Here is a 106,952-nt window from a genome sequence, read left to right on the forward strand (position 1 = left end):
AAGAAGAATGTTTTAAAGTTTTAGACGTATGCTGTTTATTTATGCATGTGATTATCGTAACTTGTTGAATAGGTCAAATAGAGTTACAACACATATGTGGATGAACGTAATTTGTCCTGGAATGCAAAATATTCAGAAAACATATTGCGATCAACTTTTACAGCTTACTACTAGCCTAGCATAACAATTAGTACTGATCTTCCAACATGCATCAGGAGCTGACTTCAAATAATTGAGACCGATCCTAATCTATTTATAGTTTGTTACAAGAATAAAAGTGCAAATGTATGTATTGAAAGCAACAAAAATAATACCAAACTGTCAGATTTATTTTAAAGGTTCTTGATGAGTATGCAGGGTTTGTCCTACACCAAAACACTGTTTTAGAAACGATATCACTTTATGCAGGAAATTAAGTATAGACTATGTATGATGACAACTGACTATTTTTACAAATAAAAAGCTTCCTATTTATTCTACTTGTGTTTAGAAAATATGGTTATATGACTCAATAAATCTACCAACAGAAGATTGCTAAAAGTTATTTTGGTTTGTTAAGGGGCCCTTCTCTGAAATATATAATGAATATATAGAAAACTACAGAGATAAGAAACTAAAACAAATTGAATTGGCATTTTATGGGTAGAAAACGGGTTACAAAAAGACCAAATTGACCTTTGATTATTTCTGTTCAATCACCTCAATTTTCCCTAATTCACCTTGTGTGTAGGTTCCACTCCCGTTGAACTGTCTATTCTCTTGCTCTTTGTTGCGAGACCAAAATGGAGCTTTTAAAAGATAGCATATGTGATAGCGTCACTTCTCACCTTGTCAGCTGCAACATTGCCACACCTTCTTGTGAGGTCGACACCTAACTGATAACACTGCTGAGTCAAAATTTACAGTCAGCCAGTGCGATAAATACCACTGATGTGTCCAGGACTTCATCCACTGTGTTAAAATATAAACTTTTCAATGAGGATTATGTATTAGCAGCTGTCTTCTTGACCCAGTTTTTAAGACTGTCCCTCTAATCAAGCTCTAGTTTCTACAAGACAAATGTGTTTTGTACAAATTATAATATAAGAATTAAAAGAAAACGGTAGAAATAAATGTGAACTTTGAAGGACCTTTTCACTCATTTCTGTTCTCCACAGTTTCAAAATCAACACAAAGTGAAGTGTGATTTTCACATTGATGTATTTAACGCTTATTAAATGAGACCAAATAGAATGCATTTCTATTTATCTTGAAACTTATGCTGAAGCACATACAAAGGTTTGCTGTAGATAGTACAGATAATACTCCCAGATAGCGGTATAACGGGTTATAATCATGTGTGGGTGGTTTCACTGCAGCTGAGTAGCACAAGTAATGCTTATCTATTTAAAGCTGCTGCTTCAGGCCTTCTTTCTGAAGTATGGCATTGGAGCTTTGCCAGATGTCATTTTCTGTGTAACTAGAGAGAGTTAATGCAGATTTAATGGCTGTCTGCTGATTGCTAAAGACACATGGTATAAAGTACTTTTGAATTTCCTTTACAATTGTATTCTAAGCATTCACTTCACTGAGGTAGGACCTTTAAGCTGACACTAATTGTTTCTGGCTTTGATGAAGTCCCAATGATATCTTTTCAGTAAGTGTTAGGAATATGAAGGTTGTGAGAGATTAACACATTAAAGGAACGAGATGCATGGCACCTGGTAACAGAATGATAACCCCGAAGTGCTGCTCATGATAGATGAGACGATCTGTGACTATTGGCCTGGGGCTATGAATTGTTCAGACTTACAAACCTTGACCATCCACGGGGTTGAGTTCAGTTCACAGTGTGTAAGTGGTATTTTTAAAGCTGACAGAGCAGAGGCTTTAGACACCAAACACAGCTCTGTTTTTCCGCTCATGATCCTTTTCATCAAGGTGAATGGAAATAATGAGTGCACAGGGCTCTATGGCTAAATCAAGAACTGTAAAACAGGATAACCAAAGCCTTGAGGAGATCTAGGAGATAAATATTGGCAGTGGAACAATACAAAGTATGGGAATGTCTGTTTCAGCTGTTGTGGAAATTATTTCAAGAAAACTATCCTGCCCAACTGTTGCACTTTAATTAGATTTCATAAGTTTTTTCACTCACAAACTGGATAAAAACAAGAAAACAATATTTCAAAAAGCTTAGAAATGTTTTTGTTACTTTTTATCAACTCTTCTTGAGTTTACTAGTCATAGGATAGCTTACATGATTATTAATTTGTGTTGAATTTAGTTCAATAGCTAAATCTATATTTAATTAAACCATCAGCTAAATGAAAAACATTTATGGCTGTAGCTGCATTTATATTTTAAATTCTCTACTCGAGCATGTAGAATAAATATGAATAAATCCAAAGAAGCAATAAAATAAATCCAACATTTTGCAAAATTAAGTAAGGTTTCTTTCAAATTAAACGTAGCCTAGCCTAGCTCAAGATGTTCCTTTTTCTAAAACTTGTTATTGTTGTAAACTACTAGTTATAGTTGTCAATCTAGTGAATCAGCATTAAACTGCTTTTACATTTTCCTTATTTCAAATCATTGTAAATCTTGGTAGTAAGAACTAGATTCTACTTCCACCTCTTTGTGTAATGTCATTTACTCATGACTAAATCTTTGAAAGGACATGGAAATATTAAATATTTGTATTATATATCTATTGAATTATTTTCCTCAAAACCACTGTAGTCTAAATAATTTTTTTTTGTACATCATCTTTAATTACAAACTTGTGGTTTTCATAACCAAATTACATATATTTAATATGTAATTTGTCTCTGCTTATTGTTTTTCACCAGGTTAAGACAGTCAGTATAGACAAGCACCACTTCATGTCCACAACTAACTTAAGTAATAATTAGTCAGCACATGCATGTGGAGACTTGAAAGATTGCACTAAATATGTCTCACAGACTCCACTACAATCATGTGGATACAGATATATGTGCCTCTTCATTTTACATCAGTGACAATTTATATTTCCAGCAGCAGAAAATGATGTTCTTTCTTTTTATGGTTTGTGTGGATGAAATGATTCATTGTAGCCTTTAGCTCTAACCTATTACAAGCTCCACCACAGCTCCAGATTTTGCCCTATTATTAGACTTTTTTCTCCAGGAAACAAGGTCACTCAAATAGCCCAGTGTTATTAGGCTTTTGCCTCTCATTTGGTCTTAAAGGAACATGCACTGTTGAAATAAATGTGTCTGCATCACGCACTAAGTCCTCTGCTCATTTGCAAATGCCGGACATAACACAGCCTCCACACACTTGAACCAAGTTAGCACTGTCAAACCTCCATTGTTATCCAGCCAGCATAATAGTGTGGGACTGAATAAGCAGAATCAAGTGATGCTCTGCAGATATGGGCCTCGCTGAGTAAAAGCAATGGCCCTATTTTTGCTCAGGGTTAGAGCTCAGCTGTTGTCTGCAAGTAATCCTCCTCCAATTCTGCTCAATCCCAGGATGGATATATCTGCATATTAGCGCAGTGCAAACAGACTTTAAACACATTCATATTTTATCTTTAAATTCTGACTGAAGTTTGCAAGCACAAATTCATGCTTGTGCATTATTCTAAAAATTTTTGCTGCATTTGGAATGCTGCCTCATGTAAAGAGGAACCAAGACCGAGGCACGTAAATCAGCTAAATGTAATAAAAGTGAAAACTATACAGTCTATGTAAACTTAGACGCCTTTTTGTTAACTGTGTTTTGTTCCCCCAAAACACAGTTTTGTAGTCATCAACTACCACTACCATAATGTTACCACCACCATGCCTGACAGTGTATAACTTAAATGACTTTGACACGTATGTTCAGTAGATTAAAGCTTCTGACCAGAACAAATTTGTTTGAGTTTAGTGATTCTATACACTAAGTGTTCAGTTTCTTATGGCATTCTGATGTTGACTGTGGTCAGAAAATTGTATATTTGCACTATCCAAATGATTTCCAAGCAACTGGGAAAATTGTGAAAGATTTTTTTCCCCTAGTAGTCTGCAACAAATACAATTTTGATACAGTGGTTTGTTTTGCGGTTTTTAACGTGTGGAACAGTTTCGACATTGTTTTTGTGGCACGATAAAGACAGGCCTCATGGTGTGTAACTGAGAGGGTCAGAAGGCCTGATGAATCCCAATCTGCCTAATTCTCAACATCACTTTTTAAAAGACTTCTGAAAACATCAAAGCATGACTATTTCTATCTGTCTTGATAAAGAGGCTGTTGGGAAGGGAGATGAGTGTGTCAGTGTCGAGGGCACCAACAACAGGCTTTTGGGTGACATGGGAGCATGTAAGTGTGGAGTCTGGCTTCTCTCAGATGGGACCAAGGTGTCTGCACTTCACCAGTCACCAGGCTCTGAGTGCTATTTGTCTGGGTCACCTGCACTGACACGCTGGTAGCTTGAAACAGAGACAACTTGCTTCTTCTTTGGCTGCTGTGCCTTCTTCAGTTCATTGCACAGTAGTTTGCACAACAGAAAACTAAAGCAGAACCGTTTCTTGCTTTGTCACCCATGAGGTCATTAGGAACAGATCCCTTCTGTCTGCTTCCAAAAACATTAGCAATGCAGTTTTCTCTTGGGAACTGATGTTGATCTGAGTTTTTCACATGACAACTTCAATATGAGGTTCCTAACTATGTTAAATGTGGTGGTCTGCACATTATTAGCCTCTATCATAAAATTTGTGCAGGTATTATGTTTGCCGAGCCAATTAAATGAAAGACGGTAGCCCTCCTAAACACTATAGAACTAGATCTGTAGTGCTGAGGCCAGGCAGTCATCTTTATTTTTGTGTAGTGAATAACAACATTGAGCAGTCTTTGGTATGTGAAAATCTAATAAAAAGCGGATTATTTTTGCTGTCTCCTGATGTGCAAAACCCTTGAAATATTATGGTGACTATAAAGGGATGATGTAACTCCTAAATTAATATTTTAAGAATCTAATTTTGATCGGATTATTGTGTTAGATGACTCAATAACCGTTTGACAGCACCATCTTCTACTTCCCAAAAAGGGGCTAGCTGAAACTGACTAATCCTCAGTAGACCAAATAAAAATGCGCGCACCCTTGTACATTTACAAAGTGAGACAAACAACCAGCCTCCCCCTCACCAGCTGTCTTTACTGCACACTTGACTCGTACACCTCATCTGGTTTCACAAACCACACTTGTAAGTATCTCCCCTAAGAAATACTCGACCTAACCAGTCAACAAGAGCGTCCTCTGAGAATTTAGACAGCTTTACTGGCATTGATGTCATACTGTTGTGAACATGCCTACACTGAGACATTCTGTTTTTACTGTTAATCAACACACATGATCATCTCAGATGCTGCAGACAAACAGAAAGAGAGTGTAGACATAATTTTCTGTGACTGACAAACTTGAGTCATTTCCACAGAGTTTTATTTTTTCAAGGCATTGGTGCAACAGTCATAGGAGATCAAAGTGACAGGTGCTGACAGATCATGGTTTCTACCTGGGAAAACCTCATGTGTCACGTCAATAATTGTTTGAAATGATTACCGGCAAGTGCCTATTTACCTGGAAATGTAATATTAAATAGCCTTAATGTAAGATTAGACTGTGATCTTTGCAATTACAAATGCGCTCAAACATTGAGTACAGTGCTGATGCAGTATCACTTATATATGTGAAATATGTACAGCTGCTGAAGATGTCCAACTACATGCATAAACAGGATACATCCATGAATGCTGGTATATGTAAAAAAGATTGGACGCTTTCAGTGCAGAAAAGGGCTCTTTAGTCTCATCTGACAAGAGCACCTTCTTTATGCTTCTGCTGGTAGCACTGCTGTCTTGCAGCAAGAAGGTGCTGGGTTCAATTCCTGGACTTGAACCCAGGAATCTTTCTGGGGTCTTTCTGCATGGAGTTTGCATGTTCTCCCACAGTCCAAAAACATGCCTGTCAAGTTAATTGGTCTCTCCAAATTCTTTGTGTGTGTGTGCGCACATGGGTTGTTTGAACTGTTGTTGCCAAGCGACAGACTGGCGACCTGTCCAGGGTGACCCCGCCTCTCATCCGGGACGTTAGCTTGAGAGACACCAGCACCTCCTGACCCCACTAGGGACAAGAGTTTTAGAAAGTGGATGGATGGATGAAACTGAAGATTTTGGTGTGTTTGACCAGCCAGCTGACTCGCCTGACCTAAACCTCACATCCTTTCTCACACTCCATCTCTGCTAACCATTCCTCCTAATTTAAAATCTATAACATTTGCCTAATTAAATTACCAAAATTATTTCACAGTCACACAATTTCTGTGCCTAAATGAGAAAATAATCAATGGCTCACAGTTACATACATGCTTTGGATTGATATTTTTGCTTGAACAGATTTTAATTCAGGATGTCAGGTCCACATTCAGTGGGTGGGTGGCATCTAATCAAGTACATTCACTTTTGAGAGAGAAATAACGTCATTATCATCTGTAATGACTCCTCAGAGAGGGAAAAAAACAGTACCAGGGGCACACGTCATACCCTCGACTTACATGTGAGAAGGTAATACTGCAGCTCCTGCTGAGTATACGCAGTTCCCTGCCAACAATAACAGATGGCTGTGTTGAAATAAAAAAAGACTTCATGTCTGACCACCTAGTTTTTGCTCCAGGTTGAGAAGGACCACCAAGGTGCTTTAGTCCTCCAGACATTACAAGCTCTTCAAGTGTTACTTATCAAATTCCTACAGGTGCTCTCTGGTGAGATGGATTTTATTTCTCTCTGTGAAAAGCGGTGTGTTTCCATGACATGGAAACAAATAGATCGCAAGAGACAAAGCTGGTAGAGCCCTGTCATTGATGCATTTATGTGTTCACCAAAGCGAAAATAACTTCACAATGAAAGTTTGTTTGGTTAGCATGAAAAAAGATTCCTTCCACTTCCTGAAATGAAAAGATAAAAGACTATCCACCTCAGTGTTGACAGTTTATTAGCATCACGCCTTGCAATAATAAAACATCTTTAAGAGTTCTAATACCAAGGGTTGCAAGTCATTGTATAGCACTCATAAAAATAAAAATAACATAAAATTTATACTTTAAGACAGGCGCAGTTTTTTCTTTTTTGAAAGGAATGCTTTTCAAATGATTTGTTTTGCTACATATTGCCACAATATGCTATAAAGCAGTGTCTCTCTACATTTTGTCACAATACAACCACAAATTAGTTGGGAGATGGGAAGATAAATATAAACACAAGGCAATACTGCAGGAAAATGACTAAGACGATGCAAAATACCTGAAACTGAGCTTCTACATAAACCTTCATCTGAACATACAGTAAGCATGGTTTAGATCAAAGAATATCATATCCATATATTTTGTGGGTTTTTTTTTCCCATTTCTACTCTGCTGTTATTTATTCACACAAATTTCTGCACATCCTGTTGATTTCTTTCTCAAAATCAGTGTACTCTGGTGAACATTACTTTTAAATTGAGTGTGATATTTTTTAGTGCACAGTATTATTTTTTATATTTATCAATGCCGTTCAGAGTCCAATTTTTTTACATGTATTTTTTCACCTTTGTGTGAAGGTACATGCTCTCATTGTCCTTAACTTGCTAAAATGGCACTAAATTTTCTACCACTGTGGGTCAGCAAAGGTTATTTCTATTCTATTCTATTCTATTCTATTCTATTCTATTCTATTTTTTCTTCTATTAACAGATGTATCCTAACATTTCTATACTTTAGTTTGGATAAAAATATTCAGATAATCAACTATGTATTTTGAGGAATATTGAATTGAATAATTTGTTTGATTAAGTAACAAAAAAAAAAGAAACGCTCGCATGGTTTTTAAAACAAATTAAGAAAATTACAATTTTGCAGCTCTTGTGTATTCAGTCATGACACCAGGAATGTAAATAAATAAATGCATAAAAAAGAGGAAGAAAATTAAATATTATTCACTAATTGTACTTTTTAAATTTATTTATATTTACTACATTTTCTGTCAATGTGTGCGACACATAATACAGTATGAAATTGTATTGTCCTTTTGTGCTGCAGTTCCTGGGAATCAGTTCTCGCGAGGTTATGGAAAACAATCCAGACGCCTCTTTCCCCCTCCTTCCTAACCCTCCCTTCCCACGCCCCAGTGCGCTGTGGGATAGTGCCTCTATAAAGTATACCCTCTCTCGGAGCACGATAAGAAGCCCGAGACAGGAGGGGGATGAAGATGGCGGACGCCAAGCAGAAAAGGAATGAACAGTTAAAGCGATGGCTGGGCTCGGAGACGGACCAGGAGCCTGCAGTTCTGAAAAAGAAGAAGACGAAGGTGAAGTTCGATGATGGCGCCGTGTTTCTGGCCGCCTGCTCAAGCGGTGATACCGAGGAGGTGCTCCGTCTGCTTGACCGGGGCGCTGACATCAACTACGCCAATGTAGACGGTCTTACTGCGCTCCACCAGGTTTGTGCTTCATTGCCATTGTTTGTAATATTACTCATTGGCCCAGTTGGTACCTTTAGTGGCAAATATCCCTTTACTGTGAGCAACTGCATGTCCTGGAACACCTGTCAAATGGAAGCCATTCTCATCCCGTTGTTTACCTACCGAGCAGACTCGTCTTTTTCGACGCAGAGGACTGAAGCCATTAGCTGCCCGAGCTTCATCGTCTTATGTACAACATGTTCACAATTTGCAGAGTGGGTATGAAGTCACACACTTTCCCTTTTGGACCAATTTTCCTTTATCTTTTCAAACTACTTTGAGACTACATATCTTAAACCTTTGGGTGCAGTCTAATTGCTGTTCTGCTGCATTTCACATTTAAAGCCGATGTTAAAGAACTAGTTTCAAAATGTTTCTGTCCTTTAGGAAAAGTGTTGGTTGCCGATCAAATATAGGATACTTTAAACGAGTCACGTCAGAAGGAACTGCCATTAATGGTGGGTTTTCTTAGGCATTCGGCGGTGAAGAGTTGCTACCTGGCTAACAGTAAAAGTCGTTTTGTTGATATACCCAGAGCGGCGACGGTGGCTACTCTCTGGAGAGGAAGAAGAGGCTAGTTTGGGTGTTTTGTCCCATACTAATAGTACCATTGCAATATTTTCATCGGAAGGTTGTAGTTGGCTTTATCACTCGTTTTCATAACCCATGTGGAAATGATATCTTGGAGAAAGAAATTGATGTATTTAGGGGTAAGCTAGCGCTGCGTTAGCATGCTAAAATAACTGTCGCTTGCGGCTTTGGACTTTAGCTTAATTCATTCATTAGCCGAGCTGACAGACTACTTCAGCTATACATATGACCTCTGAAATTAAACGACTACACCCTCCACTGTTTGTCCACTTAAATAAAAAGGTTATACTGCTGGCTTTTGGATGTTTTGGCTGTAATGTCATCTGTTCCAAGCTAACATTTTGCCCGCTAGTCACTTGAGCTACATCCACTAGCCTCGCTCAGCGCTTGCAGGATTTCTAGACTTTGCGGCAGAATTAAGCAATCGGATCAGTAGAAATACACGTCAGAAAAGTATAAAATAAGCGAGCCACCTTTCGGCAATGGACGTACTGTCCTCTTCATCAGTTTATATTCAGATTTAGGTACTGGTAACATTTAGCCGGGTACGTTGCTAGTCGTAAAGCTGCACAGATCTTTTAAGGCAAGATCTATATTAAAATGCAGTGAAGACTGACATTTTTTGCAGTTTTTATACTAGTTTTGAACGCATTTATTAGGTGATCGTTTCACAAACATAAAATATAAACTATTTTTTGCTTTCTGCTTTTATTCGATGGTTAAAGCCTTAATTTACTTTAAAACATGCACCAAAAAAGTTGTGCATGTTTTGCATGTTTGTGCAACCTAAAATTATATGTTGCATGCATGTTGTGGAAAACATTAAGAGACTAAAAATCTACTCTTTTTAACCATGACTTTGATAACCCAACAGTGGGATGCTGTGGTCTGGTTATATAGCCTAACAGGAATTAAATGAATGACAAATTCAGTTCTGAATGTATTAACTTTATCTGAGATTTTGAAAAATTTCAGCTTGTAAAGACATAACGAATTGTTTGGTGAACTGGATTACTGAATCCAGTGACAGGAATAAAACTGCAGCTGCAGAACCGCGGCCAAGTTACAGCTGTGTTCGGTTTTAAGTTGTTTAAGGTGTATCTTGAGAAATTTTTAGATTAGTGTATCATGCTGCTGCACATATTTTTCCTGAGTCAACTAGTTTTTGATGTAAAAATTTGAAACCAGTAAGTCTAGCGTCAAAGAAATCTGGAGCATGGCTGGGAAATGCCTCATCAGTGCATCTGTAGGTAATGCCACTACTTCAGTTTCATTTCTGTCTGTCTGTCACCTGCATGGTTGAGACAGAGGGAACGCGGGGACAGATTGTTAGACTGTTACAGTGAAGATTCAGTTCTATAATGTCTGAGAAAGATACATTTCTTCTTATTTGTAAATAACTTAACTGAATTTTCCCAACGCTGCCCGTTGTAGCCCAGCTTGGCCAGCAGTCATTTTTCTGTGACATCAGGAGGTTCTTTACCATGTGATTCAAATCTTTTCAAGGCAAACAATGCAACACTTCTTATTTACAAGCTTTCTGGAGCCCTGCTGATCCAGTACTAATAAGGCAGCTATACTTTTGGTGCACATTTAGGGAATATTATGGTCTGCTTGGAGAGAGGAGATTTGTACAAATGGTGATTTTGGGTTGGAAATGGAATTTGAAGCATTCTGGACTTTCAAATGTTGGAACATAACCAACATATATTGGCTTCAGTATGCTGTGCTGATGGGTGTCTGCCTTGTTGCATTTGAAATAAACTTATAATATTTAAGCAGCTACTGTAAGTATTAATGAAAACAGTTGTAGTTTTTTAATCAGTTTCTTATGATTCCCCATTCTGAAGGAAAAGTGGAGGATCTAAGTTAAAATGATCTGAATACAGAGGTTACTCATTACCATTGGTTACTCTTGTCTAAATGTTTAGTCTTGGCAAGAAGGTGTGAAGGTCATTAAATTAGGAGGTTTCTGTTGTGTTGTTGTAAAATTAGTATTTTGATATGGATGCCTTTTAGTCTTAAGCCGTGTTTTCTCTCACAGGATGTCTTCGCTTTGTGTTTATTAAAAGTTCTGGTTAACATAAAATTCTCATTGCTCTGAGTTTCCTATAATAAAATCTGGAATCAGTAAGGCCCCTGTTCAAACTCAATGTTATTTGGACTTGTGTCCAGGGAAGAGCTGGAGCCAGGAACAATTTGCTGTTGACTCTTCCTGCCAAATGATGAGAGGCTGATTATCTTTTAGCTGTAGGGATTTTGTGGTTTTTATTGACACACAAATGATCAAAACTTTAGCTGCGTTGTCTTGTTGATATTCTTATTTATTGTCGCATGGTAATACATTTGTAGGACATCCTTTGAAATATTCTGACCTCTTTCTCCATTTGTGTGTCATGTTCACAATGGCTCGCTCTACACTTCCAATATCTCTGCCATTCCTGGTGACCAGTTCAGGGTTAAAAATACCACCACCACAAGTTCTCCTAACTGGGTTTCAGGATATGATACTAAGTTTGGGTATGACTCAGTCTGCAGCACTGCTTTGCACTGCCGGCCGTGTCATTTAGGCAGGAGGTTATGTCTGTGTCCAAATCGCAGACTTGCTGCAAGTGAAGCACATATAAGCAAGCTGATGCATTGATTAATGCTGATATTTCCATCAGTAAACTACAGATTTACAATGCCTTGCTAAAGTGCATACTTGTGAAGTGGGAGGAAAATAATGTCTTGGTTTTCAGTAGGGATGCACCAATCCACTTTTTTCACTTCCGATACAGATGTCTGAGGTTGAGTATCAGCCTATACTGATCCAATACAGAAAAAAACAAGCATGTAAAAATAAATTGCAACAAACCTTCTTTCAAATAGTTAAGAAAGTGCAATTGGTAAGTTTAAATATAATGTAAAATAAATAATAAAGCATGACATTACTCAGCAGAAAGCATAGAACTAGACTGAATAGATTTGCCCTCGTGGATCGGGCCTAGTGTCACTGATGCCAGCCTAAAGTTTTGACAGATGACCTATTATGGCATTGATCTGGCACAAAGAAAGCCATGAGAACTCTAACCCATCCTTCAACAAATAAATATTTTCCTTTTACCTCCCAGCTATATAATGCTTTGTTTCATCATAACAGTTTTCAGTAAATTACATTAAATTTTTCCTTTTTAAAAGACAAAAAAATTCACAGAGATTAATACTTTTGCAAGGTGCTGTAGGTGGATAACTTGAGATGTTGTCCTGAGATATTACAATGATGAGTAGAGATTACAGATTACTATTCCATTGGCTAAACTGGTCTTAGAGGGTAACATTCCAAGACCTGCTGTCCTACCCTGAGCATTCCTCGCATGACGGTCGCTGGAAACCATAGCAAAGAGGGAGCACAGAAGACATTCCTCAGCTGTCACTTCTACCCCTCCTGTCTGGACGTTCCCTCAGTCTCTCCGGCCGGCCTAAGTTCTGCCCACTAAGCTCCACCGGCAAAGCGGAGGGAATGGAGGCTTGTTCCGTCACGTTCCAAAAATCCACGCTGACCTACAGCTGAACTTACTGACTGCAGTCATACACTTTGCTGATCCCAAAGACTTGGGTGTGTGTGTGAATGGGGGGAGGCAGGGCTCAGCTAAGCTCAACATGTTAGTTGGACATTACAATGCCTGTGTCTGTTGACATTACACACCCTCATTACAGCCTGAAAGTCTATGAACATTATCTTGCACTGTTTCTATGACGACTGCTCGGAAGGTTACCAGTGACTCGTGTTGGTGGATTTGCATGGACCGAGTGGGAGTTGCATAACAGACTGTGCAGAGCGAGCGAGCGTCTGGCTGAGTGCTGCAGTTCCAAACAAGAATCCGCCTCACAAGTCGGTAATGGAAGCATTTCTGAGCATGTGGCGAACGATGATAAGACTGCTGCGATTCTCCTGGTCCAGATGAGCATCAGTTATGTTAACACATTACATAATTGGGAACGTTACTGCCGGCCTGGCTCTGATATTCTTGGCTGTGCCTCCAGGCTTGCAGTTTGCCACTGAGAGGAGTAAAACAGAACACCGTTGACACGCCGCTGTCTTCTTTCAAAGCAGCGGCACATCCTGTCATGAACCCCCCCCCCCCTGCATCCAGAGTCACTGCCTGAGGCAGAACGTCCTTCTTTTTTAGCTGTAGATTAATGCTGCTTAGTGACTCAAAGATGTCATTGGCTGAAATTTCTCAGATATTCAACTCAACAATCTACATGAATTAGAGATCTGAAGTGTTGGATAAAGACTGCAGAGTATTGCACATGTTCAGGATAAGGATGACATCTGCATTGTGCTATAGCATCATCTGGTTTGGTTTGGATCAGAGATCAGCAAAAACATTGTTTTCCTTTCAATTAATGCATTAAAACTAATAACTCACAATTTGTGGCTGATATAGACCTATCAAATTTTTTGAAAGTTAAAACCAGATACAGATTAAAAGATCATTTTTTTCTCCCTTTTTAAGGTGTCCTAATCCACAGATTAGACCTTAAAATAGCATCTCTAATATCAGCATTATGTTAACTGCAACTAACTGCACTATCTTATAATATATGATGATACTAAAATCAACTTTTTTGAGAAGAACCCTTTCTTTAATTTGTATATGCTTAGTTATTTGTCATTGAGTAGATTTCTTTTCTGTAGATTTTCTTATTGGCTGGCTCTTGGTCCTGAAAACCATTAGTTCATCTCATAAATGTATAACAAATTGCTGAATAAATTAAGATGGAGTTTAATAATTCATTGTCTTGAATATAAACAGTCTAGATTTTATCCTTTGTCTGGCTCGATGTTGGACAAAGGACAACTGAATTTCATTATATTTTGAGATTACTTTGTATTCTCTTTCTTGACCTTTTTGATATTTTTTGTATTCAGCTCCCATGGCAAAATTAAGTATTCATCAGACAGCTTTACCATATTAATACTCTAAAAAATAAATAAAGAAAAGTGGAAGTGACACATTTCCAAAAAGAGAACATTTGCTGTAAAGGGAAATGAAAGCTTCTACTCTCACAAATGTAATACCCCTGTTTAAATGTTCTAACCTGCTGTATGAGGCAGATGCTGCGCTGGATTCCAGTCTGGAAGAATCATGAGAGCCGGCTCCATGACTGAGAATGTTAATTTTAGAAACGGAGCCCAACAGCACGTATATTTTACCTCTGTATAATTGGCAGGTGTCTCCTTGTCAAGCTGGCCTTACTCACAGTTTCATTCCACTTCTTTGCCAACCCCATAATCAACATCAGGAAGTCTTTTTGGCATTTGCACACCAACACTTTGCAAACATGTCCGGTCATCTTGCTGATTGTGACATGAGTGCTTCCTTGCGCATCTTCTTGAGATTGTGTCATTCTTTAAATTGAAATTTTAATGCATTTGTAGATTTTGTAGGAGCAGTGACTTGCGTGTTACACTGCATTAAGTGGCTCTTAATATGTTTTAAAGCAGAAAAGTGACTTTCATAGCAAAAGTGTAGAAGAAGGACCTCCGGTCAGTTGTTGACTACTGCGTGTGGCAGAAAACTGACTGCAAATCACCCTGAGCACACCATCCCCATCTCTTCAGTAGATAAAAGGAGGCTGGCCAGAGTTGATAGGAAGTCGGATTGGAGCTAAATAGAGGAGACTCCTGAAGAAAACCCATTTAAGGTTGCAAAGCGCCTCGTCCCGGCATAGAGTTTCACTTTCCACCAGAACAGTGACCCTAAACACACATTCAGAGACACATGGAATGGTTCAGTTTCAAGGACATTCCTGCTAGAATGGCAGACGGTCCAGATCTATGCTGACTGACAATCTAATACAAGACTTTGAAATGGATGAGAGACTTTCTTCAATGAAAATGTGTGGATTTACAAAGCTGATAGAAAACTTGTTGCAGTTGCAGCTACTGGCAAATGAATATGTGGCTTTTTGACATTGAAGACAGCAGAAGAGCAAGTTGCAGAAACATGCTGCTGTGCTGCAGCTTTTTGGCAGCCTGATGTGTTCTTTGGACCCTCATTCAGTGATTTAGTGACTTGACAACCATGTTCATGTAAAATAAGTTTTGTGTTCATGCAGCAGTAGTTGTTTTAGAAAGGATTGTTATAGTAATTAGCCATCTGTGACAGTAAACCCTGTTGCCAGGTTTTTTTAAAAAAAATTTTCATATGTCTTCACTGTTTTAACATTCTCTTTATCACAAACCCAAAGAGATGTGTTAAACATAAAAAGAATTTCCTGAATAGACTTGAATGTCCCATTTTTCTATAATATTTATGCACCAACTAGGATTCACACAGGTGTCAGACTCCAGGTTCTTTCATTTTTTTCAATGTCTCTACATCTGAATTTATTAAGTTGTTAGCAGTACTCAAGCTCTATAGTCATTTGATTCAGGTGTGTTGAAATTTAGGCACATCCAAAAGTTGAGTTTGACACTTTTGGTTTCTACTATGAAGTTCCATGTGAAACTGCAGGTAGACATGAACTGTCATCTGAATGGCTCATGTCTATTTAATGTGATTTATGCTCAAACCTACAAGTGTGAACTTCCTCGATCTTAATTATCCTCTTTGGTCATACCACAGAGTCGTCTTGTTTTAATTACAAGGGCATTTCAGAGTGATGATAAATGGTCCTTGTCTACAAGTTTGTTTAGATGAATGATAAATTATCTTTTTAGGTGCTTTTACCGATTAATTACCAGCACTTTCTTTTCATGCTGCATCCGTGTTTCCAAACACAGCATGATATTGACCTGCTGTGAAATGTTTGCAGGATGACTTCAGCTCGTTTTTCGTTTTTTTCCTACCCTGTGGCACTGTGTGCCTGTCTTCCACTTGAGCCAGGTCTTCTTGAAGCCATTCTGCTGTTGCTGGCTTGGTGCAGTTGCATGTCTCACGCTGAGTGTGTTTTTATGAGCTGGTTTTTGAAGTGAAAACACCTGGACCCAGAGCTCACGAGTTGCTCATTGTCTTCCAGAGCTGCCAGCACAATTAAGGGAAAACGCACGTGTCCACTTGTTGTCGGTGGAAGTGCTTTTTTTTTCACTCTTTAAAACAGCTGCATCTTTTGCCAGCAAAAGGAGACACACAGGAAGCGCACGATTTGACAGAACATTTCTTCATCTCTTTTGAACTGTTGGTCATTGCTACACCTGGTAGATTTTAAAACAAATGTGGATTTTACTCATGTCAAAGTGGCTGTTTTTAAGATCTTCATTCAAACTCCATCTGCTTGTTGTTGTAGGTCATATAGATATTTTAGATCATATTACTTACAAGAGACAAAGCTCAAATGTTTACCGCAAGTTGGGAGGGAGGAAACTTTGAATGCATTGTATGACTGTAGTTTGCTCAGACAAAGACCCGTTTCCATAATTTCTAGAGCATAAATGTGAGGTCACTGGGGTCAATCATGCTGTGAAGTTAACAGACTATAAAATGAATAATTAATGACCCAAAGCACTCAGGCTGCTGTACAGCACACTAAAAATTCAACAGCATGCAATCTGTATAAATTATGATCTCTATGTAGGGCAGAGGTGTTTATAGCTTGTTGGTTATGTTCCTTATATTGTCATGATCAAACTGAGTAGTTTATAGTTCTGTGAATAGATTCCTAAAATGTTCATTGCAAGTAAATTTGACAAAATTAAATATACATTGAGTTTAGAAGGTAAGCAAAATTAGGTAGTATTATTTTGGGTGTTTTAAACTTGAGATATATTGCTTGCTGCTTGTCTGCCTCACGAAGGTGGTCATGGTAGGAGGGATCTGTGTTGGAGATTTTAGGCCCGAGAGGAACAGGAAGTGGCTGTTTATTTTTCTCATTTCCTCTTTGAGACTCTGCTTGTGAGCCCGCTTCTCCCTCAGCTTTAATCACTGACAGCAGCAGAACATGGACACTTGTATTGGTTCACACATCTGTCTGCGCTCCCTGCCAAACATAATGCAGTTAGGTTAGGGTTAGGGTCAGTTAATTTTTTATTTTGTTTTTTTGGATTGGGAACAAATTCATCACATTGTCTGCTTGGTATCAATATTTACATAAATGATTAATGAAGGGGAATGATCAGCTTTCTTTTTTTTTAAACAGAACAGTAACTATTTCTACTGCTTCAAATAATTATTTTTATAAATGTTTTGGAAGCATTTGTTTTTTTTTTAGCATGAACATAAGAAAAAATATTGCAAAAGTAAGTTTTGTTCAATAAATTTGGCTTTGTTTACATTTTTCCTCTGTGCTTCATTCTTGAATTAGTTGTGCTTCTGTAACATTATAAAGATCTGTAGTAATCCTTGCTGATGATCACCTGGAGCCCTGCGAGATGAGCTCAGGCGTCCATGCCGTCTATTTAACCTGCTGGGTTTTGATCTTGTTGGCTTGAGGAGCGACGTAATGCCAGGGAAGATTGTTGTGGTCTGGCTCTGTCAGGGAGTCTCCATGCCCTGTCTGCTGCTGCAGAAGCCGGCAAATAAGAGCCCTGTTAGTGAATACGTCAACAGAAGTTGTATCTGTGTGACTATTTGACCCCTCAGCCTCGGCTGTGCCGCTGCTCTCTTTCTCTCCCTCTCTCGCCTTTCGACCCCTCACATGGAAACATAGTTGGCTCTGAAGCGGGGGTTTTGTTTGAGCCGCTGAGCAAAAGCCGAGATGAAATGTACAGTTAAAATCTTGCTGGCATTTTTTTCCCCCCCACTGGTCGTCTTTTTTTTTTCCTTTTTTTTTCCATGGGAATCCCAGGGCCATATATGGTTGTCCTCGGTAGCAGCAGGAGTTGGAGGCGAAGACTGCAAGTGTGTGTGTGTGTGTATGTGAGTGTGTGTGTGTGCATGCGTGTGTGTGTGAGAGAGTGTGTTTGTAGTTTGGCTCCATCTCCAAACAGACCTCGTCTAGTTAAGGGACCCAGCTGGTCGCCTTGCAGCGTCTTCCCTCCCCCCTTGTACCCTGTGGCCTCCTAAATCCTGCCAATTGCACAGGAGCTGCGAGTCCTTTGTCTCAGGAGTCAGTGCACTCACGCTTACAGATGTAGGCATCATCACATCACCAATAAATTCTTCGTTTCACAGGAGGCCCAGTAATCCATATTGGTGTGCTTTTATTGTGTTTTAATAGGAAAAGTGCTTGGCTCACCTTGATGGCGCACAGAAATATGCAAACGCAGAGACATAATGCAGTCATAGTTGCATGCAGGCTGTAAGAAGGAATTCCTTTTGTGGAAGTGACTGTGGGCCTCTGAGCCAATGATGTAGGCCGGGAGGCGGGGCCAGAGCACCAAGGCCTGAAGCCTCAAGGCTAGGAGTATTACTTACACTGGTATGCTAGTCCAGCTCCTTGCTTCTGACTGACTAGGTAGTTTTGGGGAAAGCAGTAATGCTACTGCAGGGATTCAGGGGGTCTAATCTCTAATTTCTATTTTTTATTTTTGTTTTCACAGAGAGGTGACATTTCAAAAATAGGGATGCAGGATTATTTACATTAAATTTATATGTCCTCTTCCTCCTTTCTGACATGTTTATGTGCACATGAAGCTCATAGATTACTATCTGAATGATTATTTCCTCTTAACTTTTCAATCATAAATACGTTATCACAGCATTTATGGCTCAGTATTGACTGTTATAGCCGAGTAAGAAATGCTGTTTACATGATACCATTGCACCCTAATGTCCTGCCAGGAGTATAGCATGCTGAAGATCTTAAAATGGAAAAGCAAGAATTATTCATAGGGCTGCAGAAAAAATAACATATTCATTATTCTAATTAAAATAAGGGTATTTAAAACTTTCGTTTGTTATTTAGGTTTTGATCCATAGAATAAACTACTAACAGAAGTGATTTGTGAAAGTGGCAGTGTGTGAATGGAGGTAAATTTGCAGAATGTTTTCTGCCATCTCGTTAAAACCACAGGAATAGTGTGGCATTGAAGTTTTAGGTGTTAAAATTGCAGCTTATATGAATCTGCCGGACAGTGACTTCCCATTATGTAAAATGGTATTGATAACCATTAATCACAAAGCAACAGACTCTCTTTAACCAAATGTATTAGTTTTTTATCGTGTTTTTAAAGATGGTACAAATGTGTTGTGGTTGTTGGAACTCTTTAATTCCAACAAAAATTTATCACAACACTCATGAAGAAGACTCTGTTGAAGAATTTCCCACTGCTTCCCCTTGCACATTTTTGTAACCGTTCTTCCAGTTTTATTTATTAAATTTAACAGAATAACTTGACATGCACCAAGAGGAATTTTGTGTTGAAGTTGTGAACCCCACTTTTTCTAAAGCTTTGACCTGCTGGTAGACGTTTTATCTCATCATGAGCCTTTTTAAGACATTCACATTTTTATGTAAGCAATATTTTGACAGTTTTCTGAATCTTCTATTAGCCAGCAGTATGACTAGCATTTCTAAAACATGAATCTTATTTTTAAAGTTGATAAGTTTTAGGTTATGCAAGTCGAAAGCTCCTCATTTCTTTTAAGTCCTGCTCTCTCACAACCTGGGTGACCCACTGGCACATTTTAGAAAACTGTTCCATCTTTATATAGCTTCTTCTAGCTTTATGTGTCCTCAAACTTCATTTTTAGATCCCTCACTGATGCTGAAAATGGGAAGTAAGCAATACCTATCGACGCTGACCAGCTGCTTTCAGTGAAGGCAAAAGGTTTTTGACTCTTATCAGGGCAGGTTGCGCTGTAAATCATCCGATCCGGACATGAGCCAATTTTTCAGTGAACCTTTGACAACAAACAAGACTTTATTTGGATGTAGATATTCCCAATGAATAATTTTCTCCTCCCTAGTCAAGTCATTTTTTAGTATCCATATATACTCTGTTATTGGTGTTGTATAATGCTGATATGCAGTAAACCTCATCTTTGTTGTGTAATGGCAGGTATTAACGTCTCTATAGTAATGACAGTAATTCTTTTAGATGGGTTTCTTCCAGCAGCACCACAAAGTGGCTGCTGCTGTAAAGAGAGAAGAAGAAGCTCCCACAAACTGCTATCTCTGAGCTTTGAGTTGAACATCTTGAGGAAGCAGCAGGAGGAAGTCGAGGATGGGAGGGGTCTTCAAGTGTCTTCTTGATGTTAAATTTGGACTTCTGTTCACTCCTAGATAATAAACCAAAAATAGCAATACCTGTCCTCTTTCTAAATGATAGCTGTTGTTTTGCTTTGTGGATGGATTTTTATGTTTTCCTGCAAAGTTGCAAAAGCTTTTTAGGGATTCTTGCCATTCACATCCTCTCATGTATCTTCGAAGGAAAATCCTTGCAGTTAGCTAGACATGCTCCTTTTAACATTGGTCTGCTGTTTGTTTCTCTGTGGTCTGTTTAAAGAATTGCATTGTGAGCTTTCCATGGAACCTTGCTGTGTTTTAAAATGCGATTTTCTGTATTTATTTACATTATTTTGTGTTTTTTTGTTTTTTGGTTCTATGGTAGTGCCAAAAACAACCCATTTGTCTGTTTGGTGACCAGTGGAATGACGCCGTCCATTTTGTTTTATGGCTTTATGACACCACTTCAATTCCATCTTATTATTTTTGGATTATAGAACTCCTGATGTACCTTCTGCATTTACCTGGTTCTGATCCACTCCACTCCAAGATAATCCCATGGCTGTCTGACATCAGTCAGATGTGAAAGCTTTTAACTGATTAAATATTAAAAAATATGTGCATATCTCTGATCAGTGTTTGGTCTGGACATTCAGGCCTCCAATAGGATAAGTATGTAGAAAATATGGTTGTAGCAGACTTGAGTTATTTTAATAAAATTATAGCAAAATGGTAATAACTTGCATTTAAAAACACTTGTATATATTAAAATGCAGAATATTTTTAAAGTGCAATTAAAAAAACAAATGTGTTCAAATCTATTTGCATGTTTGTTTTGCACATTTTCCAGAATTTCAACATGAAATTGCTTTATAATTGCCTTTCTGACTTTATTTTGCTGCTGCATTGACAACCATCCTGAATCACTAATGGATTAGCAGTGCTGTTTTCAGAGGCTGCTCACACAGCCCACATTAAACTGCATCGACCAATTAAATGGGGCTTCCGGTGTCCATTGATTTGGCGTAGCGCTTCATTTTATTTTTGCTGTTGCATCAACTTCCTAGAAGTGTCAGTTTCCATTATGTATGGGCATTTTTGTCAGATCCAGCGGCAGGAACGCAGCTTGTTTGTCTCACTAAGTGACAACATCAATTACGGTGCATTTAATGGTCTGTAGACTTGGGAATTTCAGCTAATGTTTCCTATTTTTTTTTTTTAAATAAAGGATCAATAAATAGATCCAATATAAACAACAGAGTAGTATGACTAACTATTTCATTTACAGTCGGGAGGAAACTCTTTTCTCCAGCTGTGTGGTTCAGCACTGCCCCCTCGCTGCTCATCAGCTGGCTGAGTGGAGGCTATTACACTTTTACATTACATTTAAGGCCATTTTGTTTTTGGTTAAAAATATAAAACAACTATAAATGATGATTTTAAACTTTGGTCAATGGACATTGTTCCTGTTTTCTCTTGTGTACATGTTTAAAGCTGATTTGCCTCCTCGTCTCATCTCTGCATGACACCAACCAAACAGGTTTAAAGCATTACGTATGTAGGAAGAGGACTTGCGTCACATTTGATGTATGTAGGCTTGGCAACTCTGAGTTGATTGGCTAATGAGTTTCCCTGTATGAATTCAATTAATTACCTGCAAACCCTTTTATTTTGGGTGGAATGACTGTCTGCTGCTTGATATCAAATGTTTGATTAGGTCTGTTCAGTATGCAGAAACATGGGCTGCCTACATGTTGGAGAATATTCACATTGCAGGCTGTTTGAAAATGTTCCCTTCAGGCTACGACACCAAACTTTATTGTCGACCACAAAACGCGACAGCCATTAAGGAATTGGTATAGTAGCTGCCCGGAGCGTTTCTCCCAGGAAGGCCTCTGACGCATTTAAGGGAAGTCCGCCATCATCAACGGCCGCCTAAACAGGCTTGTTTCTATTTTTCAAGAACACAGAATAATGCGATTGTGATTGCATATTTTTATCTTGTCTCATAAAAACAGGCAGCTGCCAATATACAAGCTTTCTCAAGCGTGTAGAAAGACAAACATACACAGTGTAAACGTCCCCTATGATCATAATCTGCATAGATAATTCCCCTTTTATTCTCCAATACAAACTGAAACACAGTATGACAAGTTGAGAGGAATAATCTGTGATTTTTTTTCTGCTACGGGTAATTATTTATGGAAATGTAAAAGTGAAAACTCAGACGGCACCAAAGGGTAATGCAGCACCATTCAGTTTGCAGAGAATTAATGTTTTTATTTTTTATTTTCCTTTACCGTCTTGGCTGATGTTGAACACTCTTATGTTTCAGTACAGGTTACCTGTTCCAAATCAAATTACATTAGACAACGCACACACATAACATATAGCACATAAATAATAGTTGTGGTAGTGTAGTGTTTCAGATGATCAAATGTTAATATCAGGCTTAATATTGTGTAAGGACAAACTAGTTTTCAAATAAGGATTACATTTTAGAGTTGAAAGCTAACCAAGCCACCTTAGAGGAACAATCACCATACTTTTTGAAGTAATCTATTTTTTTTCTTTGTTGTTTTTCATTGAGTTTTACTAATTTCAGTGACATCTGTGTGGAAAGTGTTACAAATCTCTGGAGAATGCATGGAAAAGTGTTGACTCTTTCCAGGCATGCCTTGCTAACTAACAAAATTACCCAAGGAGCAGATTGACGACCCAGTGGTCCAAATGGAGCACAGAGCAACATCTAAAGCGCTTCTGAAGAATGATTCAAGAGCGAGAATCCTTTCCGTTTTAAAGACCAAAACCACTCCAGACCTGACCCACGTTTGTCATGTGGGAAAATATTTTGCCGACTTATGAGACAAAAATGAAACTTTTTGACAGGTGTTCAATGCTATGCCCGATGTAAAACCAACTCAACCTTTCAGAAAAAGACCTCAATACTGACTTTTAATGATGTCGGTTGTAGTTTAATGGTGTAGGACGTTTGTTCCTTCAATTACTGAACAATTTGCTGCTCTTTACCAGAAACAATGAAGAAAAATAACTGGTCAACAGTTTGTTTTTTGTTTTTTACAGTTTGGATATTCTCATCTGAAATCAATAGACCGCCAGAATTTGTTGTGTTTTTTATAATTGTAGAATTGTAATACTTCAATGTGCAGTGAATTGGAGGTCTTGCCTCCATTTCAAAGGCTACTTCAGCTTTAATTAATTAATCATCACTTTGTTTTATAACAAAGAAAAAAAAAACAGCTTAAAATCCAAAACGTACAGTCTGTGAAAAATTCCCCCTGAGCCTTACAGCTTTCTCTCTTTAAGGAATCGATCGCCTACGTACAGCCGGACCTTATAAATGAATCTCGGTTATATCACGCACATCAAACACAAATAGACGGTTACCGGCAGATAAGTGCAGCGAGGCTTTTAATGCTTCAGAGCCGGGAGAGTGCTTCCAAAACGGTCCAAATTTGGACAAGGATTCCAGTCAGATAGTGGTGTGCCCTGAACAGGAGGCCGGCATGCGTTCATGCGTGTCTGTTTCTCTTGTGGATGCTTATGTTGTCATAGCAACCCGAGAAGAGAGGCACATGGTCCAGAGTGCAGCTCAGGGGTCAAAGGTTGGAGGCGTTTTATTTTTTTCTTTTGTATTTTTTTCCTCTTTATTATTGTTGTTCTTAAAAGTAAACCACAGCTAACTGTATTTTAATTGAAAGTAATTTATTTGTACAAAATAAAAATTTTCCTGTGTTTGTTTTTTGTTTCAGGAACTTTCCACCACTATAGAAAACATGCATAAAAAAAAGCTACATTATTGAAAACATAACGTTTGTATATTTTTTTCAAACCATTGTAAAATCGCCATACTATTTCCATCCAGCATTTCATAAACCCTTACCAGTCAATGAAATATAGTCAGAATCTAGGCCTGTTCACTCTTTTTGCAAATTCTTAGTCATCTTAAAGATTGTCTCAAAACGCCTCCATCACGATTTAAATCAGTCTCAAATTAGAACTCCCACACTTGCTGTTTTTTTTTTTTTTTTTTTTTTATTTCTCGTGGGCATCACTTGTGTTGTCACTGTCAGCTTGGTTTGTGGGTGGTGTTAGTCAGGACACGGTTCGAGCAGCACCGTGTCTAATTTGAGACGGTTTTCATAGATTTCATTTTCATTCAAAGGAGACATTTGTTCGTTTTGCTTCCACAGGTGACAAAGTGGTTTATGTGGAGATTTATATTGAATGAATGGAGGTGTTTTGGTAGCAATTTCAGTGGTTTTAATTTTTTTTTTTTCCCCAGGTTATTTAAACATTCTGTCTGCAATGTACTTTATCATGTTCATAAGATCCAATAAATAATAAGGCAAATATTAAAAATATATTACACTAATTAAAATTTGTTGGAGCCAATACGTTAATGAAAAATGCAATAATTCAGTAAATGAATGAGTTGGTTATATTTATATTGGAATTGATAATTATAAAACTTAATTTTTAGAACTGATCTGGGTGAAACTACCTGAATTTCTGGGACAAAATGTTTGGCTATCATTTATAGCTGACCTATTTCACTTTCCCCCTTCTCTTCATAAATTATCAGTATATAAACACAACACGTCAACGGCTGTATCAGCCAGCGCAGCGTTACACTCTGCGGTATTTCAAGCACCCCTGCTATGTGCAGGCATTTTGGTCAAGCTCCAGCTGCCTAAATTCCTCAACTGTTCTGGACACACACAGCAATCCATCAGCAGGACTCGAATGCTCTTCCCACTGACATAAACCCGCGTGGAAGTGTGTGTGGAGAAGTTTGTGGTCTCATTCTGCTCCCCTTTTCTTTTAGGCTTGCATAGATGACAACATTGACATGGTGACATTCCTGGTGGAACACGGAGCCAGCGTCAACCAACCTGACAATGAGGGATGGATCCCCCTCCATGCTGCAGCTTCTTGTGGATACCTAGACATAGCAGAGTAAGTCTCTCTCTTTCTCTCTCTCTTTTTCTGTCTTTCTTGGAAACATTATCAGCTTCATCTGATTTGAGTTCAGCTTACTCATCCTTTACATCCTGTTGTTTTTACACTGAATGCTGCACTCTTTCATCTTAAGATCAAACAAAAGTAGACGTCTGGTTTGACCCATAAATTCAGTTCGAGCCTGATTATTTACTATTTTCTTTGCCGTGCTGTCTGAGTTTTATGAAACTTCCTTAATACTACTAAATCAGAACAAAATAGCTAAGATATTTTTCAATGCTATTTTGCCACATCAGTGCTGATGCAAGCAAAATGTAAGAAAACAGTGCATACAACTATATTTTATTGGTAAATTATTTGTATTACATTTTCAACTATCATGAATAGAACATATATTTTATATTAACAATTGAACTGCGGTCAAGAATAGGCAAGCAGCTGACCTTTTCTGACCATCTTCACATACGTGTAAGCTGGCAGTGTCTTTAGCTTTCTTTTATATCAGTTTTCCTGATCAGATTGGTATAACCGCAAAATAAAAGGCTGAAGTTTATAGTTTGGTCTTCATGTCCCAGATACATTTGGAACAGCACGACATGAATTAATGTCGGGTATTTTTTCTGGTTGCATTTTCAGATGAGAATGTTAAAATATTTTCAGACAAAGAGAAAGGGACCCAAGGAAGATGTTGATATGGCGTTAGATGGAGATTAAGGTTGGACAAATTTATTGACCATCAGTGGCTCTTCACCTGGTTGACTTTTAAAAGCAATTTTTCTTTTTTGTAGTTTTTTTCTCCCTATGAGTTACTTTCTTAATTAATAACAGTGCTTGATTGAAGCCAAAAGACGCAGCCCATGGAAAAAATAACTAATCCATTTAATGATGCATACAAACTCCTTCCAGCTGCAAACAAAAGCTTTTGTTTTCCCCAAAGATCCTTCAAAAGCAGCGGCAATTTACTCACTTATAACAAAGGCATTCATTTAGATAATAAATCATTTATTGTGACACAATTTCCTCAAAATCTCAGGAATGTAGAAATGATGCTGATTTGTACTGTGAAGTGTAATATTTCAATATGAAGTTCTTTCTGTGATATTGGTGATTGAAACAAATCTAACACTTAACAGATATCATGCTACTCAGCACTGATGGATCCTCTCAGACTGATATCTTATACAACAGGCCGAAAAAACAGTTTTCATCCAGAGTTGCTTAGAATTTCCACAGAGATGGTGTGTTTGTGTTAATGTTAGGTTGTCAGAGTTCAGGGTTTTTTAATTGAGGTTCTTAAAGCTGAAGCTAACAGCTAACCAATACAAAAGCAAAGTTTTTTTTATTTTTCCTCGCAATCTTTGCAAACTCATTTGCTTACTCTTCAAAGATTCATCAAATAGTGTGACTATGACTTTAAACTGGAGTCGTTTTAAGGCTGTAGAAGTCTGTTTTGGTTGCTGCGCCACCTCTTTGGCTAACCTTAGCTTCAGCTTCTAGGTCCAACAATTCTGAGTACATTTTAAATCTATACACAAACAGTTATTTTTCAAGATTAAAATAACCTTTTCAAGACATTAAAAAATCACATCTAGGTCCAAACTGTGCCACTAATGTGCTTTTTGACCTTGAAGTTCTCACTCGTAATTGAAGTTATAATCTTGACGTTCTCACACCATGTAAGATTGCTGTTCAAAGAGATGTTCCCTGCGTCAGTGAGGGTTGAATGACTTGTTTCCAGCTGAAACAAAATAACTATCTCAGTAATTTTCCAACAGGAGGTTCTTTAACCTTTACTAAGTTAAATTCAAGGGGTGACTCCTTTTTTAGCTTGGCTTGGTGGTTCAGATGTGTTTTAGCATTGGAGAGTATTTCAGTCACATGCGAATTTTGTATTCATTTGAAAATATTTCAGGCCACAAAATCGGGAACACTCAGGTTATGGAAACTAAAGCAGCAACACTATCACTCCGGCAAAGACAGTCCTTTAAATCTGTCAACTCTAGTTTAAAAAAAAGCATTACCTAATCCAGAGTTATGGTTGGTGCTCCTTCAGTTTCAAAGCAGTGCCTGTTTTGGTTAATCTAGAAATACTCCCTGTGGTTAATAGTGTGTTCTTTTTAGTACTACAAACTAAAATTTTCTGGGTTTTGTGGTTAAAAACACAAGGAAAAGTCTAATCTCGTCAAACGACCCTGCAGAAATTATCCAACATTGCTGCCAGTCATAAGGAATGCAACGAAAGCTGCAAGTATAAACTATTTACTAGTTCTGACTGTAGAATACTTATTTGAATTAACAAATTAAATGAAAATGTATGATCAACGTAGACTATTTCAAATAATTGTTAGCGACAAAATAAATTGTTAATCCCACTTTTTAACACATTTTATCTTATGAGACAGGGAACAGAGAACTTCTGTCAGACAGCAGCGAACGTCAACAGGTTGTTTTGCAACCTCTGTATTCTCAATATTTGCCAGTTCTGTTATCTTCTTGATATAAAAACTCTTTTTGTTGTTATTGAATTCTAACAGATTCGGGTCATTCTCTACACCTAGAGCTGTACTCTAGTATTTCTTGCCCTTTTTGTTTTTGTCAGGTAAGAAGATGGCTCATTTTGGCATAAACCAAGACATAGATGTTATCAGGAGATATTTAAACAGGCTGAAGGGGCTAAAGGAGCTCAGTGGTACTCATTGTTCAGCACAGTGGGAGTGTTCTTTGACCTGCTTTACTAGGGTTACATTTCAGAAGTCTAGCTCTGGGCCGATATGTTTTTTTCCAAAAACTGCAGCTGGCAGGGGAGAAACAAACATAACGTATTGAATAACATATTAAAAAAATTCTACTTCATTTTGGTTTATAAACTGTCATTTCTGAGTGGATCCTCGGGACACACCAGCAAGAGGCAGTGTAGCAGAAAACAAGAAGTCATTTGTTTAACATTTTCAGGGAAAATGTCAAGTGGCTGTGCCGATATGGGTGACTAATGGAGACATCATGTCACAGAGGGACAAGCTCTACAACCTGACATAGGCTGGGAGCTCTCAGTAGGTCCTTTTAAATCTCAGCATCCTCTTTCACAATCGCTGTTGTCAATGAACAGAACCAGATTTGTTTAGCTCCCTTCTCACCATGGTCAACCTAATGCAGACTCTGGGTAAGAAACTCACTGGGTCTACAGACCACAAAACCACAGAACCAACCTTGGAAAAGAAGGAACAGAACGTCCAATCAAAAAGGTTGAAAATTTGACGTAATTGTTCTTGGTCAGTTTCTATTTGTGTGAAATTCAAAAGTCTTTGAAGTGGGTTGTTGGTCTAATGAGAAGGGCCTGAGTGTGACCACCGCTTTAATTGGAGGCAGCTGAACTAGAGAGGCTTAATGGTTTAAATGTCTTCAGTTGCTGCAGGAAACTAGGCTTTGAAATTAAAATGACATTTGCTTCATCTGACTTCATCTTTTTGTGCTTTATTTTTAAACCCGTTGCACTTTCTTCATAGCCTTAGGAGACGGAGAAACAAATGCAATTAAATCAAGATCTTGGCTGATAAATAATAGAGCCGCACAATGTATTGGACTGGACTAGTCATCCCAGTCTCAAAGCATGCAAAATGGAGACGGCAAATTACTGTAATGTTTTAAAGTGCTATGTGCGGAAATTACCCCAAATTCATATTTGGGCGTTTTAATGGATGACTTGATGCCCACACCTGTTAAGATCTTGTCTGAGTGACGAGGCAGACCAGAATCCTGCAGTTCAGGAAAACTAATGAAGACAATAAAATGATTGAAATGTTGCCATTTTGTTACTTTCTACTTCCATTTCTTACATGCATGTGAATCCTTTTGTATCTTTCTTGAACTATTTTGTATCACTTTATTATTCTTTGTAATTATGGAAGTGCATGTAATGTTTAAATATTTACGTAATTCCCATTGATTGTGGTTCTGATCCTGATTTGGTGCAGTTGATGCTGTTTACTCACCAGATAAAGCTTGGTAACAAACTACATGCATTGTTTTCTTTTAAGGCAGATACAACATTCATAATCTAACGTTGTCATCTTATCGACTTATTATGTAAGTGGCAAGTACTTCTATGAAACTTCCACATTTAGAGTTATTTAACTGCCATTGATTGATTTACAGTTTCTTCTAGAAGTATTGGAACTACCTGACCTGTAAAACAATACGCACCAGTGAGCTTCGCCACCGGCATTGAACTAAAAACTAACTTTATTCAAAACTTCCTTCCTGTCTTAACAGTTTCCTCAGAGGTTTTAGGAGCTAACGTTTCCCTTCACATTATTTTGAGGAATTAAATTGCTGAAATTCTTTTCTGCAGGTATCTGATCAGCCAAGGCGCTAATGTTGGAGTTGTGAACAGTGAGGGGGAGACGCCTCTGGACATCGCTGAGGAGGAACCAATGGAGGAACTTCTACAAAATGAGATTAACCGACAAGGTACAGTATGTCGTCCATCCCCCAACTCCCTGTGGGATGAGCCAAAACTTGTCATTATTCAGTTTAGAAAACTGTGCTGTTGGCAAATATCTTTATCATTTGGTAAAATATGACTATCTACATTTGACTTTGTAATTGGTTTATTGGACTATGTGTGAATGGATTTGAATCTTACTGTCTGATTCTATTGCATTGGAACAATTTGAATTGAACTTAATAAATGCCTTCATGACATTTGTTGTTAATGGCGCTATTTCAAAACACAGGACTGAATCTAAAAGAAAATATGAACGTATAAATATTTGGAACTAACTTTATTTCATAATGTCTAGAATCAAGCGATGCGCCTATGTTTTAATGGCAACCTGAAGGAGCCTCTTGGTATTTCATGCATGCAAGTCTGTGTTTTGAAATATAAACTAGAGCGTCGATGCGTCAGCCACCTGCTGCTTCCTGGCTCCCCAATATAACTAACTTGTTATAGAAATGTCATGCATCTGTGTCACTCACTGTCATGTGATGATTCAAAAGTGAAAAGCTGAGTTTTTACTATTTCTGTTCGGGACACTCCTTCATGGAGAGCAGCTGTCTGCAACATGTCACCCGGCTGCTGTCCAGAGCTCCTTAGTTTGTATTCATACAAAAAGACCTGGTTCATTGTCTGAGGCATCAACTGCATTGGCTTGTTTGTTTACAGTCAACAAGTTGCAATGCTTGTACATACTTAATACATAAATACTAAAGAATTAATTACGCTGGAAGCTCTTCCTGTCTTATTCTGATCACTCTCAGCCGAATCCTCTATTATTAAATAATGCTAAATTGTTTGCAGTGTCCAGATGTCAGTGAGCAAAATCTAAGTTTTTGTTTCTTAAAACAGAAGCAGGATTGCAGAAACTGCTTTCATGACAAAGCGCCACTGGAGAGTGAATTCACAGCAATCCTGTCCTGAGGGCAGTTGCTCTTTTCTTTTTTCCATGCTAGAGGTAGTAGGCAGCATTATGCAACTAGCTGTTGTGTAACACTTCTCTGCATTTGTGGGTTGATTTTTCTGTTGTCAGATGGACACCACAGAGTTAAATTTGTTACCAAGTGGCCAGCAGAATCGCTCAGCTTAGAAAACTTGTCCTCGATTCTGTAGAGGGAACTCCCAAAGCGCCATCTTCAAATTGTAATGGCTGAAATCTAGAGATTAATGCTGCAGTGGCATCGCTTTCATGTTATCTACTATTATAATATTTCACTGCCATCTGTGTCATCTCACATCAGGTAGACTCTTTTCTCTCACTTAAAAAAAATCAGCTTTGAAGTGCCAAGTTTTCCACTTAGTTCTTGCTCTGTGTTGCTGCTTAGAGGCCATTAGGCTCCATGCTTTTTATAGACTGTGTTGTCTGCTTCAGTAGAGATCAAAGGATGCTGGCTGACCCGGTCAGCCCTGGTTCTCTACATTAAGTAAAATGATGTGCATCAGATTGTTGTCATGCTCTGGTGAATTACATTGAATGCAGTGCCTTGCATAAACATTCAAACTTTTTGAACGTTTTCATGTTATCGTGTTGGGGTAAACTCTAATGCGTTTAGTGAGAGTTTGTTATAGACACTCAGAACTTTGTAGGGATTTGTAGGGATTGGCATTTGTTTTCTGTCTCCAAGGTGATACTTTGTGCAACCACCTTTCAATGCAGATACTGCTGCAATTCATTTCGAATGGGTCTATCATGTGGTTCCATCTAGAGCAGAGGTCAAGAACCTTTAGTTCAGCTACACAAAATCTGTTTAGAGAAACAAATTACCTGAACAGAACCTACTACATAATTTATTTCTATTAAATTAAAGGACAACTACTTTAAGTCTGGTCATTTTTTTGTAAAAATGTGAAAATGCATAGTTTGCAACAAAGAAAAAAAGTGTTTAGTAATTATTATTATTATTGGACTGCTATTGTAATTTTATTCAAAAATGTTTTGTAAATGTTACTTTAAAACACTTATAAAAAGTTGCCAAAGCTAATGAAAAAAAATAACAAAACAAAAAGCTTTTGCATCTTAAAACATTTCCTAATGCTTTAGCATTTGTAGCCAAAGTTACTGAGATCAACAGTGGAGTCTTAAATGAAACATGTGGCTCAATCTCAGACGAGACCATTTATTTTACTGATTGTTTTGTTGAATCATAAAACATTAATATTTCGTAAGTTGAGAAAATAAGAATGCAGTCGAACTCCGAATCAGTGGAAAGTAAAATAAGATGGCACGACTGTAACGTTCCTCCTTCTGCTCTCAAAACCTTCTTTAAAATGTTGTTTCTTCCTCAAGCAAGCATTTGCCAACCCGAGCATGTAGTCACAGACTTTCCTTTTTTAGCTTTTGATCAGAATGGAGCAAAAAAGCTTTATGATGAGCTTAAGCTTGGCTCCGACCCCAGAACACTTCTTGGGTCTTTGTTTATGGAATGCAGTTGAGGCTCAGCTGGAAAATCAGCACAGCAGCAGTGAGTTTTCAGGCCATGTTTCAGCCAGGTGTCACACTAAGTCGGGGCTGTTTTCACCGCTTCCTTGTATGGATTGTATAACACTGACATACTGACCCACTTAACCAGCTAGGCAGCGTCAGTGTTTGCAACTATTGTGTTGTTTAATTTACTGGATATTGGCACAAACTGTTCCCCAAAGCATAACAAAGTACTCAACAAAACCCTTGCATTCAGAGGTGGCGCTATAATTATCTACGGTCTGGTTTTCCTCTTCCAGAGCCTGAAACACAGCATATAACACAAAGACTTGGCTGAAGATAATTACAGTGATGCCTACGGTGGAAACTGTGGCTTGTTTTGCGGCTGATTATGTGGTTTGTGTGTGTGTGCGCATTTGTAGAAGTTCGACTGACATCACCTGACAAACTGTAAATAAAGCAAGGTGAGACATCTTTCTGGTATGCACGCCAATCAACCAGATGCAATCAAATGTGTGGAAAAATTGATAACAGTGCCAAGAATTATTCCACTGTTTCCACTTTGGGAATATATTTGGTGAAGCAGCAGCTTTCTCCTTAGATGCAGGTAGTCTTTATAGTTTCATTTGTCTTTATTCTTCCAGGGTTGGACATAGAGGCTGCCCGAAAAGAGGAGGAGCGCATCATGCTGAGAGATGCTAGGCAATGGCTGAACAGCGGTCAAATTCAAGACACCCGGCACGCAAAGTCGGGAGGAACGGCACTCCATGTAGCCGCTGCCAAAGGATACGTGGAGGTTTTAAAGTAAGCATCTCTGCATGTAGCAACCTGCAGCACGACGCTGGTTCACCGGGTGCATGCAGAGGAGCACTAGGGACAGAGTTGGGTTATGACAGCAGTCTCAACACAAGATTTCCCAGCGTAGTTGCGTCTTATCATTTCGCTTTGTTTTGACATGGTTTCTGTGGGTTGTTAATACACTTTGCGCCGCGTGAGCATCGAAGCGGCAGTAACTTGTTCCTCGGCTCCGGGATGGCAGCCAGAACGCGGCTGCCTGTGGTTCTTCGAGGTCCTGTCTGACACTGAGCCGTCGGTTTTCTCCATCCATCCAGTTTTAGCAGTATAATTGAAATAAAACACACAATTTGCAAAGTTTAAAAGGAAGTTTTCACATAGTTCCTTGCAAAACAATTTTATCCCTTAAACTTTGTCACATAATTATAACAACCACAAATGTCAATGTTTTAGGGTATTTTATGTGATAGACAAACCCATAGTGAACCTAAATGTGTTTCTTGCATTTGTATTTAACCCCTTTTTACGCCCAATAAAAGTCTGGAAATGACAGAGAGGTTGGGAATAAAGTTGTGGAGAAGCTTAAATCAGGATTAGAGTAAAAACACATTCAACACTGCAAAAACTCAAAATCTTATTTTTTAGTCTAGTTTCAAGTGCAAATATCTGAGATTTTGAAATAAAACAAAATTAACTTAAATAACCTATAGAAAGTTGTATTAAATCGGTAATTCCTTACTATTGATTAAAAATGTGATAATTTCACCTGCAAATTTTCTTACTTATAAGAGGATGTTTTTCCAAAATTATAGGGGAAATAATCTACCAGTGGAACTAGTTTATTTTTATTAAGTGATTCTTGACTTAAATCTTCACAAACAATTCTACTTAAATATTTTGCTGCTTGTGATCATTAACTGCTTTAATCCAAGATTCAGATTTTAATAATCTAATTTGACTCAAGGTTGTCGTTTCTGGCAGCTGCTTGAAGGATCGGTTTGCAGAATCAACATTCACTAATTCACACACTCTTTCTGTCCAGGCTTTTAATCCAAGCAGGTTATGACATAAATATTAAGGACTATGATGGCTGGACACCTCTTCATGCAGCGGCGCACTGGGGCAAAGAGGAGGCGTGTAGAATACTCGTGGAGAATTTGTGCAACATGGAACTTGTTAATAAAATGGTGGGTAATGGAAGCTTGTTACTCGCACAGTGTTTCTGCAATACTTGACTTATTTTCACATCTTCCCCTTCAGGGCCAGACTGCTTTTGATGTAGCTGATGAAGATGTTCTGGGATATTTAGAAGAGCTACAAAAGAAACAAAACCTGGTGAGTCACTGACTGGATAATTCATTCAAGCTTAAGGAGTTTGGATGAGCTTCTGAGACCAATTGTCATGCTTCTTGTCTTCATTTCAGCTGATGAGGGAGAAGAAGGATGCTAAAAAGTCTCCTTTGATTGAGGTGACAACCACAGGGGACAACAACCAATCACTGAATCCACTCAAAAGGTAGAGGGGGTTTTATCCTGAGGGAAAAAAATAAATCTGTGCAAATATTTACATGAAAGGATCGCATTTCTGCTCTAATCTCCACTTCAGCAAAGAAACGCTGCTTCTGGAGCCGGAAAAGACTGCGCCACGCATCGAGACCTTAGAACCGGAGAAGGTGGACGAAGAGGAAGAGGGGAAGAAGGACGAATCAAGCTGCTCGAGTGAGGAGGAGGACGAGGAAGATTCAGAGTCTGAAACTGAAGCAGGTAATGTTCACAAAAAGAAAAATGTGAATTAAAAGATTTTTCTGAATGTTTGTCATTTTGACATAGCTAAAAATGTTCTTTATTGCTCCAAAGACAAGAGCAAAACCCCAGCGGTGGTGACCAGCAGCACAACGACGACACCGACCCCGGCCACCGTCAGCACGTCGTCTCCAACGAGTCCAACAAATCAGGTGACGACGCCCACTTCACCAGTTAAGAAGGTAAAACATCTTGGATGAATTTCTTGTTAAAACAGTTTAGTCTTTGAGATTTTGTTGAATTAACCCCTTTAAGGAAGTCCAGAGTTGCAGCTCAAGCTTGATCCAACAGTTATCATGCTGGTTTAAGGGGGTGATTTCTCACCTTGTGTGAATACAGGTGGTCAGGTCAATGTAGTTTTTAAAACACAGTGCTCTCACTGAAATCAGTTAAATAAGTTGTAGTTTTTATTCTTTGGCTCTTAAAATAAAAAGGAATTCCCATTCAGAATGAGTTATTGGAAAATCTGGATCTATTAAAGCTCCAGATTTCAGCTGTAGATTTTATTTTCCACTTGTGTTGTCAGTTGTGTTGTTGCCACATTTGGATCTGCTGCCCTCTGCTGGCAAAAAGACACAACTCCTCTAGCATTACTGAGCATGTAAGCTGCTGTGGCTGCTTGTGTGACTAAAGAAAAGCAACTGAACTGTTTTGGATGTCCAGAAGCTGCTGACTGAATGAGGAGCTTTGTGGAAAAGTTAAATCAACACAGAAAGTGTTGAACTCAGTCACTGAGTTGAACTCTTCCTGTCTGCTTTAGTAGTTCTGCTTCTTAAGCTTCCAGACCTTATTTAAAGCCTGGTTCTTTCTCACCACACCTGATTGATAATTGAACATTTTTCATACCAACCGACTGCAATTATTTCATCTGATCAGTACCATTAGTTGGGCACCAGGTGGTGTGACTCGGCTTTGAAGTCCTCGTGCACAAAGTGTGTCTCTTTTGCTTCTGCTTCTGTCTTATTTTCTTTTTCAACCTTTCTGTCTTCCTCCCTGTCCGTCCCGTTTTATCATCCTCGGCTCTTGCCGCGGTCGCCTTTTAGTTTGATTACATTACACCTCTCATGCCTTTGGCGGAGCCAGGCTGTCCTGCATTGTGGCGTCAAGGTTTGCGCAAAACTGGCATTTCTCTTGTGCCCAAAAAACCCATGGTGAGGCATTGGTGTGCACCAGAGTTGTTGTCTCATCCTACATGCACTTGTGTACTCACAAAGCACTAAAATCTCCCCTAACTCCCCACCTGTTCCAGGTGATGTAGGATTTTTCCACTTGCTGGGGTTGGCCTGTTAAAGAATTTTGCGCAGCAGTAAATTGTGATTCTTCAGGGGACGGCAGCTTTTGACTTGCACATACCACATTATTAATTACTTTCAGCTTTCAGCTATGTTTTCTCTTACAAACAAAGTAAATATTTGTAAGTGATATTTGTGTGGAAGCATTTGAACTGCTCTTTTTACAGAAAATCCCCCACATTATTCTTTTGAGTTATATTTGACCATGGCTTCTACCCTAGTGGAAAAATCCAACAAGTGATTGAACTTCCCTTTCACTCATCACCATTACATGGTGCTTTTTTTCCACTTGTAATCAACAAATGCACTGCTAATATTTAATTTTAATTTGTGTTTGTGTGTTTCCTGTGTTTTCAACTGCTTTCATCCTCTGACAGAGGTTAAAATAGTATAGAATCAAATATTTATTTGCTAAAACCTTAGATCGAAGCCAAATCTTGAATACGATGGGAAGATAATTTTTCTTAAGTTTTTATCCTTAAAAACAAAGTATAAAGTGTTTTGCAGAAGTAATTGTTCTCCTTCAGCTTTTCACATTTTGTCACATTATGATGACAAACTAAAATGTATTTTCTTAGACCTTTATACATTATGACAGAAAGTTGAATATAAATGTGAAGAAAGAAACATGTTGCTCTCTGTGCAATCAGATTTGTGTTTGTCTGGCACAATAAAATACATTATGTTTGTATGTAATCTGGAAAAATGGGAAGAGGCGCAAGGAGATAAATACACTTATCAATTAATCAGTAAGCATCTGACGTGATCCCCCTTTATTGTTTACTAAGACTACTAAGAATATTGCTATAGTCGTGAACATAAATGTGTATTTCACTGTTATCAAAGCCGCTGCTTCATCCTTTCATTCTCCAGGTCGTTCAGCCTGCCGGAAAGGCCTCAACCAAAGTGGAGGAAGACAGGAAGGACGAGTCTCCGGCTTCGTGGCGTCTGGGTTTGAGGAAGACGGGCAGCTACGGCGCGCTCTCCGAGATCACAGCCACAAAGGAAGCCCAGAGGGAAAAGGACACTACAGGCGTGATGCGATCGGCCTCCAGCCCTCGCCTCACCTCATCCCTGGACAACAAAGAAAAGGAAAAGGTCGGCAGTGATGAGTTAGATTTATTTTTTTCAGTCCAACATTCCGTTTCTACTGTGAGTAGAAAATACTTTCATACCTATTTTGTCAAACACATGATTTTGTGGTTGTGTAATCCAGCCTTTACCATTCCGTGCAAAAGTATCAGTACACACTGAGCTTAACAACTCTCTGGAATAGCTTTTATTTTAACTTCATCCCATAAATAGACCAAATTTTGTGAAAGTTGTGTGTCCAAACAAGTGTTAATTAGCCAAGGAGCATCACAGGGTACTACCTTTTTCTATTAATGTTTTTCTTTTTTTATTATTATATTTTTACTTAATGTTTGGTCATGTTTAAACATTAATGTAAGAAATTATTGTTTTAGCTTGCTAACAGAATGCTTGCTTGTTCTGATTTCTACAGGAGAAAGACAAAGGAACCCGACTTGCGTACGTGGCCCCAACCATCCCCAGGAGACTTGCCAGTACTTCAGACATCGATGAGAAGGAAAACAGGTGAAGCTCTGGAGCAGAGCAGTAGCGACTCTGTGCAAAAGAATTTCACATAATTCAATACGCCAATACTTTGATTCTAGAAGTTATTAGAAGCAAATGATGAGGTAAAGAAATGGAAGGTACTTAAAGAGCTTGTGGCTCCCCAGGGACTCTACAGCTCTGATACGTAGCGGCTCATACACCCGGCGACGCTGGGACGACGACCTGAAGAACAGCGAAGGAAGCTCTTCCACCAACCGGACCTCCAGCTACCAGCGCAGGTTAGCTCCTGCTAAACCTCCATCCCTCACCTCAGGATCTGCTCTCTTCATTTAGATCTGACCTGCTGCAATCGCCGCTAGTTGCTTTTCATAGTCAGATCAGCCAATATGTATGTAAATGCTTTTATTTGTACCCTCTCAACCCCGGCCACAGTTTGTTGCATGACTGTGCCTGTTCTGTCAAGCCACAGTTCAAACACAACTTATATATTTTTAACAAGCCTAGCTACTGTTTGTTGCATCAGATAAATTATATTCCTGTTTATGACACATGAGCATAGACTAAAGCTGCATTCATATCCTGACAGCTTTAAACCATCTGTTAAAAACAACTTCAATTTGGAAACTTTGTTTTTCTCTCCCCACTGAAAATATAACAAGGAAGAAAGCAGAAAGTAAAGTTCTTTTATTCCCAGACGTCATTAAGTTTTATCTTATGAATGCAGCAGTAGTGTGCTTCATAGACTTAAACATGTTTTGTGTGTTTTATAAATGTAAATGTTTGTCTGTGTTTGTGTGTGTGCGCACCTCCACCGCTAACTCTCTTGGCCACCTGCGTGCCGACACACTAGCACGTCCCATACGCTAGCGCTGGGGCGGAGCGGCAGCACGCGGGACGTGCCAGCCAAGTCTTCGTCAACCTCCAGCTTGGATCCTAACACCTGTAATACTAAACCCTGGCAGCCACCGTCCTCCCACTACCCGTCCTACAGCATTTACCGCAGGTACACCGCTGCCTCCACACCCAGCTGTCCTTTCTGTCCGCCTCTCTGCTCTTCTGGACATTTTCTGCCTTCGCTCGGTTTATGCAGCACCGTCTCATGCTCTGAGTTTTAGTTTGTATTGTTCAGTTCCGAAGTTTTAAGTTCAAGGATTTTTTTTTTTTATCTATAATACTTTAAATGCAGGAGAAATTTTCAAAAGCCCCGAACTTCTCAACATCTTGTCTTCAAGACACACTATATGCTGTCAAAACTTTTGGAAATAAATTCCAGATTGTTTTTTTATAACCATTCAGTATAATGATCATGAAAATGATTGTTTTCAAGTCTTAATATTATAAACAAAAATGAGCTAAAATGTCATCTTTAGATGTTCAAAACTAATGGGCTCATACAAGTTACAGCTGTAATTTGACTCCGAAGTATTGACTCAGAGGTTTTTATTTCCACTTGTAATCTTTTCCTTCCACTATACAAATATTAAGTATTTGTAAATCCTACTAAAATACTTTCACCTTTATTGTAATTTAAGGTAATGTGGGGAAAAAGGTGGGGTATGAAAAATTTTTCAAAGCACTGTAAATGCATTTAGAAAATAAATGAAATAACTGATCTGCAATCTTCCTCCCTCATCAGTTGAGATCTTTTCTAATCTGAGTCATCTTATCCCACCAAGCACAAACTCTCCTCAGTCTCAGTCTGACCTGTTCTCTCTCTCATATTGTTAAAGAACAAATGGCAATAAAATCCTACCAGCTGTCCTATAATAAGGACCGCTAAGTAACACTGATGCAACTGATGCTGGGTTTTTCCCTTAAGAGGCATCAGCGGCTTTGACTTTATGTGAAAGTGTCACTGACACTCGGCTGAGTCTGGTGACTCGGTTTGTTTCCTGGGGAATCTGTGAACACGGCCTCCTAAACTCATCAGATTTATGTGGCGTATCGGCTTCAATCTACCCTCGGCAAAGGAGCAGGACAGAGGCGATGCACGGAGATAAAAGAGCTGACAGAAAAAAAGCAGACCGGTTGTGTTGGTCACTTACGTAACATCTGTGTCCCTTCAGTGGCTCTTTCGGCAGAAGACACGAGGACCTGAGCTCCTCTACCACCTCCTCCACAACCACCACCACCTCCTCGTCTGTTACCTCGCCCACTGGCCACCGCGGCCTCCTCTCCAGCCTGGGGTCCTCTTCCACCCGAACTGGTTCCACCAGTCTCACCAGCAGGTAAACTTCTTCCACCTGTGGTCAGTTGGAGCTTATAGAGACAAACTATTCAGTCTTGGTGAAAAGCTCACTGTTATAACAGGTACTGGTCAGAGGAGAGTGCAGAGAGGGAAAAGGAGAAGGAAAAGGACTCAGCTGCTGTTATCCCCACTATAAACACTGGCTCTACCACAACCACCACGTCAACCACTACCACCACCGCCATATCCACCACTACCGCCCTCACTGGCATCGGCACCGGCCCAGAACGACGCAGGTAGCGCACACTTCTCTTTTAATCCTCCTCTGCAGCTCAGTTGTTCTGAAAAATGTATCTAACATAGCTTAAAACTTTAACCAACAAGTGTTTTCACAGCAATCTAGATGCTTTCTTAAAATTTTTATTTTATTCAGTTTAAGAATCTTTCCTTTTCCACACATGTTGCGGGAGAGAAAGTATGCTTTAGTAGAGCGGCTCACTGAAACAAGCCACCTGTCTGTGTGGGAGCAGATTCACAGTCTGGACCACTCCAGCTGCTTCCCCATATAAGGACGGTGGGCTGAAGGCCAAGGGCAACATGCTGTTAACCACAACGTTTTGTTGTTTGTTCTTTTGCAGACACGTTTGAGCTTTAAGCAAGGAAAACTTGCTTGCTTGTTTTTTGTTTTTTTCCCATTAGGAATTGTTTTTATCTTGGGTTTAAAGAAGGTTTGGCGATATTGACTTAGAATTACATCTCAAGATTGTGCTGTACTGTTGTGATAACAATAAAGATTGATTGAAAAACTTTTTTTTTATTTTAAAACAATTTCTTGTAAATGGCATTTTATAACAACTGAAGGTAACATAGTTACTTGATTGTGCTATAAAGTGGCACTATGAGACTGGAAAACACATAATACTGCCGCTTTAAGAAAGTGTGGAGATTTCTGCCAACATTACACAAGAATTCAACATTAATATGTACATAAAAATTTTCTTGGTTTTATTTATTTATTTATTTATTTATTTTTTTTTTAATTATTTTTTTTTTATTTTTTTCTTTCCTCTGCAGCAGTTGAGATGCATTTCTGCTCCCAAAAGATCAGCTGTAGCTTGCTCAAGTGTGATTTATTTTATATGTTTATTTTCGCATAGTGAACAAAAAAAAATCACATTTCTGATAAAATTTAAGAAAAAAAATTCTCATTTTACATTCATTCTGCAGAGCGTCTTACATAAGAGTTGCTTGAAATGTTTTTTTGTTTGTTTGTTTTTCTGCATCAGGTCGTACCTGACACCGGTGCGAGACGAGGAGTCGGAGTCTCAGAGGAAAGCTCGATCCAGACAGGCCCGGCAGTCGAGGCGCTCCACCCAGGTCAGTAATGCTTTTGGAAGTGTCTTCAGAGTTTTTATCATTAAAATGAACCGAAGATGTTGCATATTGCATCGGGATTTAAATGTTGTGACGTTTCTTTGCTGCAGCAGGGCTGAAACATTTTACTGGCATTATTTTTCTAAACAGAAAATGCCCCTTGTTTTTCCAGGGTGTGACTCTTACTGACCTACAAGAGGCTGAAAAAACAATTGGCAGGAGTCGTCCCCAAAAGACCCGCGAAGAGGAGAAGGAGGAGAAAGAGAAGCAAGATAAGGAGAAACAGGAGGACAAGAAGGAGACTGAGACCAAGGAGGATGATTACCGATCAAAGTACCGGAGCTTTGAAGAGGTACCTGCTTCACCTCTGTCATCTCTCTTGAAATGGGCGATGCTTTAACACATTTCTAATTTCTCCTCTTCACACCTTGTTTTTCCCGCAGCGTTATCGACCTTCGTCTTCGTCCTCTTCCGTTTCCACCGTCAGCACTGCCTCCACTGCTCCCTACTCCAGCTCTTCTTTGTCCTCTGGGTCCAGCGCCCTCAACAGGCCCAACAGTCTGACGGGGATCACCTCATCTTACAGCAGGTCCTCTCGAGACACAGAAAAAGGTCGGTCCTCTTCAAAATCACCAAAATAAATAACAGCTACACTGTTTGAGGCAAAGATGTGTAGATGAAAACCTGTGTGAAGTTCTAAGATCCACAGCAACAGGAAAACAGCCACAAGCTGATTAAGAAGGTTGATGCAGAAAATGGAGTTTCCTTGATTTCTTTTGATTTTTAGAAAGAAAAAATAAGTTTTTAGTTCACCTGAATCCACAGTCTATGGTTTAGTTTGTAGCAGCCAAAGTCTTTTCTAGCATCTTTATTTAAATATTATCTTTTCATGCAGTAATTCTAAAATAAAACCACACAGATAAATATTTTATTTTAAGACACACTGAATTTCTGTGCTGCCTATGATTTGAAGAGGCATTTTTAAGGAAATCTAGATGTTTAGTGGACGGTTATCAATAAATTAGTGAATAGTTTAATAAACTTTGTTGATGACACACATTTAAATGATTGTAAAATATCAAAATTCTAACAAATTGCCAGACAAATACATACACTTAGAGGTCAAATATTGAGATCTTGATGTGAAGAAATGTAAAATGTTTTTTCCAATGACAGAATCAGACAGAAAGGATGAAGAGAAGGAAGGGGAGGACAAGTCTCAGCCCCGCTCCATACGGGATCGCAGGCGGCCCCGGGAGAAGAGACGCTCCACTGGGGTGTCCTTCTGGACTCAAGATGTAAGACTTTTTTTTCATTATTATTATTATTCTTACACTCTTCAGGTCAGGACACTTGATGTTCTCCTGTGCTCATTATGGCGATGAGACCTAAGACAACCACTTTCTCTGATTTTAAATTCCAGGGTGGAGATGATGACCCCGAGCAGCAGTCGGACTCTGAGGAGGGCAGCACCAGGGGAGAACCACAGGTAACTAACCTGACCCACACTGAGGACGAAAAGTAGAACTTCAGCCTGACAGTCTTTCTCCCTTTGATTTTTGCTCTTTGGCTTTTATTCTATATGCTTGTCTTTTGCTCTTTTTCTTTAATCTTTTGGTAGATGTATGTCACTTAGTTGACATCAAACATGATGTTAACTTCAGTTTTAGGTGTCATAAAGTGGTAGGAATGAAAATACTTTAGTGAAATTTAAAGTTTTTATAAATTAGTCATGAAATGCATGCCGTTCACTTTTGATGCAACGTAAGGCCGAAAATGCAGCTTTGCAAACTCATTAGTTTCTGGGTGAGCTTCCTGTTTGGAAGAGAGTTATTTGAAGTCTTAACAGAGACAAAGAGACAGTTGTTGTTTGAAGTCAGCCATCAGGGAGGAGGAACTCCAGCTGTGATCCGTCACTTACAATGGGTGGAGCTGCAGCAAAACCACGACAGGAAATGAGTGTTTATCTCTGGATAGAGGAAAACCTTAAGGTCACGGCTTCTCCAGCTACTAACAGAGAGCTGAAATATTTAATTTATCATTCATAAATAAATCTACATGGGTTTATTAGGTGAGACAAACCTAATTGTTTTAGTTCTTTTATATTAACTTTTTTTTTTGTTTGTTTCCTTACAGAGTGACAGATTGTCCAGGTAAGTTGCAGCATCACCATGTTTTGAATGCAATATGTTTGAACTGCAATATTTGGTTGCTAATGTCACCTGTTTTTATTTATTTATTTATTTGCAGAAATGAGAGCACTTCGTATTTAGATCGCAACGATGCTCTTTTTAGCCGTAGTTATGGTGAAAGTCGAAGGCCGTACTCCAGCCGACTGGATAGAGACGACACCACCGACTACAAAAAGGTATGCACTCACTTTTAGCTTTCTTTTTTTTATTTTATTTCAATTTGGATGACAGAAATCCTGATAAACAAGAAGTTAATGGCATGAGAAACTAAAAGTTCAAAAGTTATTCTGGTCTCCTTCTCATGCAAGTTCTATTTTCTCAAATATTCTTTAACAAGCTGTTATTTTTTCACACAGTTTATTCTTTCTTTTCCTTCACCTTGTTCTTTTAAATGTCAACATGGATTCTGTTTTTCATTTAAATTGCACCCCAGGTTGAGTCCAGATCATTTTTACCTTAAAATCCTGGCAATGAAAGAGGGTGTACCATCATTTTCCTTAATAGGTTTCAAATGTCAGTCCATTAAATGGATCAAATGAAAAGTTGAATTGAATTAATCTAAATAAATTGCTAACACTTGCTCAGCACTTTGATGGCGGTAAAAGGGGCTGTAAACATGTTTTGATGTTTTGTCTCAGCTCTATGAGCAGATCTTAGCTGAGAACGAGAAGCTAAAGGCCCAGTTACGCGACACTGACCTGGAGCTGGCAGACTTGAAGTTACAGTTAGAGAAAGCTACACAGGTATGCACACTTACACGGCTCATCATCTTTAAAAAAAAAAGCAAACAAAGAAAGAAAAGAAAAGCAAAACTGTTTTGGAAAGGCAACTGAAGTTTGATGTGTTTTTAACGCAGAGGCAGGAACGCTACGCTGACCGATCCCAGCTTGAGAGGGAGAAAAGGGTAATGGCAGAACTACTTCACCAAACCACCTCCATCTCACTCCTCTGTTACATAACCATCAACTAAAATGAGATCATTTCTGTTTCCTGTGTGTTTTAAGACTAATTTATTGTTAAAGCATATTTGAAACATCCCAGTAACACTGCTAATGGGTTTATGTCTGAAGGTAACAAGCAGACCCTCTTACCAGCTGGGTGGTGGTATGATCTTACCCTGACTTTTTACATCGGTCTGCTCTCTGCTGCCGCCTGTAGGCTCACTTTGTGCTGTGGTAGCTGGTATCAGTCAGGCTCTCCACCCAGAACACTACACATTATTTTACTATTTCTCCTTTTTTCCACTTATATTTAAACATTAGTGGCAGTGTGTGGTCACTATCTCCATTGACTGCTTATTTCCGTGTGTCTTTAACATGTGGAACTGTATTTATCCAATTTTTTGCTGAAAAAAAGAAACATTAGCAGACCCTGTGCATGTCTTTTCATGCTTTTAGATATTAGTTTGATTAGTTCATACCCAGCTGATCTGTGGTCTTAATCCTCTATTTTAAATCCACTTAATAAGCTGTATTTAATTATCTGAATAAACATTAGACTCAGACTCATTCCTGCCTGTAGAAAGTCGACTACAGTTTCAGTCACTTACTGTTTAGGTGTGAGCTGGCTGTTGCTTGAACACCCTTCACAGGACATGCGAGTGAAGTGTGTGTGTGATCACCCAACACCATTTGCTGCCACTCATTAAATCTGTTGGTGTTTTCTTTTCTAGTTCAGTGTTAACCTGCCTCTTCTGTCCCAACAGGAAAGAAGAGCTCTAGAAAGGAAGATTTCTGAGATGGAGGAGGAACTCAAGGTACCAAAAGTTGCATGCATAAATTCACAGTATTTATTCCAGAAGGAGTTTGTCCTCCTAATTTTTGAATTTGGTAATCAAGTTATAATCAAATTATTTTGAAATTAGCAGTTCAAAATAATACAGAGCAGTGTTATGTTCAGGATTCCTGTTATCTGCTAAAACCCTTCATGGCTGAAGGGTTTTAGCAGATAACAAGATTGATTGAAGAGTCAATCTCAGGTTGTCTTCTGTTAGTAACCAAAAGAGTTTCTTAGGTAAGACTTGTTTTTATTTAATTTTGTTTTTTGTATCTCAACCTAAACTCGACTGGTTCCAATCACCAATCAATTTGTTTTACTGCACTGTATTAAAACCCAGGTCTGGCCAGATGGTTATGATTTTTGTCCCGTTTTGATTTTGAACTAGCCATTTTACAAGAAGTGGGTGTTTTCCATTTTGATGCATATATTCAACCTGTTTGTCAGTTTTTGACCTGCCAGTTGTTGGTCAAAGCCGCAGACTTCAGCTCAGATCACTGACCAATTGGTGCATCACTATAAACATCAAATTGTCTTTGATGGATTTGAATATAATGAAAATGTTATATCATTTAATTGAATTAAGGTGAAACTTCATACAGTGACACAACTTAAGCATTTAATTCTAATTTTAGTTTTTTTATTAGCTAAATTTTGGCTAACATCCTAAATTGACCCCTGTTTTCCCTTCCACTATACTTTCTTGTAAAATTGATAAAGCTGGGGAGACACAAAGGTCTGATGCTAAATAACCTGACTGTCCAGGATTCTATATCCACAGAGAATTAAACAAAAGTTAAGTAAAAGGAAAAAATGTTTTAAATTCTAAAGCTACAGGAATAACTTTATAATTTAATCGTAATCATCAAAATAAACAGAAATGAGCTACTATAATGTTTTGAGATTTTCTTTTTTTTGAATCATACTTATGGTTAATTAAGTTGCGCCTGTGTGTGAGCAGATACTGCAAAACGAGCTGTGGAGAAAGTTTTCTATAAAGTTTAAATATTGCTGGCCCATAATGGCCGTGTCAGACACTGAGCTCGATTTGTATCTGCTTTTGCTCATCTGAACAAATATTAGCTTCTTTATAATCTGTGACCATCAGTGTTTACTGTCCTGTATTGTCAAGCAGTTAATGGTTCCTTATTTTTGAAAATGAATTGAATGAAGAGGGAGAATAAAAACATATTTAACTTCTGCTTAGCGTTTTATTCTGTCAGATTGAGGAAAGGATGTTGATCTTATCGGTGTCACTTTACCATTTGATCTGCAAGCTTCTTGTTGAAACGGAAAGCTCTAAATCATTCCTGTTTTCCAAATCTGTCCCATTTTCTAATAATCTTCCTTTCCTGTTTTCCCTTTTTTTTCCTCCTCCTGCTCCTGTCTTATCTCCCGATATATTTATTAATCCTCTCTGTTGATTTTTGGTCTTAAAACGCATTTCTCTTCTTCTTCTGCCACTTTTACCCTCTGTCTCCTCCCTTTTGTCTCTCTTCTCCACCCCGTCCTCCTTTCAGAACCTCCCCCAGGTAAAGCAGGTTCAGGCCCTGCGGCAAGTTAAGGAGCGGCTGCAGGCTGAGAACCGGGCACTGGCCCGCGTTGTGGCCAAGCTCTCCCAGTCGGCCTGCAGCCAGCTGCCCACCGGCGACCTCTAGGCCTCGTCTGTCTGTCCACCATCTCCTCCTTCTGTCTTCTTCTTCCTCCCTTTTGCCTTCTTTCTTCTCATGCTCCATTTGTGCTCTGCCCCGCACCCGTAGACAGGCAGGTGTCCAGCCGCCATACTCCGACTGTTTTCCCCTCTCCTGCCTCCCCAGAGCTTTTGGTTTTCAGATTGGGGAGGCTGTTTGCCTTTTCCAGCAGGACACTCTCCTTTTACAGTCCGCTACTGTAGGTGGGCTTTCCGAAAACTACTGCTTAACAAGCTATAGTAATAACATGCTAATAAGATACTTGGAGAAAAGCGAAGGTGAGTTATTTTTTAACGTATTTGAAAGCGCTGTAAAGGAAAGTGTCCTTTTGTGATTTCTAGTTTGATGCTTTCCTCAGAGGTAGCTCAGTAAATCAGTTTGACTTGTTCTGGTTTTATTGCATGAAGCAGCTACCAGGGGCATCACTTTGATTTGACCCAAAGGGTCACAGACCGAATCCCTCTACCAGCCAATGCACTTTGAATAGGACGTTAAGTATTCACATCTGATCACTGTTGACTGGAAGTAGGTGGATAAACTTTGCCAATCCCACACACAAAGAAATATGTTCACTTTTCTGTTTACAAAACCGAAGCAGCTTTATAAGGATGCACCGCTTTCAACTTAAAATCCCAGTAACATTCTTTGACGATCGTGACTGAAAGGTGACAAAATGTGGAAAAGTGAAAGCAGTATTAATAGTTAGTTTCGTTGTGCATTTCTTAAAAAAAAAAAAAAAAAAATCTAGGCTCAATGTGAATGTTTTTAGTTCTCAGAGGAAACGTTGCTCTAAGTCAAAGCTCCTAAGATTTTAGATTCTTTTGTAAAAACTTAGATTAACTTTTATGCACACATAAAATTTTGTCATTTTAAATTAAAATAATAATGGAACGATTTAACTTACAGGGGAATTAAGTCAGAATCTCCATTAAAATCCATTGAAAGACCTTAAACCACAATTGAGACAAAATTTGAATGAAATTTAGTTTCCACTGGATTTGTGATCTAGATCGGATATTTGGAGCCCAGAATTATACGACAGTTTCCATTTTGTTCCAACACACATCCAAATCTGTTTATGATATCACCCATTTAATGTTGCATCTTGTTCCACTTACTGTGGAACTTGCTCAGTTCACATACTGTGGAAGTTGTGTCTGCGGCCGGTTCTGTGTTTCTGAGCTGAAGTTGATTTGAGGAAGGAGAACTTTCCCTCCTCGCTGTGTGTGATTCCCCGGCTGCTGGTGAGCAGCCGCTCAGATTCTGCATGGCTTTCTGAGGATCTCTGGCCTGTGGTGTGTTCGCCCTTTAGTTTCCCTTTGACTTGGATCAAAGACGTTATTCCTGTTTTACTGTCTGACAAACAGTGAGATGCTGTGTGACTCCTGAGGTTGCTTTGTTCATGCTGCTGGTAATGCTCTGCCCAGCAGCCTGACTGGGCGAACGACATGTCGAGACTCGTCTAAGCTCTCTCTCTCTCTGTCTCTCTCTCGCCCTTGCCTCCCCTTGTTCCCCGTTCTTCCCTTTCAGATGCTCCCAGACTTGAAAGCAGACAACCAGAGACTAAAGGACGAGAATGGAGCGCTCATTCGAGTCATTAGCAAGCTTTCCAAGTAGAAACCGACCCTCCTGCCCCGCCCCGCCCCGCCCGGTCTTCTGCACCCACTAGTCCCCCATGGCAGTGACTAATGGAATTGCACATTTAGATATTAATTGCAACAGACATCAGAGACGAGACTCCTCCTTTTGTTTCTGTTCCTCCCAGCTCTCCCTTTTTGCTCCTTCACTACCACCACCACTGCAGCGTCCATCCATCCGTTCATCCATCCATCCGTTCATCCATCCTTTTCGGCTGTGGTTCTCTTGATTGGTGTGGCGGCTGCTCTGACAGAAGTGCTGAGTTTACAGAGCAAAAAGGAAGGAAGGAAGGAGGGGTTGTGTGAGAGCGATGTGGGCAGGGAAGCCTAAAAACTATTTAACCAATAAGCCTTAGTTGTACATAAAAAGAAAAAAAACACTTCCATTGATCTCCTCTCTCAACTATCACTGAAGAACAGATATTATCCTTCACCTGATTTTTACTTGTGCCACATTCTTTTTTTTTTTGCTTCCTTTTCCTCTAAACGTGTTGTGTGCTGTGCAGTTCCCACCTTCACTCCTCCATCTTTTTTTTTTTAAGAGCTACTTCTGCCTGAAAACTGCTCCCTGTGGCTTCTCTCCCCTGATTTATCCTGATTATTAGTTTTCCTCCCCTCTCTTAAGCGCAGACCTCCCCCCGTCCTCGTCCCTCTGTGCGTCTTCCTCCAAGAGGGAAACATTCGAATTCTCGCAGATCTGGTGGAGTTTAAGCTTTCACTGTACGTGCAATATGCATTTCTTTCATTTTGTTTTCTTCTTAAAAATGCTTTAAGTCCATCACGAGTAGGATTTTCACTCCTGACGCTTCAATCTTTTTTGCTTCTTTTTTTTTCTTTTAAGTTTGTAGTCGGTTTATACTCTGTATTTCTCACTTTGTTTTAGCAGGTACTGAGTGATTCTGTATATACCTGTATGTATTTTGTTTGAGAGCAGCACATGGCATGCGTTTATGGATCCCGTCTGTTACTATTAAAAGTATACAAATTCCAGAGGACAAAGAGGTGTGTTTTAATTATTTTCCTTTTATAGTTTAAGGACATTGGACACAGTAGAGCGTCTCTTAAATGGGATGGCTTCTTTTTTTCTTTTTTGTTTTTGCTTTTTCTTTTTGTTTTGTTTTTTGGTTCACATAATAGTGAAATCTAAAGAGTAATCGCTTCACTACATTTCACTTTCATTGTATTCAGTATCTTTGGACGAGTGCTGTTAATTTTGTTTCCCATTCTTTTAAAAAATCTGTAGTATTATAGGCAAGGTATTGTCACTAAAATAAAATGTTTGAAAAGAAAAAAAATAAAGGATATCTTAAATATTGCTAACCCAGTTCTTTCTACAATGTCTACATGCACTGTCGATGCCATGTGAGGAGTCTTGTGGGGTTGAAGCGAAACGCCACCATCAGCTGTTCCACTCAACATTTTATGCATTTTCAGTGGCCTTTTAAGGAAGTTTTAGTCCAATAAGTTTAAAGAAGAATCACAGCAGATGGACTGATTGCTGTCTGCTCTGGCTTAGTCTTTTTTTTTTTTTTTTTTTTCTGTCATCTTGTAAAATAGGTGTGTGGCTTAATACATGCAAGCTGTGCTGTGACTACCAACCACTGAAGAATTCATTAAAAATAAACTTGTACATTGGAAAGTTCCTGCGTCTTATTTCCTTCATGTTTTTTCATATATTTTTTCTGTTTTATCTTTTTTTTTTTCTTTTTAACAAGAACTTGGTGATTAATTTCTGATGTATAGAAGTCAAAACTAAACGCTGCAGTGTCTTCCTTCTGCACATATTTGGTGAACATGTGGCAGTCCTATACTCCTATAATCCTTAAAATAATTTTTCTTCATCTAAAATTATGCGCACAGATGTTTTATTAACTATGCAACAGCTGTGCTGCTGCAGGTTAGGTAGGACTTAATGGTTTCTTATGGAAGTAACAAGGTGACCTTTTTGTATGTTTAATAAGCTGATGTGAAACAAAATGTTTACATGTATTTTGCCTTTATCTTTTGAAGTTTTTCTTTATTTGTAACAGGATGTTTAAGGAACCTGGGAAGGTGGCAGTTTTGCCCCTTAAATCTCTTTTGGGCAGAAAGACATTGCATTTGGGGATATGATGCTTCCTCATGATTGATGCAACAGATTGTTTCAACTAACATAGATATATATATATTTATCAACATATATTAAATGCTTGTTTTATGAGATAGGCTGTATAAATCACTGTTCCCTCTCAGGTTAAAGGGTTTGTTTTCCCTCCACTTTAGCTTTTACATTTAATGCCAGTCCAGATTTTTTTCTTCACTATTCAGCTGGTAATACAATTTTTTGGTATCAGTTATTACAAAATTAGTGTGAATCCTCCAAGTGTCATCATATCACTGAGTTACTGCTGCTATGCCATGTTATACCAGTAGGTGGTGCACTTTATGCACTTTTGTAGACGTGGTTTGAACTTGTCCTCTACTCTCTGCAGCATGTAAATATGATCTGAATACTGAAACAGACGGCTGACATCCTGTCTCCAAACAGAAATCTGGAGACAGAGCTTAGACTCGGCTCTCTTTCATCATTCAGCGCCGCCTCACTGGTTGACACCACATGACGGCGTGTCTGAAGCAAATAAAGCGCAGACCAAAATCAGACATGGACACACAACCATGACATGAATTAAGCCGTGGTGAGCATCCACTGCCAGCTCTGATTGCTGAACCAGACTGTGATTTATGTCCCTTTGTTCCTCAGGAGCCACCTTTGCTGTAGGTCCTTGTTGCATGCTGTCCCTGCTGAGGCCTGCTTGGATCCAGAACTCCCAAGTTCAGATCAAGCTCAGCGGATAAGCTGTGCTATGCGCTGTAATCACACAGTCATGCTAAAGTTCAGTGTGTTGCCTCTGGATTTTCCATTGCCCTCTCTGAACGAGTGTGCTTTATGTCCTGTCTGTGGCATGAACATGCCTCGATTGCAGGATTTTAAACATTCATCTGGGGAAAAGAAGATAAATTGCTGGTCAAAGAAATTCATCGCAATCCAACTGTTTTCATGTCACATTTTGCCACAAAGTTGTTTTTTATAGTTTTATGCAACAATGTGGGCAACTATGAAGTGTAAGTGTTTTCCATTTTCATTTTACAACCATAAAAACACTTCCTGGAGAATTTTTCAGTCAAGTATGACAGTGGTAGAGACAAATGAGAGAAGTAAAGTAACACTTTTATTTGATTGAAAAAAACCAAACATTTATTTTTCTTTATCTTTACATTTTGCTTACTTGTGCCAATGAACTTTATTGACGTTTATAGGTATGACATGACAAAATGTTTAAAAAGATAAGAGCATGAAACTAAATATAAGTACTTCTTTTTGGGAACTGAATGTATGACTTGTGAGTCTATTTGATGTCAGATATGCTGTAGGAAAAAAATCTGCTGATAGAGAGATTTTCTCTAAATAATTTTGAATTGCTTTCCAAAGAAGAAAATGCAGATGCTGAATAACAAATAGGTTAGTGTCCTCTGGAATCTGTTTAAATAACTTTGTTTGTTAAAATTCCCTCTAGAAGATGCTGACTACCCATAACTGCCCTGCACAACCTCAGACCCTATTTCCTCCCCCCACCCCAAATATTGAATATTTTAATATTGTCGGTATTGTAAGAAGAAACTTTGCTTTTTCACACCGTAAATTATTCATGAACATGAAATTGGACCTTTGCAGAGACACTCACATTCGTCCCTGTCTCCTCTACCGGAAAGCGCAGCAGCCCAAACAAACCTCCTCCCCAGCTGCAATCTTAAATGCTAGACTTAGACACACTTTGTGCGCAAAACCACTCTGCTCAGAGGACAAACAGCAGCAGGGTTTCTCTCCAGTGACAAACGATGACAAATCGAGGCATCCGGATGATGTGACAACTCGAGTCTGTCGCCGAAACAAAGATAAACATGCTTGGTTAGAGAAATGCAATTCAAGGCAACGGCAGATTATTGTGGATGCAAGTGGAAAACAGGATATAGAGACGTCTTTCACACTCAGGCTGAGTTGTAACGCCAGGAAACTAAATATCCTGCTCTGTCAGTGGAATCCTGGAGTTTGTATCAGTTCTGAGGGAGCAGAGCATCTGATGTGATGTGTACACAAAACACATTGTTGTAAACAAAATGAAACGTAAGAAATCTTTATTATTATTATTATTTTAAATAGCCAAGAAGCAAATGTCAAAAAATGTATATACCATCCAATTAACACTAAAAAAATATATTTGGGAAACAAGCATTTTTTTCTAAAAGATCTAAACTGATTTTATTGATTTAGAAACATCAGAGCAACAAGAAAAGACCTGTTGCAAATGCTGATGAATCATTTTGCAAACTCAAAGACATTTCTGTCCCAACTCGGCACCAGAAGATAAAATTGGCACCCTGACGCTCCTGTCCTGACTAACATTACCACTGTTAACAGATGCTGACCTGAACCCAAAACTTTATCTGAACCGTTGGAGGCAACAGAATCTGAGGTAAAGATGACGGGAAAATGAGCCAGAACATATCAGTGATTCAGTGAAGTGTTTTCCTGGAAATTCATTGAAAGTGTGTCAGTTAAAAGTCTCTGTTTGGCATCCTTCCTGCTGCTGACCTCGGCGCTCGGCGCCCAGCTGCCCTGACCTGCACGGGCCTGAACTTGGAGGAGGATTAAAGGCCGGTAGCAGTAACAGGCAGCTCAACGACTCAAATCCAGGATCATCTGACGGGAACCAGGGTGTGAAAGGTGAATCAAACACTAATCCTCCTTAGCATGGCAGTTGAACTGCTTTTTGCTTTCCTTTTTATCGACCTACTTGAATTTCTTTCTGAAGTTTGACAATTATTGCCTTCAAGAAAGGCAGCACAGACTCAGTTTTCTCTTGTAGGGAAAACCCCTCCAGTGGTCGGTCTCCACACATCTCCAGGCCCACTGAACATCTGCATGCAAACCCAACATCTGGGTCGTTGTTCGTTTATTGAGTGCTTTCTTACTGGATACACAATTTCATGGAAAAGTGAGCGTGATGCGGGCTCCTCGCTGCAGCTAATAGCCTCTGAGTGAGACATTACTGCTAAATAAAAGGGGAATGTGTGAGTGCATGAGCAGCCATCGTGCTGCGTTATGTCGAATATAAATCTGCGGCTGCTTGCTGAGCTCATTTTGCAGCCCGGCAAGCGCTTCATTTGTTTACCATAAATGCATTATGGTCGCAAAACACACAGTGACTCCTTGAAAACAAACCAAATCAAACCCATTAGACTGGGTTTAGAGCATTAAAGAAATATTAAATCAAATTCTTAGTAAAGTGTGAGAATGTGCATGCTTGGAGTGCTTTGGGAATTTATTTGGCGGCAGGACAGAGGTGTTCGTGTTGGCATGAATGGAAAGCTATGACCTTTACACCCTCTCCACTGTTTTTCTTCCAACAGAATGCAGAAATATGTTAAATATGCAGCAGTGTGACCTTTGCCCATAGATCAGGGTTTATTTTTAGGAAAAGTACCTCCCCTGCTCACTCCACCCTGCTTTTCTCATTATCTATATCAGGGCTGGCATGTGCAGAGATAATGGCTAAACATCTGGCTTGCACTCACCAGTGGGGTGTGGATACGTGTCGCGTTTTTGGAGCTTCACGGCCCAAAAGATAAAAAAATATAATGACGTCTAACTCTATGGAGATGTGTATGCATCCTTTAGTAATGGTGACAAACATTTATGAAAGTCAGCGTACCCTCGGGAACCAGTTGTGCACCCGCAATCTATTAACGTTACACCGTTGAGCAGAGCAGAGTTATAGGTCTGTTTTTGCAGCATGAAATTAGATTTCTGGTACTAAACCCCTATAGCTGGTTTAAATCACTGCTTGAAGTGAAAATGACAGAATGCAAAAATGACTGAATATCTCCGGAGTGCCATGCCTCTTGACTAAAACCGAGTTGTTTTACTACTATTAGCAGATGGTTATTTTGGTTAAAAATCCACTTGAGTGTGATTCATACTCCACAGACTCTCGGGTTATTTTGCAACGAATGATCTAAGAGCATATGTGATTGCCAGAAATAGTCTTTTGTCTGCCGTCACAGATGAATGAACTTTAGTGACATCTCATTATTAATTCACAGAGTTTAATAACAATTTTTGGCACCAGTTTGCTGCTATGACAGATTCAACTGTGTTAGAAAGGCTGTTCACGAAGTTCAGGAGTGTGTTTCTGAAAGTTTGAGAAATTCATCCGTGAGGTCAGACATTGATGTTGGATGAGAGGATCACAATCTCAACTCTGCTTTCTCCAAAAGGTGTTTTATCAGGCTGTGTGAAAAACAGGCAACACAAAACTATATCATTTATGTTTTTATAGACTTTGCTTTGGGTGCTGGTGTTCACTGGAAGAGAACAATGGCTTTATTCTTGATATTCTATAAAGACCAGATTTGTAGATTGCAGATTTGTTGCTTTCAACAAATTTTCCCATCTGAACTCTTGAACTCTATCACTCCTTCAAAGTTTCTGAGTCTGTTTCTCTTGTCTGTCTCTTCGAGTAATGCTCTTCTTGCTCCACCTGCCAGGTTAAGTTGTTAAACTTGGTAGGATTACAGTTGTTTTCATTTAAGATGAATTAGTGCTCTGTGAGATGTTTTAAGTTTCGGAGCTTCTCCCTGACCCGTCCTCTGTGTTTTTCTGTCTTCAGGATGTTGTTGGTTCACCTCTCACCTCCACTTCACAGCTTAATTCATACTGAGATTAAATTAGAGGCGAGTTGCTTATAGACTAATTAGATGCCTTGTGAAAGCATTTTGGTGAATTATGTGCATAAGTGTAAAAAATGAATGTATCCATTTTTTTATTTTAAAAATTTTGTTTCATTTTATTTCGCAAAGATGCATTTTTTGTGTTGATGTGTGAAAAAAAATATTGAGAATTTTTTTGTTACTTCCTGCGAACTAAAAACTTTTTTTTATTTTAAAGTATGAATGAGATACACTTTTATTTTAGAAATCGTAGCCCATCATGTGCGCGTTCCCTCCCTCCCGCTTTTCATTTCAGGGTGACGTTTTTCACCAGCGCACCGGAAGCGCCGCTGCCACCAGTCGCGCTCGCGCGCGGTCGGTGTCTCCCTGCAGCGTCTCCCAGCGCCGCGGATCAGAGCCGAGCGCGGTCACACCTGGTGGGACCGAGGCGACCCAAACAGCTCAGACAGGTGAGTCTCTTTCCACTTTTACGCGACTTTCTTTCACTTTCGCGAGTTTAGCGCATATCCGCATCGGGTCTTTAACAGAAACGAGTTGGGAAAAGGGGGTTTAAATGGGTACAAAGCTTTAACGTTTTGAAGAAAGTGCGTTCTCGAGCGTCTGCGCGAGACAGAAACATTTTAGTTTGTTAGTTGTTTGAAAACATTTTAGCTGTTGTTTCCAGGGAGTCTGACTTTATTTTCCTGCAACCTGTCAACAGCTCCACGGTGAATCACTTGAGGAATGTGGTTTCATTAGGAAGGTTGTCCAGACCTGGAAGTTTGCACCAACTTCAGCTTTACTTTTACCAACTTTCGAAGCAGTAAAGGGATCATGGCTACAGGCGGGTTTAAGTCAAACGCACCCGCTGACTTTTTGGAGGAGTGGAAGGCAAAGAGGGAGAAAATGCGGGCTAAAATGCTGGGGGACATCGCAAAAGCCACTGGTGTCCCCCTGAGTCCCGCCGGTAGCACCAGCAACACCCGCCTCGGCGCTCCGCCGGGCCCCGAGCCCTGCGCCAACCCGGACCGAAGCGCCTCCGCGGGGAACTGCCGCACCTCCTCCTCCTCTCCGGTGGCTCGGTCCCCCTCCGGTGGCACGCTGAACAGAGCCGAGGAAGAGGCGCCCCACCCGGCCGCACCCGCAGCCACCACCCCCACCGCCCAGGGGAGCAACCTGAAGAAGGCCCCGCCTCAGACGGAGAAGACTCGGTGCGCTTCGCCGGACTCCAGCTCTATGATGGCGTGCAATAATGACAGTGACAAGGACAGTCCGTCACCATCACCCAGCAAGGGGAAGGAGAAGAAAAACTCAGGCCCCAGTGCAAGGAAGGGTAAAGGACAGATTGAGAAGAGGAAGTTGAGGGAAAAGAGGAGATCTACAGGTGTTGTCAGCATACCGTCCAATGAGGTGAGTGTGATATGTGGAGCTATATCTCTATTTGGTTCCCATGCACCGAAGCAACTAACCTTTTTCTAATGAGGTAGTTGTTGTTTACAGTCTGGATTTTTGAAAATGAGATTTTATCAATGTATTGCGATGACAGGTACTGGTACTCTATTGTGAAGTCCAAGGAAAGGGATGGTGTAATAATAATAATAATAAAAATCTTAAAAGTGTGGTGTGATTGTATTCATCCCCTTTTGCCATTACAACATTACATAAACTCTTGTGGCTTTAAAAGGCACTTAAAAGAAAGAAGCCACTGATCAAAGTCTGAACTAATGGAGTCAGCTGTCGATAATCACCAGGTTTTCAGAGTCCAGCACGCTTTAGATGAACCCTGATTGAAATGATTGGTCCCTTCAGGAAGCCATAAAATAAAAAGGCCTCAAGTCAGGTGTGTTGAGAGAACAGCTAAAATGTACAAAAAGCAGAAGGGGATTGAATACAAATACTTTAGATTTATATTTACAAAATCTTTTTCACCACATCTTGTCTGATTAAAAATGGACTCAAATTTGTGATTGTGAAAAGTTTTTTCATGGCACAATGTGAAACGTGTTTAAGCTGCTAAATTTGTGCCACGTTTTGTAGAAAATGGTACAACTCATAAATAATATCTTAGAGGATTGAAGAGTTGAGGCAAATTATGAGCACATGTTTGGTGCTGTACTGTAGAACCATATAAATGGTTCTACAGTTGCATTTTTTTTGTTTTCCTCCTTTTGTAACTTCAAATGTTTAACATTCCTCATATGTAATACAGCAACGTGGGACTGTTTTAGAGAATTGTTACTCAGAAATGTGATTCCTAGGGGTCAGTGTGTGTAACACTTCCATAAATGATTTGAAGCAAAGACCAGCTCTTGTTTTCCCCAAAAGACTCCAAATTCCTCTCATACATGTGTCTGGTTTAATCGAGCCTCTGCAGCGAGGAAAAAAGAAAGCTGCTCTGGGAGGGAAGGAGGGGTGCGCGTCTCCGTCTGTATGTGTTTGAAGGCGGCGGTTCACATTCATTGTTTTTGAATTTAAATCATGTCACACTCCTGGCCTGATTCCTGTGGTTCAGACACATGCAGGAACTCTGATATGAAGCCTTGCCAGTCAACCTAGTGAGGGCCACCGCTGAGATTATGTACTCTGAAAGCACTCAAATTATACAGAAATGCTGGGAGTGTGAGCTGTTTTTATTAGGGTTAAAAGTGGTCCACAACCTTCCCATTTTCCATTTGTTCTCACTTTCACAACCCACCCAGAACTCTGTGCTCTTTGTGTACCAAATCTTGTCAGCTGGTGCTCTAAATCCTGTTATTAGGTGCTCTGTAGTGTCAAGCAAAACTGTTTGAAGGTTGAACATGGGCCAGCCGGTAATGCTGGCCTTCAGCAAATGAGCGTTGCCATATATCTTAGATTTGTGCTGCCTAAAGTTAGGGTGGGGAGCCCTTTCTGGGTCACAAAACAACACATGGGAGGTCTTCCTTTTTAAAAGCAATTGCACAGTTTTGGCCATGTTTCCATCGAAGTTTCAAAACTATAAGTGGATGAACTTTTCCTTTTGTTGAAATATGTCAGTGTTCAGTTGGCTTATTAGCAACTCTTGTTTGCAGCCAGGTCAGATTTTGCTGCTGCTGTTATATTTTTGTGTCGAAGTTTGGGAACCAGTGTTAATAAAAAAAAATTGCGATGTGTGTCAACTAGCATTGCGTCTAGGTGGAGCAACTTCCCGAGCTGCATTTTATTTTGAATGTTTTAGATATGCTTCAGGGAAGTATCTGGAAATATTCCGGTGGTAGTACAGAGCGACATGCCACAGAAAAATCCACAAATATCGACCTGCAAATAGCCACTGTCTATCAATTCTGAGCTAATAATATGATGCTTTTGGATTTTCTTCTCAAAGATCAAAGAAACCATTAGCTTAATATTACTTGACCTGCACAGCAGACACCAAACTACTGTAAATGAGAAGTGCAGCACACCAACAGAAAGGGCAGATATTGCTAGATTAAGCTTTGATTATACAGATGGATCAAACTTGCCACTCCAGCACTTTCTCTGGTATTTCTTTATGTGGACTTTAAACTTTAAGAATATAATGATGGAAAGAAAAATATGCTTGTGGAGCTCATCTCTTATATAAAACTTGATTTACAGGAACTCAGTCAGTGCCTGCTTCTGCTATGGTTTAGTCCTGCTTAACATAGCGTTTGAGACATTGATTTTATCTGGTGTACATTTGGCATCAAGGCCAACTTTTGTGATTTCAAGTGCAGTGAAAGTTATATATATAAAAAAAACACTCCCCTACAAAAGGTGGAACCAAATCAAAACAAAATTACCACATGGCGAACAACTAAGCAGAGGAGATGCAGAAGGACATTTGTTTTGAAAAAAAAAAAACATGTTTGGAGAGAATCGTGAGGTAAAATTGTTTAAATACATTTGCATGTAAAGTTGTTTCGCCCTCCTTAAGCGTTGTAACTACAGAGCTATAGTTGTACTTTATTTCTTATCGCTTCTTTTTTTTTTATCTTAGTTTTAAATCTTTCAGGTTTACATGCCAGATTATAAACCACTGGTCATGTGATGACATGCAAAACTGATGAAGGCACAGAATGGAGGAATGTCCAGATTTACATTCATTGTCCAGTTAATAGATGAAGATATTCTGTTTGACCTGCTTACTGCGTCTAGAACCAGCACAGATTTAACAAGGTGTCTGAAACATTCCTCAGACTTTGGTACATTTGAACATGATGACATTTGAGTTATCAAACATTTGTCAGCTGCACCTCATTGTGGTGAATTGCCTGCTCCACCATATCCCAGATGTGCTCGATTAGAAATCTGGTGACTTTGGATCCATTTTGAGTACAGGGAACTTATTGTCATGTTCAAAAAATGAGTTTGTGATCATTTGAGTGGTGAGATGGTGTGTTGTTTTGTCAGAAATGACCATTAGACTGTGGGTTCATTTTCCGTTTGACACCCACAATCATGATGAGTTTATATTAAACTATAAATGCAACAATAACTGATTTCAATGGTGAAATCAAGCTTCAAGTAATCAAAACCCATATTTTTGATAATTAACATCTCCCATTCTTTGATATTTTAGGAAGATCACATTTTGGCTCCAGGAACTAGAAACTATATGAAAATGCATTAACTTTAGCATTACTTGAGTGTAAAGGACTAAAAAATGATGTAATTTTAGGCTATTAGCTAATTGGTTTCTTTCCTGTCTAATTTTTTATTTATTATTGGCAGAATTAATTTATAAATACCACAGGGTTAATTTAACACACTGATAAATCAGGCAGAATTATTAAACACTTACCATTGGAGGTTTGATATGTATTTTCTGTGTGCAAGTCTTCCTTTTCCCCTCTTTTTTTCTAAAACAAGAAGCAAACCATGCAATTGAAGACTCTTCTCTCACAAGCGCCCCTTTGTGAAGTAAATATGAATGGACAGGTGTGAATGAAGTGGCCTGGGATTATTTTCCCTGCTCATTTTATGCAGAATAAAAGCTGCAGAGAGGAATTTCAGAGCATCCAGGGAACCCAATATTCTGACCATTGAGGCCATAAAGGCACGATAAAAGCTCCATACTCAGTTGGAGAAAGATACTCCCCACTAATAACCTCATAGAGGTCACTCTTGGTGGGATTGACCCCTGACCTTTGTAAGAAGAGCTTATGCAACAGAGAAGCACTTAAATGAGAGAATGTTTGTGGAATGTTGAGTTCTCTTATCTGAAGAGATTTGCGTCTGTGATGCAAGCATGTTTCCCGTCTGTGGTGACGGTGTATTGGTTGCTCATTGTGTTGGCTTTTACGAGCTTTGATGTTCATGAGGCTGTGGTCAAACCTCTCATGCCTGGGAGAAGCTCCAGAGAAGCATTACCTCAACCAGTGCCTCTCCAGTTTTTCCTGCAGCTCTGCTGATGAGATAAACAAGTTTACCATAATAGGGGCTTGCTTAATCCAGATGTTTGATTTATTATATTTTTACTTCATTTTACTTTCTAGTATTGGAGTACATTCTGTCCTTCCCTCATTGTTTCTACTAATGGCAAGTGATATCAAGCTTCTTGTGTGAGACTGCAGTTGCTGAAATAGGATTAGGATTGATGATGAGTGGGTTTAGCGTATTTAGGACATCAGTATCTGTGTGTGTTCCCCAAACAATGTCCATCCTTCCTCAACTAATTTGTAGTTTGAAGAGGTTATTAATATTCTCAAATTCAGCTTGTCCCATAACATAATGGTTGAAAGCTCAAAAGGATAAACAAGCAGCAACTTTGCTGCCCTCCACTGAGCCTTTCTATTAACTATTGAAACTCTTGCTCTCTCTTGCAGCCTGAATAAACCAAACGCTGAAAATCCTTTTAAATTGTTGTGGTTTTTTCCCTCTCACCCTCCCTCCACTCAGGAGCATCCAACTTTGTGTTTTTCTTATATATAATCCATGTTCTGATCAAAAACCCATTAGAATTATGTGAATAAATCAGATTGAAAATTTTGGATATGTTTGGAAAGTAATTGCTTTTGTAATAAATGTATCGCTTATTGTTTTAAATAGTATAAAATCAATCATAACAGCAATGAAAACAACTCCATTAGCAATTCTTGGAGTGGACTGAAGGTGTTAAAATTCTTTGTCTTTCACTTTTGTTGATCTGTTAAAGAATGCAAGAAGGTAATTTTCAGATGGTGGAGCTTGTTTTATTAAACTTTAAAGTCTTCTCCAGAGATGGGCCCATCATGGTAGTAAATAGCAGATTGATTATATCACTAGTGTGGGTAAGGAAAGAGTTATTTAGGCCGAGTGTTTTTGTTTTCCGCCTTTAAATTGCAGGAATGTTTTGATTGACTTACGAGAAAAAAATTCAGGAAATTTTTTTTTCTTACGGTATGTCTTACCATTTACCGTCACTGAAAATATTTTAGGATTGACAAAAAATTCCATCTCAATCTTCTGTACATTAGTTAAGGGAAAAAAAGAGAAAGCGCTCTATGGCTGAAATAAAGTCTTTACCATGTCTGGCCCCTTTTTCCACACATGCACCTGAGAGTCTTTCAGCACCTCATAAAACACACTGCAGCGCTGCAATGAGCCATGGCACGTGGTTTTGTTCATCATGTGAGACAGTTGTATAAATGCCTGTTCATATTAGCTTGATGCCTCACCAGGCTTGCATTTTTTTTTTTGTCAGATCTGACCAAATCAGCCACTGTAAGCTGAAAAGTATCTGCAGTTCAGTGATGCTGAGCCCTCCATGATTATTAAAGCATATCAAAGACCTTATAAATTATTTCTCTCTTTACTTTAGTAGCATTTCTCTCACTATTTAGCAGATTACTTTATGTGGCAGTTAGAAATCAGACTAAACAAAGGTGATATGTGGCATTCCTCAAGGCTTCATTCATGGACCACTTCTATTGACTATATGAACCAAAAAATATAAAATGTTACACTTCTCATATGCCTGATGACATACAGTTTTATATTTGTGTTACTACATGATTATAGTCACTTGCAGTTTCCAATCTTACGTGTCTTATAAATATAAGAGCCAAAAATGTATATTTTCCAACCTAATGTGGGAAAACACTAATTGTTTTTTTTTTGGATCTGTTAAAGAATGCAAGAAGAATTTTAGGTTAGAAATCAGAACTCTGCTTAACTCAACACAGCTTAAACTGCAGGTCATACCGGGATCCTTGGTGTAGTCATGGACCCAAACCTAATTTTTAAGAGCCACTCTGTCTTATTCAGCCTATTATGATTCAAATACTCTGACAGAAGATTTTGGCTCTTGTATGAAAGGATAGACTCATAATTGTTTGGGCCTACATTGCACTCACAACTGCTGAAGAGCTATGAATCATTTAGACCCCCCATTTAAACCCTTCTTTGTGTTTGCTATTGAAGCATTGCTGCTGTTTGCGTACAAAGTTCAAGGGATCTCTTATCCTGGTTGGTGCTCTTTAGTTTTGAGTCCAGAAACTTCCCGGGGCAGAGTGCAGATCATTACTCAAGGATAAAATGCCCCCCTGCAGAGGCTTGCACAGGAATGTGCACATTTTGTGAATACCTGAGACTTGGCCTGCATGCCTACTTGCAGTGTGACTTCCCCCTCCTCTTGATGTAGCTTTAACCAATGTTATCAGAAAGTCCCATCGGCTAAGGGTTTGTTCAGCCTCTGTATGGACTGGTGCCGACCCTCGTCTGTTTGTGAAGGCAGTTTCCTGACAGGGAAGCATCTGGCTCATGTCTGAGGCATTGCACACGTCAATGCTAATGCTTGAGTGACACTATTGCTGTCTTTTTAGATAATATTTAACTGGAGTATGCTCCTACTATAGACACACATTTGTGTTCAATGATGTAGTGTTGCATTAGTCCTATTTCTAGCTTAACATTTGCAAATGAAGCACATAGTGAATGATTCTTTGGTATTTGCTTTTGTCAAAAGATTATTTTACAAAATTCTTGCAAATATTTAGCCAAACCTAGTCTATTTGTTTTCATAGTAAAAGTGCATAGCTTTGCCTTGAGTTAACCTTCAGTTCGGGCCGTTGTTTGTCCTGAAAGTTCAAATGAGTTCTTTCATTTTTGCCTCATTTTACCCAGTCTTTTTTGCTTGATACTTCATTACCAGGTTTTAAGTTGAAACAAATACGACTTGGCATTTGTTTGTGGAGGCAGTTTACAGAAATGCACCACGTGGGATTTTAATCCTAGTAGTTTGTGAAGGCAAGCAGGGATAAAGAGTTAATCGGTTTCATGTTTCCACTTCTTGAAATTAAGTCTGCTGCTGTCGTGCAGTCGTGGGCGATGTTTTTTTTTTCTTGGTTTTTCTGCCGCCGGATATGTAGACATACAAGACTATCGCCTGCGGGGGGGTATTAAGTAACCAAGTCGAAGATTAGGAGTGATTTCTGTGCATCTGTAACATGTAACCTATTTGTTGGGCATTCTTTGCTGGCGACTGTGGGGAATTTTGTGAGTCAGCCCTAATCAGGCCACTCTGCATGATTAGGCATTTGGGAGGCTTGTCTGTTTGTATTCATTAAAGTAGAATTACTTGGAGAACCCGGTGTCCCTCTTCCCACTTTTCTTTTTTAATGTTTGGTTCAAATTTGGTTTTCCGGTTCCCTCCTTGTTCTGTAAAACTCTGCCTTTTAAAATGTCCAAATCCCTTTAGGTCAATGAATAATTTTAGCATCTTCTTGCACAACCGAATAAATTCAACTCTGCAAATAAAGCAATGCATGAAAGATGTACAGTAGTTGAGTCAAAGAACATCTTTCAGATGTAGTACACATTAATTATCACTAGTGGTTGACTATAAAGTCTCTTAAATGGTAATAAATTCTCAGTTCGCTGTGTTGTCACTGGGAACAAAGCATTTTATTTTTAACAATTTGTATGTCCAATCAAACACTAAGTGCGTTTTCTGAAATGTCACCCTCATCCAAATTCATAAACTTGGTCATTTATATTCTTAAAATGTTGAGTATTTTAAGCATTGCAATGGTATTTAAATTGGTTTATGGTCCACAGCCAACGGTAAGTAGCTAAAATCTGTGAATCCTTGAGAACCCTTCTAAATACATGTACAGGTGCCCGTTTTCATTGTTCAAAACTCAACATTCCTGTACTTTGTATTAATCTGGAAGCCACTTGTATTAATCTGGAAGCCAGCTAACATCCATGATCTTCCTTACTTCTACTTTTAGGGATTCAGCCAATCTAGATTGATGAAATAATAAATAGAATTTGTTTGTGCTTCTGCAAACCGTGAAGATCTTTAATTGATCTTACAAGAAGTGCAAACGTGTAAGTTCACGTGTGGTGCATTCTACTCAGTTGATTTATTTGCTTTTAAAACATTTTTTTAAATCATTATGTGGAGAAACTTTTGGTTAGTGAAGACACATTAACTCCCTACATTAAACTGTCTCTTTAAAATCTTTCATCACGAGCTGGTAAAACTAATGTCAAGGGATCAAAGCAGATGCAGCTAGCTGTCCAGTTGAAAAATATCTTACCAAATAAACAACCAGAGGTTACTGGAGTTATTAATCTTCTTTTTGGCATTTTTATCATTACTAGCAGATCTGTATTCTTGTCGGAGAACCAACATTAGTGAAGTAGATGTTGTTTGATTACAGAAGTTATAAACCTTATTACCAGGAAGACTTTCTTGTCTTCTACTTTGTGTTTTGCATTTTCTAATCTTATGATCTTTTGTATGATGCAACTATGTTTCTTAATCATAAAAGTTAGTGATGGTTTCACTAAGGGAGTGGCCCCGTCTAAGGTGTCTAACTTTCAAACATTATAAATGTAGCCCAGCTTAAATTTTGATCAAAGATTAACCAGTTTCATTTGAAACTAAAGCAGTGATTCGCTCAGTCACTGTTCTGTTCACTCATGCCATTTTATTTCAGGAGAGACAATAAGATCCAGTTATGTTAGTCTGAGTGACTGCACATCAACAGACCGATTCTGTCTGCAGTCTAACAGGTTTCACGCTCTGCCTCTGGGTTATGTCACCATCCAACTTGCTCAAACTCTTTCCCCTGTGATTAACAATGCTGCTAATGGGCAAACTGGTTCTACACACTGCTTTACCGGCAATCAACAGATGATGAGCCAGCATATTTTTCTTCTTAAGTTATGAGGGAAAGTCTCAGATGTAGGAGTGTCAGCTGCATAATTTGCGTCCCTTGGAAATCAGTACCTCCCTTTAGCAGCATTGCTGCAGGCTTGCATTTTAATTTAAAACTGATTCCCTTGGCAGATGTGTTCCACAAGTGAAAATAAATAGGATTTATTAACTAAAACATTTAAGTTTGTTTGGCATTTTGGGATGAAGGGAAAATACTTTCTTTAATTAGCTGAATGATTACATTTCCTCCTGTCTCAATATTGCTGAGATAGTAAGGATTTTCCTGTGGCTCCCTTGAAATGTCCACACGGGGCAATAGAAAGTTTCACTCCAGACACATTAAAAGCTGTGCTCAGTCAAACAACTCAGGAATGCAGTTGAACCTTTAAAACTGAATAAATGTGTGGCTCTAAACTGCAAAATGCAGGAAGCCTTGATCTTTAAGCCTTTTCCCCACAACAAAGGAGCCTGAAACCTGCTTTAGCTGAGTGAAGGGCCGGCCTACTGTCATACCCTGGAGTTCCAGTTCCCTTGTTTGTCGACGTGCCCATGAATGTGTGTAGAGTTGTGTTTATCAGGGCAGTTCCTGCTTCTTTGAGGTCGGGATTTACACTGTACCACCCACAAAAAGGAAACTTTCTTCCTTCTATTCCTCACAGATTGGGTTTTGACTTTTTTTTTTTACATGAAAAACTGTCCACAGGTAAAATTCTATGGTGCAACTTGCAAAAAGGTACCAGCTAGTCAGTTTTTAACTGACTTTTTGTTCTGGTTTGTTTTGGTCTTGCAACTGAGACATTCTGAGAATTAAGACTAAATCACCATTCCTGATTTGACAATGAGTCAGCTTTAATTAGAATAAACAATGGAACTAGGATGGTAGCTTGAGCTCTCTTTATATCATCAACTCAAACTTATTAGGTTTATTCATGGTTTTAAGCTGGATTCATGATCATTGTAAAAATTCCTGAGCTTTGGCACAAATACCATGAGAAATAGTTTTATCATCTGGACTCCGGCTGGCATCATGAACCTATAAATCTGTCCGACAAATGACAAAAGTTTGATAAATTCTCCTGTAAGTATTCAGAGTATTTCAAGGATATCTTCCAGGATGCATTCGTTTGCAAATTCACAAATATATTGTGTATTGGAAACACTATGTTGATATTTGTAACCTTTAAGGATACAATTGGGGTTTTGCTGTTTTTGACTTTCCACACTCTTAGGTTTCCTCCATTTTTTTAAGGTGAAGTCCTCTGAGTTGTTTGATTATAATAGAAAATATTACTGTGTATCCTCTGAATATACCTCAATGAATGTTTAGTTTTTGAAAAGTTGACACATTGAGGTGTGATTGATCCTAAACAGGTTATCAGTCCATTACAGGGAAGCAACATGCATATGAGGGAAGATCCATCCAACTCTACAGATTTGAACACATAACTTTTTTTATGTATTATATTGTTTAATTTTTATAAACCACTTTTATAAAAATAATGGCAGGGATTTTTGATATATTTAATTAAGATTATTGTGATTTACGTCATGTTTTTTGTTAGATAGATTTTTAATTGATTCCTTGAGCAAACCTGTTTTAAATATTTTCCCACAAATGATGTTTAAAGAACCCTGTTCATTCACATTGTGTCTCATCCTTTAATTAAAAGGCGATAATTTTTAATTGATTTGTTTAATTGGTTCACGTTTATCAGTCTTGCCTGAAGCTGAGAGGTCTTTCGGGTTCCAGTTTGGAGAAACAGACATGAGAACTCTTGAACAAATCAAACTACCAGCTGCTAAAGCTTCACACATCAGTGCACATTTATGTTGTGTGCATTTGTTCATATTTTCCACCGTTATCAGCTTTCTGAAGCAGATTACTCGAGCTTTAATTGGCAGTTTTACTCTATGTAGGTTCACACTGAAATGAAATAAAATCTCTGGAGGTAGGGTGAAGTTGATGGTCTGCGGTGATCATGTGATGGAAGCACCAACCTCTAATTTGGTCCTGAAACTTTCTATCTGTTGGTATGTTTGGACTGATATCTTCGGCTTTGACATGATTCTGCTGCAGCAACAAGTCATGCTGCGTGATATTTAGAATATTCAGCTGGACAGAGTTAATATACGAAGCTTGCAGTGTGGTGAGAAATGAGTCTGCACCAGGCTTTGGTCTGATCCTCTCTCACCTGAAGTTTTAGTGCTGCATTCTTCACAAGATTACACCAGGAATCTTCAAAGCTACTGTGTGTTTTTACAAACCGCCTTTGTCTGACTCTGACACATGCTTTGTTGTTACATTGGCTCAGATGTTTGGATCTGATGTGTCAACCTTGCGTTTATTTCTAGGTCACCAGTAGTCATTGGTTTAAACCTGTTTTTATGCAAACGGGAGCATTTAGAAATGCAAACAGACAGATGATAAAGAGTCACACTCTTGTCTCTAGTATGATTTTTTTTTTGCTTATTCACATCACACTACAGTAGATCTAACAGTATACAAACCGTGTGCAATTTTCTCCACGTTTCTTTCCCTCTACATTCGTTCACTTATGTTTTCATTTTCATCATGCATGCCCTGCCATGCAAGATGTTCCAATGTAATACTCTGGATCTCAGGGTGATGTTTTGAAGTCTTATGCTTGTTTTTTTATTTACTACAGAAATGTTTCCAACAAAAAAAAAAACAAATGTGAGAAGAGAAAATGAAAAAGTGGTTTTAACCAGATGTTTCTATCATGCCTTGATGTGCAGAGAAAGCTCAACACAGCAGTGATTCTGTCCATAGGTGTCTTGTGGGCCTCTCTCTTGGATATTAACCTTTTTGTCCATGGCACTAAAAGCATTTAGAAAGATTTATGGCGAATGAAACTTCTCTGCTCACCATGACTGATGGTATTTTCATCACTATCCATTCCTTTGTGACTGCTAGTCATTCCATTTTTCCACCAGCACCTTGTTTGTATTTTTGTCTCTGCCCTCTCCTGTATTTCATCTCTTCTGGTATTTGGCGTTCACTCTCAAATGGATTATTTTCCTTTTTCCATCTGAGCCCTCCTTCAGTTCAAATAAACCCTGCTGTCTTCAACCATCTCCTCAAAGAGCTCATCAGTGAATCTGATCGCGAGTCTGCATGCATGCACAGCCATTTGTTTGCATCTACAAACTGCAGGCTCCAAGCTCATGAGTAAACATGAGTTACAACAGTGTGTGGGGGCTTGTTTCCCTTCATTTCCTTCCTTCTTCACGGCTAAACCCACAGCTCAATGTGAAGCTGTCTTGAGAAAAATGAATGGGTCAGCTTTCTTTGACTACAGGTTTAGGTTTATCTTCCTTGTGTCAGACCTGAAAGGTCACGCAATCAAGTAGAAACTTGGCATTGTGTCACTTTTATCTGGAGAACAGAAAAAGCGAATCCCCTGGAATTACTTTGACACCTCCCTGGATGTAAAGAGTACAGCCTTGTAAGAATGTTTATTCTGCACAAGATGCATTTGATTTTTGAATAGAACTAGGAATAAAACACATCTGCATTCACTCAGTGTTTCTATAGTAACTTTAAGTCTTATTTTATGTCTTATTTGTTGGTCCAGAACAGCAAAAGGCAACAGACCTGAAAGGAACCAGCTCTTGATTCAATCGTCCTCCGATGTAGTTTGTGTGAAATTGCATTTTCTCTGTCCTGTGGTCCTTTTTGTTTCACAGTTGCAGTATCCTGCCAGAAATGCTGTTTGTTCTGCGCAGTTGCTTGTTCTGCAAGCCAGATTTTGCTCTCCAAGACCATTTGTGGCTTCAGTCATGCTCATCAATTGTAAAAGTAAACTAGGGGTGGACATTGAGCTGATTCAAAAGCTGTGTGTTGAACAAGCAGTAACCTTTCCCAGCCCAAGCTATTAGCTGCTGGTGGGGAGTCCCGGCTGTGCTAAGCATGACTCACGGTCTGCTTGGTGTCTGCCAGTGGACAAACACAATGGCCTCTGTACACAATAGACCTGCTGGAATGCAAAACATGCTTTAACGGTTTCCGATATCTAAGGATTATGTTACATGGCAAGAAAACCAAGGTGTAGTTCACAAGATATCCCGACTCACAAGTAAAAGTATAACTGGATATTGTCGGCCTTCTCTCCTCTCATATAATACCTTTTTATTTTATCCGAGGCTTGGTAAATTAGATTAACGTTGTGGATGGTTTGACCCTTTTGTCTTGATGTGTGGACCAAATTTGATTTCTTAGAGTTTTCTGCCCATTGTTTGTCAATTAAGCAATTAAGTGCCCATTTTCCATTCATCCATCCATTTATCCATTATTCCCTTTTTCTGTCCATCTGTCTATCATCCATCTGCCCATCCATTCATCCAGAAGTTTGCGTGTCCATCTATATTTTAACTCTGTTCATCCATTCATCCAAAATGATGATGTCTATTATAATCATGTGATAATTTGACTCAAAATCAAAAATATATTATTTGCTAATTAGCTGTTCTTGAAGTAGAGCATCTCCTCCAAACAGGGAGCTCGACTTTCTGGCTCATTTGCTCTGGCATTTTTCTACAGCCACGATCCAGCTTTTGGAGAAGTCAGAGGTTGTAGTGCACTATTTTATATTGCTTTTAAGAGCACAGGAAACTTTCTTCAAACAGGAAGTGTTGAGATGAGAGAACAGAGCTTCTGATGTCAGTGGATGGAGGCTGAGTTCCTCTGGGAATGGTGGAACAGTCATAAACATTTAGTGAGATTATTACAGCAGTACAGCCTCCACAAACATGCACTCCCAGTTGGATTGCAGTCTTATCTCTGAATACTAGAAACTTGTGCCACTGAGCAAGAAACACTGATAAAACATAACTTGCAGATTGTTTTGAATGTTCTTTGGTTCTAGATAACTAGTCTGAAGATTAAAAAGAAGAATCCTTTAAAGATGTAGCTTGTTTCTGTTGTACGTAGAGAATAAAATATATTCACTCGTCTTTGTAACAGCATTTTCTAATGCAAATGTTGTTTTCGTAGAGACTGATTTTGTGCATTTTCTGACTTCTTTTAAAAAGACATCTGTCTTCCAAATGGAATGGGAGAAATTATATGAATATGTTCATTACAATTCTGAATTATTATTACTGCAAGAGAGACAAATGTTGCATGCTTTTTGTTCTTATTTTTTCCATCTGGGAAAGTATTTATGCCAGTTTCTTCATTTGCTTTCAAATGCTTTTTATTAAATGCCAGAACCGCCCTGCTTTCCTTGAGTGACACTTCAAAGAACTGATACAGAGCTACAATTCTGGAAATAATTTGCTGCAATTTCTTCTTAGTTGCTGTACAAAAAAACAAAACAAAAAAACAACTTGGTGAGGTTGTATGAATTTAAATTTTAAATAAGGTTTTAAAATTGTGGATGCATCTTGTCTAAGTTTAATAACAAATTAGTTGTGGTTTAATTTTTTTAGACTTGTTTCACACAAGTACAATTGTTCTAAGTGCTCTTTGATTTGGCTGCAGGTCTTGCCTGAATGAACATTCATTTGCTTTGGACTCTTTGTCTTCATCTCTTTATTTTCCACCCAGCATACTCCCCTTCCACATTCAGTGATGGGCATTTGGGCTCACTCCAAGGATGTCCATTATTGAAATCCTGAACTAATTCCCTCCACTCAGTCTCTCACTCCAGCCCCACAACCCCCCTGCTCTTCTTGCAAATCCACCCCTCTTGTTGTGTGTCTTAACTCTGCAGTGCAAGATAAGCCTCTGCAGCCCATGGGGTTGTGTAGGAACGGTGGACTGAAGGAGCCATTTCTGTTCAGAGGTGAGGTGAGAAAAAGAAGCAGCCTATTCGACTTGCCCATAATATTCTCAGAGTCCCGTAAGAAGAATCTGTTTTCTCATGAATAACAAACACTAGAGGGACTATTATCTTACCTCAGACCCTCTGAAAACTTCTGTTAACAACTAATTTTATGGTTCCACCATTTACAAAATAATAATAATATTAAAAAAATTTGTGAAATATAGCTCACCTTTCCATTTAAGCTACTTTCAAAGAAGTATAAAAAGATTTGGTCAATTGTAAAACAACGTTATCACAATTTTCAGCAAGATTTTCACAAGATGTTGTTTTTACTGCATGCTTTAGAAAACAGAAGTATTCCGACATTCCCAGCTACAACTAGCTTCCCATCAGCTTATTATCATACAGTTTGTTGTCTTCAAAATTCTCTGTCTTGCCCCTTTTTTAATTTAAGTCTGATTTGTCAGATTTCTTAAACTTTTAAAAACATGTAGCTTTATGTTATTAAAGCTAAAGTTTAATCTGTAATACTTCTAGGACAAATTTATGTTGGATCATAAGAAATAAAACATGTTTTCAAACCAGTTAAAATATTTATTTATTCATTTGTTTTTAAAAACGCTGCAGATCGGATGCTGCGTGCATTTAGTGTTTCATCCAAAGGCTTATTTTTCAGTGTCATCGTTGAAGGTAAAGGACCGTTGTCTAATTTATTTGGAGAATATATAGAGTGCGCTTCACTTTTGATGAATTTAGTTATCCCATTGGGCTGTTGATGTTTCAAAACTACCAGAACAGCGGTTTGACCTTTTTTCATTTGTTGTTTCATCACAAAATAAGAATCCATTTGCATTCAACGTTTGAAGTAACAATTTCAAGATGGTCCCCTGAAGTCAGAGTTTCAAGAGGAAAGAAATTGGATGTTTCTCACCAACCCTATCCTCAAAATGCAATTTTGCTTCCGTAAACTTAAAAAGTGGTGAGAACTACAGTCAAACAACTCCTATAGTTGCACTTCAGGGGTAAGCATTATTTGAGAAATAACTACATGTTTTTAATTTATTCATTTAATGTCTCTGTGTGTGAAATGCTGATTCATTCAAAGTTGACTTTGCTGACGGTAATGAATCTAGTCAAGGAATATCTTGCTACATTCATTTTCAGAGTTAAATGAAACACAGCACAAAGAGTACATTGTAGCTAATTTGCTAAATTTACTACAAAGTAAATATGAAGCAACATTTTGTCCAACTATGACTAACAGAAGCTTAACGACAACAGCAGTTGTAGTTAAATATTCAGTGTTAAACCTGCGCATATATTTATTTTTACTTTTTTTGTTGAGGATGTTGGCACAGAAACACAGGTTGGGAAGCTAGAATACCTGGATGAAGTGCTACTTGACCTGCTACTGGCTGGTGCTTGCAAAGCAGCCAATCCAGAAAAAACATTGTTTCCATGTTGCTTAGTGACTGAAGCCCCAAGAGTGGAAATAAGAAGACTGTGGATATCAGCTTCTTCGCTATTGCTAAGACAGTTTCCACTGTGCGTATATGAATGTGCATTAAGTTATATTTGGTATTTGCAGTATTAATTAAGCAGCAGTCATATTTCTTTTTAGAGGGAGTCTCAAATATTCTGGGATTTTAGCTATTCAGGGACAGTTATGGTGCCCAAGTTGGGGGTCGGCTATATTGTATTGGAATTCCATAGTCAAAATTTGGACCTAATTTCAATTGTGAGTAGTGGCAAAAATTGAATACTGATGACGGTTTAAGGTAGATATCGTGCATACTGGAGGTTCCAGAGGTCACAATAACTGAACTATGTTCACCAAGCAGAAGTGGAGCCTCCTGTACAACCAACAAAAGATGCAAAACTGGAGACTTGAAGACCAGAACTACCCACATCTTTCTCTTATTTATATACAAATACAGAGATGCATTAAACTACAAGAGGACTCATAGGAAACAGAGAAGGGAAATTTCATTGTTGCTTTTGTTTGGTCGGCACTGTAGCACCGGGTGGGCAGAGCAGACAGGAATTCACCCATGCTGCTGTATTCACCCGGCTCTCATTAGGCGCCGTACTTTTTTTGTTTTGCTTGTTAAAATAAGGCAGAACATTAGTAATTTGAGTCCCCACTTCCACCCCCCCCCCCCAAAATAAAAAATCAGCTGAGAGTGATAGCGGAGGGGATGTTTATATTCTTCCAGGAAAAGCTGAAACTCATAACAACCTCCTCATTTTGTCTGCTGCCCTTGCTATGATGGGAATGTTGTGACACAGTCAGTAATCCAGGACAAGCTGTACCAGAGAACAATGAGTCTGAAATTTTGGAAAATATCCTCTGGTGTCATCACCGTTTGCAACATTTAAACTTATGAACTTTAATAAAACATTAGCCTTGCAAAAGAATTAATCTCTTATCTTTTTCACATGTTGCCATGCTACATGTTTATTCATAGATTTTATGAGATTTAGTGTTTGTCTCTACCACATCTAAATGATGAAATTCTGAATGCTTGTATTACCATTAAATTTGCTCCAAAACATCAGATTTAAAGGAGAGCATCTGTGAAAAGCATTCTTCAAGTTTCAGTGAGGTCTGGACTTTGACTGGGCTGTTCTGGCACATAATGGCATTATTGTACTGGAAAAGAACCAGTTCAGGTTTTAAATCTAAGAAGTGTTCTTGCAGGGTTGCCTTGCATTTCACTTATTTAACTCTGGCCATTTCCTGACTGATTAAAATAAAAACTCCACCACAGCAGGATGGAAATTTGAAAAACTAACTTTTCTTCCACATCACTATTGTACACATTTTTTGACCTTTTATCTGGTGTAAATTAGAACGTTAATCTACAAATTCTGTATTTTGATATTAGCTTGGACAGTGGTTGAATCTTTTCCAGTGTCAGACTGGTTTTCTCTTACTCTGCTTTAACCTTAACCTTTAACCACCTGCCTTATAGGAAATACATTGCTATACCATGTTGCTGTCACTATTGATGGTCATGAGATAAAACCCAATTAAATGCATCAGGGTTGCAAAAAATATCAAAAGGTCATGTATTTTCTTTTAAGGCCCCTCTGTGCTCCTAAAGTATGTAGACAGAAGCACCATGTTCTTTAGTGACTTTATTAGATTTATTAATAAGAAAATAAACTCTCCTACTGGTCAGTTGAAAAACCATCTGCATGATTCCTAAAGGAAGGAGATTTATTCTTAGCTTAAACTTACTATTTCCAGCAATGCTGTTTTCCATCAGTAAACCTTCACTGCTCATCTGGTCCAGTCTTGTTTTCATAAAAAAAATTAAAATAAATCCCAGACTCCAATTGGTTTGATGGCTTTGCCTGCAGCTGAGTTTTTTTTTTTCATTAGTCTTGCCTTGTTTCTCTCCTGTAGGGTTCGTAGATTATTTAGAAATGAAATACCAACAGAAGAAAGCAGGCTGCTGAGTTTTGAGATGATGTGAAACTTCAGAAATCTTTTGCTGGAAACCAAATAATCAATTTGATTTATTACTTTTTCAGCAACAGGTTCATTATTTTGGTTTTGTGTAATTGTTTTTCGTTTGAGAGAATCCTAGATTTAGAAAGCTTGGGACTGGCTGTCATATCAATCAGCTGTCGTATATTTTACAGAAATTGCAAATGAATTCAAATGTTTTATCATTCAATGAATTTGAATATTTTTGTGTGGAAACTAAATTATTTCAATCATCTGTAGCTGATTATGACTGACTGGGCTGTTTGTCTCTCAGAAGACTTTGTCACCCTCTCATCAATACAAGTTTTCAGTTCCTACTGTGTTTCTGCGTCGAATTAAACAAACTGCTCTTCTCAGAGCAGTTTATGTAGCCAAAGCTTTGTCGGTAGTTGCACCAAAGCTGTTCTGTGGTTTTAAATTCAATAGATCACCAGAACATGTCCAGTGTATCAAGTGGCAGCGCAGACGGTGTCGAGTAACTAAGAATTCACTTTTACTAGACTCACTATAGTGAGTTGATTAAAACTTCAAAAGCAAGCAGCAGCAATGCACTTAAACAATTTTGCATTATTTAACGAGGGAAAGTGGATGTAAAACATGCCACTGCATAAAAAATTATTGGTGATATTCTCTGATAGAAACCAAGGGGTGGAGTCGAGTCCGATGCCAGTTAAATGTTCGTTTACCTAAAGATCTGTTTGCCTTTCTTTTCCATGTGACACGTAGTATCACTTCCTGTTTCAGGGTAAATTTGATTATTGTTTACAGCCTGTATAAAATGATAAAACCAGTCAAATTGTGACACAGATTGGAAGGAAGCAAGCAAGCAAATACAATTAATAAAATATAAAAAATGTTCTTTACACATTTGTCAAATCTGTTACTATGTTGTGGGAGTACGAGACAAACAAACTCCTCTGTCTCTTCCCAGTTGTTCTGCATTGTAAAATTTTATCTCAACATAATCTGAGAAGTGTTTCATCAATGTTAAATGTCCAGCAAAATGTGTGACTAGATTTGTAAATTGTTGCCCTGATTTATGTCTGGTATCCAGATATTTTTAGAGAATCATTGTCATGATAGCAAAGGTTATGCAAGATCCAGTATCCTGATTGGTTGAGTTTCTGCAGAAGCTCTCAAAGTGTTTGACCTCTGAGTTAAACATTATGTAAATATTATTGCTGATAACGGTAAGAAAATCCACAAAGGAATAAGAAGCAACTGACTCCAGACAGAATGAATGAGATACTTTGAAAAGAGCTCAAATTTAAAAATAGTTTTAGTAGAATTGCAATACAATAAGATATTTTTTTTAAAACTTTGAAATATTCAGAGCATTTATTAAACTTATTACACTTGTTTATGAAAGAAAAAGAAGAGTTGGTGAGATTCCACTTTTGGAAAAACATCCTGTTTGTTCTCCGTCTGATGGGAGGCAGAGGAAACTCGCCGCCTCACCAGATGAGTAATTCTTTCATCTTCTCTGCTGCTTCTTTGTTTTGTGTTTTGAAATATGTCTGTTGAAGTCAGATAAGACTCTACCTGCCAGTTAAATGTGGCTGCCTGTCTGTTTGCTGTATGGATAATATCTCGCCTATTTGAACAGCAGCTCTCTCCATGCCATGATCTTTGTGATTCTTTTATTGCAGAGTCAAGACGATGTCTCTGGATTAGTCTTTTTGCTTCACTCCACTTATACGTACATGTGGAATTGGATTGCAAGTCTGGCTTGGCCGGAGCAGTCAGTGGCCACATAGGTTCAATAATCCTACCAGATGAAATTTTTCATGTTCGGCAGCTTCGCGAAAAGAAAAGGAGTTATTTTCCCAAGCGTCTGCTTGCTCCTCTGTGCTGGCGAGAAGAGCCGACTCCAGAGAAAATGTGGTGTAACCTGCCAAAGCAAACTCCCAGAAACTTGATGAATGTCCCTCTGCTGAGGCTCTGGGGATCAACTTGCACTTCATTGATATTCCTCTGATACTGGATCCAGGCTCACTGCTCACTATTCAGACTTTTTCACACCAATTACCCTTCCGTCTAAAGTCTAGAGTCTTACTTTTGTTAGGTACTTGAGATTAATTTCTAAATTCTGGAAAATTTTGTTGCTCTTTTAACTTCTTGATTTCTTCCTAACTCCCATCAGTTCTAACAGAACCTTTTTTTCTTTATGGTAACTAGATTATCAAAGGTTATTCAAGCTGCAATAAAGAGACAAAAAACATTAAGTAGCTTAGGCAAGTTTCTGGACTAAGTTATCCTATAAAGGTCATAAATGGCTTTCTTTATTTGGAAAATTACATATATTCCAGCGCTACACTAGTACCATCATTAATCTCACTACAGTTTAAGATGTATGACATTCATTAGCTGTCTTTGTAAGTTACAAAGGTTTGCAGTCTGGGATCAACATCCCATCTGTTGAATCACATCTGGTTACTGTCCCATGCCCCCACTTGGCTCAAGTCAGACTCAGACGGAGCATCTGCCTCTGGCTGATGTTGACATCCCACTTTTACGGTGTCAAGTCTGTGATCTCTCTGTAATTATCACAGCAAAGAAGGGCGCTGACAAGTGTAAACAATAGATGCCTTTGGTCTTAAATTGTACCAAATGGTTTGGCTGTCATAACATTGTTTATAGAGCCATTTAAAATGGATGCTGTCAGAAGCCACAGCGTCCTTTCATTCAGAAGCCTCATCCTCTGTTGTGTCTGCCTTCTGCCAGTTCTCTCTTCCATCTGGAAAGGTCCTTTTCTCTGCAGAAGAAGTGATGCATCATGAACGGGAATGATATTTGAGGAATGGTATTGCACAGAGAATATCATGGCAGATGCTGGCTTTAAATAGAAGTGTTGCCTTTGTGTCATGCTTATTGTCTTCCCGTGTCAGTCGTAGTCATCCCTGGGGCTCTCTCCAGCTGTGCTGTGCGGTAGGTAGGTGGTACTCGCTCTGTTTGTTTGGAGGGGCTGCCTTGATGGGATCAACTGTGAATTCCACATATGGGCTCAGCCACACAGGTTGTCGTGCAATAATGAAGCTCAGATCTGAGCCAAATACCTGATGAAGTGCACTTTAAATTTGGCATGTTTTAGTAACTGTATTTCATTGTATTTAACCTCAAACAGGTTTTAGTTTTGGCCTTCCTTTGCTGCATTTAGGATATCCCATCATGTCCTGGCAAAGAGTCAAATGCTGGGGATCCATTACAGCTGACAAACTGCTGCATCTGGATCAGAGCAGTGGCATCCAAAGCTGCTTCAATTAGATTTAGAGATGCATACAAAGCATGCCTTTTGTGCATTTTGAATAAATGGTGAATGTGTTTGTATCCGATCGATTCTAAACCATTAAACTCAAAAGTGTTTGCTATTCAGAGGTTTTGCCAGAGTAGCAGTAGAAAAAAATTCTTGAAGCGATATTTAGTGACAATTAAACCAAGTAAAAGCAAAACCTTTGGCCACATGAATTCCTTATTTTCTTAGGTGGAATCTACTTTTGCAATAATCACTGAGCTTTTTAACTATTTTGAAAGGCCAACAATCTCATTTTCATTTTTGGCTTTATGTGCTTATTGATACTCCATCAATTCTATTATTTTAAAGTGTTTGTGACCCTTATTTTTAAGGGCAACATATCACAATATTCATCATTGTTTTGGTTCCACATAATAAGTACCAAAATGTTCAGGGAAATTCCTAAAATCAGGATGCATGACTAAAAATAAAGCTAAATAATTGTAGTGACAAATATAATTTCCCTAAATAAAATTTCAAGGTGGGTTTTACATGTCAGGGAAACAAAATATTTGAACTTTCTGGTATTTTAAAATTTTTTTACAGCTTCTTACAAACTAAAAACAATTACATGTCAGCCATTTTGGCATATTGGAAGAATGTGGTTTTATTATGTGGCTAAAAAGGAGAGTGGTGATTTAATATAAAGATAAGTACATATTTGCATAGTGCTGGCTGATGTGAACTTTAATTTGATGTCATAGAAACCTTGAGCTGCACAGGCTGTGCTCTTACATGATCCCTTCGCAAAGCGATGTGGTTGATTTGCATTTCAAATAGCATAAAGTCAGCAAGAATCATACTTTCCAACCACAAATAAAAAACATCATGGGCCAAATATTTAGAGATTACTTATATTTATGTCGTCAATCCCTGTGCAGCAGATGAGTTCAGAAAAGCCACTCTTAATTGAGCGAAGAATTTGCCACCGTTCCTCATTCCTGCCCATCTCAACCTGCTGAACTTTCTCTTTGCAGTTTAACTGTTGCTGTCAACCAAAAATGCACCTCAACAGGTTAGCACTGGAAGAAGTATGACATTTCTGCTTTTGAAACTGAGTTTTCAGCATTGCTTTTGTGCTCAAGAGTTAAAGTTGTGTGTCAGGCTAACAAATATTCCCAAAACAAGGCAGTGCAATGTATTTACAGATGATGAGTTATATGTTAAACTGCCAAATTAACATATTTATGTCCTATGTGTACATACAGTTTAATAAAATGCAAACCAACAGACATTTTATGCATATTGTCACTTGTTTTTTGGACATTTTGCCCAACCAGTTCACAATATATGGACCTGCTATTCTGCTCCTGTCTGAATCACACCCAGATTAACAGTAAAGTTAAAACATCTCTCTCTACCTGTTAAGTTTTAATAAGTTTTAATAACACCTTCTCAATTGTAAATTAAAAACATCCCCTTTACAGAAGTGACTAGTAGAGCTCCTTTTGTTTATGCATTTTAATCTTGTTATGACTAAAAATATTTCCACGCAGCCAAAATAGCTTTTTCTCAGCAGTAAGCAGCAACAAGTGGGGAAGCAACAGCGCTATCCAACTCTACACTTCAGAAATATACAAACTTTCTCTTCCTTAAAAGAACTTTAAGCAGTAGAAATAATATTTTGAATGGCTGGATGTAGAATCAAGTGCTTTGTGGTTCTCTGCACTTGACAAAGCGCAATACAAGTACAGACCGTTACCATTTATCTTATTGTATCAGCTTATGGAACATGCAGCCTGGGCACTGACGACTGAAAATCATGATAGAGTTTGACTTTTTGCACCAAATATGACTATTATCGCAAAAATCCTACCTTCTAAACAGAAGGGCAACATAGAAGTGTTCAGTAAGTTCTACTGAAGGGGCATAGAAATCCATTTGCAGCTAGTTATCTCACTAAATTACAAGATGACTCAGGGATAGCGTGGGATGGAACCGAGTTTGTATTTATAAAGGAAAATTGCAGCAATTCAGGATGAATCATGCCATTCAACCAGCAGTAACAGCATTTATGGCCTTATTGTATTTGCACCATGCTATCTATGATGCTGGAGAGCTCAGAGAACTTGCCTTATTTAGTTCCTCACCCTAAATAACAATATTAAGTAAATACGGCACTGCACAATTTCTATCCAATTTCCTTTTCCATTAATCACCTGCGTCCACTACTTTATCTGAAATGCATCATCTCAGGTAATGAGATCTAGTTCTAGTGAGGTTATAAATGCAATAAAGGTCAAATTAACCTGTCATCTATATTATTGGCTTGCAAAATTTGAATGCATAACCTCTAAAATGTTGAGGTCAACCTAAAACCACTATAATTATAGGTTTATTCCAATTATACATAAATGTATCTCTATCTATATATGTAATATATTTTGCAGCTTGATGATAGAACTCACTATGAATCTCTGCCTCCTAGTTTCTAAGTCATATATTGACTGATAATAAATTAAAACGACTATTGACCTTGACAATAAAAGGTATCTATTACTTTTTTTTTCCCTTTGAATTGAACACCTGTAGTCCTGGTAGGAGATACAGAATCATCTGGAACCAACAAGACAAAAAAGGCAATTTATTTCTTACAAAACTGCCAAGTCCCACGACTCCATTTATAAAATATGGGCTCTGCCTTGCAAGCTGTGTTGTCTAAACTTATTGAATTGTGACCTGAGTCGAAGCAGCAGGGTTTGCCTGTTGTCAGAGATGGGTTGTTTTTTCATTTCTACAACAGATTATCTTGTTAATTGCGCAACCTGTTGCTGAGGTTCGAAAATGTCTCACTGACAGGCTTTAAAATGACAAAAAGAAGCAATTTCTGAAGGAAATCTATGATTTTCAGGCCATTCTAGCTTAATGTCTAGATCAGAGCTGTGAGCAAAATGATGCCCAAATGCTCTGGCATCCTGAGAGTTCTCCAGTCTGTCGCTACTGGTTAGATGCAGATTGATTAGATTTGACATTTATTCTGCCTGTTTTAGTAGAGACATAATCTGTATCAACCAAGTATATGTATTTAGGAATATGCGGCTGTTGGCTCATTGTGATTGACCAGGAGTGTTTGGTCATTTGAAGAACATGGTATCATTAGCTTCAGCAAAAGTCACCATGTGGCATGTGACTGCAAATAGAAACGGAAACTTTAGCAGAGGAAAACCAACACCTGACAGGTTTTCAGTAGACTCCATGAGAACCTTTCATTACCAGGTGTTCCTCTAGCTGAGTACTGCCACCAGGTGCCCTCAGGCTGTTACTGCTCACTAGCAGCCCTGCAGTCACTCTCCAAAATTACAGACTCAAACGGAGGGCAGGTTTGACTCGTTGGTTCTTGTTCTGCTTTTATCTTCATGGGCTCCCACTCAGCAGAAACAGGCCTTTATTTTACTCACAGGCTTCTGTGGTCTTGTTCTAAACAAGTGCAAACTAGTGACCCCTCCGAATGTTTAAGCATTTCCCCTTTCACTGCACAGGTTAAATAAAAACTGTTGCAGTCTTGGAAAACTTGTAAAGTTTTCAAAAATGTTCCAGTGCATCTACAGCAGTGTGATGTTTCAGAAAAGGTTATATGACTGGTTTAATATAAATTGCATATTATTAAGAGCTAAAATGTTTAATTTTTAGGCAACTTATAATAAGTAGTAAGTTGAATTACTTGCAATAGTTCCATTTTGCTTTGCTCTTTGAGTAGTTTTTAGCTGCTCTGTGCCTCTCGAACTGTTCTTTTCATTTGTATCAACCCCACAGTTTGACAGTGTGTGAAAATAATTTTTACTGTCGGTCTTGCTGCCATGCATGCATAACTTGCTGGATTCATCAAACCTGGCTTTATTCTGGATCCATCATGTCTGTGGTTCTTTTGATGGGTCTCTAAAACCTGATTAGTCCCTGAGTTGTTTGAGCTTTGAATGAAAATGATGTCCAGAGCCAGGAAACCCACACTTCAGCAGCCAAGATGGATGTGCAGAAACACAAATGCTGAGTACTATTTGGCTGTCCAAGTGATCCGTCAAATGTTTACATTTTGTCACATTGCAACAGTAGATTTAAACCTTCTTTATTGGAATTTTATGTGATGGATTAACCAAAAGGCAGGTTTGATTGTGAAATGAAAGGAAACTGTTTACTGTTAATCTTTAATACTATTTCAAAAGTGTGGTGGACATATTTCTAGAATCCTCTTTCCTTCGATACTCCCAAATAAAATCTAATAGAACCAAAACCTCCTACATGTCATTTTATTTCATTAGAAATAGAGCTGGTTTTTGATGACCTCAGATGTTTGTTAGAGAATATTCATGAACAAATCACATTGCAAATACCAAGGAATACACCAGAAAGCTTAGAGATAAAGTTAAAAATATATTTCAGTAACACTGTCCCAAGTTATGAAGATCTTACAAGACACTGTATGCATTATGTAAGAATGAAAAGAGAATGGCAAAACCCGACAACCTACCAAGATATGGCTGTCCATGGAAACTGACAGAGCAGGCAAGGAGAGTGTTAATCTGAGGAGTAGTCAAAAGTTATCAAAGTCACCCTGGTTAAAATATCGCTTACAAAAAAGAAAACCAAAAAAACGTAAGTAGCAATCATGTGGAAGTACGTTCTCTGGAAGAAAACAAGAAGGCTAATCGGAGTCCATGGTCAGATGGATGAAGATGAAAAGAAGGCTAACATGTTAAAGGTTTCAAAAACCCTTGGCGAGGACAGCAAAAGTTTGACATTTGCTTTCTACATGACAATTATGTGTTACTTTTTCCTGATCTATCAAATAAAAGTCCAATGAAACACATTGTTTGCAGTTGTAATCTGATGAAATGTGAAAAGTTCACAGTGATATTAAGTTTTTGGAGGGTGTCGATGGATTTCTGCTCCTAATGTGACAGAGCTTCCCAGTGGTGGTTTAGATTTATCTCTGTGGTATTCTTTGTGTTTCTGTGTGGCTTCTTTTTACCATCTTGTAAAGAGGACCTCTTAGGGAACTTAGATGGTAAAGCACAAGAACCAGATGTTTTGTGTTGAGTTGCAGGTGCAGGTTCTGTACTGGTGAGGAGATTTAAAGCATTCCAGTGAGTAAGTCTGTGGAAAGGTTGAGGCTTTTGAACACAGCTCCAGGTCAGGGGTCTCTGTGCAGAGTGCTGATTAAGTATCCAACTAAATGAGTTGATAGGAATGCAACGTACACATGGCTATCACAAGGTAAACTTGCTGGATGTCAGGTGCACAAGCTCTGATTTTGAAAAAGTACTAAGCAAAACCTTGTATTCAAAGTACTCTTCTGAATATTGAATATTAAGATGGTTGTCCCATGAAGCAACCTCTTGATTAATTCCTGCAAGTATATTTTCCAAGACAAAGTTATGATTTGAAAGGAGCAGATTGTAAATGTCAAACGTTGAACTTGCAGAGCAACAAGATCCTGAGTTATTATTGCCTTGTTTTGTCCAAGAACACTTGTGGGGGTGTGAAATATAAAAACAGGATGGGTCCAGGGAGGTTTATCATAAACTCCACCAAAATTGCTTGCACTGTAAAAATAATGCTGCCGCCATAATCATTATCCTGCAGCTTTGGGAGAAAATATGCATTTATACTTGGTGTTTAGAAAATATCAGTTCAGGAAGGAAGAAGTTCAGATGCCAGCACAAGGGCAAAAATGAGATTAAGAAATGGACAAAAAGCAGGACCACTTCCGTTCTGCTTTCTCAGGCCAGCACATGGAAAGCAGCCTGTTATTATTGCTGGTTTGCAGAAACTGGATTACTGGCGTAAATGCTCAAGCAGCCTACAAAACCAGTCTCTCTTGGGTTACAGTTGGTTTGGTCTGTGGTTAGGACATGCAGATGGAAAAACTCTTAGCTCACAAGAGAAAGATGAATTGTAGCATAATCCCATGTATATAAGTGATCCTTTTTATTTAAGGCCTCGTCAGGAATGAATGAACATTTATCAAGCAGACAGTTTATTGATCTTGAATGAATTCTTCCATTGATTCATTTATTGTATTTTTACTTGCAGCTCCTTGCTACATCTCAAAATATAAAAATTATACATATATAAAACAATCTGTCTATTATCCATCGGCCCACATATCCATCTGCACATCTGGCTATCTGTCACAGGACAAACAGTTTGACAAATAGATGTACAGTTATTTATTTTTTTTGTCTTAGTTTTATGGTAATTTACTTGCATTAAGCGTTTATAAATAAGGATAAAAGTTTACTCTGAGTTTGATTATAGACAAAACACGTGGAACCGCTGCTAAAACATTACATAGACCTAAAGTTGAGGAAAATCACTTTGCAGTTTTAAAAAGCAAAATTCTTGTATGTCTTGTAATATTTTTATGGCGTTATGACGTCTTCCTTCCATGCCAGTGCAGGGCAAGATTGTTTTGTGTCAAAGGCTCGTGCAAATACCCAAGAGAAAAACAACTGCACAGCAGGGCACACTTGCTTTCCATTTCCTGAGACAATGATGTTTATACCTGCAGTAAACAGTTCATAACACAAGAAATCTGGTATGCGTGTGGTTCTACATTTGAGTAAATTGAATTTCTTTAACCTTCCTGGAATTTGCGTTTCTCCTGACCAGAGTTGTAGACTTTTGGTAAAACCACCAATTTATGTGAACCATTAATTATTTAATGTTCAGATGATGACCAATTAATAAAAGGCTAAACTGTGGATTAATAGGCTACAGGTTATTTTAACCCTTCACCAGTTTATAATTACTTTTAATATCAACCCACTTTCAATTTTGATTCCTGTTATTACTACCATTGTGTAGCCATTGATACATAGTTGCAGGAAGGCTTATTAAAGAATTATACATTTATTTCTGAATTGGTTTTCTCCCAATTCCCATTCTTTTGGCTGTTATTCCAATTTGGGTCAGTACTTTTGACAAAAAATGACAAATTACGACCCTCATCAAACCAAAATAAAAAATACATTTCTTGTATTGTAGTATTTATTGAAATCTCAGTACTATGATACCTTACAGTAAGACATAGAAAATTACTTTAACATGATAAACACACTTTGGGTTCAATCATAAAGTGCTAACTGTGCTCATTAAAAACTGTTGCATAAAAAAAATAATTTAATAGTTTTATAGTTCTTCTGGATTTCAGATTTGACAGTCAGGACTGTAGTCAGCATGCTGAAAGCCAAGACGAGGGTTATTTGAGGTTCTTTGCTAGTTTTATACACGTCTCTTTGTTGTAAACCACAAGGAATAGATGTTTTACAGCTGGGGGAAATCCTTCGCCACCACAGTGTCGGATATCATACTCTTAAATCACACCACAACTACAGCAGCCATGTGGAAACCACAAGAACAACTTTGGTCAGCTCTACAGCTCTGGGTGCTTCTCACCAGACAAGGAAGTCTGAAGACTCCTATTTGTGAAACATTCATGTAGAAAATGGCATCTTTGTAGGAGGTTTGTGCTTTTGAATCTCTGCTGTTAAAGTTCCTGCCGAGTTCCGCATGACGAAGCGGAGGGGTCGATGGAGGGCCATGTGGTTGTCTGTGGAGGGCTTTAGATTGGGATTGTTAACTCCCATTTATGCAGGGTAACAAGAGAAGCTGCAAATACCAACCTACAGATACAGATGGACAGAGACAGAGAGATATTAATTACACACTGATGCTCCTTACAACCCAGTTGATGCTCCAAGCCATCGCTGAGGTTATTGGACCACAGAAGAAGTTTGGCAAACGTCTAAGCATACAGAGAACGTTTTCCCACAGAGGCATTAAAGCTCATGCAGACAGTTGAAGATCTCTGCTCGGCTCTGCTGAGCCCAGCTGGTCTGCCCGCGGGCCTTCGGTTCACTCTGACACATCGAGGAATGCTGATGCTGCTGCTCACCGGGTCAACAATCACAACCAGAGACTCGCTTGCTTATTTGCTTAAAGCTGTTTGCTGCGACCCCCCCTTGTGTCAGCGGGACTCTTTTCATGGTTTGGTTCAGTGTTGATTAAATTACCACTGCCTAACTTGGGGTCAAAGATAGGGTCACAATTTTCAAGTTCAAAGTCGAACTGTGTTAGAATCTCTTATGTTAGTCATTTTTGAAGAAAGCTGTCCAGCCCTTGAACCCAAAACAGATTTTGATCCTTTTGCATCATGTTAACTCAGTCCCCAAAAAACACCATCATAGAAAATCCATATGTGTAAATCTGAATCCAGCTGTTTTATACTCTGAATGATGCAAGAGTAAATATATATAGTGTGCAGACAGAGGTCGTAGCTTTTATTTTTATTTTTCTCAGTGCTCTGAGTGTGTACTGTTTGGGGGAATTATGTAATCCTTTTCAAAATGAACTTGAAGGGATTCTGATCCCTGAATATTTTACTGGTTAGAGGTCATGCAGAGATCTGAGAGCAGATGAGCTCTAGGCACTTCATTTTTCTGTTGCGATTTCGTTTTAAAGACACGATCTTTTGATCTTGTTGATTTTGATCTAAAGCTGCACGTAAATATTCACAATCTCAAAAGATATTATGTTGATGTGGATGAAAAATGACCAAATTTCCTCTTTAAGCCTAGTAGAGATGTGTTGACATATGGCATTAACTAACTTTAATATTTAAGATTCATGGGCATGATGTTCTAGATCGAAGTACCGCTGTTGTTCTGTTGTTTTGGCTGAGGCATTGCAATTATTCCCACTGGTTTTAGATTTGGAGCAGCTGGAAGGATTTCTGCTCACACTTTTTTTGCTTTGTGGCAGTTTTTATCTGTAACCATGGCAACAAGTTTTTTGTTGTTGTTGTTGTTTGTTTTTTTTTTCAACAACCGGGAGCTAATTGGCATCCCGTCAAATAATGCCTGAATCACAACTCCAAAGGGAAGGAAATGAAATCATGGATGCAAAAGCCGAGATGACGAAGTTCAAATCATTTTGGATTGAATGGAATATTTGCATCTTTGCTGTAGCAAATTAAGGATCCTTATAGAATTTGCAACGGCTCCACTCTGCTTTAACCTCATTAAAAATACTATCAAAAACCTTCAAAAGCAACAATGTTAATTTTGAATAACCGTGATATGACTTATGTTGTTAGTAAAGTATAATGGTGCAGCATGTCCTGCATAATGCAGCATCGGTGTGTGCACTATTACAATCAAAAAGTACTGCTGGAATGTTTTTATTGGTGTCTAACATTCCAGTGCATGAATTTTGCAGGTCAGTAAGATGTTAATTAGGTCTGCAGTAAATCAAAAATCTATTGTCATCTCAATATTGTAAGCAAACTACATCACAATGAACCTGTAAGCTATGGAAGTACATAGAGTCATCCTCTATCACTTCTATTGGTGAGTCTTAGTCTAGTCCAGCAGCAGCTGCTGTCACATTGAAATTATGTTGAATGGAAATAAAAATTTAAAGTTTTTCTTACGTAGATATGCTGCTCACTGTCTGAGGTCTTGCACCAGACCTACAGCAGAAAGTCACACCACTATTTAGTGAAGTATTTAATTTATTGTTAGTCAAATTGGATTTGCAACATCGATTTAAAACACCGCATGCCACTTGTTTTTAATCATGTTCTGCCGCCCAAATGATTGCGCAACTGAACTCCTAAATAAGTCAAAAGCCGCAAACTGCTTTCTGAAAATGTTTTACAAATAAGCTTTAAAAATCTTTGAGTTTTGTTCTGATTTCAACTGTATATGTTGTATTTGCATGAAGCCATCTTATCTAATAAATTCAGATTTGAAATAACTGTGACACTAACCTTGGTAGTACCAGCGTCTTATAGTCCATCTTTCAACTCCGAGGGGTTTTGGCCTCACTTTGATCTGTGTTGTTACCTGACGAAGCTGGCAGTCGTGATTAATCAGCTTGTGAATTTATCTCTTTCCTAATGGATCATCCTAATGAAGTCTCTGTGCTGTAGTGAGTGACGGGTGATTAATGCACACCGGTCATTAAATCCTCTGCATGAGCATACTTCCACTGAAGATGCCCACGGCTTGTTTAGAGATTAATTTTGAGATAAAGTGGACAAGACACTTGCACAGTGAAAAACCTGCGCATATAAAATTCTGGGCGAATATTGAAACAGGAAGTCACTTTTCCTATGAAATCAGTATTGAGCTGCTTTGAGTTCTCAGTTGCATCCTTTGGCGTCATTTTTAACTGAAATCCCAGAGCACAAAGGTAAAGCCTGCAGTCCTGCAGAAAAAGTTTGATGTATTTTTGCAGCAAGCCACAGATGAACCATCAGGGAAAAATAAAAAAATAAAAAGAACTGATCATTTTCCTCCCCAAAGAGTTTCCAACCACAACAGACATTCCAGCAGACCGCGAAGTTCTGCTCCAGATGTAGCTTCTTTCATTTTTCATGTGCAGAGCGACAGACATGGGTATGGAGATCGTAGCAAAGCGGGGTAAATGTTTTCCTTGTTCTGCTAATGTAAACTCCTTCAACGCCTTCACACTATGCTTTTGTAAACAGGAAACAAGTTTTAATGCAACATTTCTGGAGTTATCAGTGGTATGTCTATAGATATACATTTATCAGAACTTCAGCCTATCTTTTAGTCATTTATTACATAATTCATCATTGCAGGAATTTGTAAACTACATTGTTTTGATTGGACGTGCTTTTGTTTTATGTAATTAGCCACAGCTGGATTCCATGAACCCAACTTCACAAAATTAAATTAAGTCAGGAGTTTGATTGACCATTTTTGTGGAAAAAGCTGCGTTTAAGCTGTTTCACTGAGTGTGCAAATATTCAGCTCATTAAAAGATCATTTTTGCAGAATTTCAAATATAAATCAGATGCTGGTTTGTTTCAGTAAAACTTGAAGTTAGTGCAGAATGTGTGAATAATAGAGGAAAACTGTCAGATCATTGTATGTAACATCTAATATTAGCTTGACTTTTGGTTTTAAAACATTAAATTTTTCAAAGTCAAAGCTTTGCACAATCATCCCTCAGCACCCAGACTGCTTATTTCAGCTGCCCAGGGTGAAAAAGTGACCAGAAAAATACACATATTATGATGAGCTCAAGAGTAGAAGATTCCCTTATATGGATGCATACACAGATTTCTCTTCCCTTTATTTGGAATAGATGGAAATGCAAAGCAATTTGGAAAACTACAGGGTGAAAATAGAGAGCTGCCTTTCTGTCCAAAACAAACGTTGAGGTCCCCAATTCAACATTTCAGGGAAGTTTGTGCATAGCAGAGTGGTTGGTCACTGAGAAGTTCACTTTGTGTTGACACAAGCAGACTTCTGTTTAATGTAATTATTTTTGGTAACCCCAAAAGTTCCTGTTTCCCACATATTGGTGGCATTTTATTTCAGAACCATTAAAGGCACCCATCCTTATAATTAAAAACAAAATAGCAGACCGTGTCCTGCAAGTGTTTTCATAAACTTTGAACTTCCCCACAGCTGTATCTCAGACCTGTCTGTTTCCTTCATTGAAACAATTGATAACCATTGAAGTTAGGAAAAGCTGATCAGATCTTAATTGTGTTTTTAAGGGACTCTACATTTCCTTTTGTAGAAATGTTCATTGCAAAGTCTGATCACAGTTGGGCGCTTTCTGATTCAGCAACAGAGATGGCCACTAGGAATAACCAGTATCGAACTACTTAATACAAAGTGAAACATTTTTTTTTCCTTTTCAGTTGTTAACAGGAGCCATTCACAGGATTCAAAGATTTTGGTTTGGAAACCATTGGGTGTTCTTAACATGCCAAAAATGATCGACGAGACTGCTTGATGGCTGTTCTTTTAGGATTATATCATTACCACATGTATTTGATGGTATCCAAGGTAATGAGAGAGTGGAAAACACCATATGAGAAAAAGGGAAATAAAGATTTGTTGCCATGTTTGTACGTTTTTTCCCACCCCAATTTTTCAGACACTTTACTTGGTGCCTTGATGGAAAGTTTTCTGCACTGGTTTCCCGCATGCCACCTCTTCAGATCCTCTGAGGAACATTGCAAAGCTACAGTGCAAGCATAAAACCAGCTAAAGAGGAAAAGAGCTGGCATTTTCCCTAAGGAGAACTGATAAACGCTTTGACAGGAAAGGCCCTGCAAACGACTGCATTCCTTGTTAACCTTGTAAGGCTATTTTTACCACTGAAGGGCCTGTTGAGCTGGCATCTTTTGTTCACTCTGCAGTGTGAAACAGAAAAGGCTGATTTAAATCATGACCCTCCAAGACTGTGGCCTCAATCTCAACCTCTTGTCACGATCCAGGCCCCCATCCTTATGTAAATCTCCTTGTGGAATGCCTTTATCCATCACTTCTCTGTCTGGACACTCCAACTTTGTGACCGTGTTGACTCAGAAGGGATGGAATTAGAAACAGAGCTCTTGCACAGATTTCTAGATGGAGAAAATAATCCATATTACCAGAAGTGAATTTGGAGAGTTTCCCAGATGCTATCTGAGATCTCTGCCTGAATATTTTCAGCTAAATGCCTTTCTTTTCTTTCAAAAGGATGTTTGTTCTTTGCATGTTTGTACAAGCTGTTTATTGTTTTTAAAACAGACTCATATTTTTAAAAAATCCCCTGAGCCTGCCTCCAGGAGGTAAAAGTCCCCCAAGCAGGTTGGTTATTTTCCTGCTGATTCACTAGTTGATCTTATGTTGGTGTATAATTAGCTGATGATTCCTGCAAGTGAGCTTTAGCGTGTTTTAGCATCAGGATTTAAAAAGAACCTAAGGCTAGTGTTATTTAGCCATAAACTTGCCTGTTTGAACTGATTTTTGTACAGATAAAGTACAAACAATAAGAAAGGGTTACTTTCTATACAAATAGACAAACAGGAGAGGACAGTCATTTCCTCTTTGAATACATACAATGGCATAGTGCACTTTCAAACCTGAGATTAAACCTCAATACAACAAGATGATCTACGTGCCCAGAATTTCTGCTGCTTTTTTTGTGCTAAAGTCTTAACAAACTGACATGATCTGAGGCATTTACATTTCTTTCTTTATATTCTTTTTTTTTTCTGTCAGAGCCTGGATGAGCTGGATGATGACGACGCAGGAGAAAAAGACAGACGTGAGGAAGAGGATCTGGTTCAGGCCAACACTTTCCAGAATGAGTCTATGACAGCTGACCCGGCCACCGGCTACCTACTGGTAAGAGCTTCAGACGCAGGGGAGGAATGTCTTGTCTATTCCCAGCCGGTGCACGGCGCAGATTGTTACTGCTGTGCTGCCAAACAGAGGCACTGTTGCACAGGAAGACGCTGGCAGAGCTCAGCAGAGTTTGTGTGAAAAGAAAGTCGTGATTCAAAAGACATAGGTGTCTCAGCATTTCATCATCCCTGACAACTCCAGTTGAAAGAGAAATGAAGAACCATAAAATGCCGTTTAAAATGGTTTAAGTTTTGGTGGTGAAATATTTTTCAACCAGGTATTTGGGGGGAAAAAAACAACAACTGAGCAACAGACTGTATCTGGGAACCTGTTTTCAGCTCTGCTCCTTATGATGTCTGTCTTTTTTTCTTGGCTTTCCAGCCAGCAGTGTGATTATTTTATTCAGATGGAATCCATGCAGAGGCAGAATGCTCTTCCTTATATTAATTCTGATAAATGGTCTGCAAAATGAAAACATAAGTGAATTAGTGGAAAATGAAATACTTGTCATTTCAGTCATGTTTTAGAGCAGTTTATGTTCTACAAAAATGCAATCTAACTTCACACCAGCTCCAAATGAACACAATGATTTCCAAAAGGAGGCTGAGCACAGAGAGGGGGGTTGAAATGCGTCACGCTGTGTCACAATGATAAAGAAAGTATTTTCTTTTATTTCTGACTGACATGAAAATGGCCTTCTTTTTTCTATTTTTTTGTTTTAAAGAAGAATCTTCCGCTGTGTGACGACTCTGCATGGATGAAGGTTGTAGTCACGTTCCAGATGGATTGGCTGTTGTGCATCAGTGGGCTTATTTTGTTTTGGGCAGAAACTGTCTGAGGCTGTTTATAGCAAGCAGAGGCTTGTGTATGAAATATGCACATGAATAACATGCTAACAGGAAAATTGTGACAGCACCTGCTGAGTTGTGGCTTTGATTAAAAAAATAAACCAATAATCAAAAGTAAGGAATTTGGCTATTTAGTCATTTGTAAACAAACAGCGAGGAGTTTTCCCACGCATCTGATCTAGAAGAGAAGACATCAGGAACGTGTAAAACGTATGGTACATTTTGCTCTACACCTACCATTTCACACGTCAGGTTTACATTCAAAGTCAACATGGAGGCACGTTGAAGGCGTCAAAATCGCTCTAGCTATTTTTTTCCTTTTCCGGCTTATTGGACACTCTTGACGCACCATAAAAGCAAGAAAAAACTTGAATGAATTTAATCATCATTGCTTCGTGGAATGAAGATCCAAAAGCCAAGGGATTGGGACAAAATACAGTTAATGCACAGATTACTTTTTCATGGTCTGCAGTATATTTTTAAGCAAACATTGACAGATTGCAATTTAATTCTGATATTGTCACTTAAAACAGGATATTCTTTCTATACTTCCTTTTACACCTTTATGTATGTGCCAGATGTGGATGTACAGGATCTTTCATATCCATTCATATGTCGCTGTCACTGATTTTTAAAACATGTATTTTTATTCTGACAGCTTGCTCCATAAGCAGCAGGGATTCATTTTTACTGTGGTTTCCCTACACAGCTATCACACTGACATGTGAAGTAAGAGAAGCTTAAAAAAATAGCCGTGCCTGTCGAACTCCTTGTATCATGACGAGACGAGTGATTGCCGTGGCAGCAGTCTTATGATATACAGTTTTCACCTGCTTGCTGGAATGAAGATATCTGGAGGAAGAAAAGTCTTCAAAAGATTCTCAGTTCAGATTTTTTACAGAGCTGCATCTGACTCTTAAATGTCTCTCCAGGTCTCAGAGCATTTATTCCAAACAAAACAAGCCGTAATTTTTCTTGTTTATAACAGAAAGTCCAAGTCTTGTCTGCGAGAATGAAAAAATGATTCTTATCCGTGTTTTTTCATGTGTTGTGATATCCTTCTGCAGTCTTGTGGTCCTGCTTAACCAGCCTTACCCCTGCTCTGCTTTGCAAGTCCTACATGAAGAAAAAGGAAAAAGATCCAACATATGGAACATAACTCAGGATTACCTGCTTTTAAAGTGGCGCCAGGTCTGTCTGTCTGTCTCACTCTCAACCCGGAGCAGATAAAGTGATGACTCTCTAAATGCAGCTCTTTTCAACAAGCCTCATCTGCATTTTTAACTATCGCCTCTCCGTTCTGCTGTAGAACAGATTTAAACAGAATTATTCAACATCAATCATGTGACATTTCCTACAGGAGCAGCTCTTTTTTTCCCATCACATTTCTTGTTTCTGTCTGAACAAATACTTACTCACACCTCTGAATAACAGCTAAAGGACTTATCTTTACTGTGAGCAATGAAAGTAGGCTAATGAGAAATGTGGGCATTATACATATACTTTATACATTTGACCATTTTTCCTTTGTAACTGGGTTTAGGCTTGTAACTATAAATGGTTGCTGTATTTATTTCTGATGTTCTATAAGCAACACCAATCTTTTGCATTGAAGAAGCACAATAGCCTCTCAAATGATGAATTCACTAGTTTCTACAAATGTTTGCAAAACAAGGATTCATGGTGATCTGTGAAATTAAGGATCAATCCTGTTTGTCTTGTGGAAGCTTGGAAAATCAATTTTCTCTGACTTGCATCAGCAACATGCCTGCTTGTAACAAAAACTAAATGTAAAACTAGAAGTAATTCGTTCTCCTGTTCCACCCAGTTACTATGTAAATGCTCCCACTTCATCAGTGTGTTTTATATCAGACGGGCTTTGGTCGTGTTACACAGTGGCAGTGAATGGAAGCAGGTAAAAGTCTCAACTTTCCTAAATTAATAATATTTGTGTTGTGCTCATATTGATGTAACTGCATTATATTAATGTCACTGTCAAAATGTTAAGAGGATGCAGTTTGTCAGAGGACATGAATAGAAGTCAGAATAGAGACATATGATATTTCTCATTTGGCTCAGACACTGAGGAAAATAAGTTGCAGCTGCAGCTAAATATTGTGGAATATTTGGAGACAGTTTTGATTTATTAAGCCGATCTGTAATTAAGAAATGCATAGAACTAAAAAAGAAATGACATTTATTTTTCTAAAATGTAAAACTTTATGCTAACAAACACCCGCTGCTGCTTCAATGGTCTGACAGCCAACCTGGCTCGATCAACTCGTTACCACTGCTGCATGAATTACACTGTGTCAGAAGAGATTGTTTTTTTGTGTGCAATGTTCCACCTCTTCAGTTAACGTCAAACTCGAAACCAGAGTGACTTTGTTCAAAAGGCTCAATTTGTCATAAAACTGCTTGAACAGGAAAAAGTAATTTTCTTTCAGCAAATTGAAAATGTCTTTTTATGTGATTTTTATGATTCATGCTTTAAAATTTCTATCTATGAGGAAAGGATGCACTTAAAGGTGTATTTTTTTTTTAAGCTCAGTAAGGCACAGAAGAATCAGATTAATGTTTTCAGAGTAAATGTTGAGTAAATGTCAGCAAAAACCTACAAATGTTTTCATTTAAATTCACATTTTCCTCTCTTAGGAGCCAGGAAATATCTCCCATCATCAGAGCATTTGTTCTTCTTGAAAAAGCCACATATGCATTTTGTTTAGGCTTTTCCTACTGAAATGATTAAATTCCTCAAGAAAAATGAAAAAGACAGAGCAGAGATAAACATTATTTTTGCTGTATTGGTGTAGAAGGTATTTTACAGATATGTTTGTGTCTGAAGCATGTGAAGTTGTCAACTCAGCCCAGGAATGATGAATAAAGTCAAAGCGCATGAGGTTGACAAAACCTTGTCTACACCTGGCCGATGTGTTAAAGGGGAAATTGTTTAAAAGTGTTGTTTAATGATGTGGCAAATAAAATTTGGGAGGTGTTTTGGTAACAAGTGTTTTCCATTTAGATTGTGCTACTTTTCACCAGTCATAGTCTGTAAATTAATGTGGTTGGAAACATTTTTATGAGTGAAACTGGGGTAAAAATTGTGTCTCGGTCAACTAGGTTGACTGTTGATTATTTTCAAATTTATTTCAGGCCTGATCTATTTCAAATTGCCTTTTGACTTTAATATAAATTTCTGCAATATAGATCCTGTAGAAGCGATAACATGGAATTAGGCCTGCAGCAAAACATAAAAAACTTTCACACCTGGAGGAACAAACAAACTATAATGTTACCCCTAAAGTGCTCAAAAGGGGTTAGGAGTGTTTGTGTTGTTTATTTAAGGTTGCTCATTAGGCCATATTTGAAAAATATTTTGCGTTAAAAGGAGAATTGTCAGTTTTCCAGGTCAGGTTACATATTTATTATTATTCATCAATGTATTTATGACAAAAATGACTGAGAAGTATGAAATTTTGATGTTTTGTTTTTGTAATAAAAACTCCTGGGTGGCGGGGTATGCTCTGTCTTTGTTGTTTTGAAAGTTTAAAGCGGTGCACGGTTCACATTAACTATTGTTTGTAGAAAAATACTTTAAGTTTGATCTCCTTAATCTTGTCGTCTGATTTCAAGTAGTTATGGAAAACACATTAAAAGAGTGATTTATAAGTTTAATCCTGGCAGAATCAGACGGTTTCACTTTTTGCATTTGTGAATGATTAATTTCTGTTCCATGTTACCTCTGTTTCAAATTAGCTTAGAAACGCTAGAGGAGGCGATTCAAGCTCGGATCAGGAGGGATATATTTCTTTTTTTTTTCATACTTTATTCAACATATGCCATTGTTTGGAGGAATAGCAGTAAACACATTTACATTTAGACAGCATATTTACTGAAATCAGTCTTTTTGATTGAGGTAAACAAGTCAGTGGACGTGTTTTGTAGGTATATGTGAAAAAAATAATGAACCTAAAATATAAAACATTATATGGCGTTTAACAAAGCTCAGCCTCTTAAAGTAGAACAGCATAAAGCTGAATAATATTTTGTCTAGTGTATTAATGTCAAAGCAAGGCACATAATAAAAATAGGAAAAATTAAGTCTTACATATTTACTACATTTTGTGTAACTCTTCTTATCTCTACTAATTTTTCAGGTAACCATAACATGAATTTTTGTTTTCTGCAGCTGTATCAAAGTATCAAAAGTATTGAAAATCCACCTCCTTGAAACTAAGCTTATGTTTTTGTTGGAAATGTACCAAAAATGTTGTAAAAATTCATTTCTTTTTCTGAAGTGGTCCTGTTGCTCTGACGCTGCATTGCACAAATCTTTTTATATGTCAGAGGTGAAGGTCACAATTCATCTGCAGGTAACATACATGTCAGTCTTAAAGATGGCTGCAGTGATGAATGGAGTCTAGCAGAACAACGGCTCTTCAATCAACCTTGGGACCCTTCACTGCACAGAACCTCAGGAAAGAGGAGATCTGCATTCATCTCCCAGAACCTGCAGCACATACTTCATTTTTCTCAAAAGCGAGGATTTCCTGAAGGCGTTGCTGCCACTCACTGCTGGATAGATCTAAACAATCTTTAGATCTTTTTTAGATTATACGATAATGGGAAAATAAGGGGAAAAAAACATCTCTTCCATGTTTCAAAACAAAATTGCCTTTTCCAACTTGAGGCTACAGAGTTTGTGGTGAACTATGAAATGAAACAAAGCCCATTTATTTCAGCTCAGCAGCTGCTGCTTTTGAACTTTCATGCAGAACCTTAAGGCTCTTTATAAATGCTTCTCCTGATGAATTTCTCTTATTTCTTTGGCTGTCTTTTTGTTCTCAGGGTGAGCCAACACATCCGTAGGCAGATGGAACGAGCAGTTATATTTTTCTGTTAATACATTGTGTATGCAAATTAAACATAATTTTTCCCATTTGTTTTACAGGAAACCCCTAAAGCGGCTTCTGGACGTTTTAAGAGGTGAGATTCATATTTTGACTTTGATTAGGCCTAAAGTGTCATTTTTGACGAATCTGTCAAGTGAGTGAAAAGAAGCCTGGAGATAATGATTGCCAGATTTTTTCTGAAACTGCTGGACTGTTTTGATTTCTCAGAGTTTTCCTCCCTCGATGCAGCTTGCTTCTTGTTATGGTTCAAGAAGGATGATGGCTGATGGCTGTTTTGTGAACAGTAGCTGACAGGACACCATCTGGACCTATGACACTTTGTTCAGGCCTTCACTTCCCCGCTGTGGCAGACATGGAGTGCTGAAAGTAAAAGGCTTGCTTTGAAAGGTTTTGTGGGAAATGACTGGGTCAGTTTGATGTCGCTTTGCTCTGGCATTTGATGAAAGGCTTTTGAACGTCTTCTCAAAGTCGACAAACAACAGTTTTGGCTCCTTTCCTTGCACACATATTTTCACTTCCTGTATAGTTTTTTTCACACATATCATTAAAACTCAATTATTTATTTTACTTGATAATGAAGTATGCAGTATTTGTTTTGCTGTCTGTGCAATCAAAGTGAGCAGTTCTAGTCCAACCCTGAGCCTGTTTCTCAAGCTGATATTCAATCTGTCTGTGTAATTATGGCTTCTGCCCCATCAGCTGGCCCGGCTGCACTTGGATGCTCTGCAATTCTGCAACAGATAACCTGCCAGGTGGGCTGGGCCGCACAAGACGGCTAAAAGGGCAACAATACAAAACACTCTAATTTACTGTCTTTAAAATGTTCCTGTTGGAAAGTGTGTTGTTCTAATACAAACTTTTACTTTTTTTTTTTGTCATTATTGAAAATCTAACAATTTATATGTGATAAGTCTCCAAAAAAACACACCCACATGTCTAATTGCTGCACTTATCTTGACACTAAAAATCATGTCACTAAGCATTGAGAAAAAAATTTAATATTAATCGATTTGCACCTTCAGATTTGTTCCTTTTTTGCACATTTGTCACTCTTAAATATTTCAGATCAACAAAAACAAGAGTGTGTCCAAAGAAAACCCACAAATGTTTTTTGCATTGATTATATTCACAGTAAAATAAAAGCAGTGCCTATTTCTTTCCAGCAGTTTATTGCTGTAATCTTCTCAATAATGTATAAGAATCATAATTTGGTGTTATTGTGTTGAAATCAGTGTTTTTTGTTGTCAATTCTGTCTAGTTGCTTAGCATAAACATGTTTCACGTTAGTTGGTCGTTGTTTGCACTTCTACTAAGCTTTTAGTGGCTGCGTATGTGGACTGGCATTCTGGATGCATTCCCATTAAATTTGTGACCCATGTTACCTTTGCTAAATTGACTAACTCAGCTTTGTTACCCATGATGGGGTGGCGAACACCCTGCTAGGTGAAAAGCATGTTTTATTTGGTACGCTGTAGTATTTAAATGACCTCACTGAGTCATTTTCTAACTTTGGAGCTCTGAATGGAAAGATTGTTTAATGTTATCAGAGGAGAGCAGCCTGCAAATCCAGCGCTTTAATACTCAGTCATGTGGCTTCAAGTGAAGATATGTCTTATTCTGCATCAATACATGAGCTTGTGGAAAGATGCTGGTATACCTGTGGCTGCTGCTGCTTCCCCTCCTGTTTGTGCTTCCAGCCCTCTCTCCTGCTGAGGCTCCCAGGAGTGAGTGATTGGCTCTGCCTCTCACTCTCTCAGACCGAACTCTGTGGGGTGTTAATGGGCCACGGTGTGATATTTAGTCTCGAGGCCGTGGATGTTTAGGCTCAGGCTCAGCCCCTGCCGTGCATCCTGGAGAACCCTTGTTGGTTTTATTGGGTGTTTCTGGGCACCATGGACAGGAAGAAGTATATGAAAGGTATGCCTTTTGTTTTGAGCTTCAGATAATTTTTTTTTGCATGCTCATACACTTTAAACGAAGAAAAGAGACAAAGGAAATGCACCATGTCTGGGTGCAGAGAAGTACAAGAGAGAGTACTTCAAGAACTCCGCTTAGATCAAAAGCAATGGATTCTCCAATCTCTGTTTTTTTTGTAGGAAGGAACAAAAAAGAGCTGTTGGCTGTGTAAATGTCATAGTATAGAAAAACACCTGCTGTGCATGATAAATGTTGCTGAAGGCTTGAAAACCAAAACATGATGTTAACCTAATGAGATTTCAGTTTTTAGTTTTGGATTTTATACTAAATAATGAGCTGGTAAAAGGATTCATGCAGATATGCTGTTTGCAAAGTCAATAAAATGTTACATTTTCTGTAATTTCTAATAGATCTTCCTGTTGTAACATTTTGCACACCCTCAGGGCACACAGGTGAATGGAAATGATTACAAATCATTATTATTATTATTATCATTATTAATCTCATTTGTGTATCCCCACACACGTATCCACTGATTTACTAAACATACTTCCTTAAAACCATTAAAAATCAAGATTCCTGTTTAAATTATCACAAAAGTTGTGGTTAGAAGTTAATCAAAAATATGCTCCAATGTTGCGGTTTTTCAGATTTATTTGAAAAGTTTAAATAGTTAAATGTCTGATTGTAATAGTTTTTAAAGTTGACAATTGAATTTTATAAACTGGTCGCTTTCTGCAGAGAAAGCAATTAAAGTTTTCCCTTGTCAGTAATTATTTGAAAAAGGAAAGCAAACTGCACATAATTATTTTCAAGATTGTTTGTCTGGTTAATTCAGAAACCTCTAAATCCATTTTCTTTGCAACTTAAAAACAGTGACGCACGTTGGCTGCTGCCACTCCAGGAGGCTTTTGAAGCTGAAATATATGAAATGTTTGTTAATCAGAAGCCTTTTTACACAAACATTGAAAATCCTCATCTTTCTCTTCACCATTAAAAGAATAAGAAGCACAGGGGTTGTTAATAATTCAAGCCTAATTGAAAGAAGTGCAAATATGCTGAAGATATTCCCACCTGTTCTTTTGATGATAGATGTGTCATCCTATTGAAGTTTAATAATGTGCCTCTGATTCATACCTTCAAACGGCCTCTGAATGGAGACAATAAGACCTAAATGTCACTCTTTTTTTTAGAACTTCATGAAGGACATGAAGTTGAGAAAGGTTTAAATATGGCCTGTTTGAATTTGTTACAGCTCTGCAAGGCAGGGGATGGAAGAGGAGGCTGGTGGGAACATCAGACAGCGAGAAAACCGTCACAGCAGAGAGAGTGGAGGTGCAAATCTGGAGAAGAGGGTGGAGGAGCTGGAGAAGGTACGTACATAGTCTGAGCTGCTGTTCTTCGCCTCCACAGAAGCACGAGCAATGTTTTGCCTGTCATTACAAATGCAGGTAAATATGAGCCTGACAATATCCAAAGGTTTGAAGGAAAAAGGTGAGAAAAGTGAGCATCTGCTCTGATGCTCCAGGTGAACCAGCCTGTTGGCAGGTTTTATTCCCTGCCTGCTCTCTGAAGGACAGAGTTTGTTGTTCCGTTCCTGTCAAACAAGTGTGATATTACTTTGCTTCAGGTGGTGGATTATTATCATTCTGTGTATTTTAATGAGATCGTATGATAGACCAACACAAATGGGTGAAAAAAAATCTATACAGTTTTTTTCACTGAAGGTTTATAGATGATTTTGCTTGCCACACACTTTCTTTTGATGATCTCAAGCACATCTTCCCCTCTTTATCTTGTAAGCAGCCTGCTAATCAGATTTAAATTAGTTTCACATTGTTACTATGCCCCAAAAAAGTCCTACATATAGTTTGCATGTGTGGGTTCTCTCTGATTACTACAGCATTTTTTATTTGTTAAAGAGTCACAAAATGATGATTGAAATCAAAACTGATTGAGAAATGTTCCCTGAAATCATGCAGCCCTATAATAATATTATGCCTTAGGGCTCAACTCTGGGTTTTTTATGCAGAACTCCACAATATTCAGTCACAGTGGTAGTTGCTGGTCTTTTCTCTACATAACTGCATCTTAATAAAATGCCTGTCACACCTGGATAAAACAAGACAAAAAATAGAACAGTAGAGCCCAAATCGCAATAAGAAATTTAGCAAAGACCCCGCATCTCACCCCTAATCTCGTCGTACTCTGTGATATTTCTAATAAAAATGGGATCCTCTGTGTTTCCCTGCTCTGGAAATAAAACCGGATTGTTCAACTCAATAAAAAGAGCTCTTCTGTTCAGAGGATATGATCCCATTTGAGATCTTTGTGCAACTGTCGAATTTTTGACTTCCTGCCTAAAAACTTTGGCAGAAATCGTCTCTGTTGATGGAAGAGATGCCCTTTACCAGTGCAGACATGTCTTTTGCTTCCACAGTGGAAAAACTCCACTCAGAATCAAATGTCACACGAGTGGCTTTGGAAAAAAGATTTTTAAAGTAAGTACCGCTCTGGCCTCCCTGACTTCAGCGAGACATCTTTCTCAGGGTCAAATGACTGAAGGTGCTTTGGAAGCAGTGTTTATTTTTGGTGTGGGTTGTTTCTTACACTTCCACGCAAATAGACCGGCTTGATAGTCTGAGATTTTACCTTTTTAGATCCTTGGAGAAGACAGAAGACTCCCACACAAAGTATGCAGACGTTCGTTGGATAAATGTTGCATATAAACACAAATAACCTCGAGACGGATCACATCAAACAAGCTAAACTTTTAGAAATTAATAAGATTCTAGCTTCTAGTCGTGCTTTGGTTTAAAGAAGAATTATTTCTTCAGGTGTCTCTGTGGGAGATCAAAGACTTTGTCATGTTCTTTTAAAATAATGGTTGAAAGGATTTTTTTCTGACATTTACATCGTCTTCATTATATTTTACCATTTTCTGCACCTCCACTCGGTCACTATGGAGACAATGTCATATCTATCTGCACCAGAAAAAGTACAGTGTGAAAATAATGGTTTGAGTTCATTAACATAACAAAAGGAAGAGTTAAAAATGTTAATCTAATGTGTTCAGAGCCTCCATCCCACGTTCTTATTGTGTAAAGAGAAATAGTTTGTTTCAAGCTAAGAAAAAAGGGACATTTTAAGACTCACTTTTACTTACAATTTTGAGGAAATAAATTGCTTTTTCAGATATTGTAGGGAACTGAATATTTAAATGATCCTAAAACAATAATGTAAGTTTTCCAAGACCAATAAAATAAATAAAAATAGAAATTTTCTAATTATTTTTCCCATTAGCATTAAGATTTATTGCTCTTTGCTTCTATTATTGTAATAAAAGACAAAACATGAGAATGTTTATGTCAATCCATCCTTCCGTCCTTAGTACAAGAACTTGCAAATGACAATTGCTTGACCCAAAATTTGTAACTGTATTATTTATATACTATTTTCAAATGTATAACATCTTTCCCACGTTAGTGAACCTACTAATTACAAAGCTTTCTGGATGAATTGATTCTTTTTGACCTTCTTTTTGGCTGCTTTGCTCCAGGAGCTGTCCAGGCTGGTGAATGTCATTCAGGACAAAGACGAAGTCATTGAAAAACTGAAGGAGGAAATCGAATTGCTAAACCTGGTGAGTGCTGCCTCCAACATCCTTATTACTGTAATTATTATATGCTCAGACGTCTGATATTTTGAGTCTTTTTGTCTTAGCAAAGTGTGGGTAGCCTGCGTAGGCCGTAGAGTCATTTGGCATTTTGCAGAAATTGTGTATAACTGTTCTGAGGGTTTGTAGGCAGAACATTTTTTAGTCTTTTATTCACAGGCCTCGGATTTAATACTTGATTTTTAGGAGTTACAGATGACCTGTCTGCTTAAAGACGTGATTATAAACTTTCCAAATGAATCTCACTCTCAACTCTGCTTTGCAATTTTACATTCAGTTAAAACAACTAAAAGTCAAACAAAAAGATCATGAAATTACAACTGTACCTACTTGCTAATCAGTGCATTGTCAGACTTCCTCTGGTGGGACGGCAAAGATTACAATCAGCATCTGTTTTAGAGGAAAGATGTCATTTCACAGCTGGACTCCTCTTAAAAAGGGTTTTTGAAGTTCATCGTACCCTCTAGGATACAACGCCATCTTCATTTTCAAATGAATCCACAATCAGCCAGATAATTTCGGTAGATATGCTATCACAGTCGTTGTGATAGGTCGCACTCAAGTATGTCATGTTGAACAGTTGATCAGATTTTCAGTGTCTTTTAAAATTGGTGGAGTCTCATGAATGTTAAGTGTACTTATTACAATTAATAAATCAATTTATATATCAATTTGATCACAAATAAAATTTTGTGCATCAAGAATATCCACACTAAAGCCTGTTTACTTTCCACAAAATGCTAAAAAATATTAATGAACCTTCTAAACTTTTTTTTTTTTTTTACCGAAATACCCCAACGACCCCAACTGGTATCTCACCCAATACCAGCTTTTTGTTTGATCCAAAGGACTGGGTGACAGAACATCTGTCTTTTGGCTTCTCTCTGAGCAAAACTGGCAGATTGTCATGTCTAAACTACGCTTAGGAAATTGATATTTTCTTTCTGGGGAGCTGTCGGGGATGTGCAAATTTTTGGCAGCAAGTTGAATGAATGTCTCCTGGTTATCATCTGTCCACTCTTGTTGTTAGGACGGACGCCACGCAACCCATCTGTAAACACAAAGGATGCAATATTGCAGGAGGCATCGCTCTGATAGCATCACAGGGACACGCATCCTGTTATAACTGTAGGGTTTTATATAAGGATGCTGGAGGAAGCAGGAGAAATATCTCTGAGCGAAGCTGGTGCAGGTGCCGCATGTCAGGCAGGAGATAACGGCTGATCCAGTCAGCTTTCTGCAGAGTGAGATTGAACCCTCAGACGTCGTAGAAGTTTATTTGGGTGGAAAAAAACTGATAACGCTCAGGTTGCAGATTTGTATCTCCTCTTTGATAAGCTTTCGAGAGAGCTTGAGATCATAAAAGTTCAAAGAGGTGTGTTATTTATCCTGATTAGATTATATTTCTAATGAGAAACAGTTTGGGCCTCCAACTTGCAAAAACTCTTTAAAACTGTTGATATTTCACTCCTTCAATTAATAACTGTCGTTGAAAATTGAGCATAAAATAATAATTTGATGAAAATGACATAATCAACTGAGCAATAACCTAAACTTTTGTGATAGGTTTTGTTACTGAGCCTGTTAGGTTTTGATGGAGTTCATCAGGATGAACAGCAGCATCCTGAGTGACAATATTACAATTGTATCAAATTAATATTTCTGTGAAAGTAATCGGGTGCGAGCCTGAAAATTTGAGGAAAATGTGGCCAGAGTCCAAAGGAAAACTGACAAACTTTCAGAAATGTTTCAACATTCATTATAAGGCTGGGTTCTTAGAAGGTCAATGCATTTAAAAAAGGGGGTCCAATGTTTGTGCAAAGTTACCCAATAAAAACATCTGAATTTTAATTCTTGCAGGTTTCTTTGAAAACAACTTCCTTTGCATTGTTCTCAAAAGAAAAAAAGTCCCATGGTAAAGATTAGATGCCTTTAGGATAAGTTTTTAATTTCCTCCAAATGTTGTTCAGCTCATTTTCAACAACAACACAATCAGAGGCGGTGATGGAGGCGAGAATAAATGAGAACTGTCAGCTTGATAAGTGAGAACTGTTGCAACTTGGAGCCGCCGTCATTCGCAACTAATTGAGGCTGTCAATGGCTAATTTGCTGCTATCAAGACGGCCTCAGTTTTTGCAGAGTAAACCTCGTTTTAACTTTCAGACTTCAACCTAGGCAGAGTAATAAAGAGGTTGTGTGTGGAGTATTCATGTAGAAGGTACATACAGTGGTGTGCTATGTCCTCTCTACAGGACCTGGACGAGTTTGAAGATGAGAATGAGCAGCTCAAACAAGAGAACAAGACTCTGCTGAAAGTGGTGGGACAGCTGACAAGGTAGAGCTGCTCCGATTGGTCCAGACTTGAAGCAGCGACTCGCTCCGTCTCCCCGATCTCCTGCTGGAGGTCAGATCCTACAACATGGCCTTGCATCTGTTTCATTTGGTGTAGATTACTTTAGCTTATCATCCGTCTTGTCGAATGCTGGTCATTTGCCCCCTTTTCCATTTTATCCCTCCATTTTTCAGCTACCGAACCAATTGGATGTTACATACTGACTTTTTCCTTTTCATACCCGAAAAATAGATGTTATGATTGTCATTTTCTGTAATCTAACCGTAGTGGTTGCTTATACTATGTAATATTTTATAGGTGTAGATCTTCATTTGTGAATTAGAACCAGAATAAAAGGAGTTAATATGTAATGTGAATTTTCAGGACATCTTAAATTGAATACAATTTTTATAGTTCATGATCATTTGTCTTAAATTTCTAAAAATAATAAAGAAGTATAAATCAATGCCCAGTGGCTTTAGTTAAAATTTAAATAGCATTGGGTGAAGTGGTACATACTGGTATGAAATGACAAAACGGGGCAAATTGACCTAAAACCTTTTGAGAGTTATAAACAAAAAAAATACATGTATACCAATTGTTGTGAAATCTAGGCTGAGTGGTGGAGGTTGTCTGTCATCTTATACGTATTTAATGTAAATGTATTGTACATAGCCTGTTTAGATTGCTCACTGTCAAGATTTCTGTCAATATCTTAAAAGAAATAAACTTTGAATGTAAGTGCTGGAATAACTAGGCACAAGAAAACCTGTTTAGTTACAGAAAATCTGTCACAAAATCTTTTTAAAAAAAGGCTCTACAGCATTTGGACCAAATTAAACATTCAGTATCACCAGCCAAAGTGGGCATAGTGCCTTGAAGTGCATGAAACTTTTTTGCCTTTCCTTCTTTCAAACTTGTTGAAGCCTGGCGCTTTCTTAAATAAATGGCATTCCAGTTACTACAATATTTAATAACTTTTTGGTGCATTTAAATCCAGCAGGAGCCTCTTTAAATTTGTAAATATGTCCAAATGAAATGAAGACGCTGAGCTTTACACCTTTTATTAGCGTCTTGATTAATTCTTGTTGGTGTCAAAAAGCTTTTGGGGCGTTTACATGTTACTGCAGATTTTTACTTTTTTTTTTTTTTTTTGGGTGTTTCTAAGCCACAAAATTACCACTTCCTGTGATGAGTTGCTGGAACAAAATGAATTTGCTTTGTTTAGTTAAGGGACAGTCTTAGCCTTGCAAAAACATTCATAACCTGTGAACTTTCCCACATTCTGTTACTTCACAACCAGTAACAGCAACATCTGTCATTGGGATTTTATGAGACAGAGCAACACAAAGTCCTGCAAATGTTTTTACAAATTAAAATTTTAAGTCTGGAGTGCATTTGTACTCACTCGTCTAAATATAAAAGTCAACATTTGTACAAGAATAACTACATATGCACAGGTTAAATTACACAATTTAACCTGTAGCATCTGGTTATTGACTTCTTAAGACAGTTTGGTTTTACTAGATTTTATTTAGAGTTATCAGAGAAAAGGGGAGCTGAATGCAAATAAATGCCTGCCACACTTTTCAACTTTTGTCCTATAAATATGTTAGAAATCCACACATAATTTTCTCTCTACTTCACAACTGAAGTATGAAAATAGGTATGAATACTTTTACTCCAGATGATTTTACTCCAGGAAGCTCCTGGCTGCAGCAGGTAATCTTAAAGCGGCGATGCGTTCACACGTTTTGGGGTGAAAGATCAACCCCTTATAGACCAACATCACCGATCTATTTCTCTTCCCATTACTTTACGCATGTACAGAAGATTAAGTCATTTAATAAAAGTTTGATTATCTCTCTCAGTCGACTCGCTTGTGTTCATTAACGCTAATTCGATGCGATGATACTGTGCTGCTGAGTCGGTAATGCAATGTGACGGTAGTGGTGGTGTATGTAGTGGGGGCTAGTTCCTCCTCTTGGTTCTCTGCTGATAATGATTCAACATGTCAATCACTAACTTGACTGCATCTGAGACATTAAAAAGCCCTATCTCACTTTTTATGCAACTGAAGCGCATTAATTCCCCCACCTAGTGACGGAGCAAGGAGGGGAGAATCTGTATCTGACTAATGTTCACTAAATTTCCAGATAATGGCCTCTTTCTGTGGCTGGAAAGTGCTGGAGGCTCTCTGCGTAATCCCTATTAGCATTTTTATGGAAAGTTGCGAGGTT

The 106,952-nt window shown here is 38.4% G+C and overlaps 2 protein-coding genes across 8 annotated transcripts; both read left to right on the forward strand.

Annotated features, from left to right (window-relative positions):
* The first annotated feature begins 8,152 nt into the window (after window positions 1–8,152).
* ppp1r12a (protein phosphatase 1, regulatory subunit 12A) lies at window positions 8,153–49,406 on the forward strand. Of its 7 annotated transcripts, none has more exons than XM_055020387.1 (27): window positions 8,153–8,481; window positions 25,040–25,170; window positions 29,522–29,640; window positions 32,735–32,894; window positions 33,928–34,072; window positions 34,146–34,220; window positions 34,310–34,401; window positions 34,492–34,649; window positions 34,743–34,870; window positions 35,732–35,839; window positions 36,854–37,078; window positions 37,485–37,576; window positions 37,723–37,836; window positions 38,409–38,561; window positions 39,625–39,786; window positions 39,869–40,042; window positions 41,033–41,123; window positions 41,293–41,472; window positions 41,564–41,732; window positions 42,297–42,418; window positions 42,544–42,609; window positions 43,257–43,273; window positions 43,371–43,488; window positions 43,951–44,055; window positions 44,169–44,216; window positions 45,018–45,068; window positions 48,310–49,406. In XM_055020387.1, the coding sequence occupies exons 1-27, from the start codon at window positions 8,245–8,247 to the stop codon at window positions 48,394–48,396; spliced, it is 3,327 nt and encodes a 1,108-aa protein (XP_054876362.1). In that variant the 5' UTR covers window positions 8,153–8,244; the 3' UTR covers window positions 48,397–49,406. The 7 variants fall into 7 exon arrangements, with proteins under 7 accessions (XP_054876362.1, XP_054876361.1, XP_054876366.1 ...); XM_055020386.1 differs by lacking the exon at window positions 48,310–49,406 and adding an exon at window positions 46,609–46,851; XM_055020391.1 differs by lacking the exon at window positions 35,732–35,839.
* Window positions 49,407–55,508: 6,102 nt separating this feature from the next.
* pawr (PRKC, apoptosis, WT1, regulator) lies at window positions 55,509–106,582 on the forward strand. The gene is made up of 7 exons (XM_055020425.1): window positions 55,509–55,633; window positions 55,885–56,573; window positions 90,901–91,026; window positions 96,826–96,860; window positions 99,960–100,077; window positions 102,264–102,347; window positions 104,633–106,582. Exons 2-7 carry the CDS (start codon window positions 55,998–56,000, stop codon window positions 104,717–104,719), a joined length of 1,026 nt encoding a protein of 341 aa, XP_054876400.1. The 5' UTR covers window positions 55,509–55,633; window positions 55,885–55,997; the 3' UTR covers window positions 104,720–106,582.
* The last annotated feature ends 370 nt before the right edge of the window (window positions 106,583–106,952 follow it).

The sequence above is a fragment of the Poeciliopsis prolifica genome, unplaced genomic scaffold (assembly GCF_027474105.1).
Source record: "Poeciliopsis prolifica strain line A6 unplaced genomic scaffold, Auburn_PproV2 SCAFFOLD067, whole genome shotgun sequence".
Lineage (NCBI taxonomy): Eukaryota > Metazoa > Chordata > Actinopteri > Cyprinodontiformes > Poeciliidae > Poeciliopsis > Poeciliopsis prolifica.

Excerpts from the sequence above, each read along its gene's own strand:
- ppp1r12a (XM_055020386.1), top strand. The coding sequence starts at position 8,245 with ATGAAGATGGCGGACGCCAAGCAGAAAAGGAATGAACAGTTAAAGCGA. Across the intron at positions 32,895-33,927 it reads GGATACGTGGAGGTTTTAAA|GCTTTTAATCCAAGCAGGTT; the intron begins GTAAGCATCTCT and ends CTTTCTGTCCAG. Across the intron at positions 44,217-45,017 it reads AGCTTGAGAGGGAGAAAAGG|GAAAGAAGAGCTCTAGAAAG; the intron begins GTAATGGCAGAA and ends CTGTCCCAACAG.
- pawr (XM_055020425.1), top strand. The coding sequence starts at position 55,998 with ATGGCTACAGGCGGGTTTAAGTCAAACGCACCCGCTGACTTTTTGGAG. Across the intron at positions 100,078-102,263 it reads GGGTGGAGGAGCTGGAGAAG|GAGCTGTCCAGGCTGGTGAA; the intron begins GTACGTACATAG and ends GCTTTGCTCCAG. Across the intron at positions 102,348-104,632 it reads AAATCGAATTGCTAAACCTG|GACCTGGACGAGTTTGAAGA; the intron begins GTGAGTGCTGCC and ends TCCTCTCTACAG.